General features: G+C 52.4%; 5 protein-coding genes across 17 annotated transcripts; 3 read left to right on the top strand and 2 right to left on the bottom strand.

Annotated features, from left to right (window-relative positions):
* Positions 1-5,315: 5,315 nt before the first annotated feature.
* Positions 5,316-24,385, top strand: VILL (villin like). Of its 4 annotated transcripts, none has more exons than XM_088798268.1 (20): positions 5,317-5,421; positions 10,073-10,139; positions 10,322-10,396; positions 10,714-10,919; positions 12,548-12,656; positions 13,892-14,002; positions 14,285-14,484; positions 14,843-14,921; positions 15,003-15,101; positions 15,819-15,957; positions 16,141-16,241; positions 18,285-18,422; positions 18,513-18,671; positions 19,203-19,382; positions 19,952-20,097; positions 21,410-21,554; positions 23,000-23,182; positions 23,365-23,436; positions 23,629-23,886; positions 24,142-24,385. In XM_088798268.1, the coding sequence occupies exons 2-20, from the start codon at positions 10,074-10,076 to the stop codon at positions 24,253-24,255; spliced, it is 2,580 nt and encodes an 859-aa protein (XP_088654394.1). In that variant the 5' UTR covers positions 5,317-5,421; position 10,073; the 3' UTR covers positions 24,256-24,385. The 4 variants fall into 4 exon arrangements, with proteins under 4 accessions (XP_088654395.1, XP_088654394.1, XP_088654396.1 ...); XM_088798271.1 differs by having other exon boundaries at positions 5,319-5,421; positions 15,819-15,966; XM_088798269.1 differs by lacking the exon at positions 15,003-15,101 and having other exon boundaries at positions 5,316-5,421; positions 15,819-15,966.
* A 270-nt stretch (positions 24,386-24,655) lies between these two features.
* PLCD1 (phospholipase C delta 1) lies at positions 24,656-42,453 on the bottom strand. 2 transcript variants are annotated; one of them, XM_074312611.2, is made up of 15 exons: positions 42,277-42,453; positions 33,996-34,160; positions 30,335-30,563; positions 28,973-29,102; positions 28,640-28,871; positions 27,569-27,770; positions 27,330-27,474; positions 27,101-27,250; positions 26,849-27,007; positions 26,456-26,612; positions 26,152-26,268; positions 25,581-25,759; positions 25,373-25,505; positions 25,147-25,296; positions 24,656-24,999 (listed from the first exon to the last, which is right to left on the bottom strand). In XM_074312611.2, exons 1-15 carry the CDS (start codon positions 42,308-42,310, stop codon positions 24,914-24,916), a joined length of 2,268 nt encoding a protein of 755 aa, XP_074168712.1. In that variant the 5' UTR covers positions 42,311-42,453; the 3' UTR covers positions 24,656-24,913. The 2 variants fall into 2 exon arrangements, with proteins under 2 accessions (XP_074168712.1, XP_019583180.2); XM_019727621.3 differs by lacking the exon at positions 42,277-42,453 and adding an exon at positions 37,664-37,842.
* Positions 42,454-42,590: 137 nt separating this feature from the next.
* On the top strand, positions 42,591-99,919 carry DLEC1 (DLEC1 cilia and flagella associated protein). 7 transcript variants are annotated; one of them, XM_019727618.3, is made up of 37 exons: positions 42,591-50,210; positions 51,429-51,579; positions 58,635-58,745; positions 60,177-60,376; positions 60,599-60,819; positions 61,661-61,739; positions 67,632-67,719; positions 68,408-68,581; positions 69,264-69,400; positions 70,564-70,656; positions 73,249-73,339; positions 73,991-74,153; positions 75,280-75,472; positions 76,189-76,247; positions 76,884-77,052; positions 77,489-77,582; positions 77,773-77,903; positions 78,009-78,167; positions 80,861-81,000; positions 85,552-85,705; positions 86,356-86,466; positions 87,429-87,559; positions 88,072-88,263; positions 89,201-89,271; positions 89,707-89,858; positions 91,574-91,686; positions 92,207-92,277; positions 94,780-94,976; positions 95,066-95,167; positions 95,246-95,371; positions 95,479-95,573; positions 95,805-95,889; positions 96,077-96,292; positions 97,371-97,532; positions 99,019-99,172; positions 99,423-99,546; positions 99,630-99,919. In XM_019727618.3, the coding sequence occupies exons 1-37, from the start codon at positions 49,722-49,724 to the stop codon at positions 99,784-99,786; spliced, it is 5,355 nt and encodes a 1,784-aa protein (XP_019583177.3). In that variant the 5' UTR covers positions 42,591-49,721; the 3' UTR covers positions 99,787-99,919. The 7 variants fall into 7 exon arrangements, with proteins under 7 accessions (XP_019583177.3, XP_019583173.3, XP_019583172.3 ...); XM_019727614.3 differs by having other exon boundaries at positions 60,111-60,376; XM_019727613.3 differs by having other exon boundaries at positions 60,111-60,376; positions 96,014-96,292.
* A 110-nt stretch (positions 99,920-100,029) lies between these two features.
* ACAA1 (acetyl-CoA acyltransferase 1) lies at positions 100,030-109,691 on the bottom strand. The gene is made up of 12 exons (XM_019727619.3): positions 109,373-109,691; positions 109,095-109,188; positions 108,074-108,131; positions 106,097-106,176; positions 105,764-105,806; positions 103,910-104,008; positions 102,853-102,933; positions 101,524-101,714; positions 101,218-101,397; positions 100,931-100,986; positions 100,678-100,823; positions 100,030-100,372 (listed from the first exon to the last, which is right to left on the bottom strand). The coding sequence occupies exons 1-12, from the start codon at positions 109,547-109,549 to the stop codon at positions 100,297-100,299; spliced, it is 1,281 nt and encodes a 426-aa protein (XP_019583178.1). The 5' UTR covers positions 109,550-109,691; the 3' UTR covers positions 100,030-100,296.
* A 133-nt stretch (positions 109,692-109,824) lies between these two features.
* MYD88 (MYD88 innate immune signal transduction adaptor) lies at positions 109,825-115,145 on the top strand. Of its 3 annotated transcripts, none has more exons than XM_019727620.3 (5): positions 109,825-111,569; positions 112,438-112,572; positions 112,970-113,150; positions 113,336-113,427; positions 113,700-115,145. In XM_019727620.3, exons 1-5 carry the CDS (start codon positions 111,242-111,244, stop codon positions 113,852-113,854), a joined length of 891 nt encoding a protein of 296 aa, XP_019583179.2. In that variant the 5' UTR covers positions 109,825-111,241; the 3' UTR covers positions 113,855-115,145. The 3 variants fall into 3 exon arrangements, with proteins under 3 accessions (XP_019583179.2, XP_074168713.1, XP_074168714.1); XM_074312612.2 differs by having other exon boundaries at positions 112,970-113,131; positions 113,700-113,853; XM_074312613.2 differs by having other exon boundaries at positions 112,970-113,159; positions 113,385-113,427; positions 113,700-113,853.
* The last annotated feature ends 201 nt before the right edge of the window (positions 115,146-115,346 follow it).

The following is a 115,346-nucleotide window of genomic DNA, read 5'->3' as shown; positions in this document are numbered from 1 at the left end:
CCGCAGGCATGGTGTGTGCTGTTTGGTGCCTGAACTGTGCTGTTTGGATGCACTGACTGAGATGCTGTGATTACCAGATGAAGCATGGCAAGGGATTAGAGGACGGGCATACAAGACAGTTTTCTCCCAGTGGGACAGCCTCCAGATACCGCCCTCAGCCCAGCCCCTCTGCACGTGAAGGTGAGGGGGCAGCAAGTTCCCCTCTGCTAGGGACTCGGCAGAGCTTCGTGTATGGCCTCACCGTTCTCAGGACTCTCTTCATAACCATACCTAATTCAGATGATAATACCGCTGTCAGAAAGCTCATCAGATTGGTCTTCTCCCCATTTTGTGGATGAGCAAACTGAAGCCAGTGAGTCTTTTCTGTCTGCCACAGGGAGACAGGGTTCTTTCTACCAGGCACGTATATTCATCCCAAATGACAGGACAGTGTGTGTCAGCCCAGGAAACCTAATATTTACCCAGAGATGAAGCCCAAATCCCCCACAGCTAATCTGTGCTGTGCCCCAAGGTGCCCTCTCCACAGCAGAGCAGCTAGCCTGCCAGAGAGGTCACCCCAGTTTTCTCCTCTGGGTCTGGACTCCACAGCTATGTCCCTCTGTCTCTCCTTCCCTCTGCTCCTTAGCCCTCTCTGCCTTCCCTCACCTCTGGCATTGTCGCCCCCCCACTCTGACTGCTTCACACCTTTGCCTACAGGCAGATAAATAGTTGAGAATTGTGGCTTCCCTGAAGGTGAGGTGTCCCAGTGAGTGTTCCTAGAGCCTCTGAATAAGAGCAAAGGAAACAGGTCATCAAGAGGCCACTTATTTGGGACTTGAGCCTACTGGGATTTCACCTCCTGGTGTTTTTTGTTTGTTTGAGCACATGCCATCTGTATGCCAGGACCCAGGAAGGTGCTGGGGAGGGGAAGGGAGGAGTGGCTGGGAAAAGCCAGCCTGGGAAGACACATGGGTCTGTTGAGTTTATGGATAAGAGGTGCATTGGGGGCTGTGGCAGAGTCCTCGGAGTAACCTCGGGGGACTGCATGGCAGAACCTGTGACAGGGCTGTCTGGATCAACAGGCTGCTGAAGGCTCAGAGCTACCAACTAGCCTGGCTACAAGGCTGACCTCTGAGGAGAACTCACTGGACCCTCAGGCCCTCAGGAGCAAGGTGTGTGGACTCCAGAGTTTTCCACCCCAGGCCTCCATTACAGCTGCACCTACTAGCTCAGTGATTCTCAGCTTGGCTGCCCAACAGAATCACCTGAGGGCTCTTAAAAATCAGATCCCTCAAGTTCCCCACATCATTTTAAATCCAAATCTCTGAGCGCGGGCCTCAAAGGAGCAACCAGGGCTCTGAACCCCTGCTCTGACCGGCTGTGGAGGAAAAGTCCCCCAAAACTGTACCAGGCCTAACAGCCAGCCAGGTGTGTCAAAGGAGCTATGGGCAGGGCTCGGGGGAAACGACATGTACGGTTTTACCTGAAAGACCAGTCATACACATTCATCTCTAAAATTTCAGGAAACCCAGAAAAGTACAGAGAAAACCCCAGAGGGGCCCTGGGAGCCTTTCCCAAGGCAAGTGTGAGAGGGGTCCTGGTAAGCGCCCCAACTGGCTAACAGCTCCCTGCTTTTCACTAAGATGGGGAGCAGAGTCGACCCACTTCACACTGGGTCACATTGCCCGCCAGGAATGGAACTGAGCCTTGCCCCCCACTTCCCCAAGTAACAGCCAGCTTGCCCTGTGGAGATGCTGCTGTCTGGATAGGGTGTGTGCAAGCGGCTGGGCAGGGCCAGACGGGTATGCGAGGCAGTGACACCTACCCCTTTGGGGGAACCTAGGGCCGTCCTCAGACTCCAGAGGGCCTGTCAGAGTGGAGGTCCCGCGGGCATAGCGACTGGCCCCGCCTCCTCGGGCTCGAAATTCCCACGGCGCCCTCGGGGTCGTGGCTTGCGGGCCGTGCACGCCCTGCTGACCGTCTCACGGCTCCTCTGCGGCCTGCAGCCAGACGTCGGGGACCCACGCGGGCCCACGGTTGCTCTCCTCAAGGGCGTTTTTCCAAGCAGTGGGATCCAGGACCCGAGTCAGTCCCACTCCCGACCCCACACCCTGTCTGCGCTCGGAGGGGAGCACCCCACTGCAGGACCTGATCTTCGCGAGGGGCGACATTCTGCACCTGTCTGGGAGGAACTCAAATGAGACCTGGGAACCAGAGCTGAGGGAGCCTGAGGGCGGCGCCTGGCTTACAGCGCCGGCTCCGCCCACTCCGGGCCACACCGCTGCCTTTGTCAATATTGACCCAGAGCTGGCCGGGCCTTGGAAGATAAGCCGAGAAAGAACAAAGTAACAGCTAAGAGCCCTGGAACATGTCTGGGCGATGGTGGCAGTGGACTGCAGGGGTGAGGCCCCGGGCCGGAAGAGGCAATAGGAGGGGGTCATGGCCAGGGCGGTGCTCCCCGAGGCAAGCCAGATTCAGTGCCCTTCTGACTCTAGGCCCAGATCCATGGGAGGGTGGCCAAGGGATGGTGGAGCCGCCTTTTGCTCTAGGAGAGGCAGGAGGAAAAGGCAGGGCAGCCCCTTGTCCTAGCAGCCTGCCTGTGTGCACTAGCCTGGGTCTCGGTTTCCTCTCTTTGTGCCCTGGACATGACCCCATGAGCTGGAGAGTGTCCACACCAGACACAAAGCAGTGGTGCTTATCTTGGCCCCAGGGTCCACTGCCATCTCCCCAGGACCTGGGATCACTGGTCACAGGGTGGGGCTGTCCTAGAGTTCTGCCCACCCAAGGTCTTCAGGGTCCCAGAGACACAGAGAATTCTGACGGGAGGGGTGTTGAGAGGGCCTTGTTCCCCTCACTAAGCTGCTGAGGCTGGATGGTGCCAGGCAGGGTGTCCTGCCCACAGCGGGTGGAAGGCTGCGACCTGCCCTGCCTTCTCAGAGGTGGAAATGTGAACTCAGGAAAAACCTGAGAGAAACATCTGCGAAGTCATTCAGCCAGTGGGTGCTTGAGCGCTGGAACCTGATCTACTGAGAACTCAACTCCAGGGCCAGGCTTCAGGACAGACCCCAGCAAAGGGTCCAAACACACCCCCACCCAATCGAGTACAGGCCACAAGAGCATGTCAACAAATATTTATTCAGCAACTGCTGTGTGCTAGACACCACTCTAGATGCGGAAATACAGCCGTGAGCAAGGCCCTGCTCACAAGGGCTTCACACTGTCACTGGGGTCACAGCCACCAAACAAGATCCTAACCAAGAAGGTCATTAGCTTCTGGAAGCACGAAGAAGATAAGGAAAGTGGACAATGGCTGGGGACCGGGAATGCTTTAGCTAAGGTGGTCAGGAAAGGCTCCTCCAGGGAGGCGCCATTTTGGTTGAGGCCAGAATGTGGAAAAGGTGCCTTGTGAAGAGCTAGGGCACAGGTTCCAGGCGGGGGGAACGGCAAGTGCAGAGGTGCAGAGACTAGAATGAGGTTGGGGTCTTAAGGAACAAAAAGAATCTTGCAGATAGAACATAGTGAGCGATGGGGAGAGTAATATGAGATGCAGCCAGGGGGCAGGCAATTTGGGGTTTTATTTTTATAGAAGCCACTGGAAGGTGAGTGGCATGATCTGATATATGGTTAAAAGACCCCCCTGCCTACTGTGGGAGAATGAACACAAGGACCAGAGAGACCGAGAGACACCCAGGGAGGCTCATACTGCCAACTGGTGAGAGAGGCTGGCTCCTAGAGCAGGGCAGGAGTTGTGAAAGGCTGGCCAGGCTCAGGATCCAAATGAACCAGTTACCGGGATGAATCAGACTGGCCAATGGCTTCCCTGTGGGTGGGAGGGATGGAGAGGAACCCAGGATGGCTCCCAGTTTGGGGCCTGAGCAACCAGCTGGATGTTCGTGCCATTCCTTGAGGCTCAGAAGACGCGGCTCTAAAAGAGTCTTGCGTGGATGTCAAGTGTGGTCAGATGTCCCAGGAGTGATGTGACCAGTTAGATGGGGTTCGGGAGTTGGCGTCTGAAGAGATGCTAGCATTTGCATGGTATTTACAGCCTGGGGACTAGAACTAGGAAAGAAAATAGAAGAGACAGGAGCTAAGTCCCCTGTGTCCTCTGACATTTAAAGGCCCCCAAGGCAATGATGGAGGGCTGGTGAGGCAGGGAGAAAACGGGCTGTGGGCTATTTCAAGAGGAAGGAGTGGTAGCAGGGTCCCTGCTGGGTGAGTGGGAGGGTAAAATACAGACAGAACCAGCGGCCAGCTTTGGCAAGAGAGGGCATTGGTGACTAGAAAAGAGCCATTTCTAGGAACTGTGGGGATAAAGACCAGCTAGAGTGGACAGAGAGAGACCCTGAGATGAGGAAGTGGAGAGAAGTGAGTCCATGGGGTTTCGCAGGGCACAGGGAAACAGGTATGTGCAAGCGGAGCAGAGGACAAAACAGGCATTCTCTCCCACGGGGTAGACACACATAGGGACTGACCTAGGCCTTTCACACACTAACTCTGTCTGATAAACAGTCACACACTGGCAGTAGGTCCTACTGGGCTCACATGGACCCAGATTTCCTGGAGTTCCCTCTACCCTGTGACAGGGAGCCATGGGGGTGAGGGCTGCACAGGGGTGAAGGGTCTTGGTGCCAATGGCAGGTTTCAGCAGTGCATCCTAGAAGGGGCATCCACACCGGCTGAGCTGTGGCTGAAACTGACGGCTATGGCAGAAGGTAAGGGGTGGCCATGCCCCTGGAATTTCTGGAAGACTCTATTTCCAGCACCTCCCCCACCATACAATCAGAAAGGAAAGGTGGGGGTAGCCCGAGGTGTGGGAGAGATGTCTTCTGTGTAAAGGCAGCCTGGCCTCTCCCACGATGGGTATCAGGGCTCCCTGGGGAGGGCTGTGCTGGGCATCGAGCCCCAATTGGGGGTGGGGAGGAGAGCAGAGATGCTGGAGAGAACCCTGGCCACCTTCCCCACCTCCTGAAGTGATCTGGGTCTCCCAGAACCAGACTGTTCCTCACCCCCGCACCCCGGCCATTCTTGGTACTGCTTCCTCCTGAAATTTGCTAGGGTGGCCTGAGCTTCTGGGGGTCAGGGATCAGGAGCCCATCTGGCCCTCCCAGAAGGGAAGTCACGGTCTATTCTGCACCCACACCCGAGCCCAGCCCAGGCCTCCATCCCCTGCTCTCTCTGGGCACCAGACCCCAGGAGGTGAGGCCTGGCCCACCAGCCATGGCCCTGAGGAGACGGTTGGCTCTCAGGGAGCTGGGTCAATATTTGTCGACTGACTAAGGGACTGACTGTTTGAAGGCCCAGCCTGCCAAGCAGTGAGGTGTGTCCTGCAGGGCGGGAGCAGAGATTGAGTTACAGAGGAGGAGGGAGGTGGGCAGAGCCTGGCCCTGTGCCAGGCCCAGCACTGCCCACAGGCAGGGCGAAGGCGCCAGCAGTTTCCAGCAGGTAGGCCTGGCAGGAAGGGGGCATGGGGCACAGTTGGGCGGGAGGGGGCATGGGGCTCCAGGTAATGGTGGGGAGGGCTGTGCTGAATCAGGGGTGTACAGTGTGGGGGCACAGGGCTCAGGTTTGCGCAGGAGCCGGCAGAACTGGGGACGCAGCAAGCAGCCCAACCAGTGAAAACACTGATGGGGGCAAGGGAGGCCGTGGCCCACGGGAAAGAAAGTGGCAGTTTGTACGTGGGTGGGGGTCTCTGCCCCCCACAGAGTGGGTACCCCGGGAGACCAGTGCCTGGCCCTCCTTTCCTCCAGCCCAGCCGGCAGCGCTCCGCCCCCCTTCCTGGAAGCCGGGCAGAGCAATCTCAGGGTCCACCGTTCACAAGTATCTCAGATGGGGAAGCTGAGCGCCTGGGGCAGAAAAAGGGGTGCCAGAGCAGGGAGAGAGAATCTGGGTAGGGAGGAGGGCGTGCCGGAAGGGAGGGGCCTGGGGGAAACAAGGGAATGTTTGGAAAAGGGAGGGCGCCCCTGTGTAGGAGGAGAGCCCAGAAGAGAGGAGAGACCAGGGGAGAGCAGGTGCATTGAGGGAGGAAAGGGGTGGGGGCAGGGGTCCCTTGGGGAAAGAAGGGGACTTCAAGTGGAGGAAGCCGGGAAAGTCAGGAGAGAAGGGGCCCCTGGGGAGGGAGGATGCATGTGAGGAAGAAGAGGGCCCTGTGGGGACAGAGGGCCACACAGGAAAGGAGGGGTCACTGGGGAGAGAAGGATGTGTCAGAAAAGGAACTTGTCCTCTGGGAGAGAAAAGGTGCCTGGAGTAGAGGGGCCCAGCCCCCAGGGAAAAGAAGGGGGCTTCCAGTAGGAGGGAGAGGACACAGGGCAGTGGTCCCCTCTCAGGATAGGTGATGGAAGGGACTTCCCCATGGAAGAGAGGGGACACCTGAAGGTGGAAGAGCTTGGTGATTTACAGGGGCTCTCTGGGGAGGGAAGGAACCTGCCTGAGAAAGGGACTGCCTGGGGGATAGAGGGGTGCTAGGGGAAAGAGGGCCCCACGCTTCCTCCATCCCCCCAGAACCCAGTTGGAAGATGCCGAACACAGATGACAAGGGGACGAGGGCCTCAGGCCCTGGGAGCCTGAGAGTTTGGCCCTCCTGGCTAGAGCTGGGGGTTGATTGGGGCACCCGCCCAGTGAAACCAGCCCAGTCCCAACTTCCCTGTCTGTTGGACTTTCCTGTCCCACGTGGTGGCCTCTGTGTCGAAGCCAGACAGTCTTCCTGTCACTCTGTCACTGTGTCTCGCTGTTGCATGACCTGCAGCTCAGAGCTGGTACCTAAGCTCACTGTCTGCTTGTGCCCTGATCGCTGTCACTGGTCACTGCGTCTGCCTATCACCAATGAATGTCGCTATGCCTCACACTTGGTATCATCACATGTTTTCTGTTGCTCGACACCACCATTACATAGTCACCATGTCTGCCAGTGAGTCGTGTCACCATCACACCAACAGGCATCGACGGCAACAGCAGTTCTGGGTGCAGTTAGAGCTCACTGGGTCTCCCTTCTCCATCCGTTTTCACTCAGTCCAGTCACAGCCACAGGTTTCATTCATTCAACAACTATTTGCTGAGTACCTTCTGGGAGCTGACAGTAAACAAGGAAAGCAGGGCTTGGGGAATCCTCTGCTCTAAGGAGGGTCTGAGACCACACCAACATCATATGTGATCTCCAGAGCATGTTCCGAGAGGCCCAGGCTTTGATAAATGCAGCTGTCACCTGCCTCCTCTGGCAGGACTGCCCCCTCTGCCCACCCTGCTCTGAGCAGCCCCCCTCCCCCACCCCCACACACTTCCTTGGCCACTTGGGCCCTCTTTGAGAGGGATGGGTGTTTCCCACAGTGTCCTGTGAGCTCACCAGGGCTTGAGCTTGCCCTCGGGGGCCTGGACAAAGGTGTAAGGAACGAGCCACTTTGTTTCACCTGTCGCGCTATGCTTCTGCTTCTGTAACTCTGTATCTCCTCTCCGGCCTTGTTTCCCCTGGTCATGCAGGGTCAGCAGAGCCAAGGGTGTTCCTCCTGCTGATAAGACACGCTGAGGGGGAGTGGGGAGGGGAGAGGAGTTAACACCAGGGCTACTGGGACTGAGAAATTCAGAAAGAAGTGACTTCTGGGTCTTTCGAGGAAAACAGCAACAAGAAGAAAAAGTTGTAGCTGACAGGGTTTAGGTTAGACCTAGAAAGAACTTCCATGTGTGAAGGAATGAGCAAACCTCACACAGAGGTGTCTGAAGGAGCGGTGTTGGGAAGCTGGGGTCATTGAGTCACCTGCGGGCATGCAACAAAAATCGAGGGCCCCGGTCCTCCCCAGATACCCCTCATTCCACACCCCTCTCTCCTGCGTGCACTCAGTACCGCAGAGCACAACTCCAGCAAGCTAAGTTGCTGTTTGCAGAGCCGGTATGTCTTAAGAGTTCAGCTCTGTTTCAAGGATTTAAGGGTGCTTATGATTTATGCAGCGTGCTCCCGTTAGCGAAGACTGTCACTTGCTGCAGAGTCTGTCACAGTCTTCGGTGACAGTCTTCCCGTGCAGTCTGTCCTGAGTTTGTGGAACCTTTGTCTGCCTACAGAGCCTGTTTCTGTCGTAAACCTATGTCTATTTTCAATCTTTTGTTTTCTCAGAACCTGGGTCTTTTTAACCAGTCCGTCCCTCTTCCCTTGTGTCTGAGATACGCTGTGATAGCGAAGCTGCCCTGCACGCACAGCCTAACCCTGTCGACAGAGCTTGTCTCTGTCCTCGTCTGGGACCCTGCTGTCTGCCAAAAGACACCGTTCCCATTTGCAAAGCTTGGCCTATCCCTGTCAGCAGAACCTGTTTCCTCTGCATGCGTCTCTAGACGATGTCCTTGTTTGCAGTCTTTTCCGATTTCCGAGCGTGCTTCTGTCTGTAGAACCTGAGCCCTGTTTGTCCAGTCTGTAATGTTTTTCGGGCCTTTGCCTGAATTTCCCTGGATCGAAACGGTGTCAATTGCAGGCCCTGTTCCTATAAAGAGCTTGTCGCTGTCAAGGTCACTGTGTCTATCTGGGAGCACCTGTGACTTTCTGCAGGGCACATCCTTGTTTCCAGAGCCTGTGCCTCCCGCACACTCTTCCTAATTCCATATGGACCTGTTCGCAGAGCCTGTCCCTATGGACCGAGCTTTATCTATTTCCAAGCGCATCCTTTTCTAGAAAGCCTGCTCCTGTTTGCAGAAACCAGGCTCCCTACAAAACCCAGCCCTGTTTCAAGATCTTCCCTGTGTCTGGGGCATCTGTGCTTGATCACAAAGCTGATTTCCCTGCAGCTCCTTTCAGCAAATCCTGCCATCTCTTCTGAAGAGCCGTCACTGTTAACAGAGCCTGTCTGTTTGCAGAGCCTGTGTGGGCTTACAAAACCCCTCCCTATCTGCAGAGTCTGTCTATAGAAGCTCTTTCTGCAGAGCCTGTGTTTTGTTTTCAGAGCCTGGGTTTCTCTGCCCAGCTCATGAATGTTTGCCCAGCCTGCTCCCCTCACTCTCTAGGCAAGCTTGGAGTCTGCTTCCCGAGGCTGTCTTAGCCTAGAGGCTGCTCCTGGCCTCTTTCAAGAGCCTTCCTCTGTCTGGGAAGCACTTCTAAGATGGAAAATGTTCTGCCTGTTTGCAGACCTTGCCTATCCATGTAGATGTGGACTTTGCCCATATCTGCAGAGCCTGTCCCTATGCAGAGTCCCTGTCTTAAGGGTTTATCCTCATTCATATTTGCGAAGTCCTTCTCGGTCTGTGAAGCTCCGCCATACCTGCAGAAGCCGTGACTGTTTGTAGAGATTTTCTTTTTTTTTTTGGGGGGGGGGGGTTTGTTTGTTTTTTCCCAGTGTTCACAAGCTTTGCTTGTTTGCCCAGCTTGTCTGAATTTCCCTGGATAGAGTCTGTATCTCTTTGCACAGGCCATCCTTATACACACAGATGGTCCCTGACTGCAGAACTCATTTTCATCAGGAGAACCTTGCCTGTTGCCTCCCTTTCTTCTGAGGGAGCTGTCCCTGTTTTCAGAGCCTGTGCTTGCATGCAGGGCCTTTTTCTATCCACATAGCGTCTCACGCTCGGCAGGTGCCCTTTCTCTTTGCATAGCCTGTTCCTAACAGTCTGAGAAACCTATGCCTATTTGCAGCTCTGTCCCTGCGTGCGGAGCCTGTCTATCTACAGGCTTGAGTCTCATTTCAGGAGCCCATCTCTGTTTCCAGAGTCTGTCCCTCCCTAGAGTCTGTTCTTACTAGCAGAGCATCTGCCTGACTGTAACCTATCACTGTCTACATTGACTGCCCTGACTGTGGGTCCTGTGTCTCTCTGCGTAGCCTGTTTCTAACACCCTGTTTGCAGAGGTTGTCCCTATGTTCAAAGCCCATCCCTGTCCACAGAGCTCAGCCCCGCTTCAAGAGCATGACCGAGTTTCTGTTTGCAAAGTCTCTGTGTGCCCATGTCTGCAGGACCTGTCCTGCTTTGCTGGCATTTGGGTGTTTATAGAGCCCTCCTAATGAAAGGCATGTGCTATGATGAAGGTGCTTGCTTGACCAGGAGAGTTCTTGCTGGGAGCCAAAATGACAGGCGGCCAGGGTCTGAGAATTCTGGTTCTTGTTTCCTCCCTCACTCCTTCCTGGCCTAGGATGGACATCACCACGGGCCTCCCAGCCATCGACAGCCGTAGGGACCTCCACATATGGATCATCGAGGTGAGGGGCACGCCCAGATGGCAGAGTTGGTGCCACAGAGAATGTGTGGTCTCTGAGACTAGGCCCTTCCTGCCCCTCAACTCAGAACTCCCTCCCCCGCCCCCAGAGGGTCCTGGGTGTGTGTGTGGGGGGGGGGGGGGTGCGTGTCTCCTGAGTTGTCACTAGGCACCTTTCTCTCCCAGAACCTGAAGATGGTGCCCGTACCCGAGAGGGCTTATGGGAACTTCTTCGAGGAACACTGCTACATTATCCTCCACGTGAGCACTGGGGAGTCTGTCTGAGAGGGTGGCATGGCCCAGCTGGGGAGTCTGATGGTGCAGGATAAGCTCCACCCTGAGAAGAAGCAGATTGGGAGCCCAACCATCCTATCGCACAGGGTCTGCTGCCTTTGAGGCCTCTTGGCCCTTCCCTCTCCATTCTAGATCTCCTCTAGATCTCCTACCCAGTCTCCCCAAGGCCCGTGGCACATCCTCAACCTTCACCTTGGTCTCCACTCATGCCTTGGTCCTCAGCACCCCCTTCTAGTCCGCAGCCCCTCCTCATACACACACATACACAAACACCTGGGCCCTAGGTCCCCCAGAGCCTGAAGACCACGCAGGGGGCAGCCAGAGACCTGCACTATTGGGTTGGAAAGAAGGCGGGTGCCGAGGCCCAGGGCGCTGCCGGCACCTTTGTGCAGCACCTACAGGAGACGCTAGGTGGCGCTACAGTGCAACACCGAGAGGTACAAGGCTACGAGTCCGACTGTTTCCGCAGCTACTTCCATCCCGGAGTCATGTGAGTGAGGGGACAGGGGGCGTGAGGGGACAGATCCGTGCGATGGCTGGGCGGCCTGGGGGACTGTGTCCCTCATCCCTAGTGTGTGGGGTGCTTTGGGATGGCTAACAACCTTATCGAGATACAAATCCCATACCATACAACTCACCCATTTAAAGTATGCAATTCAGTGATTTTTTAGTGTATTCACAGATTTGTGCAACCATCACAATTTTAGAACGTTTTCATCTCCCCAAAAAGAAGCCCCATATCCATTAACAGCACCCCTTATTTCCCCCAACACTCCTGCCCCCAGTCTGTATAGATTTCCCTATTCTGGACATTCCATGGAAATGAAATTATATAACACGTAATATGCATATATGGATGCACCACATTTTATTTATGTATTCATCACGTAATGGACATTTGGGTTTCTGTTTTTTATATGTTATGGATAATGCTGTTATTAACATTTGTGTATCAGTCTTTTGGGGGGGGTTCAAGTTCTATTGAGATACAAATGGCATACATCACGATAAGTTTAAGGTGTACAGCATAATGGTTTGACTTACATTTACTGTGAAATGATGACCGCTATAAGTTCAGTTAATATCCATCATTGTGCACAGGTTTTTGTGTGGACATTTGTTTTTCATTTCTCTTGGATCTATACCCAGGAATGGACACCAGTGTTGTTTTAGTTTGCTTTTATGTTACTGTGCCCAGTGCAAATATGTCTTTTGCTGTGAATTACTTCAAATATGTGTTAAATTAATAGTTGCAATATATTAGATTGAACCATAGGAAATTGCCAATATTCGATCATTTCTGTTTCATACATTGAACCTAATACATGCATATGGTATATACCAGAACACATACTGTGTTTCCCTGAAAATAAGACCTAGCCAGAGCCTCAGCTCTAATGCATCTTTTGGAGCAAAAATTAATATAAGACCCAGTCTCATTTTAATATAATATAAGACCAGGTATAATATAATATAATATAATATAATATAATATAATATAATATAATACTGGGTCTATAATATAATATAATATAATACCGGATCTTCTATTAATTTTTGCTCCAAAAGATGCATTAGAGCTGATGGTCCGCTTAGGTCTTATTTTCAGGGAGTCATGGTATACACATGCACATGTAGCAAACACGCCACCCCATTTGTGTGCACCTATAGATGAACACACGTACACACATGCATGAATATTCATGCCCACCCACACACACATATGCTATGGCCAGAATTCCACACACTCACATCGATACTCCTGATGCACTCATGCCCCCACTTGTATACAGGTACATTGTTATGTGGAGATGCAGGCGTGTGTGTCCATGCATGTGGTCACATCTGCATGCATGTGTAAACAGGCACACTGTGCCCCCGCAGGTATACACACGTATACATGCAGGTGTCCACATAGCTACACATGGATAAACAAGTGTACACTGCTGCCCCCACGTGTGTAGCCATGTGCGTGTACACATGCTCCTATCTACTCACACACGTGTATTAAGCAGGCACATGCATATCCCCACATGTGTGCATGCATGTGCTCACATCTGCACTCGCTCCCGCACATGGCAGTGTATGACCTTACGTGGGACCCCCTTTCCTCCTCAGCTACAGGAAGGGAGGCCTCGCCTCTGCCCTCAAGCACGTGGAGACCAACATGTACAACATCCAGCGACTGCTGCATATCAAAGGGAGGAAACACGTGTCCGCCACCGAGGTGAGCGCTGCAAGGGATGCCACTTGACCTCCAGACGCAGCTCAGACTGCATATACTGAAGTATAGAGAAGTGTGGGGAGTGGGGGCGACCACAGTGTTGGCGAGTGAGGAGAGAGAAGGCAGAGCCAGGCTTCTAGCCCGACCCCCTCCATGGCTCCTCTGACCCTCTGTTTCCTCATCCATCTCATGGGCATATTAAGAACTTGGAAGGAGGTGGGGGTTCAGGCAGACCAGGTGGTATGCCTGGATGGTCCTTATGAGGAGCACAAGGGAAGTAGCATGATTTGGGGTGGGGGGCTGCACAGACATATGCTTTCATACATGCTGTCATGATCACCCATAGGTACACACACTGTCTCCCACTGTTATCCCTGGGGCCACTCTAGCCCACAGAATGCCCTTGTGCAAATTAGAACAGAGTGCGCCTTACTTGCATCTGTCAGGAAATTAATGGAAAATACTGACGTTGGCAGAATAAGACATTTTGCTGCCATCTAACAGGAGTTTGGTGTAATGAACACTTGGGTGTTTGATATCTGTCATGTGAATGAGGCCACCTGAGTTGTACATGTTATTGTCTGAATAGTATGTGGCAGCCTTGGGACTCACAGACCATCCCACACAGGCTCACACACTGTCACCCATAGATTCAGTGACCGTACATCCCTGGTCATGCAGGAACCCCATGCAGCCAGAGGCTTTTGCCTGTTACTCTGGCATAATTATCATAAGCGACCCCTTTTACTCTCCAATGTGTCTGTGTTTAGATGGTAGCCATGTTTATCCATGGAGAACACACTGTTCCCTACACAGGCACACATACACTGTCACCCATGAGATCACACACTTGTTCACATTTGCTGTTCCCCACATATGCACAGGTGTACATGGACACACACATCTACACACATGGATAAACAGACACGTGTGCCCCCGTTGTATACACACGTATGTGCACACCCTGTGAAATGCAGCATTACCTCGTCACATGCCTATAGATGCACACGGCCGCACCCACAGTGACCCTCCAGCTCTTATATGGTTACACAGACACGTGCCTGCACATGGTAATAGTGGTGTCACAGCCACACATACATTCAGTTGCACACAGCTTCATGCACGCAAATGACACGCCAAGCGATGCTCACATAGGTGGGCACAGCTGTAGTACCTCTCCACCTGGGTGCTGGTGGTATGACACCCTGCCTTTGTCCCTGCCCACCTGGCTCTGGCAGGTGGAGCTCTCCTGGAACAGCTTTAATAAGGATGACATCTTCCTGCTGGACCTGGGCAACGTGATGATCCAATGGAATGGGCCCAAGAGCAGCATTTCCGAGAAGGCACGGGTCAGTGTCTGCCTGGAAAATGAGAAGTCCAGGGCTAGGGGAGAGGGGCGGTCCTCCAGGTGCCCATCCTCTGGCCACCCCAGGAGGTGGGTCTCGCTCTCCCCTACAACCTGAAAAACAACTACTAAGTGCAAGCTGAGTCCAGACCCTGCATTGGGGGTACCCCAGATGCTCTCTCCCTGCCTCTGGGAGTTGAGCAGTGACACGAAGGATCTAGATGGACTGCCTGAGGGGTGAGGAGGGCATGCTGGGGAATCCCTGACTGCCAGGTCCACTCCGCAGGGCCTGGCCCTGACCTGCAACCTCCAGGCCAGGGAGCGCGGTGGCCGTGCACACATCGGTGTAGTGGATGATGAGGGACAAGCCACTGACCTCATGGAGATCATGGAAGCTGTGCTGGGCTGCAGAGTGGGCAACCTGTATGCCACCATGCCCAACAAGAGTATTAACCAGCTGCAGAAGGCCAATGTCCGCCTGTACCAGTGAGCAGACCTTGGGAGCGGGCAGGGTTGGTGGAATAGCCCGGGCCTGCATGTCCATCATTACTGCAATAACACAGGGTCTCTAGAAAGGCCTCCAGAAAAGCTCGTGGGTTTCTGGGGCAGGCCATGTGGGACCTTGGGCCCAGCCTGTACTCGCATGGCTGCCTTTCAGAGAAACCCCTTGTACAGACAGGGCAACTAAGGCCCTGAGAGGGCCAGGCAATTGCCTAAGGCTGCAGTGAAGTCAAGACTTCAGCTCAGGGCCCCAGCTCCAGTGCTGTCTGCCTCTGGGGGATGGGCGTAAAAGAGGCTAGAGTGGAGGGGCTGAGCTGCTCACATCTGGATGCCTGTCTCCCAGTGTCTACGAGAAGGGTGAGGACCTGGTGATCCAGGAGTTGGCAACCCGTCCACTGACCCAAGACCTACTGCGTGAGGAGGTGAGGCAGGCTTGGCCCCAGCTACCCCACTACTCCAGCCAGTCTGGACCACCTACTGACCAGCCTCCCTCTTGCTCCCAGGACTGTTACATCCTAGACCAGGGGGGTTTCAGGATCTACGTGTGGCAGGGACGCATGTCTAGCCTCCAGGAGAAAAGGGCTGCATTTAGCCGGGCTCTGGTGAGGCTGTGGGGCCCCGTCTCAGAGGGACATAGCACTACCCTGGGGCTTGGGCAGGGGTAGGTGGGCAGCCCTGCCCTGGGATCTGAGGGAGGGAACCACCCTACCCTGAAGTCTAAGCTGGGGGACATCCATGTTCTGGGGCCCGGGGCCTGGGAACCCTGTCTGACGGAGGAGGACATGGCCCTGCCCTGGGGTCTGAGCCTGGAGACAAACTGCTCTGTCTGAGGGAGGAGACACAGCTCTGCCCAGGAGTCTGAGGGGGTACACAGGGCCCTTCTCTAGGGTACTGGGGTCATGTGGCCTGCCCTGAGAGCCCTGACAGGGAAGAAGCACCCAAGCAACCATGTGTAAAAGGGGGTATCCTCAGGGACCTTGGAGAAGTCGGTAGTGACGGAGCCAGCTCCATGAGGGCTGAGGAGCCTAGCGCACTGGGCAGCCCCTCCTTTTCCAGGAAGGGACACAGGCCTCTGCCTTTGCTGTGACGCGTTGTCATGGCCAGCACTTCCCGAGGCTCAGACTAAGGGCTCCCGCCTATCCTCGGGGACCTCGGAGAAGTCGGTAGTGACGGAGCCAGTTCCATAAAATGGGTCATGAACTCAGTTAATTACTGCTGCTCAGTGCTCAGCTGGTCCTGCAGCCTGAGCAGCAGGTCCCCATGGTTGGAGCAGAGCAGTGGGCCCTGGGTCCACACGCCTGACACAGCCCCCGCCCCAGGGCTTCATCCAGGCCAAGGGCTACCCGACCTACACCAACGTGGAGGTGGTGAACGATGGCGCCGAGTCCGCTGCATTCAAGCAGCTCTTCAGGATGTGGTCTGTCAAGCCGCACAGAAACAGGAACCTTGGTGGGACAGGTGGGATGGGTGAGTGGGAGCGGTGGGGCCTGCGGGATGGGGCAGCACCCAGAGCCTTGGCAGGATGTGTGAGGGGGCCTGGTTGGACGGGGCTTCTAGAATGATGGGCAGGTCAGGTGGGGGGAGTCTGCGGGGATGGGATAGGGGCAGAAGGCGCCATTGAAGCCCACTGCCCACCCTCAGGTAAACTGAGTCAAGTAAAGCTGGACGTGAGCAAGTTGCACAGCCAACCTGAATTAGCGGCTCAACTCAGGATGGTAGATGACTGTTCCGGGAAGGTGGAGGTGAGGGGCTTTGGCTTGGTTGGGGGGAAATGGGCACACAGGTAGGCTTTGTTTTCAGGTAAATGGTACGGCTGCTAAAGTGACCCAGGTACACATCTACACACAATCGGACACCCAGGGGCATGTCTACATATACACACACAAAGCCGACAGCCGGCTCATACACATCACACGTAAGCAATCACACACAGCCATGGCCACTCCCATGACGCTCATGGCACACAGCGCAGTACACTCGGACATTTCGTTGTACCCCTTTGTCACATGTATGATACAACCATACAGATGATGACATAGACACACATACTCACACCTTGTAATGGCACTTAGTCACAGCCAGGTCCACAACTGCAAGCACGTAACGGCACAGATTCAATATCTCACATGATTGGTCACACCCGTGACCATCAACCCACAGGGGCACCAACACAGGTACACAGTCACGTACAGTCAGTCACAGCCCCACCCCCAATGTACAGTCACACACTGTCCTCTAGCCATCGTCTGGTGTTAGACCAGTGTTCTGGGAGGTGCAGGGTTTGGGGACCACCTCTGGGCTCTGTATGGGGCAGCATAGCATCTTGACGTGGCTGTCATCTGGGCAGAGTCTAATTCTTTTGGGATTCAGGATTTTGTTTTTGGTTTTTTCCTACAAAAGGGGGGCAAAACTATGGTCCTTTCTGGCCCCAAGGCTGGTGCAGGCATGCTGAGAAATTCTGGGGACAGGACTTCTGGGCCTATGTGAGGGGTTCTGGTTCTCAAGGTGGGTCAAAGTCAGAGGAAATACTGTTTCTCCAAGGTCTCCTCCGATAATTGCCCTAATACAGATGGACAGACGCACTGAGTAGGGAGAGAGCAGGATGACCAAGATAGGAGGAGATAGGGCAAGGTGGGGAGGAAGGGGGGAGCGAGGGGAGAGGAAGACAGGGAGGGGACACAGGGAGAGGCAGAGGAGACTGAGAAAGACAGAGAGGAGGGAGGAGACAGAGTTGTAGGTGCGGGGAAATGGAAGGAAGAGCAGGGAGAGATGGGGCACACGGGGGACAGGGGCAGACAAGGAGATAGAGAGGAAGACGGAAAAGCAGAGAGGAGGGCAAGGGAGGGAAAGAAGAAGGAAGGTGCTGCAACTCAGGTCACAGCACAGAGGCAGGGAGGGGACCGCACCCAGCAGGGGCATGGACCAGCAGGTAGGGGAAGGGCCCGAGCCAGGAGGCCTGGCTGCCAGGTAAGTCCTGCTCCTGGGTGGCATGTGTTTGGAGTCAGCCTTTTCTGCAAAAGGTTGGATTCTGGATGCTCTGGAGACCTTCCCCAGAGATAGCTTCCGGGCTCTGTGTGGGCACAGGATGCCCAGGCATTGTTTCCTGTCATGGCAAGGAGGGCACTGTTACCCCCGCTTTACAGGTGGGAAAAACTTAAGCTCAGAAAGCTCTCACTGCCAACACCAGCTGACCTGGGGTTTGACCAGGTCTGCTTGGCTCCAGAGCCTAAGCTCGCTATCCACAGGAACAAGAAATCACACTGTGAAGTGTGAGGAAGTATATTCACTTCAGTCTTTGAACAGGCTTTGTCTTTTTTAAGTGACCCTTGAAAAAAGGGAATTTTTCCAAGAGCCCTGAATACTCACTTCTGCCAAGCTTCGGTTATCCTGGCCTGAGCAGCGAGCAGCGAGCAATCTGCCAGGACTCATGTGCCCCTAACCTGGGCTGTGGCTGGTGGGGTCCGGCTGGGAGTGGTATGTGGCAGGGGTCAGGTCTGCCTTGACAGCCTCTGGAGGCCTCACCACTTGTTTGTCTCCGGCACCATATACCAGCTCAGAGTCCTGGCTGAGAGCAGGCCGGCACCAGTGTGCTGGTTCCCAGGGGTCCATGGGGGAAAGGGTCACCTGCAGATCCTGGCACAAGCCCAGCACAGAGCATGGGATAGGTGCAGAGTTGGGGAGAGGCCCTTGCCTGCACAGATGGGGCTGAGGAGAGCTTTCTGGTTGGGCACAGGGTAAGTTCAAGTGGAGAAGCCACCTGTGCCCACTGGTTCCCTGTTCCCCAGGTGTGGTGCATCCAGGACATAAGCAGGCAGCCCGTGCACCCCAAGTTTCATGGACAGGTGTATGCAAGCAACTGCTACCTTGTCCTCTACACCTACCAGAAGATGAGCCAAGTCCAGTACATCCTTTACCTATGGCAGGTGCGCTGGTGGGAGGGGGTGGGAGGCACCTTCCATCCCCAGAACTGGAATCTAAGAGCTGCTCCAGGCCCTCACCACCCCTGCCTGCAGGGCCACCAGGCCACCAAACACAAGATAAAGGCCCTGAACAGCAATGCTGAGGAGCTGGACCTCATGTACCACGGAGCCTTGGTGCAAGAGCATGTGACCATGGGCAGTGAGCCCCCCCACTTCCTCGCCATCTTCCAGGGCCAGCTGGTGGTCTTCCAGGTAGGGCCCACCTTGCTGCCGTGGCTGCAGCCTCACGGGCTCCTCCGCGTGCCTGTGGCCCTTATACACACAAACTAACAACTCTCTTCAGGCCAGGGGCACAGCTTACCACCCCCTACCCCGGTTTCCTGGTTCTTATCTAAGGCCCAGGAGCTCCAAAGGTGACCCCTGCCTAAGTTTCTTTCCCCAATCCTTCAAGCCAGCCACAGAGCAGGAGCCCAGGTGAGGAAGTTTAATTGAAAGGAAACCAGGACCTTGCCTGGGGTCACACATGGGCAAAGCTGGTCCCCACTTTCCTCCTTAAGCCTTGGCGGAACTATGCCCTGAGCCCTCAAGATGGGATGAGGGGTCCATTTAGAAAGGCCTCGTTCCCTGTCCGAGACTGATGGGATCCTTACACCCAGACGGTCCAGAAAACAGTGGTCTTCAAGCATGGGTCCCCTGGGCCCTGAGGCAGCCTGTCCCCCACTGGGACGGGGAGGGGGGGCCCCAGGAGGCCTTGCCTCAGCCTGAGGCCCAGCCCTCTTGTAGGGAAGCACTGAGCACAGCGGGAAGGGGCCGCCAGCATCTGCCACGAGGCTTTTCCACGTGCAAGGCACTGACAGCTGCAACACCAGGACCATGGAGGTGCCCGCCCGGGCCTCAGCCCTCAATTCCAGTGACATCTTCTTGCTGGTCACAGCCGGCATCTGCTACCTCTGGTTTGGGAAGGTACCGCCAACCCTGACCACTCGATTCACGCCTGGGGCAGTGGTGCCAGGTGGGGAAAGGGCCACTCCACAGCAGATGTAGACTTCCAGTCCAACCTCAGATAGGCCGGGAGGGGGTGGGGAGAGAGGCCGTGGTGTCCCTTCCGGAACCTGGGGCAAGTTACAAAGTGGCAGGTATATCTGGGAGCCCACAGGTCAGAGCTAGGCCAGGCCTAGGCTGCCTCCCCTCCTTCCTGCCTTGAGCAAGGAACATGCCCCTTCCCAAGTCTCTTGGAAAAATTCCAGTTTGCCAGAATTTTCTCTGATCTTCAGCGTAAACCATAAATGATCCCTAAGCCTGGGAGTCCTCATCCCGTGCTCGGGACCCAGCGTGGATCCTGCTCAGCTGGAGAGACCGAGGCAGGGAGGGGAAGGGGGGAGATGGCTTGCTCATGTGGGGTCACACGTGGGCGAAGCTGGTCCCCACCATCAGCCGAGCCTCCTGTGACTCGCCCCTGTGAGTGGGGGCTGTGGGGCTGGAGGTGAAGACCCCTCTCCATGCAGGGCCTGACCCAGCTCTTTGCCTGCCAGGGCTGCAGCGGTGACCAGCGTGAGATGGCGCGGATGGTAGTCACTGTCATCTCCGAGAAGAACAAGGACATAGTGATGGAGGGTCAGGAGCCTCCTCAGTTCTGGGAGGCCCTGGGAGGCCGGGCTCCCTACCCCAGCAACAAGAGGTGACAGGGTTGGGAGGAGAGGAGGAAACACACCCAAACAGGGTGGTGACTAATTAAGGATCACATAGAGAACTGGAGAGGCCAGACTAGAACTGAGGACTCCCAGGGGCTCCCAGGAGCTCAGTCCACCCTCACCCCTCACTCCCCAGCCCTGGGTAACTTGGAGTAGGAAGAGGTAGGGAGAGCAGTGCAGCGGCGCCCTCTGCTGGCTGAATGCGCTCTCTGCATTCTCCAACCCCACAGTCCCAGGGGTGTGTGTGTGTGTGTGTGTGTGTGTGTGTGAGAGAGAGAGAGAGAGAGAGAGAGAGAGAGAGGGGGGGGGAGAAGAGGGGAAAGGGAGAGGGGAGAAGGGAGAGGGGAGAGGGGAGAGGGGAGAGGGGAGAGGGGAGAGGGGAGTAGTGTAGTATAATATGACATGTGGGTAAATAGCATGTGTGGAATAGGGTTTCCGGGCAGGAATTCCTGTCCGTTCTCGGAAATTTTTTCACTTTCCCATTCCCGAATCCCGAGATACAAACTGTTTTCTGTTTACAATGAGTCGTTTCCACAAAGTGACAGGCGATACTACCAACCACCTGGGTTCAAGGAGCCGATTTTCCCGATTTCCTGACCAACTTTTCTCTGGATTCGGAAACGGAAAAGAGAAAAAGATTCCCGGGCAGGAATTCCCGCCCAGAAACCCTAGTGTGCAAAAACAGTATGTGTGTGTGTGGTGTGTAAATGGACAAGGTGTATATCAGAGGGTAGGACAGAGTGAGGGCTCAAAGGGAGGAGGGAGCTGAGTCCTGGGCAGCTCTGTGTTGTCTGTGGGTTCTGTTTTAAGCACTGAACTCGCCCAAATCTCCTGAGCTCCTAAGTACTACTGGCCCCCTCTTTCAGACTAGCTTCCCTCCTCCCACCTTGGGCCTGAGGCCGGCTCCCAGCCCCAGGGTGGGACCAGCAGCCCTTCCTCCCAGGGAGGGCGGGGCTCCAGCTCAGGCCTGCCCACTAAGCCAGCTGACCCTTTCTAGTACCTACTCCTGGGAAAATTCATGGGGCAGCTTGTTCCACAGCTGGCTGGGGCTAGACGATCACCTAATCTACTTTCCCCACTGACAGATGGGGACACTGAGGTCCAGAGAGAAGCAGGGCATTCCCCCAGTGAATGAAGGGGTGGGTGGAGCTCAGAGGAGGGCCCCTACCTCCCACACTTGGAGCAGTTATTTCCCAGCCCCTGGAACGGGGCGGGGCTGAGCTGAGGGCTGGCTTGGCCCAGGCTGCTGGGCAGCACAGGGCTCTGTGCCCCTCACGGCCTTTTGCCCACGCTGGCCAGCCTCCCGGAGGACGTCTCCAATTTCCAGCCACGACTGTTTGAGTGCTCCAGCCCAATGGGCCACCTGGTCCTCAGTGAAGTGGTGTTCTTTAGCCAAGAGGACCTGGACAAACATGACATCATGCTACTAGACACCTGCCACGAGGTGAGGTGGCCACTTCTGCCCGACTGGCGTATGTCTGTATCTGTGTAATTGGGTCTGAGTGTGTGACTTTATGTTGCTTGACATATGACTACATGTAAAGCTGCGGGGGAGTGTGTGACTGTGTGTGACACTGACCCTGTGCCTTGTGTGACCATGGATGTGAGACGATGGACAACTCTGTGTCATATTGAGCCCACAGGAGGCTATGACTGTGAGTCTAGACACGTGTGTGATTGTGACGGGTTTTGTAGCTCTATGTAACGCCCTGTGCCTTTAAAATGGTGTGTGGTTCCAGGTGCCTGAGTGCATGTGGCCAACATGTGTCAAGTGAATGACTGTAAACTGAATGACTGACCGCGTGTATGTGTAATGCCTGTGTGAGGCTGCATTTGCCTTTGGGCATGTGGCTGTGTAATGGCTGTAACTGGCCAGACCAGCCATAACCGGTGAGATGCTATGTGTGAGCCTCTGACTGGCTGTGGGTGTGAGACTGAGTGATTGTATTCGTGTGGCCGGGTAATTGTTTTTGTGTGGCTGTATGCAAGTTTTTCAAGCTGTTTTTTAGGGTGGGTGTGTGCAACTGTGTCATCAACTGTGATTGTGTCTATGTAACTATGTGTGACTATGAGTGACAGTCTGTGGCTAATTTGCTGTCTGACTGTAGTGATGGCTGATCGTGTCTGTGTAGCTAGGATCACGTGTGTGTCTGTGTCACTGTGACACTGTGTGAATGTGATGAGGCTCGTAGACTCCCGTATCACTCAGAGCAAAACCAAAGCCCTTACGGCAGCCCTACACGGCCTGGCAACCCCGACTCTCTAACCCGATTTGCTCCCACTCTCCCCCTTGCTTGCTCGTCAGCCACAAAGGCCTTTTCGCCGCTTCCCAAAGATGCCAGGCACACCCAGGGCCTTTGCACTGGTTGTTTCTTCTGGTTACACCACTTTCTCCCCAGACATAGAGTACATGACTTGCTCCCTCAGATCTGACTCAAATGTCATCTTCTCAGTAAGCCCCTCCCTGACTCAAATTTAAAATGACATTATTCCCACCACCCCCATACTTATCTTCTTTCCCTGCCTTATTTTTCTCCACCTGATACACTATAGGTTATACTTATTTTTTTTGTCTCCAATAAAACGAAAGCTCTACAGGGGCAAGGATTTTTGTCTGTTTTTTTTCCACTATTGAATCCCCAATGCCTAGAACAATGCCTGACCTACAACAGGTATTCAATAAATATTTGTGGACTGAATTCATACATGTATGCCTGTGACCTGGCATGTTTATGGGTGTGTGGGTATGGCGGCCAGCCTACTGGGTGTGTCTGGTTGGCTGGTGTATATTTTGGCTCCGAGACCATCTGATGGACAGGGGTGGGCCGGAAGTGGACAGCTCTGGGAAGCCCCTGCACCTGCCTAAGGCCAGGACCTTGTGTGATCCAGATCTTCCTGTGGCTTGGGGAAGCTGCACGTGAGCAGAAGAAGGCTGTGGCGTGGGGCCAGGAGTACCTGAAGACCCATCCAGCAGGGAGGAGCCAGGCCACACCCATCGTGCTGGTCAAGCAGGGCCATGAACCTCCTACCTTCACTGGATGGTTCTTCACTTGGGACCCCTACAAGTGGACCGTGAGTGAGGCCTGAACCCCTTGGTCCCACCCTAATTCGGGGAAGAGAGGCCTGCCCTGAGCAGACTGAGGAGGCATTGCTCTGCCTGGGAACCTCCAGTGTGGGGTGGGGAGACCTGGTCTTGACTCCTGGGTCCCATTGGTGCCCTTTCATCTCACCCCTGCCCTGCTTCTTGCCCCCAGAACAACCAGTCTTATGAAGAGGTGGTGGACGGCAGCCTGAGAGCAGTATCTGCCATCTCTGAGATAACAGCAGTTGAGTATTGAGGCTTCCCAGGGGTCTGGGCTCAGTGAGCATGTTCCAAATGGGCAGAATGGGCAGGGAAGGAGCCAGTCCCTAGCAGGAGGCATGGTTGCAGGTGGGGGCAAGATGGCCAGTGGACTCAGTATGGCCTCCTATGGGAGCTAGCCCCCATCTTCCCCAGACTAAATCCCCTCTCTGGACAGGAAGTCCACAACTTCCGGCTGTCCAGATGTCCAAGCAATGGCAGGACAGGCCCCTCGGCCCTGCAGGCCCTCAAGGGCTCCCAGGACAGCTCAGAAAATGAGCTGGAGCTGGGCCCCAATGTGGGCGGCACCAGCACCAGTGCCAGCAGCTACCACAGCAGCCCTGGATCCATGATCAACGGGGGCCTGCCCCGCGAACAGCTGATGCACCAGGCCGCCGAGGACCTGCCAGAGGGAGTGGATCCGGCCCACAAGGAGGTCAGTGCCTGAGACCCTGTGCCACTCCTGCCCCAGCACTAATGCACCTAAAATTGAGCTGGAGGTGCAAGGCATGACCCACTAATGGTGGGCAATGGGGAGGCTGCCTGGGGAGATGCGTGTTCCAGATGGGGTGAGGGGCAGACAGAGGTGGGAGAGGAGAGCCTTGAGCCCAGGGATGACACCTCTGAGTGGGACAGAATTCTGGGTTCAGTTGACACCCGTCCCCTGTAGCCACCTCCCCGCACCCCACAGTTTTACCTCTCAGATGCTGACTTCCAAGATATCTTTGGGAAGTCTAAGGAGGAATTCTACAGCATGGCCAAGTGGAAGCAGCAGCAGGAGAAAAAGCAGCTCGGCTTCTTCTGAGCCCGGGCCCTGCTCCTGCCAGTGCCACCCATAAAGCCAAGGCCCCCTGGGTAACACCCCCACACATAACTGAGCCCTAGGGGAGCCTCCTGGGTCACCCCCATCAATAAAAGCTTGATAAGGTGTGGTGTGTGGGCTTTCAAGTCTGGATCACTTAGTAGGTCCACCTCTGGGGGAAGGGGTCTCTGGGGCTGGAGAGGGTGGTCTCTCTGTACCCTCTTCCATGGAGGGGTTTGTTTCTTGCTGTTCCCTCCTGCCCAGGGGGAAAGACGGCCCCCTCAGTACAGTGTGAGTGTGGGGAAGGTGGAGAGTGTGGGGCTGGGCCACCAGCGCTCTGCGACACACACATGCACGCACTTTATAGGAAGCTTTTGGCATCCAGGACAAGACACCACAGGACTCAGTCTTATGATTTTTATAAAAACCCTCAACCTAGGGCTGGCCAGAGGGTGCAGAGGGCTGCAGTGTTGTTCCTAACGGAATTGAGGACAGATCTGGGGACCAGACCAGCTCCTAGGACCCCGGAGAGGCAGCAGCATAGACAGTACATCAGAGCAGCAGGCAGCACAGGCCTCTAGCTCTGAGCAAGAGGTTGGGAGCACCCATACCTGCCCTGTCCCCAGATGTGGACAGAAGAGAGCCTGGCCCGCTTCCAAGCCTAATCCTGGAGGGACACTTTCACAAACAGGGTGGCAGATGGGTACTGGTCTCCATTCTTGGACAAGAGGTGGACATGGCGGTATCCTGGCAGGCAAGTGGGCAGGAAGGAACACACAGGGAGAGTTCCGGTCACTCAGGGAAGATGCTTCAAGGGATAGCTGCCCCAGCCCAAGACATGCCAGGCCCTGCCTCCCTCCACCTTGCTGTCCCCTCCCCTGGACAAACATTTACCCTGCTTGAGGCTGTTCAGGGGGATGGTACTCTGGCCAATGAAGTCGTTTTTGGAGGAGGCGTCGTAATCCTCGACCACAAAGCGCACGAGGGCAAGCTCAGGCACAACCACCTCAAACTCAAACTCCGTGTCCCACAGCGGGTTGAAACCTAGGGGTACAGGCACCATGTCAATAGCACGGACACCAGCTCCAGGAGATGGGCCCAGCCCAGGCCCAGCACATACCGTTATTGGTGATTACTGCCGTGTGGCGGCTGGCCATGTCCCGGCCCACACCGTGGATCTCCACCGTCACCTTGGGGTCCACAATTGAATTCTTGCTCTTGTTGACTTTGGGCAACTGCTGCCCTGAGATGACCTGAGGGAAGGTGGTGGACAATTAAGGGTTTAGGAATGGTAGTGAGGGTCCCATCCCTCCTGTGGCTGGCCATACCCTGACATTGAGCCGCTTCGGAGTCCACCAGGGCCCTTGAGCCAGGGCACGTGAGTTGAAAGTGGAGCTGGGGTCTCGCAGGAAGGCAGGTTTCAGCACGTACCCACAGGCCCCGTTGTCTTGGAAGCGGCCCTGATACACGTCCATCTCTGCCCCAGGAGTCTGGAAGTTCAGGGCCACTACAGGTAGGACAGAGCAGTCATAGGCTGTGGGTTGGTCTCTGGGACCCGAGAGCCCAACCTACTCAGGGTACACTGAGGCCTTAGAGTCACACAGTGAGGCAGCAGGGTCCTGTATCACTGATGCCTAAAGCCCTCCTGCCACCCTAACTGACCTACCACACCAACCTCACATTCCATTTCTGGTGCCCGGATTCAAAGCACGAGTGTGCTATGGGATTTCAGGCACTGTGACCTGCTAGTAGAGGGATATTTCCAAACTGAGATCACCAGCTCCTGAGCCCACAAATCCTGCATCTGGCCCAGCTTGGGTCCCCAGAGGCTCCTGGTCCCTGGCTCTCTGGACTAAAATCCCTATTCCAGGCGTCCTCCCAGCCTCAGCCAGTCCATACCGATCTGGCAGCCCCCATTCCACATCTCCATAGGGCTGTAGTTGGAGGAGTCCGTTCTCCAGCCAGCGGGGTAGATCCTGCTCAGGTGAGTCACGTTGTGGCGGACCAGGCTGTTTCCTGAGGAGGATGTGACTTGGTCAGAAGTGGAGGCCTCCAGGTGAGCCTGAGCCCCTCCCCACCAGCTCTGCTGGAAAGAGCAGGGAGTCCTAACTCTGTCCAGGCCAGTGGGAGCCAGGCCTGACCCTGGCCAGCACACATGGTCAGACAGTGGACAGCACCCTCAGGGAGCAGGCCCCGGGCTCACCTGATTCTTGGAGCAGTCGGAGGGCACGGTTCTCAGAGAAGGACACGATCTCATAGAAAGCCTGCCCTGGGGTGCCAGGGCTGGAGAAGCCCCGGAAGTGGACGCTCTTGCAGTAAATGACCATATCGGAGAGCTCTTTCACTAGCCTGTGCTTGTCCTACTGGGGGCCATGGGGAGGCCCAGGTTAGATTCAGAGGTTGGGGCAGGTGGGCACTGAGAGAGCCAGAAACCCAGACACACAGAGAGAAGTAAACAGACAGAGAGAGAGGGGGGCAGAGGGTCTGAGTGGCAGCCACAGAGAACTAAGACAAGGCAAACATCCCACCAGGTGATGGGAGGTGATGATGGGGGAGGGCCCCAGGGCTGACCTCCCCCCACAACTTCCCCTCGAACCTTGGGCTTGTGTTGCACTCGGCTCCTTACTGCTTCATCCTCCATCTCGGCAGCCTCATCCTCATCTGACACGACAGTGGCCTCAGGGCCACCTTCCCCTCCCAAGGGCAGGAGCCCCCCAAGCTTCTTCCCTTTCACCAAGATCTTCCCCTTCAGTTGCTAAGGGTGGAGGGGCAGTTGGTCAAAACCAAGCTGGCCTCCCAGCCAGTTCCCCTGCCCTGTCCTCTGGGCACCCCCATCCCCACCAGGCACCTCAGGGGAAGGCAGGCTGGTGGTAGCCCCGTCCAGCGGCCGGTCCAAAAGCATGGGGCCCAGGGTGGTGCGCAGGTGTCGCGCCATCACGCGCTGCTGCTCTAGACTGCAATGGTTCTCCAGGGACAGGATGACAGGGTAGGGGGAGGCCTGGAGGCCCAAGAGCAGATTAAGAAGGGTTTGCCGCCCCGATCCTCCCGATCCTCACCCCACCCAGGGGCGCGGCCACCTTGAAGGCATAGTCTCGGATGGCCCTGAGTACATCGCAGAAGAGGATCTTGGAAGTGAAAGTGTAGCCGTGGTAGATGACAGGCTCCTGGTTGGGCCCGTCCCAGCAGTCGAGCTCCAAACAGCGGCAGCCTTTGCATAACGCCCTGCGGAGAGGGGTGGTGCTAGGACCCTCTGGCCCCACGCCCATCCCGCCCAGAGCCCCGCCTCCGGGCTCCCCCGCCCCGCCCCCTGCCCCACCGGATATAGGCCTCGGTGCTGCTGGGCCCGGTGAGCTGGTCTTCAAGCAGGTAGGTGTTGTGCGAGGAGGACACCAGGTAGTGGCTGAGCGGCTGGCCCATGTCTTGGTAGACCCGCCGGTGTGCCAGGTTGAAGGCGCTGCCATCAGCGGATAGCAGGTACATGAGGAAGCCGTCCTTGGTCATCTGCCGTTGTGCCTTGGCTGGGAGGGAGGAAGCCAGCACGTCAGAGCCCTCCACTGGCCAGCCGTTTCCTGGGGACCTTGCCGTGCCACTGCTCAGGGAGGTGGAGCCCCCATGCCCTCTGCCTCCCAGTCCTGAGCTCATCCTTAATATCTCTCGGAAGGGGTAAGTTTGAGTCTCTCCAACCAATCTACCCCAGGGTGGGGGCTGTCTCCTCCTCTTGTGTCCCCTGTACTGTGAGTAGGGTTCTGAGCGGGAATTCCCACCAGTTCTCGTGAACTGTTTTCGCTTTCCCGTTCCCGAATCCCGAGAAAAGTTGGTCAGGAAATCGGGAAAATCAGCTCTTTGAACCCAGGTGGTTGGTAGTATCGGCCGTCACTTTGTGGAAATGATTCATCATGGAGAACAGAAAGCAGTTTATATCTCGGGATTCGTGAACAAGAAAGTGAAAAAAATTCCTGAGAATGGGCGGGAATTCCCACCTGGAAACCCTAACTGTGAGGCCCCGTGAGGACAGGACCTCATCTTCTCTGTGCCTCCAGATTGGAGCCCCCTCCAGGACCAGGCTCCATCTTATGTCTCAAAGCTGGGCCCAGGATGGGCACCAAGAAGGAAGCAGGGGATGTGCTTTTCTAGCTTCTACTCTATTTCCTGGGGGAGAGGTCCTCAAAACCCCTTGGAGGAGAAATGAGGTGGCTAGTGATGCTGGAGCCCCGTTTCCTATCTGCCTGCTTTCATGGTGTAGGCAAATACTGACCGGGAGGACTGGGGCTTACTAAGGCACCCCCATCCCTGCAGCTCCCTACACTCAGGCTGCAGTCTCCCCAGGAATCTCCCAGCCCACTGTGGCCCTGGGACTGCAGGGCACAGGCCCTGGCCAGGCCCTCACCACTCTCGCTGGGCTCATAGCGCTCAATGAGGGAGAGGGCCAGTGCTGGTCCCGCCGCCTCCTCCCGCTGCTGGTGCTGCAGGAACGTCACTAACTGATCCACTGACAGGGTCTCCCCAGAGTTGGCAGCCTCAGCAAAGGTTTGGTCAATCTCCTCCCGCTGGGTTAGTGTCTTGTAGAAGGCTTCAATCTCCTCGTCTTCCAGGGAGTCTGTCTGAGAGCGGTCACATTCCTACAAAACCAGGACAGCCAGGTGTGCAGGCTCAGAACAGGCCCTGGGCTAGGGTCAAGGACCCCACTGCCAGGCAGACCCAGCCCTCACTGCTGCCTCACCCTGAAGATCTTCCGGGCATAGCTGTCATCCACCTGGATGTTGAGTTCCTTCAGAAAGTTCTGCAGCTCCTTGAAGCTCATCTTGTTGTCCTTGTTTTTGTCAGCTTTTCGCAAGCAAGAGTGAATCCAGCTGGGTAAGAACTAAGGAAAGAACCCAGGAGCCCTAGTACCCCCAAGGTCCCAGCCAGAGCCACGGTTCTAGCCCAGGGTCAATACCTGGGCCCATGTGGACTGAGGCTTCCTGTAGACACAGCTTCCCACAAGCCTGACTTACTGCATATGCGAATTTCAGGGGCAAGACCTGGTGACCTCTTGAGAGGAAATGTTACATCCTAGTACAGGGTCTTTTTTCCTATTTGCTGGCTTTGAACCCTCTCAAATTTAAAACAAAACAAAACAAAAAACATTTCTTTCTATAAAAGCATTCATTATAGACAATTTAGAAAATAAAGAAAAGTAAACAAACAAATCCCCCAGAGACCCAAGGATAACTACTGTTAACATTGTAAGGTACGTCCTTCCAGTTTTGAATATATAATTGTTAGCCAACATGACTAAAGCACTTGAGGCTTATTTTATAGGAAACCACAAATTTCAAGCCACTGACCAGAAGGTGGGGACATCACATGCAAAAACAAAGCCTAGATCACGTTGTCATGATTGGGGCACTCAGGCCCCCACTTCTCTCTTAACCTCTATCCTCTCTCCTCTCAACCTTGACCTTGAGAACTAGATGATTAAAACCTCTGAGTCTAGGTTTCCCATTGAAGCAGGCTGCTCCCGCAGCCTCCCAACTCCATGCTGGTTACAGATTAGGGAAGAGGGGACATCAGGGGGCTGCAGGTACCTCCCCTGCTTGCCTTTTACTATGAACCGTGTTCCCCTAAAATTCATACGTTGAATCCTAACCCCCACTATGATGGTATTTGGAGATGGGCCTTTGGGAGGTTTGGAAGAGGTCATGAGGTGGGGCCCTCATGATGGAATTAGTGCCCTGATAAGGAGAGACCAGAGCTTACTGTCTTTGTGTCTCTCTCTCTCTCTCTCTCTCTCTCTCTCTCTCTCTCTCTCTCTCTCTCTCTCTCTCTCTCTCTCTCTGCCATGTGAGGACGCAGTGAGAAGGCAGCCATCCAGAAGTCAGGAGGAAAGCTCTCACCAGAACCCAACCCTACCAGCACCCTGATTTTGGACTTCCAGCCTCCAGATCTGTGAGAAAATGAATTTCTGTTGTTTAAGCCACCTAATCCGTACTGTTTGGTATGATGGTCCAAAGCTGGGTATCTTCCATACCCAGGTTGCCCTGGGGACATCACGGCCAGTATCCACAGGCTTGGCCTGGACCCACTGCCACCAAAAGGATACTGCTGCAGCTTTTGCCGCTGGTCCATGGAGCCTGAGTGCTGAATGACCTTGCGCAGACCCTGCACCCAGTGCTGGGCGTCAGCGGGCGACGGGGCGATGAGGTCTAATGTGTTTCGCTGGTCCTTAAAGACAATGGAGAAACAGCGGTCCTCGGGCACATCACGGGCATACTTCTCCAGGCCCTCTGTGCGGTGTCCCATCCGTACCTCCTGAATGTCCTCGATGGAGACTGTAAGAAGGGGGTGGGGGTGGGCCAGAGAGAAGCATGAGGCCAACTCCAGCCCCTGGCATGGCTGAGGCCACAGTGGAAGGGGGCACAATTAGAGACATAGCCAGGGCATCTGGAGCTCAGGCCTTGCTTGATCCAGAGAGAAAGGATGGGGTCAGGAGGACAGACAAGGCGGACAAAAAAGAGGAAGGAAGACAGACACTGGGGTGGGAAAGGAATGTGAGACACAGTTGTATTGGGCAGAGTGGAAACACAAGGAATTACAGAGACAGAGAGGGACTGCCTTTAGGGCAGGAAGGGTACCTGGGACCCCAAACCCCCTGTTTCTGTGCTGTCGGGAGTAGGGCCCTGGGGAGAGGATTTGGGCAGGGCAAGGCTCTTAAACAGATGGGGAGAGACCATTCTGGAGCATGGGGCCTGGGACAGAGAAGAGGCCACATATCCTCCTGATCAAACTTGACTTTGGACCCGTCCTCCCCTCACACAGCCATGAAAGCCTCCAGGCCCCACTCCTGACCATTCAGGAGACTGGAGCCACCCTCAGTCTGCCCCGGCCTTGGGAGCTGAGGGCTGAGGGCCAAAGACAGAGAGACACGTGCTTGTGTCAGTGGGTAGAGAGGGCCTTGCCCCGTGTGTGTCAGTATGTGTCCTGAACTCAGGGAGTCCCTTGGCAAGGAGGGGGAAGGAAGAAGGCTCTGCCCTCTAGGGTTCCAAGAGTCAGACTGGAGGGTACTCCTTGGGGGTCTGAGAGATCATAGCATTCTGCTCTGGGGAGCCAGGAGGGCCCTGCTGTCACTACTCGGCCTTCTAAGCTTCAGGGAGCAGCAAGGCCCTGTCTACCCTTTCTTACCCCCAATGTGTCCTCCCTGGCCTGGCTGGGAGCCAGTCCCACTGGCTGGGCCCATGCTGGGCCTCCCAGCATCAGGGTCCAGGCTCTGTGTCTGCCCCACCCCCATCCTGAGCCATCTATATCCATCTGCCCTGGTTCCTAGACCAGCTCTGGCTGAAAGCCCACCTGTCCCTTCTGGTGCCTACTGGTACCCTGAGTGCCCCGGGGCCTCCTAGCCACCTGCAGGCCCCACGGGTGTGCCATGTATCCAGCCCAGGCAGCAGGCTCTGAAGAGTAGGACACGTGAGCCCTGGACCATCTAGGGTGCAGGGGATATCCTTGCTTAATCCCTCTGCCCACAGCCTCCTGTGCCCTGCTAGGCCCCATACCAGCTGCAGCTGACCCAGGCTAGGAGTGAAAACAGGAAGTCTGAGCAAGCCATGGAGCTCCCGGGCCAACACCCCCACCCTGCCTTCACTGCTGATAATGCTTTGTCTGCCTCTGGAAACCAGAGTTGAGGGGGGTGCTAACGGTGGCAGCGTCAGGGAAGACTTAGGGATCAGGAAGCAGAGGCCAGAGAACTGGGGGTGGGGGCGCTGCTCCACTCCTCCCTCACCTAGCCTGTTTCCCTGACGGTAGAGTACAGTTGAGGACAATTGTCTCACTTGCCCAGAGAAGGGAAGCAGCCAACAGGCAAGTTCAGCGCAAGGCCTGTCTCGGAGGCTTTGAATGGAAGAGAGCCTCTTCCGGCCACGGTCCCTATCTGACTATATCTGATTCCCAACCCCAGGCCTGACATCCCTGCAGCCCCTCCTGGGGTGCAAGCCCCTTACTTATCTGCCTTCCTCATTCTCGCCTCTACACCTTTGCTCACACTGGGTCTCCTGCCTGGGATGATCTTCCTGCCCTCGTGTCACAGCTGTACCAGTGTGAGGGTCTCATTTCCCCAGTGCAGGTGTAGAAAGGCCTAAGTCTCTACTACTCTGCTGCCCCCACACCCAGCCCAACAGATGCTAGGTACCCTGGGAACCATGCATACGTACCAGCTGGCCAGTGGGCTCCCAGAACCCCCAGGGCTCAGAGTGTATAAGATAACCCGTTCCCACCATGGCACCTCCTGCCAGCGTCTAACAGGAAACCTCATATCAGGGCGGAGGCATGTGAAGGAGCCCGGCTTGTTCCCCAGAGGAAAGGTCAGGATCACTCCTGCTCTATGTGGCACACGTGCACTGAGGGCGGTTTTCTGAAAGCGCCTCAGGCCCCATCCTCTCTGACCCTGGCCAGCCCTGCTCAGAAACCTTCCATGGTCCACAGTCCCCAAGGCCCAGCCCCACTCTTCCCATCTGACCTTGCTCCTGTCCTGCCTCACCTCTGACCCCTCCATAGGCCACAGGCCAGCAGGCCATCTCAGGTTTCTGCCCAGACCCTTCCTGTGGCTTGTCACCTGTGTCTGGTCTCATTCCCTGCAGACCTGCCAGTGGGCTGACCCTGCCTGACCTTCAACAGCCAAGGGCAGGGGAATGAGTGAGGGCTTTCCAGGGGTCTAGGCTATGTAAAACCCAGCGGCAGTGATCTCTCTGCACTGTCCAATACAGCAGCCACTAGCCACATGTGATGATTTAAATATGAATTTGTTAAAATTCAATAAAATTAAGAGTTCAGTTCCTCAGTCACCCTAATACATTTCAAGTGCTCAGTGGCCACAAGTGACTAGTGGCAACTGTATTGGACAGCACGGATATAGAACATTTCCATCAACACAGAAAGATCTCCTGGATAGCATTGGTTTGCAATTTTCCCACCAGGTAAAGATGCAGAGTTAGACCTCTCCTTTTACAGAATTGTTAGGGCATTCTTGTGTTAAGGAGAGCAGTCCTTAACACAGAGCTTTCTCCCTAAGGCCTTGTAGGGAACACTCTCCATTTGCAGGCCTGAGCGTTAGGTTCCTCAACCCTTTCTGAAGCTTATAGAAAGTCCTCAGACCCACACCCTCATGGGAGCTACCAAGCTGAGGCTTCATGTCCTAGCCCTGCTCTGCCTCAGCCTCCCTGCAATGGCCCCAGTCCCAGGGGAGAGCCCCTTCCGGCGGCCCCGCCTCACATCCTGGCCACTCATCCTGGGAAGGGCCTTACCTGCCCCCAGACTTGGTGCTGGCTTTTGCCCTACCACACCTGGAGTTCTAGTGTGCCCAACTTTGCTCCTCCCCACAACCGCCAGGGCAGATACCTGTGACGTCATACAACGCGGTCCACTTCCCTCCCTCCTTCTGAGCCTGCTTTCCCATCTGTGGCCATGGTTATATATCCCTAATCCCCAAAAGGCTTTAGCATCTCCATCTGTGGTCCTCGGTCCAGGACTGCCCTCTCTGGCCCAAACTAGAGCTCAGTGTTTTAAATGACTCCTCTCCCTAACTCTGACCCACTTCAGGTTCCCCATATCTGGTCCCCATTGCATGATTGACCTATGCCCCACCAGGCCAGGCCTCGTTTCCCTATCTGTGGTCCTGGTCCATTATGGACCTCCACCCCCAACCAGCATCAGTTTCCCCATCCAAGCACGGACTGCACACTCTGCCTCCTACCCCAGGGCCCCGTGGCACTCACACAGCTGGGACTCCGGGCTCCGCATGACCTTGCGGGATTCCTGCCAGATGGTCTTGCAGTCTTCCTGCAACTTGTAGAAGCGCTCTCTCCGCCATGAGTTGGACTTCACCTTCAGGAGCTGGCTGCCCTTCAGCAGTGCCTGTAGATCCTCATCATCTTGGAGGCCTAGGGGGCAGAGCTGGTAAGATGCCACCTCCTCCACTGTCCCTGCTGCCCTAGGCCCCATGCTAGTCACGCCCACTTCCAGACCCTCTCGGAGCCCACTTTTCACCAGCCTCATCCTCGGTTCTCTGCCTCTACCATGAAGTCATCTCTGATTGCCAGCTGAGGCTATGTAAACCTTAGGACACCTACCCACTCAAGGCCACACGGTGACCTGCCACCCACAGCTGAATGGACCAAGGGAGGGCAGCTAATCTAAGAACACCTGGTCCCAGGGGGATCAGAACCCTAGGAAGTGGCCTGGCTCTAAAAGACAAGGTGGGCCCTTCCTGAGCACACCTAGGGGTCAGAGTAACTTGAAGGCAGCTGAGACCAAAATATCAGGCAAAGCAGGAAAGACAAGGGGCAGACACAGAAGGAAATGGAGTCCAGAGCACCACGGAGCCCAACCACCCAACTCCAGTGGCTGTGGGATCACCAGTGCCCAGGTCCAGGTCCCCCTCCTAACTCATTGTGACCTGGGCAACTGAATTCATGTTGTGGGGCCTCTGCTTTCCTGTCTTTAAACTGAGGATAAAAATAGGATCTCCCTCAAAGGGAAGGTCTAAGGTTAAATGAGATGATGCACGTATCTGGGGAGGTCCCGAGGTGACAGCAGTTGTAGATCTTGGTGTCAGAACTGTGATTATTGTGCGGCCGTCGTGCCCACCCCTGCCACCCTCACCACTGTTGTCCACACCCCTGACTTGGACTTGCTTGAATGGATCTTGATCCTTGCTCCCAGGACACACATGAGCCCCCTGCAGCCTCTGTTGGGCCTGCTGGGATGCCCCTGTCCCTCCGTGCCCACCCCAGCTGAGTCTCCTGGGTCCAAGACCCCTCAGGGTATAGCAGCACTAAGTCAGAGTGCAGCCTTTCAAATGCTGAGGCCGGGCCTGGTCCAGGGCCACACGGCAAGGACCAGAACCCGGGCTGCTTGGTACCCTCCAGCCAAGCTCTCTTGCTGTGTCTCTCAGAGACACAGACTGGCTCCCAAAGATATGATGCCCTTTGTCCAACCAGGCCCAAGCAAGAGGAACCAAAGGGGCATCAGGGCTGGCTCCCCAGGAGCCCTCACCCCCAAACAAACCCTGTACTAACTGTGATTAAGGAGAGAACCCCCAACCTTAATGACCCATCATGGTAATACAGATACATACATCTATATCTGCATCTGTATGTATCACCCTATATCTGTGTCTATATCTGTACCTGCATCTGTCTCTATCATCCAAGACACATGTAGTCCAGCAGCCAGCTCTGTTCAGAGCCAATTGGCCATTATCTCACCTCACATCTATTCCCAAAACTAAAACTGTGTGGCCTCAGCAATCTTTATTCTTTGGCTCCCCCAGAGCGGTGGCATCATAGACCATGTGGGTCCAGTCTGAGGGGCCTGTGCCTAGGCCTATAGGCTTTTCTTTTTTGAGCCCAGATCCTCGGCCCTTTATAGCCTCTCCCACTTTATCCTTGTCCCCCCACTCCCTAGCCCGCCCCCCACACCCATGGGACCTACAGAACCTCCTGTACCACTTCCCTAAGCCTCAGCTGCCCACATCCTCTTTTTCACTCCCCAATCTCCTGCCTCCAGTGGGTACAGAGCCCAGTGCTAACAGCCACTCCGCTGTTGCATTAGGCAACTCCCTTCCCTCTGTTCCTCCATCAGTATTGAGTGACAACAGTGTCGGAGGAGACATCTCTGGGCCTCCTCAGAGGTGACACTCTGGTGTGGCCACCTTTGTCCCAAGTCTCTCCACCACTTCCAGGAGACCCCTCTGCCTCGGTGTGAGCAGTTCCCCCTTCAGCCCCAGGGGAAGCCCCGAGGGCTCCTGCAAGATGTCCTAAACCATTGGCTATCTATAGGGCTCGAGACCAGAGGAAGGGGAAGGGAGTCCAATGCTGCCAGAGGAGCCACCTCAGCCTCTGTTGGGGATTCTGTGGTCCTTTCTGATGCTGAGGTGCAATTGGGAGGGACATCTTACCCTTGGCCTGGCCTGCATCCCACCCCTTAAGCTGGGCACACATTAGGGTAAGCCATTGCTGACAGCCCAGATGTAAATGGGGGAGGGGGTCGGAAAGTAGGTGAGCCCCACCCTCCAGTTCTGGAAAACACCGTGAGGAGATGACATGTTTATCCTGTTCTGGAGCCAGGCTGTGGCCCTGTCTGCAGTCAGGCAGAGATAAGCCCCCTAACTGCCGACATAACTTCCGGAACACAGACCTCCGTCCCAAGGTGGACCTTGATAACCGCTGCCCTGTGGGCCACTGGGAAACCTGGTCAGGCACCTCCATCTCTGAGCCTCATTTGAGGTCCTTTTGTTTCTGAGATCTCTGCGCTGCCCGTTCCCACTACCCAGAAAGTCTGTGGGCACCCCTGCCAGCCCCACTCACTTAGCTGTAGTACCTTCTCCTGTGGAAGGGCGGGGGTGAGAGGACTCTGAGCTCAGGGGCCCGGGGGTGACCTTGCAGCCTCACCAAGCTGCCCAGGCCAGCTGCACACAGGAGGTGGCCCTGGGGAGGAGTGCAGACAGTGCTGTGGATGCTAATAAAAAGCTGACGGGAGTACCAGGAGTCCTGCCCAGGTACCGAGGGTGATGCATGATGGACACAAACTAGGCCTGGGACCCACAGCAATGCACACCACACCATCACACCATCACACAACCTCGAAGAGACAATGAGTCACACACAGTGATACACATTGTTACATGGAGTCACACACAGCCACACAACATGCAATGCCAGAACATCATCATCATCATCATCACCATCATCATCATAGCATCCACCATCATAATAATAGTTAATATTTGAATAAGATACTGTTCTTAGCACGTGTATTTAATCCCCCCCCCCCCACAAGCCTGAGGAAAGCACTACCATTATTCCCATTTTATCGATGAGGATCTTGAGGCTCAAGGAAGTTACATGGCTGAGTCAGGACTCAGAAGCCTGTCCACAGGGTCAGTGCTCAGCAACATTACAATATGCAGCCAGCACTCAGAAGTACACTGCCACAAAGAGTAACATCAGAAAATCCACATAACATACACACCCTAACAGAGTCCCTCTGAGTTACCCCAGGTCACATCTGTCACCCACAGTGCACAACATCACACAGTACCACACACTGTCTCGCAGACCATCTCATTGGATTACACAGTCACAGCAGTTACACACTGGGCCACATATCCTCGTAAATCTGTAAACAGGAGGGGTTAAGTGTGACAAAGAGCAGGGAGTCTTGGAGGGGCTGAGGTAGATCAGAAGGGGTAACCCCCATTGTACTCACCCCACGGGCCACCCCTGCAAACACAGTCCCACAGTAGGTCACACACTCACAGGAGTACTAAACAGGTTCAATTAAAAGGTCGAGGGCACGATTCAGAGCTCAGGAACATATATTGTTTCCTGCCCCCGCTGCCATCCCAGTCTCTGCAGATCTCAATGCTCCCTGCATCCCTTACCCAGCCTCTGCCCATTGAGTGCCGCCACTTTGAGGCTCTGCTCCTGCAGGTAGAGCTCTCTGGAGCGGCTCCGGCTCCGACCCCCCAGGAACGGCATGATGCTCCGCAGAGCCCCTGACGCCCGCGGAGCCTGGCTCGGGACGAAGCGGCAGCCTCCAGAAGCCTGCCTAGGCGGGAATACAGGCGGAGACCAAGCCTGGAGGGGCGGAGCTAGAACCCGGTTGGAAGGCCCAGGAGGCGGGGCCTCGGTCCTAGAGGCGGGGCAAGAGGGAAATCTGGACTGGAAGGGGCGGAGCCAGACCCAGAGGAGCGGAACAGATACCCCTGGAGGTGGGGCGAGAGCGGAATCCGGGAGGGGAGAGGAGGAACCAGAGTGGGACAAATCCGTAATTCAGGAAGCAGATCAGTGGCGAAAGCCAGAACCCAGAAAGGGGATTGAGGGCAGTGACAGAGCCAAAGTGGTGGGGAAGGGAAGGAGCCGAGTTTGGGAGACGACGTAGAGTCAGAGCCAGACCCAGGAAACCGACCTGGGAGTAGCCAGGGCCCAGGGCGCGAACCCGGAGAGGGTCCCGCACTGGAAAGGCGGTGTTTGGCAGAGAGGGGCGGAACCTCGAATTTGGAGGCTCTGTGGGGGCGGAGTCCGACCAGGGCGCCGAGCCTGAGCCGCGCTTCTAAACAGCTGGGGGCCTGGAGGAGGACTCAGGAGCTGGGCGAGACAGAACTAAGGAGGGGCTGCCTGGGCTACAGAGTCCAGCGGTGAACGGGATGGAGCCCGTGCCAGACAACCGAGGCTGCCAAATATTTTACTAAAATAAGGAATTTATTGTGACTCAGCTGGCTGTTGCCTCACTTGTGAATCTCAGGCAGACCTGTTTCTTTCTCTCTGTTTCCCCACCTGAGTGGGGTAATCTCCAAGGTTCCAAATGCGAATGGAATTCTTGGAAAAAATGCTGATCTTGAAAGGAATCCATTAACGCAGGCTCGCTTTGATAAATAGGACGACTGCAACTTTATACAAAACTGTGCTGCCAGTGTACTCGGGAACAGTGGGACCTTTCATGTAAGTTACAGCTTCCCTTTCATTCACCCAGCAATTATTTATTGAGCCCCTACTGTGCGCCAAGGTCAGGGCACCACCCACTCCAGGCCTGATTCATTTCTTTTACTCCCTGACTCTGAATAGTTCTTCCATTCGCCTCACTTCAGCTCCATTCACCAGCATTGACAGTGAGTCACTGGCAAAGCCAATTATTAAAACAGACAAAACACTGAAGTGCATGCAGAGTGACATGCCTAAAGTCACACCAGAGAATAAATCATGAAAACGTGTGTTAGTGTAGATGAGCTGATATATGAGCATAGACAAGTTATTCTTTTGGAAAGCAGGAGAAGAGCCAAGTGTAAGGGGACCTCTGTTTTAGAGAAACCATGCAAAGGTTCACTGAAGGACCAAGCATAGAATCACATCTCAATATAATTTGCTTCCTTTGAATTCTTAGGTATGTTATGTGTTTAAAAACAATCCTGAGAAGTGGTCCACTGGCTTCACCAAACTGCCAAAGGGGCCTATGGCACAAAAGTTACTGATCAGTGTTGTCTGTATAGTGTGGGCCTGGAACCCCAGGAACAGAGCTTTGACACATAATTGAGGTAGGTAGGGGGCTGGCCACCGCAACTTGCTATGCTAGTTCTGGAACCGTTATCTCTTGGGGGTACTGGCTTTTTAGCCAGCCTAGAGGTCCTATGACATTAGTGCTTTATTCTCACTTCTTCTGTGAAATGGGTATTGAGATTCTGTGGATGAGAAAACAGGCCCAGGGAGGCAAAGAGATTTGCCCAGGGTCACAATACAAGTAGAAGCAAAGCTAGGACTGAGCCCAGGTCTCCTGAGGCCAAGATGAAGCCAGGCCCCAACCTGTCTTCCACTTTTACAAATGCCAGTTCTTACAGTGGGGCAGGAGGGATTAGGTGTAGGAAAAATTAGTGGAGGTAGCTGTGTTCAGTGAGGACAGGGCCCTGGGAGGTCATATCCTTCAGGCACATCTGGGGACCTGCTCCAGGAATCAGTGCAGCCCTGGCCAGAATGAAGAAAGCAGAGGCAGTGAGTTAGGACGAGGAGGAGGCTGGGAGCCCGGAACGTCAGTCTGAGGGCTTCAAAGCCTTGGGAAGGAGCCTCTTGATTCTTGAGCCCGGTTCTGGTCACATTTTTTCCTGGCTAGAGACTCCCTCATCTCCCAAAGAACCAGACAGCAACTCACAGGACATGGTCACTTAGGGGGTGGGCCTCCTTGCAGGAACATAGCACCTGCCGGTACCAGGCACTATTCTAATTGCCTTATAGGTATTATTATCTCCTTCAATCCTCATGGGAACCCTACAAGGTAGAGCTCTTATCCCCCACTTACAGATGAGGAAGCTGAGGCACAATGAAATCAAGAAATTTGTCTGAAATGAAAAAGCCAAGTCTTGACCTTGATCAAGTAGTTTGCCCAGAATCCATGTCTCTATACTATACTGCCTCTGCATGCATGTGGGGGTGAGGACAGAAGGGATATTTCATATCTAGGGGGGCCCCGTAGCCCCCCAGGCCAATGGAGGGGGCCTTTCTGCAGCAACCCCCAACTGCCTAAGCCAGATAGTGTCATCCTGCAGCACATGTCCAGTGCTTTGAGACCTGAAATATGAAAGGAGTGCAGACTCTCCGATGAAAGTGTTGACAATCTAGGACAGCACAGGGTACAGTGACCACTCCCTCCCACCACCAGTTCTCCTTGACAGGTCCTTGCTTCCCCCTTCTGGCTTGCAGGAGGGACAAAGGTCAGCCAAGGGAGGTAATTTGGGGTACTGAACTAAAAGTGGCAGGGCCTTTAGGGAAACAGCTTGGGGTTGTAGTGTTCATGCCAGCCCCACAGGAAAAGCTGGACGGAGTCAGGCATTCAGAAGGCAGGTCTCAAACAGTATGGGCCAGGGCGGCCAAGCCCATGTCACAAACAGGATGGGCCAGGGCGGCCAAGCCCACGTCACAGGACTGGGATGCACTGGCTGAACCTCCATGCAGCTTCCTCTCCAGGGAGATAGCAGGGCTGCCAGAGGGGAGAGGCTGGACAAAGGCACAGATGCCTGAGGATGGAGCCCATTCCTACATGAACTGAGGCTGCAGCCCTGCCAGAGGCAACCAGATGGCTTTTAAGACGTCGGAGTGTGAGGCAGGCATGGAAGAGGTGGCAGTGTGCAGGGTAGACAACACTAGCTAAGTGATGGTAAGAGAGAAAGCAGGTCTCCACTGTGGCCCTCTGAGCTGCCCAATCTCCCTTCCTGCCAGGCTGGCAGGAGCATTAAGGACACCTCTGGCCTAAGGAGAGAAGAGGGAGCATTGGAAAGAGTGGGGATCCCTCGACCCTGGCTACTGGTATGAGGTAACAGCTCTAGGCACTGAGCAAGGTCTCTCTGGGCTATGGGGGCCAGGTCTGGGCCAACTGGGGAACATAGGACAGACTGGGGACTGCCTGATAAGAACATCTCCGGGTCCCTCTAAATTCTAGGGGTCTCTAGTGAACAGCTGGAGGGCTTTGCCTTTCTTACCCAACTATTATCTCCATGTATGCTTTAGAATAGGTGGCATGCAACCCCAAAGTACTAGAAAACAGAGGGATATATGGTTAAGCAGTGATTGCGGAGAGAAAACCAGGGTTTGCTGAGCTGACAAATGATCTGCGGGACAGGAGGGAAAGCCCGCCCCCCCACCCCAAGAGTGGGTGAGTCCTCAAGCTGGAACAAAAAGATGCCAGGTTCAGGATTGGGGGCCCGTCCAGCCAGAAGACCTCCAAGCCTTACAGCCGGAAGGCCCACGGCTGCTCTCTCTCCTGGAGGGACAGCGTTAGGGCAAGGAGCTGGCTCAGACTCCGTTCCCGAGTCACAGGAGACAGAGCTCGGCTGGAGAAAGGGTGGAGCCGCAGGCATTTCGAGCTGGAACTTGGCCTCGTCCCGCCAGGAGGGTGCGCAGATCGGGGGAATAGGGCTACTCCTCCCTGCCTGGGCAACTCTGACTATGATTTCTGCGCGGGGCGGTTTCCGCGGCACGGTCCGACCTCGGCCAACCTTGCACACCTCCTCGCCCTACCCCCAACGCCCACCCGCCACACCCACGCGGCCGGACGCGGTCCAGGCACGCCAGAGTTTTGGGGAGCCTCTCCTGGAGGCCCGGACGAGGCGGGGAGAACTCGGTTATTCGTGGATGCTCGTTCCTTCCCTCCTTGGCTTTTCCGTGCGCGCTGGACCATAGAGCCCAGCTTTCAGTGACCAGGATAAGGGGGAGTCCCCGAAGCTGGGGTGACCAGGGGGCAGTCTTTAGGGAAGTCTTCAGCCACGTATCCCTCCCTTCCCCCCGGTCGGATCGGGGGGGACAAACCTGGAAACGCCCAGGGTCGCTCCCGGCAGTCCCACCCCGAATCCTGGGCCGAGATTTCCCCACAGCGACAAAAGGGCCGAGGGGCGGGCCCGGGGCGGGGCGGAGGGCGGCTGAAGGAGCTGGGGGTCTTCCGCTCAGAGCCACGAACGGCTTTCTGCTTGGTCGGACCACGCAGGCACTCCCTGCGCGCCAGCCGGGCACTCACCGTGCAGGGTCAGGAAGTCCCGGCACAAGTCCATGCCCGACGCGCGGCGCGGCACGGCGGGAGCCGGGCGCCGCGGGACACACGTGCGCGGCGACAGTGCCGGCGGCAGCGGGTCCGAGCCGAGTGTGGTGGAGGCCCGAATGGACTACGGTGGGAAGAGGCCGGAGGTGGGCCTGGGACACTGCCCCGCCCCCCGCCCGCCTGCGCCCCCGCCCCCCGGATTCGTCAACTCGCGTCTCTCCCCGCCCCCTCCTGGGGATCGGGGTGGGAGGACAGAGTAGGGGCTGGGAAGTCTGCCTAACCCTGGCCCCTGGAGGGTAGGCGCGCCCTGGCCAGAAATAGCCGGATCCGTTGGCTGCTGCCACCCACAGGCCGCGGGCCCTGTCATTACCTCGGGCGGCCGGGCCCCACGCCCTGCCTGTGGGCGCCTCGCTGGGTTTGGGGTGATGCTCCAAAGAATCTGTTGTCATCCCGGGGAAGGGACCGCGTAAAGTCCGACGCCCAGCTGGGCTGCTGCGAAAGGGGCCCTCCGTGTCCAGGCGTCCATTCGCAGCTCCCTGCAGGTCTGCTTTCCTTTCTGCAAAATGGGTGCATGGCTTCAGAGAGGAATGTCTGGATCTTGTCGGAAGGAGGGTCTCCTCCCCTTTCTCTGGGAAGTTTCTAACCCCAGGAGCGACATTGGTGAGGACTTGGGTGGGGTTGGGGAGAAGAAAGCTCACAGCAAGCCAGTGCAGGGAGCTCACCTTTGAGACCCCCACAACCTAAACTCCTGGCCATCTGTGCAGCAGAGTGGCTGACAGGTGTAGGATCTGGGGTTGGGTGACATTCCCAGGGTCCATGCTTTGGGTGGGCTCCCAAGGAGCTGTCTAGGCAAGGGTCCCTTATGTGGACCCCACCACACACACACACTCCCACCTTTAACTCTTGCAACCCAGACATTCTTTTTATAGGGTATCCAGAACCCCCCAGGGAAAGTCCAGAGATCCTACTGCCCACCACGCTTTGGGAGAGACCCCAGAGGGCTTCCCAGGATGAGGGGTGCTGGGCCCAGTGAATCACTTAGGCCTCCTGGGCTTATAAAGCCAATGTGAGAGTCTGGCAGAAGCCTTTAGGACCCTTTCTGGAGGAAGCCCCTCTTCTTCCAGTACAACCTGGCCTAAGTAACTTTGAATATCTCCGGAAGGGATGTAAGCAACCCCAGGGTATGTCTTGACTTGGCTTCATCTCCAGCATCATTCTTATTTATTTCAATCTCCCAGCTCTGAACCCCAACCCCCAAACCAGGTCACTATTTGGGACCGTCATCTCTCCCTTTGCCTCATTTGCCCCTGGTGGGGGCCAGGCTCTTCCTTGGCATACCCCAAACCCATCTCACACAGGCCCTCTTCTGGCCTCTGGCCCAGGCAGAGGAACTGAAGCCTCCTTCCTGGGCAGGGTTGTTGGGCAGGATGGGCTTGTCTGACTCAGAGTTGACACGTGAAACCAGGTTGTGCTAGAAGAGAGGGCTGAGCCACACCCTGCTGAAAGAAGCTCAGAGCTTCTGCTCAGACCTGTGCGTCAGCTCACAGTCCAGTACTCTCCTCTCCTTTGTCCACCTTTCACACACAGGCTGGGAGGCACAGTGCTTGTTTTCACTGGGTGTAAGCCTGTGTGGTGATTATGACTGTCTCCATGTGTGGAGGACCTGGAGGGCCCAGCAAGAGGTTTTGTACAAAATTGCTGGATTCTACTTCCTCTGCCTAAACTCCCAGGGCCCTCGGTGAGCCCAGCCCTGGCCAGGCATCTAAATTACCCAGCTCTTAGTTACCTTTACAAGATGCTCTGAGATCCTGGTGACTCATAGGGCTTTCAGCAGGCTCAGTTGGGTGCACAGAAAAGCCATGCCTGCCCAAAGACTAATTGCCTCATGGTGAAGTTTCAGGCATCTCACAACCCCCAGCTGACCATCCTGTCTTCAAGGTGTGTATGGGGAGGGGGGAGGGGTGGAGGGGACTTCCGGGATGACTGGAGACAAGTGGCACCTAGTGTTAGGGCCCGTGAGTACCTGAAGTCACTTCCCTTGACCATTCCACCACTGTGGTCTCTGGTTATGGGGAAGGATCAACCCAAGAATGCCAACTTTCAGGACAGTCAGGTTCCAGGTGTGCTTCTGGTCTTGCCCAATCTCCCTCCCCCAGAAACAAACCTAGGCAAGTCAGGTGAGGTGAACAGGTTTATTCTGCTCTCTCCTCCGCTTGGGAGCCCCTGTCCTGGGCGTGGGGGATGAGGAGCTATTTAAATCTTGGCTCTGCAGTTTCCTGCTGTGAGACTTGGAGCAAGCCCCACCACCTCTCTGAGCTCTACATTTGGGAGCTGCAATCCTTTTCAGAATCAACTAAAATAACAGATGTCGATTAGCTGGTGTGCATAAATGCCTGCTGGACAGACACACGCTGGAATCCCCTCTCTCCACAGCTGTCCCCTCCCTAGGCTCCTCTACTGATCCCGGTGGTCAGAGGCTCTTGGTCCAAGGGCATGCCCGATGCTTGCGAGGGCTGGAAAACTCCATCTGAACTCCCTCCAGAGGGTCCAGGACCCAAATCGAGGAGGAAAAGTGAAGGCTGCCTCTCCCAAGGGAGCAGCTGTGGCAAAGTGAGGGTGCTCAGATCATGCAAGGAAGACACTCCTAACTGCAGGGATCCAGGATGCCATGACGACCACGAGGTTTCTGGGCTCATGGGTAATCCCAGGACAGTACAGAACGATTGGGGGTTACTTTTTTGTAATTATATTTGTGGGATTTTATTGTGCATTCATTTGTGAATGTAACTGAGATATTTATTTCACTGGGGACTAAGTCCCAATGCTCATTCCCACCCCACAGGCAGAGTCTGGTACTTGGGGTGGAGGAATAATCAGGAGACTGGCCCTCAGACTCTCATCTGAGAGAAGAGGTACAGCCCAGGCCACCTGAGGGAGGAGGTACACTTAAGGAGTGTGTGAACTGAAAAAGACACTGAACCTCCAGTTTGACAACAGTTCTATTTTATTTAGTCAACAAATATTTCTTCAGCACCTACTGTGTGCCGAGCACTGATCTAGAAGCTTGGGAATCATCCGTGAACAAAATGTACCCAAACCCTCTGCCTTCATGGAGCTTAAATTCTAATGGAAAGAAAAGAGACACTGTAATAAACATAAGAAGTAAATTGTTTAGCATATTAGGTATAAAGACAATTTAAAAAGAGTAAGGGAATTCAGGAATGGAGAGGGTTAAATTTTAAATAGGTTGGTCAGGCTGGATCTTCTGAGGAAAGTGACATTTGAGCAAAGACTTGAAGGAGGGGAGAGAGTGGGCCATTCACACATGCCTGGCGAAGAGGATTCCAGGCAGTGCCAAGGCCATGAGGAAGGCGTGTGTCTGCTGTTTTTGGAGGACCAGAAGGAGGCCGGTGTGTCTGGAGCAGAGGGAGTGACAGAGAGACGTAATAGGAGAAGATAGAGAGGTAATGGGGACCAGGTCCTGTTGGGCCATCTAAGGGCTTCCACTTTTACTCTGGGAAAAATGGGGAGCACTTGGAAGTTTCAAGCTGAGGAGGGACACACTTGACTTATGTTTTAAAAGAATCAATTTGGCTTCTGAAAGAAGTATGGAGAGACAAGGGCTGAAGAAGGGAGCCCAGTGAGGAGGCATTGCAGTAATTCAGATGAGAGAGGACGGTGGCTCGGACCTGGGTGGTGGGAGTGGGGTTCGTGAGAAGTGGTAGGATCCTGGATACACTTGATGTTAGTGCCCACAGGAGTTACTGGTGGGGGCCGTGAGAGAAAGAGAGAAGTCGAGGATGACTCCAAGCTTTTGGCCTGGGCTGCTGGAAGGAGGGAGTTGTCACAACTGACATGGGGAAGGCTAAAGAGGAGCATGTGCTCTATTTTGGACACGTTAAGTTTAAGGTAACTAAACATCCAAGGTAAGACGTCAAGTTCAAGATGATGTACAAGTCTGGAGTCTTGGAGGGAGATGTGGGCTAGGGATAAAATTTGGGATATGGTTCAAAGCGTGTTTAAAATGTCCATAAGCCCCCACATAAACCTGGTGGGAATCTTCTCTGGGATAATCTATCTGGAGGACAATTTGGTAATATTTCAGATATTAAAATGTATATACCCTTTAGCCAAGAAATTCTAGGATATTATCTGATTCTATATTGTATGTATATTATATACAGAAACACTGTAAAAGGTAAAGTTCATTATCAGAGACATGGTTAAATAACTTATATTTCCATACAGTGGATTCCCTTGCATCTGTGTAAAAAAACAAACAGACCCAAACAGTCCTCTGTGAGTTGCTATAGAACATAAGTGAAAGAAAACAAATGGCTGGAATATGTGTGTGTGTGTGTGTGTGTGTGTGTGTGTGTGTGTGTGTGTGTAATGTGTAATATAATGTAATGTTACTTGTGCTTTAAACAATTTTTTTTTTAAACTATAGATATTGGTGTTGGTACAGGCAGAAAAATAGCTGGAAGGATACAGAAAGAATCCGAGGAAAGGGACAGAGAGCAAGACACTTTTTATTTTTTATATACTATTTGATTTTTTTCTTTCACCGTGATGATGTATAACTTGAAATTTAAAAGTAAAACCGTTTAAAGGCCAAAAAATGTGTGTGGGAACCCAGAGATAAACAAACAAAAATTCTGATCAGCAGAACAGGTAATAAAATGAAGAAGGCAGCTCAAGAAATTCCCTTTGTGCTGACGAATTTCTCATAGTGGAGAGGGCTGGCAAGTGGTTCAAAGATGGCCCGAACCCTTTGTTACTGGTGCAGGGTTTGAACCATTCATTTATCCGCTTAGTCAAAGCGCAAAGAAATTGAATGCTGGGTACAGTGGAATCAGGGTTGCATCCAGCTTATCCGAGTATCTCCGTAGAAAAGGGAGAAAGGGTGGAGACGGGAAGCACAGAAGAAAGGGGAAAGCAAGGGAAGAGAGTGCGTCATTAAAAGGGAAAGGGCAACAGTAGATACTGCTGAAACGTCCAGGAAGATGAGGACAGAGGAGTGTCCGCTGCCATTGGAGGAATTGGAGGATTGCTGGAGACCTTGGCCTAGACAGAGCAGAGGGGATTGAAGCCAGAGAATAGGAAGGGTCAGAAAAATGGGAGACATCTCCTAGGCTGGGTCAGACCCTCTGTGATCTACTCAGGTTGTTTGGAGACAGGATGTAGAGGCCAAAAGTGATGGCAAGAATCCATTGTCCTGTTCTTTCCTAAGACAGGGAAGGGGGCTAGGGAGCCTCCTCAAGTAGAAGTGCTCCTAGCAGGATCACCCACTTTGTGCAGGCCCACTCCTAATATTAGAGCAATGGAGGGCCCCCAGACTGGTCCACTTCTCTTCCCCCCACAGATCCGTTTGCACTATTGGGGACCTTGCATGCTTGCAGACAATTGGACAAACCAGCCCACTTGCCCAAGCTCCCTCCACCAAATCTACCCCTTAGTGCACATACTGGTTAGCATAGAGGGGAAGGCCTTAAAGAAGAGGCCTACACAGGCCCTGTCAGGATGTTTGGGCAAATAATTTGGGGGTTGCCGGTGCTTGGATGGGAGGTATGGAGCCTGTTATCTTGGCCTTGTAGTCTAGTCTCTCTGTAGAGAAGGGTGTGACTGGAGGGAAGCCAGAGTAGGGTTCTCTCAAGTACACAGTCCAGAGCTTCCTTGCCAGCTCTGAGGACAGAAAATTACTTGCAAGGACAAAGGAGGGAACTAGGCCCAACGAAGAGAAGCGGAAGTGGGCGAGGTCTGTGGGCAAGCATCCTGGGGCTCATCTCAGGAAGTGGGTTTCAGGCTGTAAGGCACACAGATTCACCCCAGGAATAAAAGGTGTCCAGTTGTATCACTTGTGAGCAATCAATGTGATATCAAACTGCTGCCCTGGACAAGAGCAGTCCTCTTTCCAACAGCTCAGTGGATGTACTCACCTGTTTGCACACGCATGATATTTAGGAGTCATCCTTGACCCCTCTTCTCTCTCATTCCCATTATCTATCAGCAAGTTTTGTCAATTCTTCCCTTTTAGATCTATCTCCAATCATCGCCATTCCTGACCTTTTTTCATTTCCTTTGCTCTCTCCCAGCTTTTGCACAACGGGTGCAGGGAGTGCCCTTTTTCCTTCTCTCCTGGCTTACTCCTACTCATTTTTTGTTTTGTTTTGTTTTTTTCTTTTGTTTTTTCACTTAACAAGTTTAAATAGAATTTATATACAGTAAAATTCACCCTTTAAAGTGTACTATCCCGTGAGGTTTGACAAATCCATACAGTTTTGTAACCACCACCACAATCAAGATAGGGAACAGTTCCATCACCCCAAGAACTTTCTTCACACTCCTTTGGAGCCAACACTAGTTCTTATCATCAGCTCTTGGCAATCACTGATCTGTTTTCTATTTTGCATTTTCAAGAATATCCTATAAATGGAATCATTCAGTATGTATATAGCCTATTGAAAATGATTTCTCTTACCTAGCATAACACATTTGATAATTCATCTATGCTGTTGTATCAATAGTCTATTTCCTCTTTATTGTTGAGAGTATTCTGTTATATAGATGTACCAAAATTTATCCTTTCACCAGTGGTTAGGACATTTGGGTTTTTCCAGTTTTTGGAGAGTATGACTACAACTGTCTCAACTTTTGTGTACAGGGTTTTGTGTGTCTGTAAGTTTTCATTTCATTTGTATGTGTAACTTTATTAGAAACTGCCAAATTGTTTTCCAGAACTACTGAAGTAGTTTGTATTCCCATGGCATATATGAGAATTCTCTACACATCTTCACCAGCATTTGGTTGGTTGGTTGATTTGTTTTTATGAATTTGTTGATTTATTGATTGCACATTCTACTAAGTACGTAGCGCTTTCAAATTGTGGTTTTAATTTCCACTTCCTTGATGACTAAAGGGAGTCTGCTCCATTTTTTGAATCTCTGATTGATCTTCACTTCTTCCAAAAAGCCACTGTGCTCACTCTATAGACTGATTAAGTTCCTGTCCTTTGTGGTTCCATGACCACCAACATTTATCTCTGCCTTGGCCTTAACCCACTAAATTGCAATTGTTTTCCTGTTCCCCCCCCCCCCCCCCGATTTCCCCCTAACACACACACACACACACACACACACACACACACACACACACACAGACGCCTGTGAGCTCCCTGAGGGCAGAAGCAGCCTCTTACTTCTTTCCCAGCACAGACCTGAAAGAGAATCTTTACACAATAAATATTAAATAAGCGAATTAATGATTGCTTAACAAATTAGAAAATGGATGGATGAAGATAGGTAGTTGGAAAGCATGTTTTGCAATCAGACTGCTCTGGCTGTGCAATTAACCCTTTCTCCACTGGTGCCTCGCACTAAGCTCACCTGAATACAGGTGATGCCCATGATGCACATATTTTGGCGATGACGACACAGAAAACGAGAGAGGCAAAACGGAAAAGGCGGGGCCAGAAGCGGAAGTGTGGCCGGGAGTTAGCGGCGTTTTTAGTTGCCATGGAGACCGGACGAGCCAGGGACCGCCAGTCTGACCAGTCTGGGTCCTGTGCGTTCTCTGGGGCAACGTGGACGCCACCCTCGCGTCTGGACCGGATTCACGGCCCCAGCCAGTCCATCTGGCTGTCCTCCCCCGCCGACCCCGAGGCCTTCCACTACGGCTTCAGGACTCGACCCCACCGCCTCTCGCCCCTTGGGTCCTCGCCGTTGCCCGAGCCGCACCTGCTGCGTCTACGCCCCACCTCGCGTTGCACCCAGGACATCTCGCACTTGCTCACCAGCGTCTTCCGTAATTTGTACACTGCCGAGGTGATCGGCGAAGACGTGAGCGCGAGTTTGATCAAGGCCCGCGGCAGCAAGGATGCGCACCACGAGGAGTTCGTGGACGAACTGCAGCAGGTAACACTGCCCGGCGGCCCCTAGCGCTTTCTATCCGTGCTCACCCGGGACGCCGGGGCGTAGTGTCTGCGGACAGTACGGGCGGCCGGGCTGGGGTAGCGGGTGGCCAGGACGCGCTGCAGAAAGGCGGCCTCCTGCAGGGCTCAGCCGCTGGACAAGTGTCAGCATCTGTCAGGTGCCAGGCACTGTTCCAGACACTGGGGATGCAGCTGGATAAAAGCCAAGTCCCTGCCTCAATGTATCGACATTCAAGTGGAAGGACACTCTATACACATACTTATACAGATACACAGCTACTGCACACATCAGGCATATCTCTGTAGCATCTATCTTTTTTTCTTTACATACGTGCACACATTATATACAGGCATACCTCGGAGATATTGCGGGTTTGGTTCCAGACCACCATAAAAAAGGTAGTATGCAATAAAGCGAGTGGTAATCTTTTTGGGGGTGGAGGGTCTTGCCTTCGATTTGTGAAAATGAGCAAACAATCTGTGAAGCCCAATAAGGCGAGGTATGCCTGTATAGCATGTATAAATAAAATGACTTGGGGCAGGTAGCTGGAGATAAGTCACTGGCCCCCCTTTGGGGTGCCTGACCTTGTATTAAAACCCACAGTCTTAATGGAGGCATTCATGCCCAGATTTTAGGAAGCATGCCCAGTCTCTGGAACACAGCTCTGATTCCTCATCTGTGTAAGGAAAGCAGCTGACTTGAGTCCTCTCTGCTGAGTCTGACTGCTGACCACGTTGCTGGCGACTCCTTTAACTCTCAGAGGCTCAGCTGAGTGCGTTCAAGCCGCTGAGGTAAACTCTGAAGGGCTGATAGCTAGAGGCTGTGTGCTCACTACCTCCCTAAAGCTCAGTACCAAGTCCTTCTTTGAAGGGGAACCCAGGTGGCATAGCCCTTTGTCTACCACAATGGTGTGCTAACTTGTATTTGGTATTTCAGAGTTCGAATGGCAGCTCTCTTTACTGTGAAGTCAGGAGACAGGGTTTCCAGCTTGCCTCTGTTACTTATGAAACCTTTAGGCCATTTTCCTCGTGGGGGGGGGGAGAGAGGGGTTCTCAGTTTTCACATGTTTGGTTGGACCAGATGGTCTCTATAGCTCTGTGACTGTTCTGTGCTTCACGGGAAGGCCTGATACCTGAGCGAGGTTGAGTAATGCTATGTGATCTCACCATATTTCTGTGCACTTGATCACCTACCTGCCAGATTCGGGAACTCTATAAGCAGCGGCTGGATGAGTTTGAAATGTTGGAGAGACATCTCATTCAGGCCAAGGCACGGAGCCTTGCGGAGAAAGAACGGGCCATGCACCAGGCCAAAGTACAGGCGCTGGAGCCCTTCATCAAGCTGTCTCCAGGTACGTATAAAGAACTCTCGCGTGCCCTTCACCCCGATTCCCTAGCTGTGAATATGTTACTGTATTTGCTCCATTGCTCACTCTCAAGTCTCTCTCGAAACATTTAGGGAGCAAGTTACAGACATGATGTTTCATGACCACAAAGCACTCTCCACAGGGACACTCTCCAACATAACCAGCATACAATCCTCCAAGCCAAGAAATCATTATTGGTGCAACGTTAAGCTCCAATGCACAGATCCCATTCACATTTCACCAGCTGGCCCACAGTGGCTCTCGAGGAAGTCATGTGGCATATAACTGTCATGTCTCTTTTAGACTTTTCGTTTGGAACAATTCTTTGATTTCTTTCCTGTCTCTCATGTTCTTGACAGTTTGATTTTTTCCCAGTTCTTTTTATTGTGGTAAAATGAGCATAACATAAAAATTACCATCTTAACCATTCTTAAGCATGCAGTTCAGTGGTATTAAATACTTTATAATATATAGCCATCACCACCATTCATCTCCATAATTATTTTTATCTAGTAAAATTGAAAATACATATTAAACAATAACTCGCCATTCTCCCCTACCACAGCCCCTGACAACTACCATTCTACTTTCTGTCTCTAGGATTTTCACTACTATAAATACCTCATATAAGTGGAATCATGCAGTATTTGTCTTTTTGCAACTGGCTTACTTCACTTAGCGTAATGTCCTCGAGGTTCATCCATGTTGAAGCATATGTTATAATTTCCTTTCTTTTTAAGGCTAAATAATATTCCGTTGTATGTATATGCCACATTTTACATATCCATTCATCCACTGATTGACACTTGGGTTGTTTCGCTTCCATGTGTTAGCTATTGTGAGTAATGTTGCTATGAACATGGGTGTATGAATATCTTTTTGAGACCCTGCTTTCAATTCCTTTGGCTATATACTCTGAAGTAGAACTGCTGGATCACATGGTAGTTCTAGTTTTAATTTTTTGAGAAACCACCATACTGTTTCCACAGTGGCTGTACCATTTTTACATTCCCACCAACAGTGCACAAGAATTCCCATTTCTCCCCATTCTTGCCAACACCTGTTATTTTCTGGGTTTTTTGATACTAGCCATCCTGATGAGTGTGAGCTGGTATCTCACTGTAGTTTTGATTTGCGTTTCCCTGATGGTTAGTGATGTTGAGCAGCTTTTCATGTGCATATTGGCCATTTGTATATTGTCTTTGGAGAAATGTCTATTTAAGCCCATTTTTTTAATCCATTATTTTCTTGTTGAGTTGTAGGAATTCTGTATTCTGGCTATTAATCCCTTGTCAGATATATGACTTACAGTTTTCTCTCATTCTGTGGGTTATGTTTGAGAGATTTTTGATTACTGAGTCAATCTCTTTACTACTTATAGATCACTTCAGATTTTTCTGTTTCTTCATGATTTAGTCTTGGTAGATTTTCTGTTTCTAGGAATTTGTCCATTTTATCTAGGTTATCCAATATGTTGGTAAACAAATGTTCCTAGTACTCATTTATAATCCTTTTTTATTTCTTTGGAATCAGTAGTGATATATCCACTTTCATTTCTGATTTTAGTCATTTGAGTTTTTTCTCTTTTTTTCTTAGTTGATCTAGCTAAAGATTTGTTCATTTTATTTATCTTTTCCAAGAACCAGTTCTTGGGTTCATTGATTTTTCTTTATTATCTTTCTGTTCTCTACTTTGTTTATACTCTAATCTTCATTATTTCCTTCTTTCTGCTAGCTTTGGGTTTAATTTGTTCTTTTTCTAGTTCTTTAAGTTCTAAGTCTAGATTATTGGTTTAAGATATTTCTTGGTGTTTTTTTTTTTAATGTGTTTATATCTATAAATTTCCTTCTTGTTTTTTTGTTTTGTTTTTTAATTATTGTAGGCTGTCTGAGGGTCAGCCTGAGGTGTATACTTAAGGTTTTCTCAGGTCTTTTCTGAGCCTTTCCTTGGGCATGTACTGTCAAATTCTAATTTCCCCCATATATCCAGTTGTTTTCTAATGTCCTGGTCTTTAATATCTGGCTCCCATAAGGGGAAAAAGAGAAAGGTGAATGGGTGGGATTAAGGAGCTGGCCTTTTAAGTTCCCAGGAAGTCACTTCAGCTGGAGGAGGAGAGATTTGCAACAATGAGGGGAGGTGCGACAATAATGGCTGCTGCCTCTATGTCTACTCCTCTGTGATCAGAAGCAGTAATCAGCACAGCACAGATCCCCGATTTTTGGAGGACAGGGTCCTTTTTGTTCACCCACGTTTCCACATACTATGTGCAGGTTGCCCTAGAAACATCTTCACAGATGCCTGCTATGGAATTGGGGATGAGGGATGTGTAAGCTGCTGTTCTAGGAGCTAAAGTTAAGCACGATTTGCTGTCCATGTCTTTCCCTGGAAGTTACAAGCCTTCAATAGATTCCAGAGTTCCAAAATAGTTACATTAGACTGATTCTGCGAATGCAGTTGTTGTCTAGATGGAGAGACAGATTTCTGGTGCTTCCTACTCTGCATCTTCCCAGAATCCTCTCTCTTAACAAGTTCTTGACAGGCCTTCCATTCTGTAGAATGGGTTTAATGTTCTCTCCTGACCAGACTCAGATTCATTCTTGGCAGGAACACAACATAAATTATGTTGTGCCCTCCTCACTCTGGCCCATCAGGAGGCACAGTTGATGTTAACCTTGATCACCTGGTCAGGTTGGTGTCTGCTGGGGCTTCTCCACATTAAATTCTCTAAATTAAATTATAATTGATTAGTATTTTGTGGAAAGGGATTCTTAAATTTCACCAATGTCTTTCTCCTCACCAACGCCTCAGCACCACACCACCAGCATTCACTGAAAACTTTTTTTTCAATCATCCACCTCTATGGTGATTCTTTCTTTAATAAATTTACTTGTTAAAGAAATTGAGTTATTTTTCCTATAGACTTGCGCATAGTCTGATTTTGCTGATGCTAACACTGTGGTGTTTAATCTGTTCTTATGATCCTTGCATTTCAGTAATTAGTTCTAGAGAGTTGATGAAGTTTAGGTTCAATTTTTTTTTGGGGGGGGATGGGGTGGGGAAGGGACAAGACCGCCTCATAGATGGTGCTGTGTGCTTTCTTCTGGAGGTGCATGGTATTTGATGTCTCTCTTTTCATGATGTTCGCAGCCTTTGCCTGGATCTATTATTTCATTGGGGGTTGTAAATTATAATGAAATGTAAGTAGTACTGGAATACTTCTATAAAGAAAAACTTTCCGGCAACTACTTTGATTACCCCAAGGTATGGGCAGGATTAATACTTTCCCTTTATTTTCCAGTTTTTAAAATAATAAGTTGGTTCCCTAGCATCTTTCAAAGGTGACTGATGAGGTTTATATAGTTTGTTTTAAGTATTATTATGAACTTACGGATTTCATAACTACAATTATATTTGTTATCCTTATTGATTTCCCATCTTCAGCAAATTGGAGACTTTTCAAGTTGACTCCTAACACTTGACACAACATCAATTTTCTTTGATAACGTCCTTACTTTCTGGAATGGTCCAGATGTTCCAGGCTCATCTTGTGTATTTATTGCCCCAGACCTGGAATCAGCCGTGTCTCTAAGAAGCCCTTGTTCTTTTATTTTCCCCAAAGACTTTGGTCTATCCTTCTCCTTCCCTGACAATCATCATTTTCTAGTGCAGCAGGCAGAAGGGACAGTGTTTCTACGGTTGGGAGACCCGACATATCTGTGGCCCAGAGGGAGGGAGAAGTGGAAGATACAGTGGCTTAGAAAGGCATTACAGTTACGGGGTCCTGCGAGGAACCAGATACTGCAGGAGGTGCTTTGCATAGGTTATTCCATTGAATCCTTGCATTGATTCTGGGAGGTAGGTTTCTCTCCATTTTATATATGCAGGTACTAAACTCAGAGAGAGGATCAAGTAACGTCCCTAAATTCCCACAGCTCAGAAGGGCTGGGACCCAGATTTGAATTTGAGTGTATCTGATGTCAGAACCCATCTCTTCTATCAGGAGGAAGAGGAAGGATCATTGTCCAGGCACAATGTCACATGAGCTTAGATGACTTCCCTTAGGGTGTGGGTCTGAGCATGAGGTCCTATCCTATGTCAGGCCTGCCCTCTCGGAGGCTCCATTCCCATTAGATAGTAAACACTCAGCGCAGATTCACATCTCCTGTTTCTCTTTCCACCACAGCAGAGTCATGCAGCAATCAGAATCCTTCCCCCCAGCGTGGTAGCAGATTCTCAGGCAATTTTATTAATTGCCTGATATCCTCTTAGCCCTGGGAGTCACATACTGTCTCTGTCTTTGGTAGGATCCTTTTGGCTAGAGATCAGGAGAGATTAAACAATTGGTTAGGTTTTTGTTTGTTTGTTTGTTTTGTTTTATTTTTTAATGAAAATGAAATAAAACATTGAGAAGTGAGAAACAAACACCAGGCAGGAGATTTTTTTCAGTGACCTGCATTTTATTTTTTACTCAAGATAATATTAAGTTATAATCAGACATTATCTGCTCTGGTTTCTCAACCTTCTGCCGATAATGTTTCTTTTATTAGGTTGGTGCACAAATAATTGTGGTTTAAAAGATTAAAAATAATTGCAAAAACTGCAATTACTTATGCACCAACCTAATATTTCAAAAGTAGCAGAAGTAGAGACCTTAATACAGTTCCCTGGACACTCTTTGGTCCCTCCCTTCTTCTCAATGTGGGGCAAGGTGACCCCAGAATCTCTTTCATAACTTAGATGGTTGATGGTAAGGACATTCCTCTGAAACCTTTCTTGAGGCACAGAGACAGCCTTCTCTGTTTCCTAATACAAATGTCACAAGGTGGAAAACATACGTAAATGTCTCCCAGGCAGAGGCAGAAAGACCAGAATTCTGCAGAACATCTTGTGCTTTTCATTCTCTCCCCTTACTGATAAGTTTTCTGCATTATCTTTTGGGGACTGGGAGAGCAGACTCCTTGCAGAGCCATACTCAGGAACATAGGGTGAGCGCAGGAAGGTGCCCTTCCCAGGTGGAGGCGGATGACCACAGGCCAGTGCAGGGTTTTCCAAGGCTCACCGGGTACACAGTTCAGGCCTGACATGGACAGAGACTTTCCAAATATCTGATAAACAAACTGCCTCCTTCTGCAGACATAACATCTGCCCACCACACCCTGGGGGAGGACTGTGGAGAGAGTGGCATCGGAAGAGAGGGTGTATCTCCTTCCCACATGGCTTTTGCCCTTTGTATGAAAGTTTTATCTTTAATATTTCAAATCGGCCGTCACCAAAGTACTTGGGAACTGGGCTAGATTGTCTCAACTTGGCATTGCTGCTACTCCCTGCTGAGGTCTCTGTATTGCAAAGGAGAGGCCAAGGAGTACATTTCCCAGAATGCACCTTTCCCTGATGGTTCCAGGATAGGTCACTGATGAGAGGCCCTTGGTGAGTTTTGGAAGGGGAGGCCAGTATCCTCAAGAAGCAATAGCAGGCAGATGAATGAGCAGTTTCCAGATAAATTCCTGAGAAACCCCTGCCCCAGTGCTGCTCGCCGAAGTTATTAATGATGGCTTCCCCGACTTTCTCCCATTCCATAATCCCCTGCATTCAAACCCTTTAATATATGATATATGTAATTTCTGTTTTATTGATTAAACCCTGACTATCACCGTAACTAGGCCAAATCTCAAAATTCTTAAATTAACATATATAACGGGAGAAACATGTATTCTTCACTTGTCTCACCTATACCTTTGGTTGTAGGACCCACCAAAGGGAGAGGCCATTTTAAGTCACCATGTTGCTTAATGGAACAAGCAACAAAGTTTGAAAACTTCCAAAATTCCCATTCATCATATTTATTCTTTAATTTTTATCAAAGTATTGATATACATGGTTTAAGAAAATCAAATAGTTTAGAAAATCCTCCACCTACACATATCATTATAAATTTGTCCAAACCCATAGAATGAACACCACCAAGAGTGAACCATAATGTGAACTCTGGATGTGAAATATGTACTTTGGGTGATAATGATGTGTCAGTATAAGATCATCATTGTGACATGTCCCACTCTGGTGGGGGAGTTTGATAATGGGACTGTGTTTGTGTGGCACTAGGGAGTTTATGGGAAATCTGTACCTTCTGCTCAGTTTTGCTGAGAACCTAAAACTGCTCCAAAAAATAAAGTCTATTGGAAAAAATCCTCCACTTTTCCTCTCCCAACCTCACTCCACTTGCTAAAGGTGGCCATTTCTAGCTTTAATTTTTCTGGACACCTCTAAATAATATGTTTTTACTACTATTTCTTGGCTCATCAACCATAAATATTAATTGTTGAGTTCTCTATGAAATGAGATTTTTCTCTCTCACTTGTGGGTCAGTTGGGGGTTGCATGATCTACCTGGGTTTGGCTGGTTGGGCCGACTTCCAGTTGTGGGTCCAGCTGAACTTGGCTCCTGGCTGCAGGTAGGGCTCAGGTCGGGCTCAGGTTTGCTCCATGTGGATTCATGCTGGGGTCCAAGGTGAAGGGGCAGGAACTCTTCTCAGGGGCAGAAAAGCTCTTCTCATGATGATGGCAAAGGAACAAGAGGAAAAACTCTGCTGCACAAGCACATTTCAAATCCCTGCCCACATCTCATTGGCCAAAGCACATCACAGGGCCACAGTCAAGGGTAAAGATGTGAGCTCTGTCTCTAGTAGCAGAATTGCAGTCACATGGCAAAGGGTGTGGATACGGAGACAGGTGAAGAATTGTGGCCATTTGTTCAATCTACCATACTTGTTTTCATTCTATTTGGATATAGACCTCTCTGGGAGTAACAATACTTTAGCTCAATTAATACCACAACACAGTCTTGCCCAATAGTTGGCCTCTTTTAAGTGACTGGTAAACATTTGCCGATTAGTTTCTTAAATCTCAGAATAACCCCGGGGTTCTGAGAAACAATTTTGGTAGATAGATGGTTTAGGCTCAGTGGAGGAAGAAAGTTTGGGTGTAGGCTCTTCAACGTCAGTCTGGCTTGAAACACCTTTGTCCTCATTCCCTTCTGTGTAGTGAACACTGTCTTCAGCTGGCCTGTGGACAATGAGTTACTACAGAAACACCACTTGATCTGCCCAGACGATTACTACAGCGGCACAGTGCCATTTTGCTCTGCACCTAAAGGTAAAGCTTCTGTACTCTCAGAGCCACGCATATCATTCCAGGGAAGTTCTTTAGCATGCACCTTTGCTGCCATTTCCTGTTCATAGGTTCCCTGCCCCCTTTTCTTTAATTTTAATAGTAAATATTGGGAGGGTCAAATCTGAGCATGCCACTTCCTCGCTATCTTCCTAACACCTGCAAGACAAAAGTCTCAACTCCTCAGTGTGGGATATGATGCTCTTGGCAGCTGCTCAACGCCAAGAGATATGAAAATGTTTAGAAATGTATTGGAATGAACCAAGAGAGAGGGAGGGTCTGAAGACTTAGATAAGCAGGGGAGCAAATTCCAGATGGAGTCGGAACATGGCCCTAGGGGTTTTCCCATACCCCATGCAGGACAAGAGCAATTTTTTGCCCTTTGAGTATGGAAGGAAGGTTGGGTAGGGAGGCAAGGCAGGAAGGGTTATGTGTGTTCTGTGTGTGTGTGTGTGTGTGAGAGAGAGAGAGAGAGAGATAGGGATTGGGCCAGTTTCCTGTGATACGGGAGGTAAGCTCTTTTGAGAATGAGTGGGGTGGGAAGCTGGGTTGTGGGCTTAAGCAGGGAGGTAGATGTTTGGGAGAGTGACTTTGTGAATGGGGAGAAGTCATGGTGTGGATCCTGTGGCCAAACATCAGGATGAGGTAGTGGTACCAGGCTCAGAAGATGAGCTCGCCGGCCGTCCGAGTTGGCAAGACTCTTTGATGAGCTCTGGGGCTTTGGAGCTGAGAAGGCATTTGGGGTGCAAGGATTGGGATCTGGAGAACTGAGGGTGTTGATGAGGAAAGACTTCCACTGATAACCTGAATCATGTAGAGAAATAAGACCAGGAAGAGGCAGCAGAATCAAGTGTCGTAGGCTACTAAACCACTTAGGATTTTCAAGTTAGTTGGAAACACACTATCTTATGCAAATAAATCAGGATGCAGTTAGCATGTATTGAGGATTTATCGGGCACTGTGCTAAGAAATGTTTCGTTGCATTCTTGCTAGCAGTGAATGTTCTCATTTAACCTTTTAGGATGATTTTTAAAGGTATAAAAAGTTAATACAAACTGATTCCTTGTGTGAGCTTTAAAAAGGATGTTCATATGGGGGTATGTGTATATGCATGTGTGTGTGTGTGTGTGTGTGTGTGTGTGTGTGTGTGTGTGCAACAGTGGTCTACTTATGTTCTTTGACCATGTTCAACAACAAACAAGTATTTTAACACGCAAGTCCTAAGTCTCAAGTACATAGAATGAGTTTCAGGAGTCATTATATGCTGAAGAGCAATTATACCTGGTATAGTATATGTGAAAGTTTAGGACAAAATACCAAACTAACTGTGGCTTTGGTGGTTTTATTTAGTCATCTTCGGAACATCCACGTCCTCACCTTGGTATGCTCACTCATTTTGTTTCCTTGGTGCCATAGGCACCTCAGTCCCTGGATATTTGAAACCGACATTCAGTTTTGAGAAGCGTTCCCTCCCAAAGAAAGAGCTGACCAAAAAGGGGGAAGCTTCATGCGAGAAGACACTCACGAAGCTTGAAGACGAGTTAGACTACACGATGGACAGCCTGACATGGGACTCATCTTCAAAGGCCAAACGCAGGACCAGAGAGACTGTCAAGGTTGGTGTTGAAGCCTGTGCACAGCAGTATGTGTGTGGGCTGTGGGGACAAGGAGATGAGGAAGGAGAAGGCGTTCCAGGTGACACGAGACATTGTGATCAATCCACAGCCAAGTAGCGAGGAGTTTGCATTGGCCCTCCGTGGGTCCTGCAGCCGGCCAAGATGTCAACACGCATAGTCCCTCCGCCTGGCATTAACTCTATACATTTTTGTGTTTCAAAGAAAGCAAGTCTACCAAAGAATAAAAACTGGATGAACCATTTACGTGTGCCACAGAGAGTATTGGAGCGACGTCTGCTTGCCAGAATGGAGAGTCGGAACCACTTCCTGAGAAACCCTCGGTTTTTCCCTCCTAACACTCCACGTGGAGGCAAGTCTCTCATCTTTCCTCCCAGGAAGCCAGCACTGAGAGGAGAAGTCCCGAGCAGAGAGCTGGAACAGAGGTGTGTCTTTCCCTGATTCGTGTTCTCAGAAAATCGGACGCTTTAGAGTAAAACCCAGAAGGTCCTGGGTCTGGTCTGGCTTATGATGCATGCTAGACTTTTGGTGTCGGGGGGAGGGTGTCATTATGAGAACAGAGCAGGGCTTCAGGGCTACCCATAGACGTGGTCCTTGGATATCCCCAGAGTCCCGGGTTTGTGCTTTTCTGACCTGCCAGTGTCTTGAGGAATAGAGGTTAGTGTGGGCCCTCTGTTTACATCTGAACGGTCTGAGTCAAACGGGAGGAAACTCTACAGCCGTGTGCTCTTTCCACTGGGGTGCATATGTCTTGGATAATAAAAATGTTGAAACTTTGATTAATTACGAATAAGCAGTATAACTTGTGATTTTATTTAGGAGAGTGTCTTTAGCTATATTTTAATAATTGTCCTTCTGAAGAAAATGAGTTGCTTCATGGGTTAATCATTTTAATGAGCTTAAAACTATTAACCTTTCTTTATTAGACAAATAATATCTTTTGTTAAGAAAAATTAGAAAAGATTGCTATTTCAAAGAAGAGCAGCACCTATATTACAAACCCAGTTAACATTGGCGTTTAAGCTTTCAGAATTTGTCCTGTGCACACTGAAAATGAAATATGTGGCTCCAAATATTTTCACAGTGATCATGCTATAAAATTATTTTAGAACCTGCTTTAACAACAAAAAACCGCCCCCAAAAATGACATATTGTGAATATCTGTAGTGGCTTGGGTATATGTATTTTACACGCATCAATCACTACGTAGGATTTCATTGCATGGACGTACCTAACAGCCTTTCTCCCCTCCGTGACCTTCCACAGTTGCGCTGATACACCAGTGTTCCTCGCTGAGCCATCAGTCGGGTTTTTCACAGATTATGAAATTGGATCAGTTTATGAGGTAGAAATCTTATTTCTTTATAGATCTTACTCCATCTGCTTCTTTATTCTTTAAAAGTCTTTATTATGGAATTCTAAAACCATACAGAAAACGAGGGAAAGTCTATCAATGAACCCACCACCCAGCTTCAACAGTGACCTCCAGTCTGCAAATGTGGGTTCATCTATTCCCCCCACAACTTCTTCGTGCGTGTATGTCCCTGTGCACATGGGGGCACTGGAGTATTGTAAATAGATCAGACACGTTTGGGACCGTATCCAATGTTCTGGTCAGTGTAGATTTAATCAAGAAAATACATCTTAAAGATCAGTTTGGTCAATTATAGTAAAGTAGTTGTTTTTTTCCTCTACATTAATTGATTGTTTCATCTTTCTCAAAATATGTTCTCAGGTACTGTAAAATCTATTAGCTGTTGTATAGAGTTCATTTTGTTGGCCAATATTCAAGGCCACTTCTATTTAGAATCATTCTAGGTAATGAAATTATGTTAGTCTAGTCTAAAATGAGTTATTTCATTAAAAATTAGTATTCATTTTGCTTTTGAAAATTATCCCGTATTTGTCCAGTGGGAACCTTACAAGTAATCTTGTCTATTCTTTTGACATGACCTAGCTTTTTTTCTTTTTCTTTTCTTTTTTTTTTTTTTTTTTTTGAGCACTTCCTTACATTCTGGCTTGCAAAATGTCCCAGGTTCATCTTGTATTCTCTTTGTTCCACTTGTGAAATCAGTTTCTAAGAAGCCTTGGTTCCTTTTAGTAGAGAATGGTATTTAGAAACCAGGATCTAAGCACTAAATCTGCTGTTTGCTTTTGGGATATCCTCACTTCTAGGTCCTTTCATCAGACAGAGCTGGGGGAAAATAGCAGTTTCATAGGTCCAACCATAAATATGTAAGTATACATATATAGAGGGTGCCAAAAATATGTATACACATTTTAGGAAAGGAAAAAACTGTATTAAAATTGTAATACTCAATATATACCGATAACAAAAGAAGAATACAAGTCATGTGTGTACATTTTTTGGCACCCTCGTTATACATGCACATATGCATACACAGGTACATAATATTTAAAATCGTAACTTCACACTGATACTTCTAATTACAGTCTAATTCTACAGTGCCTCCTCCCATTCCATGCTGGTAGCTCCTTTCTCCCACAATCATTTGAAGAATCTTGGAATAAAGTTCTACTTCTGGAAATCTCTGCATTTAGTGGCTTTTTAGTGAGGCTCAGGATCAGATCTCCACGGTGACTGTATGTCCAGTTACAAGATTCTAAGCATTTACTTAGTGGGAGGCATATATCCCAGATGTAGTACGTTCTGGAGCTTAAGAACAGCGTTTGTGGTTAAAATCATTTGATAGAAAAAACGCAAACAAAAAGAGTTCTTGAAATGGTCCTTTCAGGCATAGTTTTAAGGGCAATTTTCATTGGTGTCTCCTTTAATATAGTCAGCGTTCCAGTTACTTATAACCATGTAACAAACTGCCCCAAGGCTTAGTGGTGTAAACAGCCATTTGCTTGCTAATCAAATAGGACACAGCAAAGAAAGTGTATCTGTACTCTGTGATGTCTGGGGGATAGAAGACAGGGATAGAAGCATCTGAAGTCTCATTCACCCCCATGTCGGGTGGTTGGTGCAGGCTTTTAGCCCAGGCCTCCATTCCTCTCCCCATGGGCCTCTCCCTAAGGCTTCTCCGTATTAGCCGACTTCCTTTCCCATTTCTTCCCTTCTTCAGAGCACAGTGGCTGGTTTCCCCAGAGTCAGCCTCCCCAAAAGAGAAATGCAATCTACCATAGTCTATGACATAAATTGAATTGTATCTAGTGATGTCTTTTGGAAATGCACCTTGCATCTGTTGTCCATATGACTGTATACCTACCTGTTCTTTACTCAGCTAAACTAGGAAGTTAAAGACTAAAAAAAAATTTTCAAATTGGCAAAGTCTTTAAAAATGTATGTCCTGTATACCATGTCTCAGGAAACTCCTAGGAAACATGCTCCCCTACGGAAGTTAAGGAAAAACAAACAAACACACACAATAAAACACTATTTGGACACATGGAATACCCAAATAATCAGCTAAGAAGAAAAAAGTGTTTGCATTTTGGGGAGTGGGAAAGGACAGGGTGAGGGTGCAGGGGAAGAGGACAGGTTTTCTATTTTCAAAGCCCTGTAGAACTCTTTCACTCTTCAAACCATGTGGTTGTCCAATTTTGATGAAAATAACTAAATATAACACCAGCATGGGCCAGGGAGCTGTGTCCTACACAACTAGACTGAGAAATAACGGCTTGAACTGTAGTGAGGGTGGGGGGAGGCAGAAGAAGGGGAAAAAAACCCAAAACCTTCTACAAAGAGAAACCCCAGGCCCAGATCATTTTCCAGGTGTACACCACCAAACATTCAAGCTATTTCCTATTGTATATAAACTGTTTTGGAGAATAGAAAAAGATGAATGGACCCTCACTATTAGGTAATGAGCCAGCTATGGTGTGAATGTTTGTATCCCCCCAAATTCACATGTTGAAATCCTAACCTTCCAAGATGATGGTATTGGAAGGTAAGGACTTTGGCAAGTGCTGGGGTCATGAGAGTGGAGCCTCCGTAAATGGGGTTACTGCCTTGATAAGAGAGATCCCTTGCCCTTCCACGACTTGAGGACACAGTGTGAAGGCTCTGGCTGTGAATCAGGAAGAGGGCCCTCCCCAAAACATGATCAGGCTGGTACCTTGATCTTGGACTTTCCAGCCTCCATAACTGTGAGCAATCCATTTCTGTTGTTCATAAGCCACCGAGTTTATGGTATTTTGTATAGCAACCAGAAGGGACTAAGACTGAGCCTAGTATTACTTTGACACCAAAGCCAGATAAGGAACTATACAACTGAAAACCATAAGCCAGTCTTGTGGAAGAATACTGGTGCACTCCATGCCCCAGCCTGTGGAAGCTGTGTGAGAACTTCTCTGTCCTGAGATGGGGAACCGAATGGGACACAGGCTGTGAGTGCTGGAGGCTAAAAATTTGTGATAGAAATAGAAACCTGTACCTTATAAGCAAGGGAGTTCACATGCTTCGTATCGTTTCTCTTTTGTTTTCTTTCAATATCTTAGTAAATTAGAAGACATCATACGTGTATATATTTGAAAAGAACATAGGTGTACAAATACGCGATGAAAACCAGCAAACCAAACCAAGCAAAAAGAAATATACGCACATGCACACATCAGGAGAAAATTTTGTGTAACCCAGCAGTGCAAGGAATGTCTTCACAACGGGCCTTGAATTGACTGCCCTGTGCCTATCATTTTTTCCCTCTGAAGCTTCCAGTGCTATTAAGGAAAGCCAACCCACCCTGCAATCCTTATAATTATCACTGCCCCAGACCTTGTATCCACCACAGCTACCATGTGTTTTAATGCCCGACCTCCACCTGCACCTCATTTCAGTGGACCGTGGGTGAAAGCCTTAGTGTAACTTGGATGCCACTGCACACCAGGGGCCATTACACCCTACCTCCTGCCAGCTAGGGTTCTTATTGCCACTAGACTGGAGAGAAAGCCAACTCCAGAATCACATCCTACGGGTCTGCTGCTTTAGGGCCCTTCTGATACCCACTGGCATAGCCTGGGTTTCCCACAAAGCAGAGCCCAAGGTGGTGAGGTTGCGTTCTATCCTTTAACAATTCCAGGGAGGAGTGAGGAAAGGAGATGGAAGGAGATGAGAATGTATTATCAAGCTGACCGTCATTCAGTGCAAGGAACTGTTTTCTCTTGTGGGACAGCCCCTAGAAGCCATGGAAACTCCTGGCTCCTGCCTTTTTTTGGTCAGTGGTTTGCCTTGTGTGGCTGGGAGCAAGGCTCTCCTGAGGTGTGCCTCGGCCGACATGAGCAACAGCTGCCCCCATGAACACCACCTCGGTCTGTAATGATAGCAGTGGCTGCAACTAGCTCCGTGTCCGAGAGCACAGCGGCCTGACTAAGGGAACAGCACGAGCTCCTGGTCGGCCTGTTCTGTGCACATGTGCAGACGTGAAGACAAAACTGAGTGTAGTATCCTTGCCATATGGAAAATAACCCCCACCTCACTCCATACGCAAAACAAAATACTCCATACTCATACTCTTTCCAGCGAAGACCTCAAGGTAAAAAAACAAACATTTAAGAATATAGGCGATATAGAAAGATTTCTTGAAACTGAAGCCCGAGCCATAAAAGTTGATATATTTTATATTGAAATTTTAGAAACTGTCATCAAAAAATAAGTTATAAACTTGGAGATGTTTATAACATAGACTTGATAAAGAATTAGGACCCAGAATATATGAGGAACTCCCACAAACTAATAAGAAAAAGACCAAGTACACAATGGCACAATACTGACAGACTGTGAACCGACCACTCACACAGGAGGAAACCCACATGGCAAATAAATGTACAAAAAGATGCTCATTATCACCAGTAACAGGGAATGGAAATTAAAACCGTAATACGGGTCTCTCCACACTTGGTCTGGTTCACTGACGGATTGGTTCAATATGTGGTGCAGGCCAAAAATAGACGTAAATATTGATTTAGGAATACATGCCTAAGAATAAAAGTATGAAGACATCAAATGTATGTAGCTGTTATCTGGTGGGGGGCTAGGGTAGGGCTTTATATTTTTAATATTTTTTTTTCTTAAGCTGGATGATGGATACATGGCTTTCGTCATGTTATAATTTATACATTTTTGTCGGCTCTGCTGACAAGATGGCAGCTGCCCTCACAACTCAGGAGCTTATATCCAGGGTCGGGATGGAGGCAGATTCGTAAGCCACAGAGGGAACTGCAGGAGGACAAGGTCCGTGCTTTGGGAGCCCACCTCCTGGGTGAGGCCTTCTCTCATGCCTCCTGTTCAGTCAGCTCTTTACAGATGCTCTGCAACTTACTGGTCTTTAACCTTCAGAACCTCGCCTGGTGCCTGGTGAAGGTTGAGTAAGTGCTTGCTGAATGAATGAGCCAGTGTAATATTTCACTGTAAAATACAAGCCAAAGATGTATACATGTATTGAGCTCCTCTTCTGTGTGAGGTGCTGTGCCGGCTGCTCCGTGAGTCCCAGGACTTGCCCTTCGGGGCCTCCCCATCTGAGGCGGGGAGAACAGAAGGCGGGGTTTAATGGGGGCTGGCTGAGTTGAGTGAAGGAGAGAGACCCAATTAAAACCCTGGCATACGGTGCCCGTAACACCCCTCAACTGGACTCATGGGAAGTAGCCCAAATGGATATGTGGGGAAAAAGACAGTAAGTTAAGAGGTGGGATGGGACCTAGACGTCCTGGGTTCAAATTTCAACCCTGTTATTCACCAGCCAAAGAGTCTCTTTGATAATAATTTTATTTTTCAAATCCAGTAGATGTACAATGTTAGTAGTTTCCGGTGTACAATATAGTGATTAGACATTTATATAACTTATGAAGTGACCACCCCAATAAATCTAGTACCCTTCTGACACCATACACACATCGGAGCCTCTTTGAACTTGAGTTTCTTCAGTGTAAAATAGAGACAGTTCCCACCTTTCCTGGTTATTGCGAGGTTGAACAGAGCACGTGGCAGATGCTCTGTAAACAGTAGCTGTTATTTTAAACAGAACAAAGACCAGGTCAGATCTGTTCCCACCTTCATGTTCACCTTGTACTTTTTTTTTCCCAAGAAGAAACAAAAGCAGAGAGATAGCATAATGAATCTCCACATGCCTGTCACCCAGCTTAGCAGTACCAGCGTGTGACCAAGCTTATTGCATTTATGCCCCTATCCCCTTCCCATATTATTTAGTAACGCCCAGACCTCATGTCATTCATCCGGCCCTACTGCTGTCTAAAAGAGCTCACCTTTGCCTTTGCACAGACGGTGATCTCCCTGCAGAACACCACCGCGACCAGCCGCTGCCTGCGAGTCCTCCCGCCTTCTACTCCGTACTTCTCTCTGGGATTGGGTGAGCTGCGCGTGGCCATTGTCTGCACTGCCTCCCAGTTCCTGGCCCTCCTGGCCCTTGACTGGCTTCCCTGTCTGTGTCCCGAGCCCAGGTCCACATTTCCCTCAGCCGTCCTGGGGATCCCTCGCACTCTGCTGGCAGCCTGCCTGCTCCTCCTTCCAGTGAGGTCTCTGCGTCCTGACAGCTCCTTTCTCGGATCACCTCCCTCCAGGTTCTGGTCCTGCCATCTCCTCCCACTTCACGCTGTCACTGTCCTCAGTCAAGCCCTCCTCATTCCTTGCTTAAACTGTTATAGTGGCTTCCCACCTCACAGTGTTTTTCTCAAGAACAACTCTTATCATGTCACCCCAGCTCAGAAATCTCAAAAGGCTCTCTGCTGCCCACAGAATAAATTCTAAGCCATAGAGCCAGTCATGGCCCCACCTAACTATCCCAGATGGACCATATCACTCCCCTCCCCGGCCCTGGTGTTTCTACCTGAGTCTCTGCCCTCACAGCCTGCCTTCTTCCCATGCCATGTGGTTCTGCCATCAGCGTGGCTTTGGGCCAGAAGGCATTTACTCATAGAGCCAGCCCCACCTGTGGTGGGATCTACCGGTGCCCTCTGGCTGCCCTCGTAGCACTGGAGCCTGAGCCGGGCTGGCTGCCTGGTCCCCACATCCTCATTTGTCGCTTTTGTCATATATAGGGATGTTTCCAGGAAAAGGTGGAATGGTGGCTCCGGGAATGACCTGCCAGTACGTTGTCCAGTTTTTACCGGACTGCCTTGGGGATTTTGATGATTTTATTTTAGTCGAGACACAGTCAGCCCACACGCTTTTGATCCCCCTGCAGGCCCGGAGACTGCCCCCAGTGCTGACACGTGAGTGTGTGCTCTGCCTTCCCGTGGATTCAGTGAGGGTTGGCAAGAGCCTATAAGAACTGCATGCTCTCAGGGCCCCTTTGTGGCAGCATACAGCTTGTCAGGGGCTTCTTGGTCCTGAGGCGGGGCCTTCTGCACAGCCTTCCACAGTGTCAGGCCCCGATTGTCCAGCTTCCCAGGGGAGGCTGACTCTGAATTACCACAGCAGGGGAGGAGGCCAGCAGCCAAGCTAACCCCCCGGCATAGGCTTTCTGGCTCATTGATACCCCTGAGTGGGCCTGTGCCACCCTGAGGCAGGGAAAGGAATTCTTGGAGCCCCCAGCGGATGTGGCCTCTGGCTGTAGGGGTGGGCTTCTTCGGGAAAGCTGGCTTTGGCTGGGCTCCCGCAGTTACAAGCCTCTTACAGGCTGGAAGTTGGGACTCTGACCACACCCTCCAGGGCCATACCAGGCGGCCCTGGCTAAGGTCTGAGCCCACAGTGGGTGTGGACTCCTGCTGCTCTAGCCAGGAGTGTATACAGTCCCGTAGCACTGCTTGGGGTGCCAGGCAGGGGCTCAGGGGCCCTTCCACAGCTGCTCTGAGCTCTGGCTGATACTCAGGAGAACAATGACAGTAGGACCTAGTCAGAGCTACGCGTTAGTGACATGTTGTTTCTCTTGCCCCTCCTTTCCTGTGGCTGTAGTGTCGCCAGTGTTGGACTGTGGTTACTGCCTCATTGGGGGAATGAAGGTGACCAGATTCCTGTGCAAAAATGTGGGCTTCAGTGTCGGCAGGTTCTGCATTATGCCTAAAAAGAGCTGGCCGCCGCCAAGTTTCAGGGTGAGTGATCATAAATTGCTACCTGGAAAAAGAGCAGCTCCAACAAAGGAAATAATCCCCTGCGAGGGACTTGCTGGAGCACGTCTCTGGCTGGAAACACACGGAAAACAGAATTTTAGAACCTCTCTATTCAACTGCCACAACCCAAATGGCAATGAGACTCAGTGTATATGGAAACGAGCGCTGCAGTTCTGGTTATTCCACTAATTCATGCATGACCCCGGGCGAGTCATATCGCTTCCCTTATCCTTCAAGGCCTGGATCAGTGTCACTGCGTTCATTCATTCATTCATTCAGTCGTTACTATAGCAAATGTTTGAATATATCAGAGGTCACAGACTGGCAGCTCTTTGGCTGAATTCTGCGGGCATGTTTATTTGGCACAGCGCTTAAAAACGTGGTTTTTTTTTGAGCCAACATTTACAAATAGGGAGATTTCACATCAAAATCTGCAATTCTAATCTCTGGAAGAGGAGGAAGATGTGCAGCCTTGGGCCGGGATGCATGGTGGCCCTGCTGGCTGGCGCAAGAAGCGGAGCCCATGCACCATCTCTCCTGTCCGCCCACCCAGCAGCCCCCACAGCAGCCGAATGCTGACGCCGCTGGTTCGCATGCCCACACCGTTGTTATTCTTACGGTAGAGGTGGTTCTCTGTGCTTGTGTCTCAGGAAAACAAGTGATAGGTCCAGAGGACCATGTGTTCCAAAAGACACACATTTCACTCATGTCTGTTAGCTGCCAGGGTCCTGTAGGCATGGGTGTGTGTCCCTGGCATGCTCAGCGGTGTCCTGTGTAGGCACCTGGGCTGCAGCTCTGCTGACCAGACGGCAGCTGCCCTCACGACTCAGGAGCTTACAGCCAGGGGTCAGGATGGAGGCGGATAGGTAAGCTGGCACCAGCCCCAGAGGGAATTGCAGGAGGGCAAGGACCGTGCTTTGGGAGCCCACATCCTTGGTGCGGCTGTCTCTCACGCCTCCTGCGCAGTGTCTGAAACACTTGTCAGTGGGATTCCTCGTACCTCCTACCTGGAACGAATGAGCCTCACTTTGTTCATTAACGGGGGACTGGATGATCCGTAAGATCCTGCACATTGCAAAATGGATGTTTGGAGACGTTTGTACCCTGAGCACTGGATGTTACAGTCTCTTCTGCTTTTCTTGAAGGCTGTTGCAACCATTGGCTTCGTTGAGCAACCTCCCTTTGGGATCCTGCCTTCCGTGTTTGAGCTGGCTCCAGGGCAGGCCATATTAATGGAGGTAGGTGATGAGATGTTGGCATATATTTCCTCTTTCTTATGACCGGTCATGGCTCTTTCCTCAACTACTTGCTTCATGACCCAACTCTCCACTTCCATCCCAGGTCCCAGCCTTAGTGGTTTCAGTGTAGGAGCATGCTCTGTGGGGAGATGTCATTCGGCTGTCTTACAGCCTCTCTCACAGAGCAAGTGCAGAAAGCTCTAGCATTTCCATCATGATCCCTGAGCATCGCTTGTCCACACCATGAGCCTGGGAGTTGTCTCCACAGGCATCTAAGCTGCCTCCAGGAACTTCCCTTGGTTCTTCAGCCTCTCTTGGACACCCCTCCCCCCAGCGATGACCGGGGTGATGCCTGTGGCTTTGTTCTCTCTTGTTTCATCCTCAGTTATATAGGCCACAAGGCTCACCTCCCTTAGGCCTTACTCTGAACTTCTGTAGAAGCTCTGAGAGTCTGGCCCACTGGCTGTGGGCTTCTCTTTTCCCAGCTGGCCCCTTTCAGCCGTCTCTTTGGCTCGTCACAGCTGCTCACTGGTCCTCAGAAAAGCCGTGAAAAATGGTGCCGTCTTTCTGTCCCTGTTGCCCTCCTTGACTCCCTGGCCCCTGAGTCTGACTATGCTGTCATGTGGCTGCACATGGGGCTGGCATGTGCACGTGTGGCTTTCCTCACGAGCCTGCTGAGGGAGGTACTGACGTTCAAGAGTAAAAGCTGTCTGGTTTCTGGGGCAGCGGGTTTGACCTGCACCACCTCAGTGGGTAGTGAGAGCCAAAGGCCATAGGTTCTCAAACTCAGCTGCACTTTGCAATCCCCTGAGAGACCTGCAAACACACTGATGTCTGGGCTCCTGCCCTGAGCTTCTGAGTTCATTGGTCTGGGGTGTGGCCTGGACACAGGATTTTGAAAGCTTTCCAGGCGATGCTGGTATGCAGCAAAGCTTGTGGACCATTGCTGTAGCTCCTTTACTAGGGTGTAACAGAGGGCTCCCTTTATCAGCTTCTTTCCAGTTTCAAGTGCCTGATGGGGTCTTGCTCTGGAGGTCTGAGGTGATGCTGGCTTGTTCTTGGCTGTGCTGATCTGATTCCCCCATAAGAACCTGGCCCTCGGGATTGAGACAGGGCCAACTCAGGCATAATAAGGCTTTATCAGTCCTGTCTACTGCTGAGGGGTGGGTTGGGTTCTCTTGGCATAGCCCAGCCCTTCTCAGAGACTTATTGTGGCTTTAAGGAATTGGAGCTGGTCACCCCTGACCAGGCTAGAATGTCCCCCTCATCCCATCCTCCTATGATCCCCAAGGAAAAGAAGAGGGCAGCAGCAGGAGGAATCTATGGGGGAACAGTGAGATAGTCAGGGAGGTGTGGCCCTTTTGCACCCCTTATGTATTTTGTTTATTGATTGTTTGGGGGTTTTGTTTGTTTTAAAATGTATTCATATTTCCAAATAAGATATAAGTTCACATTTAAAAATTCAGAAGATGCAAATAGATAAACAGTGCAATGTTCCCTTTTACCCAAGTCCCTCAGCTGCCCAGAGGCCACCATCTCACCAACTTTCTGAGAGCCCTTCCAGAGATAGGTGATACCTACAGCCAATGCACGTGTTTTTCCTTTGTTTCCATTTCTCTTTCGCACAAGTTGTTGCCCACTCTCTGCTCTGTTCTGTACCATGTGTTTTCCACTTAATACGATATCCTAGAGGTCATGCTCATATTTTTTATAGCTGCATAGTATTCCACCATGCGAATGAACCATCATTTAGTTCAGCCACACCCTGCTGGTGGACGTGAAGATTTGTTTTCTGATCTCTGGCTATTTCCACGAATAACTTATACATACATCGGTCTGTCCAAGTATGAGACTGCCTGCTGGATACAATCCTTGAAGTAGAGCTGCTGACTCAGGGGTCTCTGCTCATAATTGAGATACGTGTGACCAAGATCCCCACCGTGTGGACTGGACCAGTTATACTTCTGACAACAACCTGTGAGGGTGTCTGTTTCCTCACACACTTGCCAATACTGTATCTTGTCAAACGTTTCTTTTTTTTTTTTTAACTGTTATCTTGGACATTTTTTAACCTATACGAAAATAGAACAGTTTAGCCATCACCCATGTACTCATTACCCAGCTCCAACATTTATCGACTCTTGGCTAATTTTACGGCATCTACACCCTTCCATCCCTTCCAACCAATCCCTACCCTGCCCCTGCAGATTATTTTGAAGAAAAGCAAGATATCATATCATAGCGTTGATGATAGCTAACTTTGTGCTCTTTGCCAGGATAAACAGTGAAAACTTGTTCTTCTAGGTGGTTTTCATTTACATTTCTTCTATTATGAATGAGGTTAAACATGTTGTCATTTATATGTCAGTCTCTGTGAGCTTTCTCTTTATATTCTTTCAACATGCTCTCTGCATTGCCCTGGGGTGGAGTGTGGCTGAACTCCCTCACCTTCCATAGGAGGTGGGGACGTGGCAGGGAGCAGAGCAGAAAGAGGAGGGCGGTGGGTGGTGGGGGTGTCTGAGAAGAAGAGGCTGGAAGGTGGGGGCAGAAGCCTCTTCGTGGGAGATATCAGGGCAACCTTCTCTCCCCCAGGTCTTGTTCCTCCCAACAAGCCTCGGGCAGGCAGAGCAGACCTTCGTCATCGTGTGTGACAACTGCCAGATAAAGGAGCTGGTGACTTCAGGTGGGCGGGAGTGGGTCCCCGGGCTCCAGAAGCTGCTGCACTGGCATTGGCAGTGGCACAGCTGTGCCCACTCTGTGTCACGGGGCACACGGGAGGGATGCTGCAGCCTCCGTGCACCAGGATCTAGTGTGGGGCCTCTTGCTCTGGTCAGACCTTGGAGACCCAAGCCAGTGTGGCCTTTAGGACAGTCCCAAGGAGCCTTCTAAGGAGAGATAGATGGAAACCTGGGGTGACATCTTTCATTGCTTCACTTTGAAACTCACCTTGATCTTCTTTGGGGAACTGCCAGTGACTCACACATAAACAACCAGAGGCACCCCTAGGTTTCTGTAGGGTTAGAAGGAGTGTCCTGCTGAATTTCCCTAAGATGTGCCTGCCGCCTCCCTCCCTCCCTCCCTTTCTTTTATCCAATTTCATTCAGCAGGTATTAATTGACTGGCTGCTATGTGCTAGGTTATCAAAATCACCTCTTTTTGGTCTGAAGCTGTGGGGACGTGAATCTCTGTGTCAGTGGACCCTCTTCTCCTGTGCATTTCCCTGGGTCATGGTCAAGGCCAATTGCATGTGGATGGTGGCATGGGTCCTGTGACAGCCTTCGGCTACAGATCCTGATTTCAGCCCTAGTGACACTTCACTCCCCTATTTTGTTAGGAATCGGGCAGCTGGTTGCTTTGGAGCTGATCTACGTTTCTGGTGAAAAAAGTCAGCCAGAGCCTGGAGAGCTCACAGATTTAACAGCCCAGCACTTCATACGCTTTGAGCCTGAAAACCTTCAGTCCACAGCTAGGAGACAGCTGATTATTAGAAATGCTACGTGAGTGACCCCTGTGCAGTAGCCCCCAACACATACCCCTTCTCCTTCCTCACCTGGCCCTAAGTTCCCAGTGAAGCAGCAGGTTTCTTCCAAGGGCCAGGGAGGAGTCTGGGTACAGAATGGAAGGATCCAGATTTGCACTGTTCATGTTGGTAGCCAATAGCCACATGTGGCTATTTCAACTGAAATCAATAAAAATTAAATAAAATTAAAAACTCACTTCCTCAGTGGCACCAGCCACATTTTAAGTACTCAGAAGCCACACATGTAGCTAGTGGCCATCATATTGGACAGCACAGATATTTACGATTTCCATCACTGCAGCAAGTTATATGGGACGGCGCTGTTCTAGAGCATGCTAGCCCAGCCTTAGCCAGGAACAGTGTTCCCAGCGAGTTCCTGCCCTGCCCGAAGCCATCCGCATCCAAAGGTCAGACAGCCCGGCCTGTGGATTCAGTTCTCCCTGCCCTTTATTTCCTGACCATCCTCAGAGCACCGCCATTACACCAGGACACACCTCGTGGAGCCTCCCAGCCAGGCTGCCAGGGCTTACACGGGCTTGTCACCAGCATGATGAGCAGCACTCAGCTGCCGTCCCCTCCCACTGACAGCTGCCATCAGCGGCACACCTGGAGTCCCGCCCCTCCTACTACCGTGGAGTTGTCACTGCTCCTGTTGGCAGCCACTGGGCACATATCTTTCTGGCCACAACTGTCCCGGGAGGTGACAGCCGGACAGGTGGAAGTGTGGTAGGAGACACTGCAGAACACGTTCTGAGATCTGTGGGGATGCCTAGAACCCTGCAGTGTAATGATTGGAGCATGACTCCCTGTGTTTGACGTTTCCCCTGAGTCATTGTGGCTCCAACCTCCAGCTGCTGCGAGGGTAGGTGGAGGGGCTGTCTGAGGTGGTCTCCAGCTTAGACCTTCTGGCCTACGTCATGCCTCTTACCTAGACTCCTCCATGGGAAGGGCCTGAGGGCTGACCTGGCCACTTCCTGGTCCTCGGTCCTTTCCTGCTTGCTTCCAGAACAGGGCCAGGCAGGCAGCGGGTGAGAGGGCCTGGTCCTGATGGAATTAAGACGTGGCCTTGGATCGGCTGCCCACTGTCAGTGTTGCCCTCACAGGCACGTGGAGCTGGCCTTCCACTGGCAGATCATGAAACCCAACCTGCAGTCCCTAATGCCCGGAGAAAGCTATTGCATGGACAGCATCCAGTACCACCCCGACAGGGAGACGGCCTTCTCCATCACGCCTGAGAGGGGGATGCTCAACCCTCACACGGACCACGACTTCATCCTGAGCTTCTCTCCTCACGAGGTTAAAATGGCGCCATCTTGGCAGTCATGCATGATTGGGACATGAGATTTCCACCCTCTGTCTAGCTTCTTTAGTGACATTGAAGCCACAGCTGGGCCCCACCAGGTCCCCAGCAGCCTGCCGAAGCCAGCACTTAGCTGAGGGGGGCTGGAGGATGTGCTGGCGTTAGGACGAAGATCCTCATTGTGTCTGGTCCTGATCCTGCACACACCTCAGGCGCAGCCGTACCCTGGGCTCGATTCCTCAGCTCTGGGGGCGTCTGTATTTCTACTGCGTCAAGGACATTCCCATCCCTGCCCGGCCCCCAGCAGCACCTAGAGAGGGTGAGGCGCATGTTCCTAGGGCAAGGTTAACACAGCTCCCCTCTCAGCTTGTGTGTGACAGGTGAGAGGAGAATGAGAGCTGGGTGTGAAGGGGGTGCTCAGGGACCCTTGTTGGTAAGAGGAGCAGGTCTGCCTCTCAACCCAGCCTCCAGCCACATTGCTGTCTGTCCTGGGAGGGTGGGAGGGTGCCCCCGACACACTGAGGGCACTGCCAAGGGGCAATGTTGTGTCCCAGAGAGGCTTTCCTTCCTGTCCCCCAGGCCCACACGTCCTGGCAGCCACCCCTCTTTCCCCAGCATGGTGGAGAGAGAGCATGGAAGCAGCAGTGTTTTCTGAAGGCCTTTCTGGTGGTTGCAGTGCAGTTTGTCTGTAGGTCCTGTCTTTGTCTTGCAGCTGAGGGATTTTCACAGTGTGCTCCAGATGGTGCTAGAGGAAGTCCCAGAGCCTGTGAGGTGAGCAGGGACTGGGCCCTGGGTGAGAGCTGGGCAGTGGGGCCCAGGTCCGCTGGGAAGGCACAGGGAAGGAGTAAAGGAGCCGCCTGACCCCCAGCAGGCATTGACACGAGGGACCACATGTGCCTTGCCCTGGCATCTAGGCCTGGTACGGTCTCAGTGTGCAGGAAGCAGAGCCCACTGGACTCACTGTGAGACCTGCAGGCCACCCTGGAACCTTGGAGCTGTGCCCCAGGCTCACTGTTACCACCAGCAGCTAGGTTGGTGGCCCCTGGGTGGTAGTGACTAATGAGGGAAGGTTTTGCCCCATGGTGGGCATCGCTACCAGCTCTTCCCTAAAGCAGCTGTCAGGGTGGGTCTCCAGTCAGCCTCATGTAGAAATCCCAGGCTGGCTGCTGCAACCTACTCCCTGGAGGCAGCAGGGCACTGCCCCATCTCAGGCCATAGGTAGAGTTGCTGTCAGAGCCACAGGCATTCATCACTGTCTCAGGACATTGGCTGATGCCTCTGATTTTAAGGGGTTTGGTAACTGCGGAAAGGGGAGCATTTTCTTTCTGTAGAAAAAGAAGCGAGGGGCATGCACGGCCGTGCTCCTGGGTTGTGTTGGCTCCTAGCTCATGGTGGGTTTGTATTCAGCTCAGAACTGGGAAACCTGAAGGAGCCGTCGTACTCTGTGGATGATGTGATCGTCCTGGAAATTGAGGTGAAAGGCTCAGTGGAACCTTTCCAGGTGCTCCTAGAACCATATGCCCTCATCATCCCCGGGGAGAACTACATTGGCATAAATGTGAAGAAAACTTTTAAGGTAGGTCATTATCTCCCCCCAGCCTAGGCTAGCTGACTGAGATACTTGGTACTGAACTTGGGCACAGTTAGAAGGAGCATGTGGCTGGAGGGGCTGATGGTGACAGCCACCTCTTAGAGGATGAGTCTGTTCCTAGAGCCCCTGAATCAACTTGGTTTGCACAGTTGCTGGGCTGGGCATGTCTGTTGTTTTATCAGCTCCCCAGCATCCTCCGAATGACAGAGCTGAGGAACCCCTTCCTGTGTTCATGCGTCGTTGGCAGAATGTGGCGCCCGCAAACCCTGCAGTGTGGTGTTAGTGCTGTTGGATGATTAGAAATTAGCTGGGAGGGTGTGAAGAGGACCTTTTGTGAGCCCACAATCCCAGAGTCCTTCAGCAGGTACAGATTTGATGTGCAAGGACAGCCCTGAGGAGCCTGGATTGGGGTGTCTTTCAGATGTGGAACTATAGCAAGTCAGCCATCAGATACACGTGGGGGAAGATCAGCGACTGTCACATCGTTGAAGTGGAACCCTGCACAGGAACCATAGGTATTGTGGGGACTCTGGCAGGGTCGTGACTGGCCTGGGGCTGGCTGGGGAAGGAGACATGGTGTCCGGGCCAGCTGCAGCCTGGCCCATGTGGACATGAAGTCAGCAAAGGCCAGGCATCCAGGCCCAGCTGCAGAAGGAACCTCCCCTGCTTCCTTTCTCCACCTCTCACTTTCCCCCTCTCTCCCAGAGTCCAACGAGGTCGAGGATTTTGAGTTGAAGTTTACTGGGGGTGTCCCCGGCCCAACAAGCCAGAACCTGCTGTGTGAAATCAGAGACTCGCCCTCGCCAGTGGTGTTGCACATCGAGGCGGCCTTCAAGGTGCTGCTGGGAGGCTGGGCGGCTCGGTGGGCCAGGCAGGTGACCGGGGTAGGGCACAGAGCCCACTCCCAGGTGGCCCAGTGACAGGCCCCTCCGGTGTCTCAGGGGCCTGCCCTCGTCATCAACATCTCAGCCCTTCAGTTTGGTTTGCTGCGCCTGGGGCAGAAAGCCAGCAACTCCATCGAGATCCAGAACACCAGCCCGCTCCCAGCCGTGTGGTCCATGAAGGAGAGTCCGATCTGCCTCAAAGAAAGGCCTGAGGGTGTAAGTCAGGCCCTGCTGGCTCCCCTCCCCAGAAGGCGATTTCCCTGTGTCATGGGTCTTGTGCTGGGGCTTTGAGAGGGTTGAGGCTGGGAGAGGAAAAGCCTGCTCGGTGACTTTGGCTTGGCAGTATCCCCAACTCTCCCCATCTCTGAGGCAGTCGGGGTCCTTTCTACTTAACCCCAAACTGGATGTTCCTGTTCCTTTCTGTGCATCTGACGCAGAAGCAGAACATGGGTTTCTCCCTCTGTCAAAGCAGCCTGAGTCAGGAAGAAAATAGGTAGCTGAGCTGGGCGGGAAGCTTTCAAGGCCTACGGGGGAAGGACTGTGTGGGCTGGCTCTTCCCAAAGGTTGGGAACTTCCCAGGGATGGTGCCTGCAGTTTGAGTACCTGCCACCAGGGGGTGCGTGTGCCTGGGTTTGCAGCCCAAACCCAAAGGCTCCAAAAAGGAAACCCGTTTCATTTCCACTCAAACAGCACTTTTCTGTTTACCACAAAAATATAAAAGACTAAAAGTGGCAGAATATTATCATCACATTTAAATCATGGCATCACATTTGAATATGTGTTTAATCCAGAAGAAGACAAAGGCGCAAAAGCATCAGTTGCTCCTTCCTTGTTATAAATCACCGGCTCGCCACCCCCACTCTTCACACTTGGTGGCCTTAGATCCCTATGAGCTGCCTTCAGTCGTCACTGCACATGTGAGCCTCTGGCCAGGTCTGTTTGGTGAAAGCACCTCCCTCTGACTGCTCCCTACCGAGACCCCAGCCTGCTTGCCCACTTGCCCTCCAAGTCAGAACGCTGCACACTTTCCCTTCCACATTCAGAAGACAAGGAAAGACAGTTGCAGCCACACATGCATTGTATCTGGTAACATACATTCCCTTTCTCCTTTCCTGACTTTTCTTTTCCACTCAAAAGCCATTCTCCTTCACCTGATGGCCTCACTTCCCTAGCAGAACACTCTGAAACTAAGAAGTTATAGCAGTTTGCACTGAATGGCCAACACCATTGCCAAGAACCATTGCCAGGTGTTCTGTTACACAGGCCTGGAGTTAGCCCTTTCCCTCCCAGGGCTCACTGGTCTCCATCCTTGGATCACGGTACCAACCGCAGAGGGCTATGACTGGGGGCAGTGTGGTATCAGTATAACTAGGAAGGAACCCTTTCCTCAAATGAAACCTTAGCGAGAAGACCAATATCTAGAATAAAGTATGACTGCTCTGGCCACCCAGAGACCCCCTTTTGAGGAACCCACTGCACTATCCTGCCTCTCCCCACATCCCACTTCCCTGCCCTAGGCACCTCTGCGGAATCCCTGGGATTTTCCAGAGCACAGCTGGAAACTTACGAACCTCAGCCAACCTCATTTCATAGAGGAGAGAGAGGGGCTTCCCCAGGGTTACATACTAATGGGCGGTAGAATCAGGAGATCCAAGTTCTCTGATTCCCAGTTTGTGTTTTTCTTCCACTGAGAAGAATTACAATTTATCATTGAAATCATTGACATTTTTATGGAATATTAAGATTTATGTCATAATCAAGGCTGGTAGGGACACTGTCTCTACAGTTCTCTATTCTTTTGAGCTCCCAAACATAACGTTGAGATTTGGGTTTTGTTAGACGTGCTCAGGTCAGGTGACCCAGAAACCCAGCCCCAGAGTACAGCCACACCCCCAGAGTTCCAAGAGAGACGCACATGAGGAACACAGACCAAAGAAAACAAAGGGGCTCTTTCCTTATGGAGGAGCTTGGTCCCCAAACTCCGCCTAGAGCACACAAGCCACTTTTTCTGAGAGGCCTAAGCAGCCTCTCTAGTGACAGCCAGCCCTTCCATTCCACCAGTGCCAGGGAGGTGAAACTTCAAAAGCAAGTGAGCTCAGGGCGCAGGTCAGCACAGCATGGGGGGAGGTGGGGGTGGAAAAAGGCAGGCCAGGCCCATGTAGGGTGGCCAGGCCACCCTCCAGGCAGGTGCCTTGTACTCATTGCCTTGGTGTCGTGGAAGGAAGAGACCAAAGAGGAATAATGTCCCTCCTGGGTGTGCTCTTTCAATGTCCAGTGACGCCCCACGAGCCAGTGTGGCCCATCTGGGGCCACTCAGACCAGTGCTTTTTTATCTCAGTTGAGGGCAGGAAGAGGGGTAGAGAGCCCTGTCCAGGTCCACGCTTCTTAAACCTTTTCCCTCCCCCTCTGTCGTTGTCTGTGTGCGTAGTACGGGGAAGGAGATATACCTGCCAGGTGAATGACTACAAGCCTGTTGAGGGTGGGGGGAGGAGAAATCTGTGGCTCATGGAAGCTTCACCCCTCCCCCAATTTGGCGACGCGGTGGCTTTCCTTACTTAAAGCCATCAAGGTCCTGCTCAGTGGGGCTGGGCAGACCTCTCAGAGAGCTGCCACACCTCCCCCCAGCATGGTCCCCACACCACCAGTGTGGCACCTCTCTGCCTGTACCTCTCAGATCTCGGCCAGTGCACTGGGACCTCTTCCGTCAATTGGAGACTCAGTTTTTGTCCTCTTAATCCTGAGACTCTTGCTCAGCTGTGCTCCCTGACCTGCTTGCCTCCTTCCGTGTTCTAGATGGCTCTTTGAAGAGCTGGGGGCAGCTTACGGGTGACTCCAGTTGGGCATGGCCAGCCCCCAGTTCTGCAGTTCCAAGTGTCCTCCTTATGCTTCTGGATTGACCTCCCATTCAGGTGTCTCCTTTCACTATTGAGCCTTCCAGCGGCCAGGTTCAACCTCTGGGAGAGTGCCGAGTGAACATCACCTTGGAGGCCCTGCAGTGCCAGCGTCTGCAGACCCTGCTGGTGCTGGAGGTGGTGAACGGGGCCTGGAGGTGAGGGGGATGACAGAACTGTCACAGCACACTTTCTGCACATTCACAGTATGTTTTCTTGTATGACGTGTAATTAACTAGAGACATTTCAGAGTTTCAAGGCAATACATGTTTATTTTATAAAATTTGGAAATTACTGAAGAAAATTATTCTATTATCTGGAGAAAACTCATTAGTTACCTGTAATATTACAGGGTATATCCTTCCAGTGTGTACATGGTAAAGGAATGTAAACTAGTACAACCACTTTCAGCAGCACTTTATTGTTACCTAATAAGGTAAATTATGCACATAACCGGTGGCCCCGCATGAGCCTTTCTAGAGTTACTCCTTCTACATGTGCAGTGGGAGCCGTGTGCTCATATGGGAATTCTCATAGCCAGGCGGTGCATAATAGTGAAAACTGGAAACAATCCGTGTTCAACAAGAGAACAGACACAGAATAGTTGTGGTATATTTAAATGCGTGAATACCATTGTGTTCTGAGAGGAACACATTGGAGATCTCAAAGGTTATTGGTAATGATTCTTTCCTCCCTCCCTCCCTCTCTCCCTCCCTCCCTCCCTCCCTCCCTTCCTCCCTTCCTCCTTTTCTTCCTTCCTTTCCCTTCCTTCCTTCCTTCCTTCCTTCCTTCCTTCCTTCCTTCCTTCCTTCCTTCCTTCCTTCCTTCCTTCCTTCCTTCCTTCCCTCCTTCCCTCCTTCCCACCTGCCTTCCAGAAAATTTCTTGCATACTGTCTACATAAGAAACGTCCAAACCTCTAGAGAATTTTTATGAGTTTATTTGAGCCAAACTGAGGACAATTGCCCAGAAGCAAAATCTCAATGGATTGAGAAAATGCTCTTGAGAATGGTAGTTTTGCAGCTTATTTTATATGTTAGAATCAAAGGGGGAGATCTAAGGGGGGTTTACATGAAATCCATTGGTGGTAGATGAAAGCAAAGCGGGGAAATCTCTGGGATTGGATAAAAAGTAAAACAGAGAGACGCTTACGTGTACTTCTTTTACATTGTTGGGTAAAGGACAGTTAATAATTAACATTTATAGTACATAGAGATGATATGGGAGGAACAAGATAACAGTGAGGGGTTCTGTGGCCTGGTGAGGTGGGTGTGCCCTTCGGGGTTTGAGGAAAAAGGAATGTACCCTGACATTCCAAGATAATGTTAACTTAGACGCAAAAAGACAGACTCGCTTAAGGTAAAGACTGACCTTTGTCAAGGAAGCCACAGGCCTAGGATGTGATGACCGGCCATGACCCACTTTTAGTTATGAATGTTTATGTTCAGACGATCCTATGTGGTTACTTTCGGTCTGAGTTCGTAAGCCCTGCCATGCTGGCCTCCCCTGAGCTTGTCAGCTTTCATATGTGGCCCTTTTTTGTCCACAATATGTAAGAATAGAATAGTATAATGAGCCCCCATGTACCCATTACCTACCTACCTTCAATAATTATCAAATCACTACAAATATTGTTTAATCCATATCCTTATTCAGTTCTTACTACCCCTTCCCAAATTATTTTAAAGCATAATATTCGTTTTCTTAAGCTGGCTAGTGGTAATATTTTGTTTCTTAAGCTGAGTGATAATGGGACACCGGTGTTTTTTTAAATTACTCTTTAAACTGTGTTATATATTTACACTGTATAGGTGTTTTTGGTCATTTCTGCATATATTTTGTATTTCATTATAAAAACATCTAAATGCTCATTTTTTGGATAATTTTTATAAAAAGTTATTTGAGCCAAACAGAAGATATGCCTGAAAGCAAGATCTCAACAGAGTGAGAAAAATGCTTCTTTAAATGCTCGTTTTAAATCTTTATGGATACTCTTGAATTATCCTCCCCCAAAAACCCTGCCATTTTATACTTAGGGAGAGCACTTAGAGCTCCAGGCTCGAAGGCTCGCAGTTTAACAACCTCAGTGAAAAATGAAACTGGCTTTCTCCAGAGGTAAACTGATTGGTTCTCTTCGGGTCATGTGCCCACCCTGTGACAGGGCCTGGTGGGTTTGTCTCCAGAAAAACCGGTGGGAAATTATGCTGGATCTATACTGCATGCATTTAACCATTTTCCTCACTTTTTCTATCTTTCAGTGTTTTTACTTCTTGTTCAGGTAGATGGCCTTGGACTTGCAGGTCGCTAATTTGGTCTTTGGTAGATGCCCTTCTTTTGGCAATCATGTTTTTCAATTTCAAGCTTTTTTGTTCTTGGACCGTTCCTTTCTTATATAACAGTAATCTGTTACTGTCTTGCGGGTGCAACAGCCTCTCAAATTTCCCCAAGGAAACTAATTTTTGTTTCCTCAGCTTTTGGTGTAGAGCCCTTCTCCTTCCCTTTTTGGTTTTTCTTCTGCATCCAGTAATCTTTGGCTGCCCATTCCTGTTTCTGGATGGAAGAGGAGGTTGATTTGCCTAAGAACCTGGTGGTGCAAGTTTCCTCTGCCACAACTGGGTGTAGGTGTGGCGAGCACTCCTAATGGCTAGTGACTTTGAGTATATTTCATGTGCTTACTTGCCATCTGCATATCCTCTTGGGTAAAATGTTTACATCATGTTCTAATTGGATTGTTTTATTTTATTGTTGCGTTTTAAGTGTTCTTTTCATAGTCTAGGTACAAGTCTTTTGTCCGATATGTGGTTTACAAATTTTTCTTCAGTCTGTAATTTTGTCTTTGGAAAGAAAAAGGACCTTTCACAGAGCAAAAAATTTTAATTTTGATGAGGTCCAGTGTATCAAATTTTCCTTTTATGAATTTTCCTTTTGGGTCTTAAGGATTTTCTCCTATTGTTTTTTAAAAGTTCTATGGTTTTTTGGTGTGTGTTTTTTTTTAATTTTTTATTGAGGAATATTGAGGAACAGTGTGTTTCTCCAGGGTCCATCAGCTCCAAGCCGTTGTTCTTCAATCTGGTTGTAGAGGGCACAGCTCAACTCCAAGTCCAGTCACCATTTTCTTAGTTGCAGGGGGTGCAGCCCACCGTCCCAAGCGAGAATTGAACCGGCAACCTTTTTGTTGAGAACTCGCTCTCTGACCAACTGAGTCATCCGGCTGCCCCAAAAGTTTTATAGTTTTACATTTAAGTTTGTGATACATTTTGAGTTAATTTTTGTATAACTTCTAAGGTTTAAGTAGAGTTCCATTTTATTTAATTTTTGCTTGTGGATATCTAATTCCTCCAGCATCATTTATTCAAAGACTATCCTTTCCCCCATGGAATTGTTTTTGCACCTTTGTCAGAAATCAGTTGGGACCATCCAGATGTTCTTAAATAGGAGAATAGTTAATCAATGGTGGTACATCCACACCATGGACTACTACTCAGCAATAAAAAAGAACAAACTATTAATACATTCCACAACTTGGATGGACCTCAAGGGAATTATGCTGGTGAAAAAAGCAAGTATCAAAAGATGATATACTGCATGATTCCATTTATATACTATTTTTAAAATTATGGAGCTGGAGAACAGATTAATGGTTGCCAGCAGTTAGGGAGCAGTTACTTGGCTGTGGCTATCAAAACGTCACACAAGGCATCCTTGTCATGGACTATTCTGTGTCCTGACTGGTGGTGTCATATGTATCTACACATGACATAAAATGGCATAGAAGCAAATATACACCAACAAATGAGTGCGTGTAAACCTAGTGAGGTCTGGATTAGATTGCTGGGTTGGATCAGTGTGGATCTCCTGGTTGTGATATTGTACTGTGGTTATGTAAGGTGTTGCCGTTGGGGAAATCGGTGAAGGGTGTACAGTATCCCGCTCTAGTTTTTGTTATGGCTGCATATGAATCCGCAATTATCTCAACATGAAAAGTTAAAAGCAAAATACATAGTATCTCCATTCTTCATACACACACGAGAAAACCCCAGGCATATTTGTGCGGGTCTGTTTCTAGGTTTTCTGTATCATTCTGTTGATCTGTGTGCATATCCCTCCACCAACAGCACAGTATTTACTGTATATAGTAAGTCTTAACATCCAGTAGAGTGACTTCCTACTTTATTCTTCTTTTTAAAAATTGTCATTTTGCCCTTTGTCTTTCCATATAAATTTTATAATCAGCTTGTCTATATCTAACCAAATCTTTGCTGGGAGTTTGACAAGAGTTGTGTTAAACCTATAGATCAGTTTGGGGAGAATTGACATCTTTACCATGTTGACTCTTCTAATCCATGAACACGGCATGTTCCTCCATTTATTAAGTCTTCTTTCATCAATGTTTTGTAGTTTTCAGCACACAAATCCTGTACGTGATTTATTAGATTTATACCTAAGTCTTTCCATTTTTTGAGCAATTATAAATGGTATTTTATTTTAAATTTGTTTCCACATGTTCATCGTTAACATATAAAAGTGTGATTCGTTTTTGTATGTTGATTTTGTACCTTACAACTTTGCTGACTCATTAGTTCTAGGAGTTTTTGAAAAAGATTCCTTGGGATTTTCTACATAGACCGTCATGTCATCTGCAAATAGGGACAGTTTTATTTCTTCTTTTATGATCAGCTTGCCTTTTATCTTTTGTTTCCTTGTGTCCCAGCTACCTCCCAGTGTATGCCGAGGTACAGGAGCCCCACGTGTACCTACAGAGCAGCCAGGTGGAGCTCAGCAACCTCTACCTGGGCGTGCCCACGAAGGCAACCCTCACGCTCATCAATGGCACACTCCTGCCCACCCAGTTCAACTGGGGCAAGGTGAGTGAGCCGGCACTGTCGGTGCCAGGTCTGCAGCCCTCAGCACCAGAGCCCCATGTGGGGGGGGATATTGCCCCGAAGGTGCCCCCCAGAACAGATACTCAGCCTCCCTCCCCCTCCCTGTCCTTTGACCCACAGTGCCCAGAAAAGCTGGGCTCCTCAAAGGAGCAGCACATTTGGTCTGGCTTTTTCTTGCCCTGTTTTTGGAGAATCTCAGTTCCCGTCCTGAGAAGGAGTCTGTGGTGCACACAGCTAGACCTCCCAGCCAGTGAGCCCATGACTGGGAGCCCAGCTGGGGCACTGGCCCTGGGGCCGCCTGGAGCCTGCTCTGCATGCCGTGGGAGATGGGACGACATTCCTGGGCAGCAGAGGCAGCTGCCTTCTGTTGCCTGTCACCCTGGCCTCCCAGGGCAGCTTGTTTAGTCCGGGCCATCTTTGACAGGTGTGAGGTCCACGTGGGGTCAGGGAGGACAGGAGAAGCGACCTGTGGTTTATCCCCACCCCTAGCACCTGGCCCTGCTGGTCCTGCCCCAGGCCCCCGGTCCACCAGCCTCCAGCAGAGCATGCAGCAGGCTGAGCACTCTGCCTGGACCCCAGGCCCATCCTGGGAACCCAGCACATGACAATAGGCCCATCCATGTGTCCTCCAGCTCCTGGGGCACCAAGCAAGCTCCTGTACAGCAAAAGTCTCCCCGAGATGTGGCACACTGGGCCCCCATGAGGAGTTCCAGCTCAGTCTGGAGTTGACTACTCATACCCAGGTGAGGAGAGGTGTGAGGGGGTCTGAGGGACTGGGAAGGTGCCCTGCTACTGTCTACACCTGTGCAGCCAGGGAGGTCCGCCTCAGACCCACTCCTGGTCTTTGTGACAGGGGAAGAGGTTTCTTGCATTTGGCTATGGGGTCCCTTTCTTCAGGGACACAAGGCCAGGAAGCCTGGAGCAGGCCTGAAATGGACGTGCCCTGAAACCCATTGGCCACATCTAGCCTTGGGCACCAACTTTAGCCCTCTGCAGGCCATTTTCTGTGGCCACAGGTGGGCCCATCTTTCCAGTTTGCCCAGAGATCCTGAGCAGAGCTGCTTCTCACGGCAGGCCCTGTGCTGGGTGCTGCTGGGGTGGCCACCTGGCAGCCAGGTTCCTCCTGAGAAGGGCACAACTTCTCCATGGTGCAGCCCACAGGAAGGCATGTAAAGAAGAAACTTCTTCCTTCAGAGACTTGCAGACCCACGTCCCGGTTCCTCACTGGCAAACATGGGGACAGTGGCTTTCTTACACAGCTTAGCCTAAGCTCTAGGGTGACAGACAGATAGGCCCAGACCTGTCACGGAGCAGACCTCACTCAGGAGGGTTTGACTTCTGTGGTGGTAGCTTCATCAGAATAAATGTATGGCTCTTCCAGAGGTCCACTTTGAGGGTCTCCCTTCATGTGGGCGTGTCCAGATATTTGGAGCAGACACAGCCAGGAGCCCTGAGGAAGGGGCCAAGCCTCCTGGGGGCAGGGTGTGGGCCAACAGGCTGGGCCTATGGATGGTGGCTCCTTGAAGGGGCTGGGGAGCCCTTCCTCAGAGAGCCTGGACGGAAGTCAAGAACTTTGTGCTGAGCACCACCCCACCCCTCACCCACCCAGCAACCACCTGTGCTGGGGGAAGACCATCTGAGGCCCATCTGAGTCCAGCCTTGGGACTCACCTGTGCTAATGTGCCCCTGATGGGCTTTCTTATAGGAAGAGCTGACTGATCTGGCCCTCCCTTGTACCGTGTCAGGCATGAAGGAGCCACTGATTCTGGGCATTTTGGGGAAACCCCAGGGACTGCAAGTGGCCATCGCCATCTTGGAGGAGGGCTCTGATAGAAGGTGAGCCCAGGGCTAGAGCCAGGACCTGAGGGCTGAGGCGACCATATGAAGGACCTGTATTGCCTCGTGGTACCAGCCCCCTCCCAGCGGATTCCTACAGCCAGGAAGAGGCCACAGTGTTATTGTGGCTTCTCATCACCTCTGTGGGAACAGACCCCTCTACCCCATCCTCGTCCTCCGTGTGGTCTTTCCCCCCACACTTGGAGGCATGGTGTCCAGGCAGGTAGGGGATGACTGGGGACAGAGCTGTAGGTCCCTTGGACTTTCCCTCACGAGGCCCAGCGACTGGGAGACAAGCCCATCTGCCCCTGGCCAGGGAGAGTTTGTGGAGTTTGAGGCCTCTGTTGGCGTCATGGGCTGACAAGAGGGCACATCAGTGGGGTGGCGGCTTGGTGAGGATTGAGCCCAGGGATGAAGCCTGTTCCGAGGCAGGTCTCACAGCCCCACTGAAGGTGGCTCACTGGGCAAGACCAAGGGTGGCATGTAACCTAGTGTCCATGGGCACGGGGCAGCGTTCCTAGCACAGAGCCGCGGCCAGGCCACAAGGAGGAGCTCAGCCTGGACTTTGGCTCGACGGTGCCACTGAGGACCTGCGTGAATCGCCAGCTTATCCTGACCAATCACTCCCCAATACAGACCCCTTTCACCCTCAAGTTTGAGTACTTCGGGAGCCCTCAAAACAGCCTGCATCAAAAACCGTGCCTGTAAGTCTGGTTTCTTTCAGAGGCAGTTACCGGGGAGGATGTGACCAGGAGGGGTTTGCCCCATTGGGCCTTGTGTGACTTAGGTGGCCGGAGGCTGGTGGGTGTGGGGCGTGGGAAGAGCTGTTTTCACAGGAGACATGGGAAAGGCAGAGAGGGAACGGTTCCTGCTGCCCACCTCCACGACCCTGGGAGGGCCTGGGGGAGAGGCTGGGGTTGTGGCCCCTTCTCCTCAGCCTGGCCTGCTTAGATAGAGGGCTTCTGATAGACCAGGCAGTATTTAGGATAGTGGCTGAGGGAGAAGTTATTGGAGCTGAGGGAACTATGGGGGCAGAGATGTGTCAGTGAAGCATTGTGCAAAGCTGTAACTTGAAATCAGCCATAGGAAAAGTATTTACACCACAGAAATTGGCAGTTTACCAGCATATCAGTACAAACACCTCACTGCCAAATCACCTATCACAGGGGGGCCCAAATTAAAAACCCTCGCCATGGGGTTTTTAACTAACAGTTTCTAAGCTATTAACTTTCCACTCCAGAAAAGTTAGTGTGCACTCGCTGCTGGACAGATGTCAGCAGGAAAGACTGGAAATGGGCCTGTTGCATAAATCTGGGCAAGAGATGGGGAGTCTGGGTGGGTTTGCATCCCCGGGTCACCAAGGCACAGAGCCTGGGGATAGGAGATCCCTACCCTGGAGCCCTGAGTTTCTCGGGAGGTAATCCATAGGGTGAGTGGCTTGGGGTGGGAGGGGTGTAACAGGAGCAAAGACCAGAGAAGCAGGTGAAGAAGAAACCTGACCAGCTCGCCCCTGGGAGGAGCAGGCCAGGCCACCTTCCTCCGCTGGGCATCTGCTAGGATGCTGGTTGCTAGAGGAGGTGGCTCAGGTCTGAGGGAAGGCCCAGATGGCTTGATGCTATTTCTGTGTCCCATCTGGTAAAGCCCCGACGTGTCTCCTGCTCTGCTGAAGACAGCGAGGATTCGTAAGCAGTTGGCCAGGCGAGAACAGCTGGGTAAGAGCCCCAGGTCAGGTACTGAGCCCAGACCTGGCCAGAGTGGGGTTTTCCGTGCCTTCTGAGGATGTGGGACACCTGCTGCAGGGAGGGAACCCCGACCATCTCAGTGTCTTTTCTAGCAAGGTCCCTGAGATGGCCGTGGCCCTCTACCTGACAGCGCATCTCTTTTGAATGAGGCCATTTCCTTGCTAGGGCTTAAGTCTCATGCATAGCACCTGGATTTGATTTGAGATGGGTAGCAGCTCAGGAGGGAGGGCTTCCACTGGGGCCTGGCCCCACTGGAGGGAGCTGAGAAAAGCTGGACCCTGGACTCTGGGCTCCCAGGAGGAGGGTTCGTTTCACTGGACCTAGGAGAGGCTGTAAGGTGGCTTTTCTACAGTGCTTTTCTTACACCTGAAGGTCCTGAAACCCCTTTCTTGGTTGTCCCCCCAGATTTTATGGAAAACATATTGTCTCATGGGAAAGGAGCAGCTTTCTTTCCCCACATTTCCCAGGGCATGCTGGGGCCCTACCAGCAGCTACATGTCAACATCACGGGCTGTGCGAACATGTGGGGCGAGTACTGGGACAACCTCATCTGCACGGTAAGGGCTTGCTGGTTGGTAGGGAATGGCCTGGGGTTCAGGGAACCTGACCCTGGCCCTCACCTGCAGGCTCTCCCTTCTCCAACACCTGGCCCTAGCCCCTCAAATCTCACCCAGGAGAAAAGTGATGCCCATTGAGCTGGGGACGGGCATTCTCATATGCAGCCACCACTGGGATTCAGGCAGGAAGCAACCTCATGAACAGTGGAACCTCCCACACCTTTTCCTGTGAGATCCTCTGAGGCTGGGACCGCACTGAGGAAGACAGAGGAATCAGAGAGGCTGCCTGCCTGGGCCAGGACCCAGGACCTAGAGGCGGGAGTAAGTGTGGAGGGACAGCAACATCCTCCCAGAGCCAAATCCTCGTCTAGGCCTCAGTGCATTCATTTATTTGCCCATCGGTCCATTCATTCACTCACTACTCAGCATGAATTGAGCACCTACTGTGTATGGGTTGTTGTGTGGTCCACTCAGCTGTGGAGGATACAGGGATGAATAAGATAACAGACGATACCAGCAAGGAGCTCCTAGTTTAGTATGGAGGGAAACACACATATTATCCTGCACTGTTTAGTTATGGCCCAGAAGACTTTCATGAACTATTGAGTATATGGACAGGTTAATTATAGTAAATGTTTGCTTTATATTGTGTGTATTATGTATGACGAAGCGTTGATCACCTTAATGTACAAAGAGTTCTTAACAATAAGGGGGGCAAAGCACCCAGGTGGGCAAAGAGTTTGAGTAGGCAATTCAGGAATGACAGATTCAGGTGACTGATGAACATACATAAAATATGTCACCATCACTGGTAATTGAAGTCACACTGAAATACCAGGTTTGGTAAGAGTCGCGAGGTTTAAAAGTTGGTGGTGGTGGTGGTGCGGGGGAAAGGGTGTTCTCATGTACTATGGCCATCGGGTGGGAAACGTGCCTCGCCCTGTGCAGGCCCTTTTGCTGTGTGCTGGGTACACACATTTAAAGTTTCCCCAGGGGAAGAAGTGGATATGTGAACAAATAACTTCGTACAAATAACTTTGTACCTTTTCTTCTCAGCATTGTTTATAATGGGGGGGACAATCTAAGCATCCATGTCCATCAATAGAGATTTGATAAAAATACGGGCTTGGATAGTTTGCACAGGCCTTTAAATGACGCTGTAAACCTTCATTCATAAAAGTATCATACGTTGTGAAAAGAAAAGATGACGAAAACAAAAGCATGCCCCATATGCTCCTCATTTATATCTGTTTTACGTACAGAAAAGAAGTCTATCTAGATAGTTGTACAAGTAAATGTTGACAGTGAGTCATGCTGTGGGGTGTAGGATTTTGGGTGATTATCACACTCTATTTTAATTTTAAAAAAATGTCTTTTTATTAGCAGAGAAATAATAAAGTTCTTTCCATTTCTGTGATCCAAGGGGCCATAAGAGGCCATAGATGGCCGGGCTCGGAGATCTGTGCAGGTCTCGGGGCAGGAGAGCTGAGGCGGAAGGAAGGGTAGGGAAGCCAGGGCTGGGAGGCCGGCAGCCCCTGCCTTTGGGGCATCTGGGGTGAGCATCAGACTGTGCGGAGCGAGTCTGGGCTCAGCTGGGACCAAGCTGTGGAGAGCTTGGGCTGGCTGGAGAAGGAAAAGCTTTGCATAGAGGGAATGAGCCAGGGGAGGTGGTGGCAGCTGGTGACAAGAGTGACAAATGATTGGTGTGTTTGCAGGTGGGAGACCTGCCGCCATCGGTCATCCCAGTGCACATGGCAGTGGTGGGCTGCCCCATCACCTCGATGAGGAACTACACCACTGACCAGTTCCAGAAGGAGCCTACCATCAGGTGCCCCGCCCCAGCCTCATCCTCTGCCCCCTGGAAACCCTCTGGCCACCTTGTTGCTCTTCAACTGACCCAGGGCTACTTGGTGCCACCCAGCAAGAAAGCTGCAGGACAGGGTTGCCCTGGAGGGGAGAGGCCTCAGGGGACATGGCTGCTACCTGCACATCTCAGAGGGCTTTGGGGGGACAGAAGGAGCAAGTAGTCCGTATGGCCCGAGGTCAGTGCCAGACCTGGGGCCCCTCACACCAATTGAGGTGGGATCTGTCGGTCGGTCAGTGTGATTGTAGGGTTGGGGGACAGGTGCTACCAGGGCAGTGAGCAGCCCTGGGCCACAGTTCACCAGCCACTACATTGGGAAGGCCGCCAAGCCCTGGGTCTTGGTGACTCCAGGATGAAGCTAGTCCTCTGTGGGGCCTCCTCCCTGCCTGATTCCTGATCCCAGCCATCGTCTCTGAAGTAACCCTCCCTGCCTGCAAGGTGCGTGCTGGCTGTGGCTGAGCTGAGCCTGGTCTCCTGCCTCCAGGTTCAGCACCCAGATCTCTGGAGGAGATACAGTTACCCGGGTCCTTCGCCTGAATAACTCCAGCCCCTGTGGTGAGATGCTCATGAATTACATTGGGGCTCTCACGACAGGCTGTGCCATGTGGTAGGCCAGGCTGGGAGGGAAGATGGGGCTGGGGGACCTGATGGCCCACGACCAGGACCCAGGAGTCCAGGTGGCCTGTGGTTACTGAGGGAGGCCCGAAGGGCCAAGGTCGGGAGAGACCAAGCCAGATGGGTGTTTTCAGAGACAGCCACTTATATCCTTGAGGTCAGGACTTGACCTTGCCCAACCCAGGGTCTCCCAGATGCCCTGCGCTTATCAAGGACAGACACTTGCAGGGGACACCGTTTCTCATTCCTTTGGCCAGCGGTATCTGAGCTACCTGCCAGGTGCTGTGCAAGTTGCTGGGGATACAGAGGGAACGGGACAGCTAGGTTTCTGCTGAGGGGCTTCTGTCCTGATGGGCAGGACAGACATGACTGTGAGTTGTGAGCTGCTAGCGTGTTGAGTGCATTCAGGATAATTACAGGGGAGGCCAGAGTACTGGGGACTGCATCACAGGCTCCCCTGTGGGGGGCGCTCAGGCTGAGTCCAAGAGGAAGGTTGAGCCACCTTGGCCCGGGGGATGAAGTGTCTGGGCTCTGGGAAGAGCTGTGGTCAGCTCAGAACCAGTCGGAGCTTCTGGTGAGGATCGAGGCTGGGCTGCCCCAGACCAGCTGGATCAGGGTCTCTGGGGGCAGGGCCTGGGCACTGTGGTTTTAAGCTCTTCTGGTGATTTTAAGGAATGTACAGCTGGGCAAGAGAACTGCCACTCTGGGTGATCTTGCTGATTTTTGTCGGCTAGATCTGTGCAGTTATATATTTATCACATGCTATAGTTTGATATCTTTATCAAGTTCTCCTGGCATTTCCAGTAGTTTTGCGTTATGTTTTCAGCTATTCTGTCGTTCGGTGCATTTGAGAACTAAATCTTCACAAATGATGCCTTTTATCAACCCGTAATGTTCCTCGTCGTCCCCGTCAGTGCTTACCCCCCCTTGCCTTATATTGACGTTGCTACACCTGGTCGCACGTTGGCATCGGCCTGCTTCCTCTTTGCCCATCCCTCTGTTTTTACCCTTCATGACTGTGATGTGTTTCTTTATAAACAACAGAGAGCCGAGCTTTTTAAAAACACAACCTGATCTTTTAAGAGGAAAAATCAGTAAATCTATATGTTTCTTCCTTTCTGTCTTATAATGTATTTTACATAATTTTTCTACTTTCTTCATTTTGCTTTTCGTGACTTTTTTCTGTTTTCCCTTCGTTTAACTGGGCATTTCTCTTCTACTTCCCTCTAGTGGTTACCTTCCCGGCCTCGGGGCTCATCATCACATGTACATTTCTCTGTCTTTACTTGAAAGTGAGATTGCCCCCTGAATTTCAGGGCATGGAGGTCATTGGTAGCCTTGGTGGGAGTGATTTGGTGGGTGTAAGAGGCAGGTGCCAGGTAATAAATAATCCTAAGAAATCCAAGATCGGGAGCATTGGGCGTGTGTTCCTCAGGGCAGAGCCAATGAATCAGAAGTTAACTGGGGAGTGGGTGAGAGCTGAGGAGGGGGAGGTGAAGACGGACAATTGGTCCTAAGATCTTGCCATGAAAGGGTGAGAGAAGGAGGTCTTGGAAAGGTCGACTGGCAGAGGGAAGCTTGTTCAAGGTCAGGGGAACCTCACCTTGTTTAAGTGCTGTTGGGATGCAGCTAGGAGAGAGGGGAGACTGGACATATCTGGTCCCTGCAGAGGGGGGCGGGGAAAAGATTGAAGGCAGGAGGGAGATGGGATCAGTGCAGACAGATGTGGGGGTGGGACTTCCAAGACTTCCTGCTTTGGGGCCTTCTGAGAGGAGAGATGGGGCCGCCAGCTGAGTGTTGGGGAGGCAGTAGAGGTGTCAGAGGAGAAAAGCAGGGAAGCTGTGACAGTCATGGTGCAGGTCGGCAGGGAGAGCTGAGTATGAAACGGAGGGATGGACAGAGCAGGGGCACAGTTTATGTTGGGGGCAGATTTATGGGTGTGACAAGTTATTTGGAAAGTGGGGGACTTTATCCAGTGGGGTCCAGGGAGTCAATTCAATTCATCCAGGGTTAGGTTTTGCCAGGTGAGTAGAAGGATGGAGGCAAAGGGAGATTTGAGAATCCTGGCAAGACAAGTTGACATGGTAGCCCCCAAAGACTAGCCTGGCTGGGGAAGGAAGTGAAAGCAGACAGGGGCTGATGGAGGGGAAGAAGGTAGGGGATACAGGAGTTGGAGGGCCCAAGGAGGTGGGGAGCGCACCAAGTGCCTGGATTCGTGCATTTGGACCGGAGGACTGGGGGTGATAGAGCCCGATGGCATAAGCCTGTGGATTTTTTTAGAAAACAATTGTGTGGGAGTGGCATTAGAGAGGAAGTAAGGCCCCCATCCACACTAAGTATGGGAGAACGGGCAGCCTCTGAGGGGCTGCATGAGGTGGGGGCATGGGGAAGATCCATCTGCTCCTTTCTTATTCCTTGCCTCTCCCCCCACATCTGCCCCAGACATCCGCCTGGACTGGGAGACCTACGCTCCGGACGACAGGGAGGACCGGCTGGTGGAGCTGCTGGTGTTTTACGGGCCACCTTTCCCGCTGCAGGACCAAGCAGGAAATGACCTCCTGTGCTCTGAGGCCCCTGAGGGCAGCAGCTCCTTTGAGCCCCCAAGTCTTTCTACGGAATCGGTGTCCAGCCACGAAGCTGTGAGAAGGGGGGCCCGGGTGGGCTGGCAGTCCAGGTGTGGCCAGTGGGCCTTGAGCCTGAGTGAGCCTCGGTGACATCTTGGTGACAGGTGGAGAGCAGCTCCAGTAACACAAGGATCATCTCGGTCATCCTGCAGGGGCATGAGGGAGTGCCCTCTGACCACCTGTACCGCATCAGCCCCCAGCAGGTGGTGAGTGGGGCGGAGCTGGGAGCTGCCTCGCAGTCCCCCCTGGCCAGGGCAGTGCTGAGGCTACTGTACCTGTGCCAGGTGGTCCCTGCAGGGGGCAGCAGCACCATCTCCGTCTCCTTCACACCCATGGTCCTTGGCCCCGACATCCTGCACAAGGTGAAGTGTGTTGGCTATGCCCTGGGCTTCATGAGCTTAGACAACGAGGTAAGTCCTCCTGGCCTGGGGCGGGGCCACAGCCACTGCCTCTCTCCTGGGTAGCACACTGCCTGCCCATCCCAAAGACTGCCAGTAACCAGGCTTGGGCTCGGCAGGTGGAAAGGGAGCTTCCAGGGAGGAGGAGGCGCCTGCAGCACTTTGCTGTGGGACCCCTGAGGCTGGACCTGCATAGCTACGTGAGGACTGCACAGTGAGTTGGCTGGGCTTCCCGGCCTCCCTCCTCCACCCCCCTGTGGGGAGCATCCTTACTGGGCACTAGTGGGGACCAGACAGGGTTCTGGGAGCAAGATGACAGGAATGGGAGAGAGGAGAAGCCAGCAAGTGAGCCCAGGGAAACGCTGGCAGGGCCAGATAAGCAGAGTGGGGGCAGCCAAGAGACCCCAGAGACCCAGCCTGGCCCCCTGATGCCTGTTGCTGGCAGGCTCAGTGTGGAGCTGGACTACGACGGCGGCATGGACTTCCGGCTCCAGGCCAGTGACCTCATCCCTGACCAGCCCTGTTCCGGGGTGAGTGTGCTGTACCCCCTGGCCCCGCTAACGTACCTGGATCTCAGATGTCCCTACAGGCCCTTCTGGGGCACAGGTCTTATAGTCCGAGTCCCCTCCCCCAACACCCTCATCTCCAACCCAGAGCCACGGACTTGAGGAGAGGGGAGAGATGTACCTTCAGCCTCCCCGACCTGTGGCCACCCAGGTGCTGAGTGAGCTGGTGACCACCCACCACCTGAAGCTGACCAACACCACGGAAATGCCACACTACTTCCGGCTCCTGGTCTCCAGACCCTTCTCTGTTTCTCAAGATGGAGCTAGCCGCCGCCACAGAGTTCCTGGCCCTGGCCCGGAGCAGGAGTGTGAGGAGTTGGCAGCAGGGGGCAAGCAGCTGGTGCTCCACCCGCAGGAGAACATGCTGGTCAGTGGAGGGTTCTGCGATCCTCACCCTGGATGGGCACACTTCCCCAGGCCAGACATCTTGCGCTCACATACACACGTGTGAGTGAGGACTACACACTTCATACCACCCTCACGTTGGTGTGCACACACACATATTTGTATCCAAACTGCACCTTTGACCCCCACCCCCACCCCCCATGCCCTGTGCATTTACAGGCACTAAGGTGCAAACTTATAAGACACACCATTTCCAGCAAACACCAGCCCTCTGCACAGGTGGCTCACACACGCAGATAGGATTGAACCTATCAGTGTGAACACACACGAGTCCCGACACACCAGACCCCTCTCTTCTGCCAAAGTCCAGGTCAAGGCTGAGGCATTCCCTTAAGCACCCCCACTGTGCATACGGTGGTGCCCTCACGCGGGTTTGTGCCTGGCTCAGGCGAGTTCAAGGTTTGGTTGCATCTTTCCATCCATGTGAGGCGCTGCAGGTGCCCGCGTGACTTTCCCTCTGCTGATGGGGCCTCAGTGAGACTGGGACGTTGGAATTGCAGAGTTAGGGGAGGGGGGGTCTTGGGAAGGCCAGGGCCTCAGTGGGAACATGAATGTCTTCTGCCACCTTTGGTCTCTGAGGCATCGGGAGTGAGGACAGGTCACAGGCCATGTGAGTAGTTGGCTGTGTGCACCTCCATGTCTGTGCTGTGGGCGCCTGGATGTGTATAGCCTGCCCACAGCACTGTCGCGCTAGGGGACAAAGGGTGGTTGGCTTGTAGTCTCCCCCTCTAGCCCCTCAGCTCTTGAAGGCAGGCACGGCATTGCCCTCAGGACCTGTGGGAGCTGGGCACAGAGCAGGGCACAGTGTTTATGGAATGAAGGGCTCCAAGTGCTGGTGGGGGAGGCACACTGTGCTGGGCTGTTTGCTGGGCAGGGTGGGGTCAGTCTGGGCGCTGCAGGCTCTGCTGGCTCCAGGCTGAGCTGTACCTTGTGGGGCCTGCTAGGGCCGTGGGGGGCGGGGCAGGAGGATGGAGCTCCAGTGGGGGAGCTGCCGCCTGCCTTTAGTGGCCTGAGGTGCTGCCTCGTCCACGTCTGCTCAGGTGAACGTGTCCTTCTCGCTGTCCCTCGAGCTGCTCTCCTATCAGAGGCTCCCGGCTGATCAGATGCTGCCCGGAGTGGACATTCAGCAGAGCGCAAGTGGAGAGAGAGAAATGGTGTTTACCCAGAATCTGCTCCTGGAGTACCCCAACCGCACCACTCAGGTGAGTCCCAGGCCTGCTCCACACACTGAGGGTGGCAGAACTGTTCTGGTGGGGTCAAAGGACAAACCCTGACAGGGCCCTTAGAGTAAGAGGAGCCCCAGCCTTTGCCTTGAGGGCCCAGTCTGCCATGGATGAGGCCTTGCCCAGGGAGAAATGAGGGTCATTTATCCTTAGGTGTCCTCGGAGCTCAGAGTAGGTGAGGGATTGTACAGTGGAAAATCTGGGAAGGCTTCCTGGAGGAGGTCGCATGTGAAGCCTCCTATTTTATCTGTTTAATAAAGAGAGAAGGCAGACTACATTGAAAATCAGGCCGAGGGACTGGCCTGAGGTATGGGGACAGTGAGCAGCTTGGGCTTGTGTGGGGCTTTGGGCACCAGGGAGAGCACCCCGGGCCTAGTTCTGTGGACTATGGCAGATCACAGGGCTGTGGTGAGGAGCTGAGCTGGAGACACCAAGGCAGGCAGGTGCCCAGCTGGAAGGTGCAGGTGAAGAATGGGAAGGAATGGCCTAGGGGTTGGATTCCAGAGGCCAAAAGATTTGCGCACTGGAGCCAGGTGGGCCCTCCAGCCTAGTACTTGGGCAGCTGCTGGACCCATGGGCAGGGGAGGCTGAGTATGTGTATGGCAATGTCTGCGGGTGACTTGGGGGTGCAGGAGGAGTGCTGCTAGGAGCTAGGGCAGTCAGGGCACAGGTGGGGCCTGATGGCAACAGAAAAGGAGCCAGCCCGGTGGCTCAGGCAGTTGGAGCGCCATGCTCCGAACACTGAGGTTGCTGGTTCGATTCCCACGTGGGCCAGTGATCTCTGCCCTCTACAGCTAAGATTGTGAACAGCAGCTCTCCCTGGAGCTGGGCTGCCATAAGCAGCTGGAGGTTGGCATGAGCTGCTGTGTGCCGCCATGAGTGGCCGGTGGCCAGCATGAGTGGTCGGCAGCCAGCATGAGTGGCCGGTGGCCATTGTGAGCTGCTGGCAGCCAGTGAGAGCAGCTGTGAGCGGCTGACCGACGACTGACGACCACTGCCTCAGCTGGGGGGAGCACAAGGCTGATAATACCACATGGGCCAGGGAGCTGTGTCCTACACAACTAGACTGAGAAACAACGAGTGGGGAGGTAAAAGAAGGGGGGGAAGAGAAATGGTGAGATGGCCCAGAGCCCAAGAGAGGCTGGGCCCTGGGGCCCTTACGGGAGGGGCAAGGCAGGAGGGCGCCCAACCAGGCAGCAGAAACCAGACCCTGACCAGGGCAGGGGTGGCAGGAGGAGCAGATGGCGCCTTCCTGGCCCTTTAGCTGCTCAGAATCCCACCAGCAGCCTCTGGCTTTAGATGGTGGCGCCCCTTCCACCCACCATGGTGCTGCCTGTGTTCTCCTCAGGGGCGTCAGTACTTGGAGTCCGCAAGGCCCATGTGTCCCTGAGACCTTGGCTCACAGCCCAGCAGGAGTGGGCAGGACCGCCTGGTCCCCACCAAGTTAAAGGCTCTGTCTCCCTAGGTGGTACCCCTGCGGGCCACGGTGGCCGTGCCCGAGCTGCAGCTCTCCACCAGCTGGGTGGACTTCGGCACCTGCTTTGTGAACCAGGGGCGGGTCCGGGACGTCTACCTCATGAACCTGAGCGGCTGCCGGAGCTACTGGGCTGTGCTGATGGGTATGTCATGCCCTCCTGTCTGCCCACTGCTCCCTAGTGTGGCTGGGCTAGGACCCCCAGGAAGGGCTCAGTGTTCCCTAGCCATACAGGCTAGCTCCCAAGGGCTAGTGCCACCTGGGAATTCCTGCAGAGATGGCTAGCTCCCCAGCCCCAGGTGATCCACAGGGTTGCCCATCAGAGGGGAGGGGACTTCCTGAGGCGGAGCACGGAGCCGCCTGCCCTCCTGTGTGCTCCCTTCCCCTCGGTGCAGGCCAGCGGGAACTGGACAAGGACCCTGCGGCCTTCAGGGTCTCCCCAAGCAGTGGACTGCTGGAAGCACGACCAGTCAATGCGCCTCCGCCCTTCATCATCCTGGAGGTTCTCTTCACTGCCAGGTACGGCCAGACCCTCTAAGCCTCCCCGTCACTGCCCGCGGGCCCAGGGCTCCTTCCTAATCTCAGTCCCCTGCGGCCCACAGGAGCAATGAGCTGTATGAGTCCACGCTGGTGGTGGAAGGTGTGCTCGGTGAGAAGGCCTGCACCCTGCAGCTCCGGGGCCAAGGCTCCTATGACGAGAGCTATATGTCACCTACCAGCTCTGAGGCTCTGCCCTTGGACCCCCAGCTTTGGCAATAAACATGGCCAAGAGCTACAGAATGGGCGCACACTGGACAACCTCTGGGCAGCTCCTCGAATGGAGGGACCCCCTTCCATGGCAGTGGTCTCAGCCTAGGCCCCGCATTTACATCCTCAGAGCTAATATAAAGAATAGGCCTTATCACTAGAGACCATGGCGGTTGAGAATCAGTACTCAGATTGAGCAGAGGCAAGACCAGCATGGCAAGAACTGGCCTTTGGGATAAACCACAGCCACCAAGATAAGCTAACATACATTTACTGTCTCTGCACTCCTCAGCCATGAGGCCTATTCCCCAGGAGTTACATGGAAGCCTTTGTGGCCTGGATGACCCAATACCTCACCCACTCCTGTCCTGTATCATCTGTGATCGCGTTCACATTTTCCAGATTAGCTCAAGTGCCTTGATTTGCCCATTGCTGCCACCAGTGCTGGATTTTCCCTACGGCGTCCTATCTGTAGTGTTGCTTTCTGGCCTCCAGGGCAGGACTGTCTAGGCAGCGCCTCCATCAGTTTCCAGGGTATTCAAAGACAGCAGCGGCTCCCATTCCGGTCCCGATGCACATGGATACCACCCCATATGCCCTGTGGAAGCAACACTGTGTTGACTGGGTGAGGGTACAAAGGGAAGAGGCCCCACCACCAAGCTCTCCCCAGACCAGGCGGAGCTGGGTGGACCAAGGCCTTCGTGGCACAGAGGATGCAAATCTACGGCATGTGGTTGGGTCCCTGACTGCCCACCTAGGCACACACACAGTGGCAGATGCCTGTATAGGCCAGGGTCCCCTTCACAGCTGGCCCTCAGAGAAAAGGGAAGCCACACCCCTGCATCCTCAGAATGTGTGTATGTATGCATCCCCCACGACACCCCCACAGGGAGCCAGCCTCACCTCTTCTTGCGGCGCTTCAGCTCATTGAGCAGCGTGATCACCTGCCGAGCCCCAGTGCAGCCCAGTGGGTGGCCCAAGGCCACAGCACCCCCCAAAGGGTTGACCTTCTCAGGGGGGATTCCTAGCTTCTCCACACAGTAGACGGCCTGAAAGGAGGCAGAGCATCAGCTACAGCTCCCTCCCCTGTCCCCTGCACCACTGGCTCCAACTGGGCTGCCCAGGGCCCAGGCACTGGAGAGAAACAAAGGCTTACCTGGCTGGCAAAGGCCTCATTGATCTCAAAGATGTCCACATCACGTACTGTCAGCCCTGCAGGCAGGGAGGAGACCTAAGCTGACCCAGTGGCCCCTTACCTTTGCCCTTTCAGATGAATGAATGGGTCCTGGCTGTGGGGTCAGGAAGGGCTTGGGGGAGGGGTGCCAGTCTGCTCCCCCTTCACTCTGCAGCAGACACAGGACTACCCCCCTCCGGCAATAGGATGAGAGGCAGAAGTAGGACCCAGGTAGGATCCAGATTTAGGGTGTGAAGGAGCCACCTTACCTGCTTTTTGCAAAGCTACAGGGATGGCATAGGCAGGTCCAATGCCCATGACGTCAGGCGGGACCCCAACCACTGCATAGGACCTCAGGACCCCAAGGATGGGAAGGCCCAACTCTTCTGCCTTGGACCTCCGGGCCAGCAGGATGGCAGCTGCCCCATCGCTCACCTGGCTAGAGTTTCCTAGAGGCAAATCGCAGGGGTAAGAAGGCCCCCCCATGTCCACCTTGCCTGGTGGCTCCAAGCTCCCAGAGAACACTTAGCATGGACATGGCCCCTTCCTTTCCCCCTCCCCCAGCCCAGTCTCACCAGCGGTGGTAGAGCCGCCCTTCTTGAAGGAAGGCTTCAGTTTGGCCAGGCCCTCCATGGTGGTACTGGGGCGGATACCCTCATCCTGGGCCACGGTGACACTCCTCTCGGTGCCCTTGTCATCGTGGACCGTGGTGGTCACAGGCACAATCTCAGCTTGGAAACAGCCCTTGCTCTGGGCTCTGGCTGCCCTGCCAGCACCATGGACAGCCAGGCTCAGGCACCCTTGGGATTCCCTTCCTTTCTGGGGCCCCTCCACTGCCTCCACCCCCTGCCCACTGGGGCAGACATGCAAGCTCAGACTGCTAAATGCTGGGACACGCTCGCCTTGGAGCTCTGAGGGACTGGTGTGGGTTCCCCACCATCCCCACCTGGCCCGGGGCGTGGGAGGCCAAGGCCTCACGGGGCCTTCTCTGCAATCAGCCTCAGATCTTCAGATCCCGACCAATCCCAGCCTTGAAGGGAGGAGGAGGCATGGAGTGGTGGCTCCTGTTTGAGCCTGTCACCAAAGAGGGACTAAGCCTGCTTGGCTCTCCCTGCCAAACTGAGGATGGAGGCCCTGGGTTCTACAAAGTTTTCTGTTTGATCCCAATGGCTCAATTGCATCTGTTCCCCACGCCAGTCTTTGCTTATTTAAAGTAACATACTAAACTACTTGATGAACCTTAGTATTGAAACAGTGTAAAATCACAAAGCATTTTAAGGTGATCCTTGTAATAATCATAGGCAAGACGTAAGTGCCTGGGGGCATTTCCATGGGACGAAACCACAGGTTTCACCAAATTCTCGATGGTTACTTGACCCCCCTGCCTCAGAGAAGCCCACCTGGCTGGATACTATGTCCTTCCTTTGCTGTCCTCTCTCTGGGAAGCTGGGGCTTGCTTCAACCTGCCCCCGCCCAGAGGCCTGAGCCCCTGCCTCAGGATGCTACCCCAGACCATGGAGTGGTCCAGAAGCTGGGTGCCGGGGTCCCCAGCAATACTGGCCCCAAACTCCAGGCTATCCAGAGGAGGCCCTGCCTACCATGTCTAATCACCAAACCACAGCAGTTACGGTAGAGACGACTCCTGGCTCTCCTTACACCCCCCAGTGAGTAGATGGGGAAACCGAGGCCCACTAGGGAGAAGACACTCAGGGTGAACAGAGAGGAGTAGGACATGGAAGTGCTAGCAGGGCACAGCGGCCCTGGCCCCTGTTCACCTCTCCATCCTGGGAGGCCCGAGGCTTGGAAAGCTTTCACTGCCTTGCTGTAGCCTACGGACAGCTCATCGATCAGCCTCAAAACCTCACTCTCTGCCCTTTAAACAGCCCCCGCCAAACAGCACTCACTTTTGCTGGGAAGCCAGTGCAAAGGCATCCTGCTTCTCCCGCGAAATGCCAAACCGCTCAGCTACATTTTCCGAGGTTATCCTAGAAGATAAACAGCAAACTGCGGTGAGGGCTGGCAGCCCGGGGACTGGCCAGTCGGAGAGCCATGCTACGGTCTGGGACCCAGGGCTGTAGGCAGGGGAGGCCAGGAAGGCCAGTCCATGTCACAGAGACAGTAGTGACGACTCAGGGCTGAATGTAGGGGCGCAGACAGGGAGTCAGCCAGATCCTGAGAAGCTCGTACACCCAAGACCAGAAGAGAAGAGGGGCAGATGAGGGTATGGGTGGGGCACTAACGGGCCAGCTTCTATGCCTCAGGAAAACTGCTTCAACGTGGGAGATGAAGATGAGGACTTTCAAGTCCCCGCTGGGAAGGCCACACCTAGGCTTTCTGCTCACCAGTGTTGGCACCTACCCTCATCTCAGGAACCCAGAGCCACCGATAGGCCTTCCAGCCTGGGCTTCTGGCTTTATAGGCTACCCTGGGAGATATGGGCACTGGCAGTGGAGGCAGCCAGGGCACTGCCCCTCTCTGAACCTCAAGTGGAGCCAGGACTCCTTGCCCATGGACCCTGGGAGCTCCCTGACACAACAACAGAGCTCTGGTATTATGCAAACACAACCCACTTTTGACGTTGCATCTCACAGGGCCGAAGTTCCCTCACCAGCACGTCAGGTAAGCAAAAGCTTCCCACATCCTCAACTTTCTAGGCCTCCAAGACTTTGGGGTACAGCTGCCATCATCCCTGTGTAACTGAGCCCCTCAGGGTGGGAGTGACAGGCTGGGCCATGTTTGGAAACCCAGAGGCACAGACAGGACCTGGGGGCCTCAGGAAAGGGAAGTCAGGGGCAGTAGCAAGTCCCATCCCCAGGGTCTCTGCAGAGCAGTCCACGCCCAAAAGCAGGAAGCCTGGGTTGGCACCGCTCGTCACAAGATGGTCCAAGTTCCCATGCCCCTGCTCCTGGCAAGGCAGGGGGCCGAGGGGGCACAGGCACACAGCTACAGGTGGACACTCACCCCATAGGAATCAGGCAATCTCTGGCCTTCTCCTTCTCCACCAAGCGCGAAGTAATGTTTCCAGGGTTCCCTCTGTCCGCCAGGGACATGGACTCCACCCTAAGAAGGAGGTAATCACTAGCAAGACTCCCCCAAGGATAGCTGTGCATCTGGCAAGTGCTGGTTAATAGCCAGGGAAACCAGGGCAGGGCACTGGCCAGCAGGGCAGAGCTGGGGTGCAGGCTGCTGAGCCCTGCCTCTACCTCCACCCCCATCCCACAGTCCCATTGCTTCTCAAAGGTAGCTGCTACTGCAGCCCATCAGCCTGGCGTCAGCCACAGAGGGGAAAACACCTCCAACAAGCCCGGCCCTGCCCTCAGGGACCACAAATTCAGAGGAGAAAAAAGATAAGTATTTTAAAAGCTGCAGATCAAAGAGCGATGTGACCTGCATAGACAAGGAGATGCGAGAAGACGAGATCTCAGTTTAGTGTGGTCAAAAAGGGCTCTGAGGAGGTAGGGGAACAAAAAGCCTCAAGGGATGATGACACATAAACTCCACCCAAATATTTTTCATGTGTCCAGTGCTATTTTAAAAACTTTTCAGGTATTAGAGTGCTTCAAAGTGTCAGTCACATGATGTAAGCCCTAGAGTGCTGGCTGTTATCACTCGATTTAATCTCACCAACTTCGAAAGGGCCACAGTAGTAATCACCATTTTATAGATGAAGACACTGAGGCCCAGAGAGGCTGAGTAACTTGTCCATGGTCACTCAGCTGGGATCCAAATTTAGGTAGTCTTGCCCCAGAACCCACTCCCAACTAGCATGATCAAAGCCTACGGGGGACAGTCAGCCCGTGATGTGGGCGACAGTCCTGGCCCAGACCCTTAATACCCTAGTAACGTGGTCTTTAACCTGCTTGGGGACCTCGGATGCCTTCTAAGAAACTCTGAAGGCCCAGCCTTCTCCTCCAGTTACCCATACTCCTCCCTGCCCCAGTGAGCTAGAGAAACATGAGCGATGGATCAGAGGGCAGACAGGGCAGTAGCCCTTGGCCAGCCAAAGTCCCTGCAGTGTGGGCTTTGGCTCTATTACAGCTGCAGACACAACCCGGTGCCAGTCGGCACAGCCCTGAGATGGCCCAGCAATGCTTCTAGTCTAGAAACGCTATCGAGAGGAACCGAAGGGCAGAGGGAGCAAACCCTGGAGCTGCTCGCCTCCCTGGACCTACCAAAGCCCTCGCTTGGCCTGCCCTCTCAGCACCAGATGCCCACCCAAGCCTGGGCCACAATGCCCTTACCCTCTCTGGGGGCACTGCCCAATCCAACTTGTGCAGCTGCATATGCTGCGGCCAAAGATGGAGCTGCAGCTGACAGTGACCAAACCACCACAGCTCTGACCATGCCCCTCAGAACAAGGTAGGCAGCCAGAAGTTTCCACCTTGGACCAGGGCAGGGGTCTAATGAATAAACTAGTTATACAGTAGGCAGCTGTCCTTGGCTTTGGGGAACCAAAACTGCAACAGCAGCAGCATGAATCAACTAGGGCCACAGAACGAAACCCAAGAGCTATATTTTTTCCTAATACTTGGCCACATTTTCCAGCCTACCAGATTTCCAAGAAAGAAAGCTTTTAAAAGCCAACTTCCTCTCCCCATTAGTGCTGAGAGGTGTGAGCAATTCCTGAGCAGCCAGAGCTGGGGGCTACTAAGCTGAATTTGTAGGAACTCTCTAACCTTCTCCCAGTCAGCTGCCTAAAGGGGCTAATCCTAAAGGGGACAATCCTGAAATCATGGCCTCTGAGAACTCAGGAGGTCAGTATTAGTTTTATTGTTACAAGCTGGTTAATAAGCTCTGGCAGAAAGAAATTCTTACCCACAAGCCATGCCAATGTCATAACACCCATTTCTGATGCCACCTGCAACAAAAGCATTTCATAAACATCCTTCAGCAGAGTCTGTCTGTTCTGGAAACAGGGGAACCTCTTCCCTACCTGGTCTCTAAGTGGGACTCAGCCCCAGCATCAGAGATGGAAGACCCAGGGAGTGTCCAGAAAAGGCTGGGGGTAGCCTTATGTTTCTATGGTTAGAGTCCTTTCAGAAATCCCTATTGCTTGTCCAGTAGATAGAAACTTTGCTGACACAAACTCATGGAGCCAGGACTAAGGCCAGGCTGTAGCAATGGGCACCCCCCCCAGTCACAACTTACCAGCTATGTTGGCCACTGCCTGGAGCCCTGAAGAACACTGTCTATTGACAGCAGACAAAGGTACAGTCTCTGGGATGTCACTGAAACAGAAGATGAGACCATAGAGTCAGCCCCTCTCCCCTACCAGGCTCTCCCATCTCACAGAAAGCAGGCTGTGTGTATTCCTGGCCAATATGACTGCCCCACCAGCCGGGTAGAAAGACCAAGGGAACAAACCCAATCCAATAGCCCTGCTCCCACTCAAGGCCAGATACATACTGGGCAGACCCCATCTCTCCAGACGCTTGCTCCCCAGCGCCCCAGAAGCACATGCCCTCCCATCCTGTGGTTCTCCTCGACCAGGGCCAGCATAGGGCCAGCCATAGCGATCCTCTTACTCTCCCTCTAAGATTCAGAAATGAAAACTCTACATCTCTGTTTACCCCAAAGAACAGAGAAGAGGACCTCGTGCTGGGGCAGAACCAGAGGAAAGAAATGTCTAAAGGATAGGGCCAGAAACATCCCTACTCTTCAGCCTCACTAATAACCATATGACTAACCTTTTCTCTTCCCCTTGTCTCTGGAAAACTTGCTCCCAGCTGGTCAAAGAACCTGAGGTATACCAGGTGTTCTATCATCCCTTGTTCTGGTGGGTTCCCCCAGGCTCTCACCCTGGTCCCTGGCCTGGAAGGGTGGGGCTGCCCCTTTTGATGTAACCTGCCCAGGCCAAGGGTACAAAGCCCTGGGGAAATCACAGACCCTCACCAAACCCATGGACTCAAGCTCAGGGAGTCAAAGAACTCTGGCGATTCTGGTGTGCAGCCAGGGTTGGGAACACCTTAGCTAGTGCCCAGGCCAGGCTCTGCTGAGACCCTCTCAGGTGGATAGCTTCCTAGGCCCGTGCAGCCTATTTAACCCTTCCCAGGTCCCCTAACTCCTTACTGCCTAGTTACCACCTCTACACCCAACCCACCAAGTGTTCACTAAACACTTAGTCAGTACAAGACACCTCCTGAGGGATGCTGACATGATATAGTGCCCAAGAGGACACCCAATCAACACACAAAGAGTAACTAGCAGAGATGGAAATAAAGTAAGATGGCAGAGCACATCACAGGGAAGCACATATTGGAGAGGCAGGGGCACTCGTTTTAAGCCTGGGAGCTCGGGGAACTCTGGCCAAAATGGGGAACTTGTGTTTGGGCAAGGTTAGCTAGGGCAGAGAGAAGAGGTAGGGACAACACTCCATGGGGACAGAATGACTAGCGTAGAGAATAGAGGGATGAAAAAGGAAGAGTCAAGGTGAGGAGGCAGCTGGGAGATAAGGCTGGAAGGTAAGTCTGGAGCCAGATCCTGGAGTCCTTGAACTCCAGGCTGAGCAGTCTGAACCTCTCCTAGTCCCTAGAGGTTTTGTCGCTTTTCCTGTTCCTACACTAGCTAATGTTCCCATTCTCTATGCAGCTGGGAGTACAAACAGAACTAAGTGGTTCTTACATCGACACATGAGACTAGTTTAAACACTCCTCCTCTGCCTTAGGACAGCAAGCGGTGAAGGGCACGTTTACCGGGGCCGCCCTCAGGGTTCTGCCCTGTCCCCAAGTCTCTGCTGATGGGATATACCTGGAGGCCTCAGCTTGTTCAACTGGCACGAAAAAGCTCACTGTCACCCTTCAGTGTTCCTACCTGGTTATTTACCTGGCAAAAGAGGACAGAGTCCATCCAGTATTTACAAAAGGCAAGCAACAAGCTGACTTGGCTAAAAATCAGGTCAGAGATCTTTTGCTCTAGTCCCAAAGACTGTTTGTCCTGGCTCAGTGCCAGGTAACACATGTTCCCTTCAAATTAGGGGAAAGGTAGGGTTCACAAGCGTGGGTGCCCAGGACTCTGGCTGCCTCTAGGTCTGGTGTCCAACCTGATCCTCCCCCATCAACATGTTGAGGCCTGAGCCCACCCAAGAGTCAAAATGGCCCACCCAGAGCTAGAACTGTTCAAGTTTACCTCAGAAACTGGGCGATGCGGGCCATAACCGCCCCGGCCCCTGGCTGAAGCACATTTCCTGTGGACAACAAAACTTAATTCAGTGCCAGGTGGTGGTCTGGGCACTAAGGTACAGCTGTGAATAGCAGAGAGGGGACATTCCAGATCTTCAGAAGCATGAGCCCTCAGCAGGCTCACTTGATTCTCTGGAATTTCAAGGCCTGGAGCAGCTATTCAGCAGTTTGTCCTGGTCATACACTAGACCCAGCCCTTGAGGGTCCCAAGCTCCATTGCCCATGCACCCTGCCTTTCCAAATCAACACACACTGGGCAGGCTGCCCACCTCTAAAAGTAACATGGAAAGGAAGAAACAATGCAATGCAAAGTCTGAAGTCTAATGAACTGGTTCTGTCAGTTACAGAGATGAGTATCTGAAAATGCACACCTCCACCAGTGTCCTCTGCCAATCTCTGCTTCTCTCCTAGGTGGAACTGATTTCCCCACCTAGAGGTGGCACCTACAGTATTTGATGACTCTTGCCACATTATGGTATTTTGTTTTGAGGCTAGAGGACTGGGAGTGGGGAAAAAGGGTTGGACTGATGGTCAAGAGGCCTGGATTCACGCGAAAAGTTCTGCCAATTCCCCAGGCCTCAGTTTTTCCATGTGTAAGTGAGGAGTTGGACTAGATGATGTTTGATGTTCCCTCTGTTCTGTTGTGGCAGCGATCGGATGTCAGGATAGGAAGAGAACCCTACAGTCTCCTGTGTGCTAGGGTGTCCTCAAACCCCTGTGCCAAGTACCCTGGCGTTAGAATGTCTGTCACTCGAGAGCTCTGCTTTCTACCATAACATGCAGAATGTGCTTGGAGGGGCACGGAAAGTGCCCGGAGGCGGAGGCGTAATCAAATTCAACTGCGTGTGACATTCCCCTCCGTGAAAACATCTGGAAAGTACCTGGAGGATAGGCAGGTATTTGAGGAGAGTTTTAGCGGGATAGGACTGCGAAGAGGACCAAGTATAGGGCCTGGATAGCGAGCTCACCCACGCAGATGTCTCCTAGCTGGGACGGGCTCAGCTTGACGTCCTGGAGAACTGCAGTCAAGACGGCCGAGAGAAGCTCGTCGGGGGTGGTGTCCTGCAGGGGGAAGTGCGGCCGCAGTGACCCCAGGCCGGCGGTGCACGAGGTCCCAGGACCCCTGCTACTCGCCCCCACTCCCACCCCATAGAGATCACAGCTCGGGAACGCAGCCACTTCTGGCGCCGAGAGGAATCGAACAGAGGGGCCATCTCACACCCGACGACGGATCCCATGGCCTCACCTTGAAGCCTCCGCGGCCCCCTCGGCCAATGGCCGTGCGCCGCCCGTGCACCACGACCACATCGTCCGCCGACTCCCGCAGAGCGCCACCCCAGCACGGCGCGGCCTGCAGCTTCGGCTGCGGGCCCGAATCAGGCCGCCGGTTCAGGTGGCCCAGCACCACCTCCAGCCTCCGCATCGCGCAGCCGGACCCCGTAGACCTCCACCCGGCCCGGAACAAAGCGCTAGAGCCAACAGACTGCCGATTGCACAGGCGCGGAACCACACCAACTGACCCAGAAGCCTATACACCGCCCACAGCTCTGCGGGACCGACGCAAAGTTCCGCCCACCTCCCCCCTAAGCCAACCAGAAGGCGAGTCTGCCTGATGTCCCGCCCCCCGCCGCAAACCAAACCATCTAAAGCAGGGCTCGCGGTCATCGCCGAGAGTCTTTCTGATCAGAGTCCCGCCTGCCGCGGCCTACGGCTGTCAAACAGGAAGTGGACCTTTCTGAAGCCCCGCCCAGGAATGCAGACGGGAAACCTTTCCACTTGCAGCCCCGCCTGCTGCCAAACCAGAGGCGGTACTTCTGGAGTCCTCTTGCTACCTTAAAGCAAATTCCGCTACTGCCTGGGCTCCCTTCACCTACTCCCCTACCCACTGGCCGCCGCCAAACAGAAGGCGGGACCGCCGGGAGCATGGCCCACCGCTTCTTGCTTGGGAAGGAGAAGGTCCGGACTCGAACCCCTTTTCCTCTTCCTAGTCTTCTCCGCTGTCCCTGGGTCCCAGCATCCGAAGTGGGAGACCTAAATAATTCCGAGACGCCCCAGAGTCCTACCTCGACATGCTTAGGCTGTCCTGGGAAGTCTCTCGAGAAGACTGAAGGAATTTTGGATTCTGAGGCGGCAGGAGAATGGATTATAGAAAGGTGCCGAGATGTGACAAGCTTCTCATCTGGAGAGAGCATCATATACCAATTTTACAGTCATTTTGGGTGATTTGATTAGTACCCACTTCCACCACTAGACTGGGGTTTGCACCAAGTCAGGAAAGGCCCCTGTGTCCTGGGAGCCTGCAACATGCTTGACAGTAGGTGATCTATAAATACCTACTGAATGAATGAATGAAGCAGAGCTCAGGACTGTATCCTCCCTCAACCCCTAAGCAGCAAGGCCAGGTTCCTCCCAATGACAGGTTCCTCCTAGACCCCAGAGAGTAGTATTGCGTTTCCCCCAGACACCGAAGGCCAGGGTGCCCTGTTACTCCCAACCCTGGAGGGTAGGGTGTGACCTCTACCTTTCAAGAGCAGGACGGTTGCATGCTTCAGACTCCAGAAGGCAGTAAGTATGCCCTTTCCCACCTCGACCTCTGAGTGTACAGCCGGAGACTCCCCGTACTCCTAGAAGTAGGATTGTGTGTTCCCAAGAGATTGGAGGTGAGGGTGGGGTGGGGGCAGACCCAATGCCTTCCTCCTTGTCCCCTCCCCGCCACCTTAAGGGCAGAACCGCATCAACTCCTCAGATCCCCAGTAGAAAGATGTGACTCCACCAACCAAATCCCAAAGAGCAAAGCCCCTGTTTCCTACAATCCCCAAAAGAGGGTCGGCGTTCCCCCGCTGCACCAGACCCTCGAGCACAGGTCGGTGGACCTCCTTAGACCCCAGAAGGCTAGTATCCAGTTCCCACATCCCATATTCCCGGTGGCCGGAGCGCAGGGGTATGGCACCCCCACCTCCGCATCTCGATGGGTGCTCCAGATTGAAGGGCAGGGCGGCACTTCTCGGAAAGAGAAACCCGCGGGGCGGGGCCGAGGGTAGGGTGCCTTACGGGAAGGAGGAAGCACGGGCCGGCGACGCGACTCTACAGCGCGGAAGCCCCAGGGCGGCTCGCCATGGCTGCAGGAGTCCCCGGCGCAGGCTCGGCGACCCCCGTCCCCTCGAAGTCCTCCCTGCCCTTGGCTGCACTCAACGTGCGAGTACGGCGCCGCCTGTCGCTGTTCCTGAATGTGCGGACGCAGGTTGCGGCCGACTGGACCGCACTGGCAGAGGAAATGGACTTCGAGTACTTGGAGATCCGGCAGCTGGAGACGCACTCCGATCCCATGGGCAGACTGCTGGACGACTGGCAGGGACGCCCCGGCGCCTCGGTGGGCCGTCTGCTGGAGCTGTTAGCTAAGCTGGGCCGCGACGATGTGTTGCTGGAACTGGGGCCCAGCATCGGTGAGGATGCCCCGTTTCCGGTCTCCTACCCGGGGTGGGGGTCTGAGGGAGCTGACCTTCACCGGCCTCAGAGGCCCTCGTTTCCTGGGGGAATTGGGGGGAAGAATTTGGCAGCCTGCAGAGGGGGAACCCTGCGGGGCCAGTTCCCTCTTTCAATATCCGGGACGGTAGGGACTGGAGAAAGGAGGTGAAAGCCAGGACAGGCAGAGAACGGAGGGAAACAGCTTAGGCAAAGGCCTTCATGTAGGGCTAGGAGTCAGAATTGGGGTTTTCTGTGGCAGTCTGGGTTGCTTCAGGTAGAGCCACAGGGCAGGTGAGGGACTGAAAGCTGACAACTTGGAAACCTCAGATCCCTGGGAAATGCGCCCCTTCCTGTCACTCGCTGACACTCACCTAAGGTTCATGGATAGGCATAGGGACAATGGCCCACAGACAGGCACATCTTGCTTGATTGGAGCCTCTGCCCTCACTCTGCACATAACCACTGGGTCTCCTGAGCCCTTCTTACATGCCCAGTACCCTGTTTACATCAGCTGTGGATTCTAGAAGCAGCAGACCTTGTGTTCTATTCTCAGGAGGCCTGGGAAGTTGGGGGCCGGGGGGAGGCACAGGGCAAAGGGACAGAAAGACACAAGCCTGGCTGTGATGGCTTCCCAGATGGCCAGAACACTATTGCTATCACTTTGGGATGGTCAGGATGCAGGCAGGAGCCCCTTTGCAGAGCTATCAAACTGTGGGTGGCACGGATGGGCTGGAGAAGCCCTGGAAAACAACATGGCCATGGAGGTGGGACAGGGGCTGGACCCACTGTGGGTAGAGGTGTGGGGCACCCCTGGGGAGCCTACCATACTCTGTCTCTTTCCCACAGAGGAGGATTGCCAAAAGTATATTCTGAAGCAGCAGCAGGAGGAGTCTGAGAAGCCCTTACAGGTGGCCGCTGTAGACAGCAGCGTCCCACGGACAGCAGAGATGGCGGGTATTACCACACTTGATGACCCCCTGGGTAAGTTCCTAATACTGCTCCCCTGGGCCAGAGGTGTTTAGAGCATGGATATTGAAAGTAGACGGATTGTAGTAGCTTGGGCAAGTCACTTAATCTCTCTGAATCTGTTTCCTCCTCTAAGAAATGGGAATAATAATAGGCCTACCTCTGGGTGGGTATGAGACTCTCATGAAATGATGTGCCTGTCTCATGGTCAACTCAGGGCTTGGCCCAGGGCTGGGAGTGGTGGGAGGTGCTCATCCTTCCTCTCCTGGGAAGGGCACTTTCTCTGAGTAGTGTCATCTCAGGGGTGGTTTAGGGTCCAGGACTAGGGTTGCCTAGGCTGGGGGCTCCTGGCTGGGCTTCTGCCCAGCCTTCCTGCACAGCTCTGACTGTCACCCTTGTGCTCCGCACCCAGGGCAAATGCCTGAGCGATTTGATGCTTTTATCTGCTACTGCTCCAGCGACATCCAGTTTGTGCAGGAGATGATCCAGCAGCTGGAACAGACAAACTATCGGCTGAAGTTGTGTGTGTCCGACCGCGATGTCCTGCCTGGCACCTGTGTCTGGTCTATCGCCAGTGAGCTCATTGAGAAGAGGTTGGCTAGGCGGCCAGGGGGCGAGTGGGTGGGTACATAAAGCCCTGCCCAGGGATCCAGATGCTGGGATTCTCCCAGTTGGGCCCTGTCTAGTCTGGGCACAGTGGGCTCCTCCCTGGGCTGTCCCTTGGGAGTGTGCTAACCTGGGTCGCCACAGAGCCTGCACCTTGCCCACTCTTCCCTAGGTGCCGCCGGATGGTGGTGGTTGTCTCAGATGATTACCTGCAAAGCAAGGAATGTGACTTCCAGACTAAGTTTGCGCTCAGCCTCTCTCCAGGTAAGCTCAGTTCTGCCCTTGCCACAGCACAGTGGGTGGTCGGGGCCTTAGGATGCCAGCTGTCCCTCACCAAGGGCCATGGATGCAACACTGAGGAACTCTTGTGGGTCTCCGCACACCTGAGTGTGTGCACGAGTACCTTTTCTTGTGCGTGAATGTGTGCTGAGGTGCTTAGTTGGGGGAGGGCTGTTGTTAACCCTTGGGCTGGGGGCTGGTCCCACCCTACTGTGGGGTGAGGGCCTGGTGCCAGCTCCATACCCCGTGGCTTGCAGGTGCCCATCAGAAGCGACTGATTCCTGTCAAGTACAAGGCAATGAAGAAAGAGTTCCCCAGCATCCTGCGGTTCATCACTGTCTGCGACTACACCAACCCCTGCACCAAATCCTGGTTCTGGACTCGCCTTGCCAAAGCCTTGTCCCTGCCCTGAAGACGGCCCTGGGACCCCAGGGTGTGCATGTCTGTCCGCCAGTACGTGTACTTCTGGCCCGGCCACCCCCTGTGGTTGTAGGGGGACTGTGTTCCACTTGCCTCGCAATTCTTGGAGATACCAACTCCACAGAGACATCTGCAGCCGTGGTACAGACCTGGACATCGCATCTCCCATCCTGCATGGACTCAGTGGCTGTAAGTGTGTCCACTTGCTGGGTTATCAGCCAGGACACTGAAAACCAGAGGCAGCTAACAACTAACAAGTGGACCAGCGGAGGCAGCTCTGAGCTGTCCACACATTTTAGACCTTAGTTTTTCCACTAGAGAACTGAGTAGGGTGGGAGAACAGGCAGTAGCTATGTTTGAATCACTGTAGGAAATGGTGAGGCATTGTTCTGGCTCTCTTGGGGAGACATCTTGGCTGAGAAAGAGCTGCTCCATACGTTGACCACTGCTGGGAAACATTCCTCCCTGGGCCTCCTACACAGAGTTTTCCCATCAACCTTCTGTAAATTGATTGCCTTACAGTTGTTTGCTGGGACCAGTTTACAGCAGGTGACCACACAAGAGCCTCCTGCCCCAAACCTTGTGGGCACATGACACATACAAACACAGAGACACATACACACTCACACACACACACACTCACACACCTCCATGCACGCGTTTCCCTGGGTACAACGCCCAGGTATGGCTGGGTGAGATAGTCCTACCACTGGACAAAGATAGGACCCTCTTCTATTGCTTTTCTCTTTCTTCTCACTTCACTGAAACTAGACTCAAGAAAGGACCAAATACGCCAGCATTTACACCTTCAGTGAAACGCAGAGCAAGGAAGAGGGCTGCTTGAACTCACACGGCAAGTCAGCTCCCGCACAGCTGTGTTTCCCTCCCTGGGGGATTTGTACCTTAGTTAACGTCAAGCTCTCCTTTGGGGAGAAAATGTCATGGTCTCAGGTCTCTGTCCCAGGGTAGAACCTAGGACCCTAAATCTAATAGAAAATGGGTGCCTTCTCTGCTCCACCTCTAGCCAGGGTGGGAGCAACGTACCTTTCCTCAGGGTCTGGGGAGGGACTGGAGGCCCCCCTGCACAATCGTAGTGAAGCACTTAGTTATCATGCACCTATCTCCACTTTGATATTGGGGAGTATTTTACAACAATTTCTACAAAGTGTCTCACACCTATTTTGTATGTATTGTGAGAATTTCAAAGAGCTGAGAAATGCCTGTATTTGTCATTTCTCTTTCTGTATCCTGGTTTTATAATAAAGAGTTTTCTACTTTGGGAACAGCAGGTTTCATTTGTGTCTGAAGGAGTTTAGAAGCAATAACGGGATAAGGCTCCTGGGTCAGAAAAAGGGGCTCACTGGGTAGGTTCCGGTGGGTTTGACAGAGCTTCCGGAAGGCTGGCCCCCTCCTCACCAGGGCTGCGGGCAGAACCTGGAATGGCAGCCTCGGCTTCAGACACTGTGGAGACTGCTTGCCTCCAC

The sequence above is a fragment of the Rhinolophus sinicus genome, chromosome 5 (assembly GCF_057876585.1).
Source record: "Rhinolophus sinicus isolate RSI-liver-muscle chromosome 5, RSI-T2T, whole genome shotgun sequence".
Classification (NCBI taxonomy): Eukaryota; Metazoa; Chordata; class Mammalia; order Chiroptera; family Rhinolophidae; genus Rhinolophus; species Rhinolophus sinicus.
The sequence above is the reverse complement of the archived record's forward strand: the minus strand, read 5'-3'. Positions and strand labels throughout refer to the sequence as shown.

Coding starts and splice junctions, on each gene's coding strand:
- MYD88 (XM_019727620.3), top strand. CDS start 111,242: ATGGCTGCAGGAGTCCCCGGCGCAGGCTCGGCGACCCCCGTCCCCTCG. Junction 112,573..112,969: donor CACACTTGATGACCCCCTGG/GTAAGTTCCTAA, acceptor CTCCGCACCCAG/GGCAAATGCCTGAGCGATTT. Junction 113,151..113,335: donor AGTGAGCTCATTGAGAAGAG/GTTGGCTAGGCG, acceptor ACTCTTCCCTAG/GTGCCGCCGGATGGTGGTGG.
- DLEC1 (XM_019727613.3), top strand. CDS start 49,722: ATGACGACACAGAAAACGAGAGAGGCAAAACGGAAAAGGCGGGGCCAG. Junction 58,746..60,110: donor ATTTTGCTCTGCACCTAAAG/GTAAAGCTTCTG, acceptor GGTTTTATTTAG/TCATCTTCGGAACATCCACG. Junction 69,401..70,563: donor GGCCGCCGCCAAGTTTCAGG/GTGAGTGATCAT, acceptor CTTTTCTTGAAG/GCTGTTGCAACCATTGGCTT.
- ACAA1 (XM_019727619.3), bottom strand. CDS start 109,549: ATGCGGAGGCTGGAGGTGGTGCTGGGCCACCTGAACCGGCGGCCTGAT. Junction 109,189..109,372: donor GGGGCCGCGGAGGCTTCAAG/GTGAGGCCATGG, acceptor TTCCCCCTGCAG/GACACCACCCCCGACGAGCT. Junction 102,934..103,909: donor GATTGCCTGATTCCTATGGG/GTGAGTGTCCAC, acceptor TTTATCTTCTAG/GATAACCTCGGAAAATGTAG.
- PLCD1 (XM_019727621.3), bottom strand. CDS start 37,760: ATGCCGTTCCTGGGGGGTCGGAGCCGGAGCCGCTCCAGAGAGCTCTAC. Junction 28,872..28,972: donor ATGCCCGGAAGATCTTCAGG/GTGAGGCAGCAG, acceptor CTGGTTTTGTAG/GAATGTGACCGCTCTCAGAC. Junction 27,475..27,568: donor AGCACCGAGGCCTATATCCG/GTGGGGCAGGGG, acceptor CCCTCTCCGCAG/GGCGTTATGCAAAGGCTGCC.
- VILL (XM_088798271.1), top strand. CDS start 10,074: ATGGACATCACCACGGGCCTCCCAGCCATCGACAGCCGTAGGGACCTC. Junction 23,183..23,364: donor GGGACCCCTACAAGTGGACC/GTGAGTGAGGCC, acceptor TCTTGCCCCCAG/AACAACCAGTCTTATGAAGA. Junction 23,887..24,141: donor TGGATCCGGCCCACAAGGAG/GTCAGTGCCTGA, acceptor CGCACCCCACAG/TTTTACCTCTCAGATGCTGA.